Source organism: Eleutherodactylus coqui, chromosome 3 (assembly GCF_035609145.1).
Source record: "Eleutherodactylus coqui strain aEleCoq1 chromosome 3, aEleCoq1.hap1, whole genome shotgun sequence".
In the NCBI taxonomy this organism is placed as follows: Eukaryota; Metazoa; Chordata; class Amphibia; order Anura; family Eleutherodactylidae; genus Eleutherodactylus; species Eleutherodactylus coqui.
This window is the reverse complement of record NC_089839.1, coordinates 150,372,877-150,517,055: the sequence shown is the minus strand read 5'-3', so window position 1 is coordinate 150,517,055 and position 144,179 is coordinate 150,372,877. Positions and strand designations below refer to the sequence as shown.

At 48.3% G+C, this 144,179-nt stretch overlaps 3 protein-coding genes and 1 pseudogene across 3 annotated transcripts in view; all 4 read left to right on the top strand.

Annotated features, from left to right (window-relative positions):
- LOC136621099 (ubiquinol-cytochrome c reductase complex assembly factor 5-like) overlaps positions 1 to 3,283 on the top strand; it is a 7,058-nt gene extending 3,775 nt beyond the window's left edge. The window contains exon 3 of the mRNA XM_066596338.1: positions 3,155 to 3,283. Within this exon, the coding sequence (XP_066452435.1) occupies positions 3,155 to 3,258 (104 nt within the window). The 3' untranslated portion in view covers positions 3,259 to 3,283. The remainder of the gene's footprint in view (positions 1 to 3,154) is intronic.
- A 32,793-nt stretch (positions 3,284 to 36,076) lies between these two features.
- On the top strand, positions 36,077 to 109,757 carry LOC136620181 (protein polybromo-1-like; annotated as a pseudogene).
- Positions 109,758 to 128,389: 18,632 nt separating this feature from the next.
- Positions 128,390 to 135,437, top strand: LOC136621102 (ubiquinol-cytochrome c reductase complex assembly factor 5-like). Its single transcript, XM_066596340.1, has 3 exons — positions 128,390 to 128,491; positions 131,356 to 131,516; positions 135,309 to 135,437. Exons 2-3 carry the CDS (start codon positions 131,366 to 131,368, stop codon positions 135,410 to 135,412), a joined length of 255 nt encoding a protein of 84 aa, XP_066452437.1. The 5' UTR covers positions 128,390 to 128,491; positions 131,356 to 131,365; the 3' UTR covers positions 135,413 to 135,437.
- A 5,575-nt stretch (positions 135,438 to 141,012) lies between these two features.
- The window catches only part of LOC136620180 (5'-nucleotidase domain-containing protein 2-like), a 10,784-nt gene continuing 7,617 nt past the window's right edge, over positions 141,013 to 144,179 (top strand). The window contains exon 1 of the mRNA XM_066594889.1: positions 141,013 to 141,276. Coding sequence (XP_066450986.1) covers positions 141,084 to 141,276 — 193 coding nt within the window. The 5' untranslated portion in view covers positions 141,013 to 141,083. The remainder of the gene's footprint in view (positions 141,277 to 144,179) is intronic.

The window sequence follows — 144,179 nt, the reverse complement described above, 5'->3', positions numbered from 1 at the left end:
GTTCAACATCAGGAAAGAGTACCAATACTTCAAGGCTACAAGACAGCGTTTGAGTTTCACTAGTACTCTATTGGGGGATTCTCCAATCCAATGAACTGTTGGCCATCAGTAGTGTAGTACTTCAGGCTATAAACCTCCCTAATTAGTAATCTAGTATAACCTCTCTTGGGTGTGTAAGGGAAATAACAAGATTACTTACACATAATCAGTTTTCCATGGGCCCACGACAGCAACGCTAATTTTCCCCCTTCTGCTAGATTAAAAAAAAAAAAAGATAAAATAGTAAAAGGAAGTCAATGGAATGTCATAAAAAGGGACTGAGGAGGTGAAGGGTTTTCCCGCCTTTAAAGAGATCTAGGAGCTTCCTGTGTCATGTCCGTATGGGAGGCGGTCTCTCATGGGTGTTTTTTTTCCTCAACCATTTGTCTTTTGTAGCTGGTATACATTGTAGAATTCTCAGTCTTATTCATTGTTGAGGCCCTCAGACGAGCTCTCTGGCAGCCTGGTCTCCAGCCCTCCCCCTCGTCCCCTAGCCTATTCTAAGCTCAAATCTTAAAAAAAATCAAAATCAAACTTAAAAAGTCAACCCCCCCCCCCCCCTGAAATGCTGTGTGGAAGGGGTGTCTGTTGTAGTTTGTTTGTAATTAAATTGTCAAATCTTTTCCTCCTTTTTGAATATGTATATTATAAAATGTAGAGTTTGATCTCAGATTAGGCTCGGAAGAGAACAAGAAGGAGGCAGGAGACCAATTAGAAATTATGCTTTTTAACACAGAATAAGATGCAATTCATTAAGAAAAATAAATAAATTGATGCAAAGGGAATCTGTTATTACTGAATGTGGTACATGGACTTATAAGCTATTTCTCTGTTATCAGCCCAAAGGCTGAAGCATATTATATATTGTTATGTATCTACCAAATAAAATGTAGCTAAGATACACTGTGTAACCAGATACCAGGAGACTGAACTGGAATACACCCCTGCTTGCTCTTCCTCTCCCTACCCTGCTGTAATAAGTCTCCCATATAGTTAGCTGAGAACGCAGTGTAAGTGGAAACTGGGAGATTGCAGCTACAATCCCCCATGGGCCCCCTATCTCTCTTTCTAGCTTCCTGTATCTCCCTCCCACCTTTTCTGTATGTAACTCACATAAGTGAAAGTAAATATACTTTTCCTGGTTTCTTTATGTGATGAAAAGATAAGATGAACCAATAATTGTCAGGGAACTGGGGTCCGGGTAACTGGAAGTCCCTGAAACTACCCGCAACTCCTGTCCCTACCTACTTGTCCCCCTAGGCTAGGCCCTAGGGTGACAACTGGGCAACAGTCCCTAAACTCGCTAGGGATGCAGGGCAGGAGTCAGACTCACAGACAAATACAGGTAAACACACAAACAGAAAGGCAGGTCAGGCAATCCGGGTTAGCAACAGGAGAGAATGAGGTACAAGGGGTCAGGCGATGGCAAAGTCAGGTCCGAAGCCAGAGAGTCAAGGCAGGAAATCCAATACAGGTAACGCGGGTGTAGCTGGAGACCAAACATACACTGGCAAGGTCCAGAGGAAACTGAGTGGCTTAAATGCTGTCAGAACTCCTGCCCCAGCAGCTGATAGGGGCAGGGAGCCTGACAGCAGCAGGACCCAATCCCAGGACGCCGGGAGTGAACAGCGCCTGTCACCTGCTCAAGACAGGCAGCGACAGAAGGAACACGCCTGGGCGTCATGGCAATGGGGATGCGGGGCAGTAACCTGCCGCGGCCCCAGTAAAATGGCTAACTAGGCGCACGGGAGCGTGCGAACTGGTGCATCGGACCGCGGCAACCAGGGAAGGTCTCCAAGATCGGAACTCCTCTGCGCCGCAGCCTGGGTAATAGGACTGGTAGTGCGGGCACAGAGACCCTCAGAGCCGCCAGACCTGACAATAAATGTTCGCTTTTTAATAAGTAAAGCTCTGTCCATGATGTAATAGGGACCCAGAGATTTGGATTCAATATACAAACATCCCTCTGAGCCTGTCAACCTTATAATAAACATTTGTTCACTTCCTATATGCACTGGGTTTACATCAGAAGTCGGATCGTACATGACTACCACAGATGGATGGAAAGCTGTTAATGAGCGGGAAAGCCACAGCTCATGAATATCAAGAACTACACAGAATACGCTCATCGTTCATTGAGCAGCGCTGTGCAGATACAAAATTTGAACAGGCAGATTACTTAGTGCGTCGCTCAATGCACTTCCAGCTGACACCGAAGGAGGTAAGTATAACACATCCCCGGACTCGGGGTCACTCAGTGGGTCACATACTATCAGCCCATAAGTCTCTTTAACCACTGACCGCTACAGGACGTTAGTTTACATCCTGGCTGTGGAGTAGTTAACTCAACAGTAAACTTGCCAGTAATCACAGAGGGCCGATGGCTTGCCATGGCAACTAGATGCCACGCACTGGTGTCCAGGCCTGCCACTGTTTGTGATCAGAAGTACTGCAATGCATTATTATAGTGATCAGGGACATAAACCAAATATGTGAGTTTTTAAATATTTCTAATCATTGTATCCGTAACTACCTGTACATTACTTGAACACTATTTATCCTGCACGTCAAATGTAAGGTAAAAAAAACTTTAAAAACGGAGGCAAAATGCTTGTTTTGTTCATTTTGCCTTACAATAAAAAACCACAATAAAAGTGAACAAAAAAGACCTATGTACTATCAAACAGTACCAATAAAAACTACAGCTCGACACGAAAAAACAAGCCCTCACAGAGCTCCATCCAGGGAAAAATAAAGTTATGGGAATCAGAATGAACGATGTAAAAAAAAAAAATTCCAAAAATTGGTTTTTATTGTGTAAAAGGGGAGAAACCTAATAATAAATTTAATACCAAAAATAAATTTGGTATCCTCCTAATCGTATCAGGCTACAGAGAAATATATATTGTTTATGCTGCATGATTAACACTTACATCAATTCTACACCTTTTTTTTTTTCTCTGTCCCCCAATAAAAATGTATAAAAAGTTTTACAATGCATTTTATTTAACCAAAAAGGGTACCAATGGCTCTTGAAAAGTGTAAATCGTTGCATCCTTCTGGCCAAGAAGGGCCGGGTCCTTAAGGAGTTAAATGTTTCTGATCTTCCTTTCAGATGATGTGTACAGAAGACGCCAGTCGGAGAGAATGTGTGAACAAAGAGCTTTCCTGCAGCAAATTGCCAACTCAAATACCTCACAGAGTAAAAACCATGACTGAAAATAAATATGTATTTCTCATAAAATGGCTTTGGCATTGTCAGTTATTTGTCCCCAATTTGATGACCAATGTCACATGAGTGTAATATTCGCACATTTCTGGGATTTCTGGCCTTAAGGCCTCCTGCACATGGGCGGGTCGCACCCCGCATGCGGGATTCCCGCAGCGTAGTTCAACCCGGTGCCCGGCAGGCATACCTCTCCAACATTATTCTCCTCTGCTGCGAATGTGCCAGCCGGAACTGCAGCGCCCATGCGCAGTATAGAGGACGCCGTGTCATTACGCGACCACAGAACGGACGGCTTCCATTGACTTTAATCGAAGCCTGCCGTTCGTAGCCCGCACAAAATCGCAGCATGCTGCAATTTCTTCCCCACGAGCAGAAAATGACAATTGCATATTCTCATAGCATGCTATGGGCTGGATTTGCTGCAGAATCCAGCTCCAGATTTCGCAATGCAACTCCGTCCGTGTGCAGGAGGCCTAATGGAGACATTCAGAGGTTTCCAGTGAAAAACTGGGGCAGAAACCAATAAAAGTTGGTTTATATACTCAGTGGGGATTGGAGTTTAAATTTTTTTTTTTTGAAGGATAAAATAGTACCGAAAGTGGCCACCCGGGGAATAATTAATGGCTAAGTACTATCCATTCTTGTTAGGGACTGGAATATGTTTACTATATGATGGCTCAGTCATTTGTTATGTTGGAAAAACCTATATACAGGATTTTATGTGTGATATGTGGTCCTCTAGATACGGATCAGTGTGGTCCTTGGATGTGGTCGGTATGGTGAGCGCTATTTGGACATGGTTCTGCAGATCGGGTACGGTGGGCGCTCCTTGGACGTTGTCCTACAAATGGGGTACGGTGTATGCTCCTTGGACGTGTTTAATAATTTGTTAGCCCTTCACGGTTTAACCAGTGAGGTACCCTCCGGTGATGTTAGAGTCCTAGTCCTGCAGTCCTCTGTACCAATCTGAATAGCAGACTGACACAATCCTTTCACTAGCTGCATTATATATGCCATGGCAATCACATGCAGCGCCACATATTCCCCTGGTGGCAACATTTGGCTGCCAGTCTGCACCGCTATTTCTAACAGTAAAAATGGAAATCTAACAGATTGGAAACAAACTAACAGCATTCTGTTTTTTTGAAAACCCATTGAAATCAATGGGGAAAAATATGGAAACGTTTAATTCCATTTTTCTGAGCCAGACACGAAAAAAACAGATGGAATTTTGACAGAAAGCCCTAAAGCAGGCGTGAAAGCAGCCTTAGCTGAGCAAGGGATCTCTTAGGCTGTGTTCACACGGGGCAGATTTGCGGTGGAATTTCCGTGCAGACTCTCCTCATGGAAATTCCACGACATTTACAGTCTCAGCATTATAATCCGCACAAGACCCGTGTGGAAAATGACATGCTGTGGAATTGAATTCTGCACCACAATTTTATCGCAGTTTCCACTGCGGAATTCACCTCTTCTCAATAAGGGGGAGAATTCCGCCCAGAAATACGCGATAAAACCCACTTAAAATTTTGCACCAAACGGACATTCCGCAGCAACTTCACCCTGTGTGAACGAAGCCTTAGTTTGCCAATAGCTATTCCTTCTGCCTCCCCCATACACAGGCTTGGCTGATTATACTCGCTTTCTCTTGTTGTAGATTAGAGTACCCATCTGGCGGCCTATGGTCCTTGAGAACAAAAGATCTGGCATATTGAAACTCCTAATGCCTAAAGGTACCCAGAGTCGTGCCACGGGCTGCGGCTTTACCCAGGAGCATAGTCATTCAATGTATGGAGGCGAGCGAATCAGAGGTCATTCTGATCGCCCGTCTACATTCACAGTACACAGGAGTCATTCTAGATTTGAGTGCTTCCTGTTTACACGGCCCGATTATCACTTGGCTTTTAGTTCTGCTAAAAACTAAGCAACTCCGACCGGTGAGCAATTCCCCGCTGAGTACCCCGTCAGTGGCCGCTTGTACACGGGACGATTATCGCTTGAATTTGCTGTTTCCAGTGAGAATTGGGGCGATAATTGCCCTATGTAAGGTACCCTCACCCTTCTCCCACCCCCCACCCCATATATGAGATGTCCAACACGCCGGGGAATAATAGAAGTGCTTCTCATTGTCTGCACGGCTGATGCTTTTTCTTCTAAGATCAAAGTATGGAAACCTCACAATACGCTAGAAGTACAACATAATTTACAGGTTAAGGCCCGATTCAGACGGCAGAGAGTCCAAATTACAAAGAAGGTGCACATCATTCCTTTATAGGGAGTGTTTCTGTCACTAGGAATCCCAAACTGTAAAACTCTGGGATGGTCCCCTATGACAATTGGAATGGTGCAGATTTATGAAAGCTATTAAAATTAAAAAAAAACTTTTTGTTTCCCATAGCATCCAATCACAGCAAATTTAATTTTGCAAGATTACCTTGAGGGAGAAAAGCTGATCTGTGATTGGTTGTTATAGGCAGCAAGGACAGTTTTTCCTTTAGACAGTCTATCAGACATCACACCTCCCAGTGCAGCGGATTTGTACCTGTTCGGCCGAGATCTGACCGCCAAACAGGTGTTTGACTCCGTGTGTCACACGTGTAATCTGTTGAACAGTGCGTGTTTATTGTTCGTGAATACTGACAATCTGGTTCATTTACACAATGTCGGAGGACATCTCCGAAAAATTCAGGTGAAGGAAATGTGCCGACTCAAGGCTGTGCTCACAATGTGGTGACAATGGAGGAGAATTAATGGGAAGTTACTTTCAAGAAGATGATGCAACTTGCCACCCATCTCAGGCCGTATTTACGTAGCCGACTTTATCACGTGAGTTCTGTGCGTTGTGAGACGTACAAAAATAGAACCTATTATTTACAATGGGTCTATTCAAACGGGCGATTTTTCTCTTGTGATGCAGCAAGAAGGAAAAATTGCAGCATATCCTTGATTTGTGTAAGCCACACCTGAGAATAATGAAAACAAAGATCTGGTACCGTGTTAGCCAGTAGAGCAAAATGTGATTGTTCTCAGCAAGAGAAACGACGTAATCTTGTAGATATGATACCTTTTAATGGCTAACAAAAATACATGATGTAATAATAGCGAGCTTCCGAACCAACACAGGGGTACTTCTTCAGGCTTATCGATTGGATCTGAAGAGGCATGGATATTTATACACACTTATAACATACATACTTATGACAAGGCACAGATATGGATGTGATTGGTTCGCACTTAAAAGGAATTCTGCAACAGCAAACAAACTTTTTTTGTCTGGGCACTGATAGCGGAGTGAAGGTTTTATGGTCCCTAAATTACTGTTGGAGGGGGGAGGTCATCAGGCTTGAATATCTACAAGAGGTACACAAACATTTTTAGCTTAACACTGATAAGGGAGTGAAAGTTTATGGTCCCTGAATTACTGTTGATGGGGGTCTTATCTGTGCAATCAAGTCTCACACTTCCCATTCACGCATAAATCCTGGGGAATAATTTAACCCAGTATTCAGCGTGTCAAAGGTTGTTATCAATTTATATTCCCAAATTCTTCTGTGGTTTTGTGCGAACCAATCACATCCATATCTGTGCCTTGTCATAAGTATGTATGTTATAAGTGTGTATAAATATCCATGCCTCTTCAGATCCAATCCATAAGCCTGAAGAAGTACCCTGCGTTGGTACGAAAGCTCGCTATTATTACATCATGTATTTTTGTTAGCCATTAAAAGGTATCATATCTACAAGATTACATGGTTTCTCTTGCTGAGAACAATCACATTTTACACATGAGAATCATACATGTAAATCTGCGATGTACTACACAGAACACGCATGTGTTCTGCGCAATACGAGCCTCAACTGAGAATCTCGCCAGAGGTGGGTCATCGGTGAAAAAAAGGGCAGACGACCCCTTCAATTTTTGTTGTGGATGTGCACTTACCATTGTAGGTAAGTAATAAAGTCCTATTCACGCACTGATATTAATATCTGCATATATTTTTATGGCCGCCTTGACACGGGCAGAAGCACATTTGTGCGCCAGGCGTATTTTACTGTATTTTTTGCCCTGCATATTTGTGCATGTAAAAAAAAAAACAAGCATGCGCCCATTGATTTCAATAGGAGCATGTAGTTAAATTAGTTTAAAATGTGCTACTTTCATGTGCAAAATGGTCAAAAACAGGAGACGCTGCAGGTTTTTTTGGCGTGACCGAAATGCATGCGAAAAACCACACCTGACCGAACCAGTGAAATGAATAGGTTGTATTCACTGCATACTCTGTGCCATACATACAGACGTGTGAATGAGCGATGAGGCAAACATCTAGACACTGCCTTTTAACTGGTGTGAGAGTATTAATTGGCAGAGGGGGCTTCATTTTTTGATGGAGGGGATGTTTTTGTGCCTATTTTGAACTCATATTGAATTCAGCTCAGATTTTTTAAATGGGAAGGGGTCATGTGATATATTAATCTTTACGAGAAATGACTCCGAAACACCCTGGAAGTGATAGATTTTCCCCATCTTTACTGGTTTAGGAGTTAAGTGAGGGCAGAGCTTCACGAAGTGCCTTACATTAGTTTTCACCATTCTGCTAGATGCACATGGTTAAATGTTTATTCCAGTCTTCGTGAACACGCTGAACAACTGCAGGCAATATTTCTTCACAAGCGCTGTAGGTTTTGCCGTTTCAGATGTAAAATAATAGTTTTTTTCCCCATACACAAGAGACAAAAGTCCAAAGGGGTTTAGTCTGGCGACCTTGGTGGCCATTCTACCGGACCTATACTCCCAATCCACTGCCAGGGGAATTGCACATCCAGCCATCTGTGTACAGCCACAGTTATGGGCGGAGGTTCGCCATCCTGTTGGATGAAACACTGTGATCCGCACGGAAGACTGAGCTCTCCCTTCAGCCGACATTCCAGCTTTTCGATCTATTTTCCTTTGAAGTTGCGAGCGTTTCTGCTGCTCATATGCAATGTTAATTGCGTATGGGCGACAGAACACTCACATCCATTGAGTTCAATGAGGGATGTAGACATGGAATTCACGCTAAAACAGAGCATTCTGCAATTTTCCTTCTGCTTGCAGAATCCCAATTCCTACCATCATGTCTGAGTGAATTGGCGAAAGTTCATGCTTTTCAATGCCTGCGCTTTACCACGGATCTTCTGCCGACATCAATCACGGATTATGCAATTAAAATTCGCCCGTGTGAGTCCGGCCTAATAATACTGTCACAAGTTGGAAATCCGTTTTTCCCTTTAGTATACCAGTTAGAACAAGTTAGAACAGGTGTGTCCAGACTTTTGTCTCACTCTATATATGAAAGATTTCAGAATTTGTAGTGAAAGGTGTGAAATAAATTATAACAAAGAAGTGCGGTTAAGTTACGACGGTTGTGCCACCAAAATGATTAATTTTGCATACGAAACTTGTTGATTGAAATGAGTGCCTTGTTACTGCTTTGTGCCTGCTGTTAGTTTTGCATTGCCACGCAGACCAGCGCTATACGCAGTAGTTATGTTTATTTCTTGTCATTTATCTATTTGTGTTTAGTATTCTTTTAACCAGCAGTGACGAGTCTGCCTGCAGTTCTCCAGTCCACCACACGGGGCCATCGCCTTCCCTAACGCCGCACGGACTGCTGCAGCACAATGTCTGCGCTGTGTACCCAGGGAAGGTCGGGAGTTGCTGGGTACAGCCGGGTGTTGAGTGCCCGGCTCAGCACTCCCCCTCATCAGCAGCCTGGCACTGAATGTGGCTCAAGCCCCGCGGGGGCCCCGGGAAAGGAGGACAACAAAGCCCAGCTGTGGAGCCGCTACCATGAGATGAAGAAGCTGGTGTATGGTAACTGCGGGGGATATGGGGGCTGCGGAGACGGACGGGGACAGGTGACAGTGGGGGAGGGGGGAGTCCTGCTTCTCAGTAACTTTGTCAGGTGTAGGAGAGTCAGTCAGTCCTATATAACCTGTGAGTCAGTCCTATAGTCTGTCCGGCCCCCAGTTAGTTAGTCTCCCAGTCTGCCCTTCCCTCAGTTAGTCAGTCAGTCCTATAGTCCGTCCGTCCCTCAGTTAGTCTGTCCGTCCTGTAGTCAGTTCGCCCCTCAGTTAGTCTGTCCGCCCCACAGTTGGTCAGTCAGTCCTTTAGTCCGTCCGTCCCTCAGTTAGTCTGTCGGTCCCTCAGTCAGTCAGTCCACCCCTCAGTCAGTCTGTCCACCCCTCAGTCAGTCTGTCCACCCCTCAGTCAGTCTGTCCGTCCTGTAGTCAGTCCGTCCCACAGTTAGTTAGTCAGTCAGTCAATCCTTTAGTCCGTCCGCCCCTCAGTTAGTCTGTCGGTCCTGTAGTCAGTCCGTCCCACAGTTAGTTAGTCAGTCAGTCAATCCTTTAGTCCGTCCGTCCCTCAGTTAGTCTGTCGGTCCTGTAGTCAGTCCGCCCCTCAGTTAGTCCATCCATCCCTTAGTTAGTCTGTCCGTCCTGTAGTCAGTCCGTCCCACAGTTAGTCAGTCAGTCCTTTAGTCGCGCTCACCAGTGTGTGATCCTTTATGGAAGTAGTGATCCTCCATTGTTTTCAATGGGAATCCTCACATCGCATTCAAAACAATGGGGTTCATATTTGTGCGTCTCCCAACTCACAAATCTCGCACGATTTCTCGGCTGTGTGAAAGCGGCTTTCGGGAATGGAGTTCATATTTACGCCAGTTTTGTGCGACCAGCTTCAGTCACTACTCCATTAGCGAGGCCGAGCTACCACTAGCGGTGCTAAAACGTTGCATGCAAAACTGCAATCCCCTCAGTTGTGATGGCGTATGGCGGTGTATCTCCTGCACGCCGTCCTGCAGGCGGTACAATAGTACACGCTGCCTTCTTTACGAGCATATTATATGCAATGTATATACACAAGTGTGACTGGATCAATGTACTTTCATTGACTCTATTCACCGTGTATTATACGTGTAATACGCAATGACATTCCGCTCGTGCCCCGGCCTCAGTCAGTCAGAGCTGCAGGTTTTCTTCAGGCTTTTTTGATGCCCAGACCAGGATTGGACTCAAGAAATCGTGTCTATTCGCATTGTGCGGCTGAAACCGCATCACATCCAAGTCAGCGCAGACTTTTAGGTGAACAAAGGGGGGGAAAAATCAGTTTTTCATTTTAAATGGCTGTGCGATATTGGAAATATTAGTTGCAGTACCGAATGACCTGATACAATTAACCCTTAAATTGGTTTTATCATGACTACAAAACCTTTTCCAGCAGCTGGGCCCTTTATAAAAGTTACTTTGGCGCAGGTGTTTACATGTTGTTTGCACGGAAAAGTTTATGAAGTCATGGTTACTTTAGAGTCAAGGAATAAAATATTTATCCACATAGAGGAGCTTTAGATTCTCCTCAGACTGCATGTACCGATTGCAGCCCTTTCTTAGCCTTCGTCTTTATTCCCACGAGCGCATATCATACGCTGTTTTCACAGCCGTCCGATACACGCTACGTTGGGAGAGGAAAATCTGGTGAATGGGCACACAAATCAAACGTTTGTGCGGACCAGCGCTTATCTCCCCCCCTGTCCCGCCCCCTCCCATTGCACAGAATGAGCAGTGAGTAACAAGAGGTGAGCCTACATTGGGAATAGGAGAACAGAGGGAGGGAGTTTAGCAGCGACGCTGCTAAACTCCCACCTGCATACGCTGCCATGGGCTCACATAAGAGCCCATGCAGCGGCCTTCGTATTCCGGCCCAAAAGATAGTTGCAGGACTATCTTTTGGGTCCGACGTAAAAACGCCCGGCGCTATATTGGCTTGGCCGGGTGTTTTTACGTCTCAGAAATACGCCCATGTGATCTGATGCATTGGAATCTAATGCATCAGATCACAGCGCATTTCGGCCCGGCCGATATGCGCTTATGGGAAAGAGCCCTTAAAGGCATGCTCTATCTCTGCATTTCATGGCCGCTTCCTTATGTACTTTACAGCCTTTCAGTATATTGTCCTCAGTAAATACACAGAGAGGTGAGGTAGATTCTCCTCAGTATAAACATATAGAGGTGAGGTAGATTCTCATCAGTATATACACATAGAGGTGAGCTAGATTCTCCTCAGTATATACACATAGAGGTGAGGTAGATTCTCCTCAGTATATACACATAGAGGTGAGGTAGATTCTCCTTAGTATATACACATAGAGGTCAGTTATATTTTTCTCAGTATATACACATAAAGTGAGGTAGATTCTCCTCAGTATATACACATAGAGGTGAGGTAGATTCTCCTCAGTATATACACATAGAGGTGAGGTAGATTCTCCTCAGTATATACACATAGAGGTGAGGTAGATTCTCCTCAGTATATACACATAGAGGTGAGGTAGATTCTCCTCAGTATATACACATAGAGGTGAGGTAGATTCTCCTCAGTATATACACATAGAGGTGAGGTAGATTCTCCTCAGTATATACACATAGAGGTGAGGTAGATTCTCCTCAGTATATACACATAGAGGTGAGGTAGATTCTCCTCAGTATATACACATAGAGGTGAGGTAGATTCTCCTTAGTATATACACATAGAGGTCAGTTATATTTTTCTCAGTATATACACATAAAGTGAGGTAGATTCTCCTCAGTATATACACATAGAGGTGAGGTAGATTCTCCTCAGTATATACACATAGAGGTGAGGTAGATTCTCCTCAGTATATACACATAGAGGTGAGGTAGATTCTCCTCAGTATATACACATAGAGGTGAGCTAGATTCTCCTCAGTATATACACATAGAGGTGAGGTAGATTCTCCTCAGTATATACACATAGAGGTGAGGTAGATTCTCCTCAGTATATACACATAGAGGTGAGGTAGATTCTCCTCAGTATATACACATAGAGGTGAGGTAGATTCTCCTCAGTATATACACATAGAGGTGAGCTAGATTCTCCTCAGTATATACACATAGAGGTGAGCTAGATTCTCCTCAGTATATACACATAGAGGTGAGCTAGATTCTCCTCAGTATATACACATAGAGGTGAGCTAGATTCTCCTCAGTATATACACATAGAGGTGAGGTAGATTCTCCTCAGTATATACACATAGAGGTGAGCTAGATTCTCCTCAGTATATACACATAGAGGTGAGCTAGATTCTCCTCAGTATATACACATAGAGGTTAGGTAGATTCTCCTCAGTATATACACATAGAGGTGAGGTAAATTCTCAGTATATACACATAGAGGTGAGGTAGATTCTCCTCACTATATACAGATAGAGGAGCGTTATATTCTCCTTAGTACATAGACATGGAGGTGAGGTAGATTCTCCTCAGTATATAGACATAGATCCTATGTAGTATCTAAATAATGCTCCTGCCAAATTTCATGTTTGTACAACACTGGGAAGTTAGAGAATTAGTGGCGAGTCAGTCAGTCAGTGAGGGCTTTAGATAGTTGAAATCATACTCTGATTTCCTCTGACCCCCGAAGAAGAGTTGAGTCTCTAACACTGCCCGCTTCTGGGTAGGCAGCAGGACGGAAGCGCGTGACTGCTGCGGCTAATCAGAGGCCACAGTGTCATGTCCCCAAATACCTAGCATCACGGCGCCCAGGATATGAGCGCTGTGATGTCTGATTGGCCGCAGCAGTCACTTTATTTCACCCGGAGTAGTCTGAGTCGATCAGTTTTGCTTTAGTGTCCGAGGGGAGGTGAGTACGATCTGTTTTATTATTTAGGATGTGGAAAAAGCAATAGAAAATCAGTTGTTGCCTTTCCCCTCCATTAGGCTAATTTCACACAGCCAAGCGCGATATCGGGTTATGAAACTTGGCTTGATATCGCACTCGGGAATGTGAGATTTCTCGTTTGTCAGAGTCACTGCTGCAGCCTGTTTACACAGCAGATACATCATTGGCTCATTCAATAAGAAATCGTGGAGTCACTGAGAACGACTGAACGATTAGTAAACAAGCCAGCGGTGATATTTATGCCCGTATACGATGAGCGAAAAGTGAAGGATTAATCTTTCGTCGTTCGCTCCGTTTACACCGAACGATTAGCATTCATTTTGCTCGTTTGAACAATGTCGCTCTGTGTAAAGAGGGCCTTCAGTATCCAGGTAAGGCCGGTCTCACACGCCCCAGTTTCAATTGTGGAATATGCAATTGTCATCCGCATGGACGATCCGCAGCATTCCACACAAATTCAAACAAATAGAGCAATTCACAGAAATCAATGGAAGCCGTCCAACCCGTGGCCTTTGACATTGTGGAAAGGTCGCGGATTCCATGTCATCGCCTAGCAATGTCACCGGAAAAACAGGGATAAAAAAAAAAATCTGTACTGGCCGTTGTACTCATCGTAGCCCCTATGCTGTGTCGGCAGAGAATGTATATGGGCTGAGATAGGCTCTGCGAATGCCTGGGATGATGACGTCACAGACACACGCAGTGTGACTTTCTTTATTAAACGCTATCCATTCGCAGGCATTGCGAGGGGGCAGCGTTTCAATATGCATCTCTTCAATAGCTCCTTATGAAAGGCAGAGAAATAGAGCATGCTGAGATATATTTCTCTCTCGTTTTATACGGATGTCCCCTCGCAGCTCCAACGCTGGTGTGAATGGAAGAATACAAGTCCATAGACATTCATTGCCTCCATTCACCTGGTGTTACGCAAGGGAAATATGCGTGCGTAATATGTGGTGACAATACACCCATGAGGGACTGAGCACTTGATCGCACACAGCGAACACCGTCAGAAAAAATATATGCAGTGCCAGAATTGTGCTCTTTTTGGGCACCATGTATGCAAAAAAAAATTTGAAGAAAAAGTGATCCAAAAGTTGTATGTAACCCAAAAAACTACAGATCGCTATGCAAAAAAAAGAAATTAGAAAAAAAGTCATGGGGGTCAACGCGCGATAATCCCAAATGGGAAACAAAATAATTGAAATCAATGGTTTCATTTCATCCTGTTATGCAGCCGCATAAGAAGACAAAAACACACAATTTGTTTAAGCCCTTAACCCCTTATCGACGAAGCCTGTTTGCGCCTTAGTGACGGAGCCAAATTTTGGAAATCTGACGTGTGTCACTTAACATATCATAACTCCGTAAAGGCTTTACATATCCAAGCGATTCTGACATTGTGTTTTCGCCACATGTTGTACTTCATTTAGGTGGTGAAAATAGTCCCATAGTGTATATTTATTAAAAGTGCCAATATTGCGAAAATTTTGAATTTTGAAATTTTTCAATTGTAATATATCAAATATGTGCAAACATACTGCACAACTTTCTGCTAAGATATATATTTACATCTGTTTACTTTATTCTGGAAGCACATTGGAAAAACTTTCATTTATTTTAACCATTTAGGAGACTGTGAGGGATTAGCGTTTAGGGTCAGTAGCAGCGTGGCCATCCGCGGCCAGAGACAGTGACACTGGGCAACAAAAGGTCCTTTAGTCTAGGCTTGGCCTGGGTTTATTGCAGCCAACAACACAAATAAAACGTAAATAACCACCTGCTCGTCTGAGCGCTTACTACACAAGAGTCCGGCCCTGACTACTCACTTCAAAACGTCACATAGCCAGTCCGGTCCTCAGACCTGTGGAGGTCTCACCACACCCTCCTGGGTGTTGAGGTTAGGGGCGTCACCCTGTCAACCTCGCCTTTGGCTCTCTCAGCCCACACACTGGGCTAGCCGGGCTCCTTGCTCCACAGAGCCCTCTCTCTGGCTCTCAGCCAGACGCTCTCTATCTAGGCCCTGTAGGCCCAGGCTTTATAAGGCCTGGTACCAGCCTCACCTGGTACGTGGGAGTGGCCATCCCACCCTTCGCTTTGACCACTCCAGGAAAAGCCGGCCCGAACTATGCGGCTTGGAGCCACTTACAAAACTACAACGTGTCAGTAAGGCCGCCTGCAGACGAGCGGAAATCCCGCCGCGGGATTTCCGCCGCTGAAAGTCTGCATAGGAGTGCATTACAATACGCACTCCTATGCAGACGGCCGCGGTTTGGCCGCGCGAAATCTCGCGCGGCAAACAAACCGCGGCATGTTCTAATTTTCTGCGGGGCACGCACTCACCTGGCCGCCGGCTCCGGTCTGCGCATGCGCCGGCTGCGCGGCAGCCGGCACATCAAAGAGCCGGGGCCGCCAGGCGCTGGTGAGTACGCGCTCGTCCCTGCAGGCTCTGGGGTCGGATCGCGCGACTAGATTTCTCGTTGCCGGATCCGACCCGCTCGTCTGCAGGCGGCCTAACATAGCGTTACTGACACAGAAATGCTGGCTTCCTCCACCGAGCCCAGGCCGCTCGGTGGCACGTATCCACCCTCCAGCACTTTGTCAGTCACTGTCTCACAAGACGTACAAATTTAACATTAATTATTAACATTTTGAGGAACACTTTGTTTTCCTGCACCAAGCCAAGATTGTAAAGGCTCATAGGTGTCAGAATTATAGATACCCCTACAAACGACCCCATTTTAAAAACTTCACCCCTTAATGTGTTCACTGAGGGGGGTCCAGGAGTATTTTGACCCCGCAGTTTTTTTTCAGGGGTTAATGCAATTTAGAGGAGAAAAAATAAAATTTCATATTTTTGCAAATACGTCATTTTAAAGGTATGGGGTGTAAAAAGTGGCTCTCTGTCAGGCTCCGTAATCTTGCTGCAGTGCGGCGGTCTCACACAGAAGACGCTCAACAAGCCGCTCCTGGCACTGCAGGAAGGCGAGCGTTCCCGGGGCTTCTTGTAAATTTACGTATTACAGGTAACAATCTGAATAACGCCGGGTTCACGCGGCCGTATGTCGAATACGCTTGCGGAGGCCCGCAGCGGATCCCAGCTGTGAGCCCAGCCGTGGCCCTGCGTACGGCTGCATAATGTACTGCGTATAACTGCCTACTCACACAGGCGGTCATGCGCAGTACACCTTTTGTTGTTTGTATTTGCCACACCTTCGCTTAGCGATGACACGGTTTTCCGCAGCCCTCATACAATGTAGTTACATACAATGGGCTCTATGTTGCAGATATAAGCGGTAAAATAGAACATGCTGCGTTCTGTTTTCTGCGGGTGGATTGCGTAATTCCAACTGGCTAATGTGAGTGGAATTGTGTAATCCAGTGCATTTGATTGATCCGCGTATTACCACTGATCAAACGCATGTGGAATCCGTAATTCCTATCTGGATGGGTGAGATCGGCCTAGTGGTAGATCGCTACCTTTTTAATATGTGACCACGGACCGCTCAAGAAGGCCACCGGTCACTGCTCTAGGTTACCGTTGGTAGCCAGGAGCAAGGATATTTAAAATTTCCTGGGCCCTCCCCGCCTCCTGCACATGTGTCTGGCATTTTGCGGGTGCTCGCATGTGCAGAATCCGGGTAAGGTCCGTGGAGGAGGATCGCGTCGGGGTTCAAATACAAAGGTCTCCAGTAAAAAGTTTCATCTCCTCTCACCGGGAGATGAAACTTCAACATTTTTTTACTTTTACCAGATTGCCATTATCCATTGGATAACGGCGATCACGTGACCAGGAACGGCATACTGCGCCCCCCCCTGTGAAATCTGCAGGCTCTCAGCTATCTTTGGTAGCCATGAGCAGGGAGATTTTGAATTTCCTGGGCAATTTGCTGACGGGCAATGCACAGAAGCCAGGGTAAGGTCCGCGGATAAAGATCCCATTGTGGGACAAATCCGGGGGCCTTAGTTATGTAATTTCTTCCCCCCTCACTGATATGAACTTCAACTTTTTATTTTACCTTTTTTAATTTTGCATGATCACTGTTTTCCAATGGATAACAGTGATCATGTGACCGGTAACCACATACAGCGGTCCCCAGTCACATCTCCCTGCACTCGGCTATCTTTGACAGCCGGGTGCAGGCAGATTTTAAATTTGCAGGGCTCTCCGGCCTTCTGCGCATGCACTCCACATCGGCTCATACGCAAAAGCCCTCGGCAGATCCTGATCGCCGCGGGACATTACGGAGGATGGGGGTGAGTATTTCCAGCTGCCCCCATGGATCCGATCCATGAGGAAGCTGAAACTTTAACTTTTTTAAACTTTTGTTTTACTTTTCTGTGATCGCCGGTATCCATTGGATACCGGTGATCACGGGCCCGGTGACGGGTCACCGCCGTCCCTGTTGATATCTCCTGCCTCTCGGCTACCTTCAGGAGCCAGAAGCTAGGAGATTTCAAATCTCCCGGGCGATCTAGGCTTCTGCGCGTGACGTCATATGTCTGGCGCATGTGCAGAAAACCGGTGTCAGGTCCTCTAGGACTAGATCACCACGGAACATCGCAGAGGACAGGGGTAAGTACTCTCAGCTGCCCCCATGGATCTGATCTTTAACTTTATTTAACTTTTTATTTACTTTTATGCGATCGCCACTTATCGTTCGTCATTTAATTTCTGCCCACATAAAAACTAAACGACGATTGTACTGTGTAAACAGGCAGTCATTTATCTGTGAACGACTGCCTGTTTACTGTGAATGGAGACGGGCAGGCAGGAATGATCCCCGGCCTGCTCCACCGGCATGCACTAAGCAATCACTTAACATCATCCAATGACAGTCATCCCATGTAAAAGGGTCCCAAGTCATATACACTGTATGTAGTCAGGTGTGCAAAATGGTTACTTTGTTTCATGTTCCATTAATACGAGTTAACTATTTGTCTTCCTTTGCAGAAATTCTTCCACCTGGTGTTTGCAATCTGCTAAATCCAGCAGCCATATGCTCCAACAATGAGATCTGTCTGGGAGACATCGAGATCTACGGATTTGATTATGATTATACTCTAGCTCAGTATTCCGATATGTTACACAAGAAGATATTCATCACCGCCAGGGACATCCTTATGCAACAATACAAGGTGACGTGTGTAGGATGAGCTGTATACATAGGAGTGGGTCTGTTTGCCCACAGTTAGGCCAATTTCACTTGGGCGGATTCCAACCGCGGAATCCGTACGGAGGATCCGCGGCCAAACGTGGGCATTGAAAAGCACGTTAATCACTTTTTTGCTCACTCTTGGATACTAATTGCGTATTCGGCAAACGCAGGAAGAATCGCAGCATGCTCTATTTTGTCGTGGTTTCCGCATGAATGGCCTGCATTGACCTTAATGGAGGCCATTCACGTGAATCCGCGACAAAATAGCCCATATGCAATTAACATTTATTGCGTAGGAGCCCCGTGTCCGGGGTCATATGCAGTACAGAAAATTCAGGTACTCTGAGTCGCCGGCCAGAGTCACAGATGGTGCAGGCCTCCCACTTATGGAATCCTTCCTGCCCGTGTGAAGCTGGCCTCACTAAATAGGGGAAGCCAGTCATACACGCATACAAGATATGGGCTTATTTAGACGACTGTATATCGGCTCGGTTTTCACGCCGAGCCGATATACGGTGTCCTTGTCTGTAGGGGGGGAAGGATGGAAGAGCCAGGAGCAGGAACTGAGCTCCCGCCCCTCGCTGCTATTTGCAATGGGAGGGACGGGGTGGGGGCGCAGTTAAGCAGCGGTACTTAGCTCTGCCCCGTCCTACCCCCTCCTATTGCAAACGCTGGAGTGGAGGAGAGAGGCAGAGAGATGGTGAGGAGGAGGAAAGGGGAGAACTGCTTAGATGGAAGCGCATATCGTTCGGCCGATATACGCTCATGTAAATAAGCCCTAACTTTTATTATGGAGATTGGGGAAAAATAAATAAATTCTACTATTTGGATTTCATTTTTATAGCGTTCAGTATAAAAATATATAATGTGATAACATTTTTCTTCTCCGGGTCAGCATGATTCCAGGGATAAACGGGTTATTCAGACGTCTGTATATCGGCCGAGTTTTCTCGTCCAGCTGATATACGGTGTCCGTTTCTGCAGGGGGAGGAGGTGGGCTGGGCCAGGAGCAGTTCACTGAGCTCCCACCCTCTCTCCGCCCCTCGCCACTATTTGCAATAGAAGGGGACGGGACAGAACTTAGCTCCACCCACCCCACACCTCCCATTGCAAACAGTGGCGAGGGGCAGAGAGGGGGCGAGAGCTCAGTGCACTGCTCCCGGCCTGGCACGCCTCCTACCCCTGCAGAAAGGGACACCGTATATCGTTCTGGGCATGAAAACCTGGCCGATATATGGATGTCTGAATAAGCCCACAAAGTGTATACAGTTTTTTATGTTCTACTAATTTTGTAAACAAAAAACACTTTTTAAAAAAAAAATAGATAATTGTTTTCGTGTTGCGCTCTCCAAGAGTTATAACATTTTTATTTTCCCATCGACGGAGCTCTATGAGGACTTGTGGTTTTTTGCAGAATGAACTCTAGTCTTCATTTATCCAATTTTTGGGAACACCGAACATTTTGATTGTTCGATTGCTTTTACTCCATTTTTTTCTAAAGGGAAGATTAACAAAATCTGCAATTCTGGTATGTTTTTATTTTTAACAGCGTTTACCGTGCAGTGTAAATGATATGTTACATTAAGCCTACAGGCCAGTATGATTATGTCAATACCAAATTTATATAGGTTGGATTTTGTTTTTTTCACGCTTTTTTTTTTTAATGTATTTTTTGTTTATCGCTGCATTCAAAGACCCCTAACTTTTTATTTGTGAACAGTGCTGTAAAATGTTTTTTTTTGTGGTACGATATGTATTTTTAATGAGACCATTTGTTGATCCATGCAACATTTTGACAGCTTTCTATTTTGTTTTTTGAAAAGCAAGATAGACAAAATTAGCTATTTTCGTCATGTTTAAGATAGACAAAATTAGCTATTTTTGTCATGTTTTTTGTATTTTTTTAATGGTGTGCACTGTGGAGATTTAATAATATCCTAACGTTTTTCTCTGGGTTCTTCTGAACGTAGTGATACCACATATGTAATTTTTATTTTTTACATAGTAAATGGAGAAAGGTGCGTTTTTTACGTATTTATTTTAATTTTTTTACTTTTTATTTTTGTCCCACTGGGGGAACTTGATTATCAGCATCTTTTATCATTCATCTAATCTATATATATAAAATTGAATGTATGTCTGTCTGCGTGCGTGTCTGCGTGCGTGCGTGCGTGCGTGTCTGTTTGTCCTTTATGCGCTACTACACCATTCATCCGATCGCCATGAAACTTTGGGAAGTTGTTAAGTACACTCCTGGGAAGATTATAGGCATAGTACAAATATCCTACGATAAATGGCGCGCGAGCGTCGTCGAAAGTTACGCCCCCCCCCCACGTAGATCGAGTAAGTAAGCCACCTGCTATTGTGATGTCATCACTGATGTCATCAACATCGGACGCCCTTGAACATGCCCCAACATGTTCTATAAAGCTGCATTGTGATGTCATTAAGGCTGTATTATGACACGTACAGCTTGGAACCACTAGAGCACGCCAGCCAATTACCATTGGAGTTGGAAGTGGGTAAACAAGTACTAGGATATCTTCCTAAGAAGCCACAGCAGCCGGATAAATTGTATGTTCCACCCAACGGCTATTTTATTCAGCCCGCAAGGGGGAAGCAGCGGCCTACAAAATCTCATTCAGGTAGGTAGGTTCAGTTCTTGGAGGTTGGGGAATGCTTATGGGCAAGGCCTTATGTCTCATCCCAACTTAATTCTCTCACTTCCCAATGTCATAGAAACTTAAAATTTGGCACGAGCATTGATTATGTCATAAATAGGAAAAGTTAATGGGTCCCAACTCGATTATTCAATTCAAAGCGCCAAAGAATTAGCGTTCAAATTTTACGTACGGAATCTAATTCTCTCATTTCCTGATGTCATAGATAGATAGATAGATAGATAGATAGATAGACTGTATGCAATAACCCTGATAGATAGATAGATAGATAGATAGACTGTATGCAATAACCCTGATAGATAGATAGATAGATAGATAGACTGTATGCAATGACACGTACAGCTTGAAACCATAAATACTAGAGCACGCCAGCCATTTACAGTCAGTCTCCATTGGAGTTGGAAGTGGGCAAACATGTACTAGGATATCTTCCCAAGAAGCCACAGCAGCCGGATAAATTGGATGTTCCACACAACGGCTATTTTATTCAGCCTGCAAGGGGGAAGCAGCGGCCTACAAAACCTCAGTGGTCGCTGCTGCCGTCATCTAGATATATAAAAACGAATGTATGTATGTATGTCTGTCTTCGCAGCAACGCGCGACGGGTACGCGTATGTATGTCTGTATGCGTGCGTGCGTGCGTGTCTGTTTGTCCTTTATGCGCTACTACACCATTCATCCGATCGCCATGAAACTTTGGGAAGTTGTTGAGTACACTCCTGGGAAGATTATAGGCATAGTACAACTATCCTACGATAAATGGCGCGCGCGAGAGCGTCGTCGAGAGTTACCACCCCCCCACGTAGATCGAATAAGTAAGCCACCTGCTATTGTGATGTCATCACTGATGTCATCAACATCGGACGCCCTTGAACATGCCCCAACATGTTCTATAAAGCTGCATTGTGATGTCATTAAGGCTCTATTATGACACGTACAGCTTGGAACCACTAGAGCACGCCAGCCAATTACCATTGGAGTTGGAAGTGGGTAAACAAGTACTAGGATATCTTCCTTAGAAGCCACAGCAGCCGGATAAATTGTATGTTCCACCCAACGGCTATTTTATTCAGCCCGCAAGGGGGAAGCAGCGGCCTACAAAATCTCATTCAGGTAGGTAGGTTCAGTTCTTGGAGGTTGGGGAATGCTTATGGGCAAGGCCTTATGTCTCATCCCAACTCGATTATTCAATTCTAAGCGCAAAAGAATTAGCGTCCAAATTTTATGTACGGAATTTAATTCTCTCACTTCCCAATGTCATAGAAACTTGAAATTTGGCACGAACATTGATTAGGTCATAAATGGGAAAAGCTAATGGGTCCCAACTTGATTATTCAATTCAAAGCGCCAAAGAATTAGTGTCCAAATTTTACGTACGGAATCTAATTCTCTCATTTCCTGATGTCATAGATAGATAGATAGATAGATAGACAGACAGACAGACTGTATGCAATAACCCAGATAGATAGATAGATAGATAGACAGACAGATAGATAGACTGTATGCAATAACCCAAATAGATAGATAGATAGATAGACAGACAGACAGACAGACAGACTGTATGCAATAACCTAGATAGATAGATAGACAGACAGATAGATAGACTGTATGCAATAACCCAGATAGACAGATAGATAGACTGTATGCAATAACCCAGATAGACAGACAGATAGATAGATAGACTGTATGCAATAACCCAGATAGACAGACAGATAGATAGACTGTATGCAATAACCCAGATAGACAGACAGATAGATAGACTGTATGCAATAACCCAGATAGACAGACAGACAGATAGATAGATAGACTGTATGCAATGACACGTACAGCTTGGAACCATAAATACTAGAGCGCGCCAGCCATTTACAGTCAGTCTCCATTGGAGTTGGAAGTGGGCAAACATGTACTAGGCTATCTTCCCAAGAAGCCACAGCAGCCGGATAAATTGGATGTTCCACACAACGGCTATTTTATTCAGCCTGCAAGGGGGAAGCAGCGGCCTACAAAATCTCATTGGTCGCTGCTGCCGTCATTTTTAAAAAAGGTACGCTCAGTTCTTTAATGGAGAACAATGTTTAGTGGAGAACTCGCTTATTGGATACAATGTTGCGAGCTGGGGAAAACCCCTAGAATAATCCACGGCACGCAGGCAGACAAGCAAAGTGTAAATAACTGGATTGTATAGCTATGTCTGTCTGTCTTCGCAGCAACGAATGTATGTATGTCTGTCTTCGCAGCAACGCGCGACGGGTACGCTAGTCTTCTATATATTTGTCAATGTCTGTTTGTCTGTTTGTTGGAGCATCACGCACAAACTGTCCGACCGATTGACATGACATTTTGCACATAGTATAATTTCGACCCACAGAAGGTTATAGGCTAAAAAAAATTCTGAAATTTAGTTGTCTCGGCAACCTTATTTGCATATTTTGTCCTTTCCTTGACTTTTAATGCAGCAACGCCCAAATTTGCTTTCACCAATGGATGCTACATACTCAATTTAGTATTCCTGGTTGTTTCCAACAAGTAATTCCCACTAGAAGAGTCAGACTAAGCGTTGACAATTGATATTTCAGAAAATGATATGTCCCCAGACAGGAATGCATAGAGCAACCAAGAATTGAAAATTGTTGCCCATAGCAACCAATCACAGCGCAGCTTTCATTTTGGGTACGATAATATATAGCAATTAGAGATGAGCGAATGTACTCGGTAAGGGCGATTTCGCAATCGAGCACCGCGATTTTCGAGTACTTCACTACTCGGGCGAAAAGTACTCGGGTGCGCTGGGGGGCGGGGAGAGGCGTGACGGCACGGGGGGTAGCAGCGGGAAACAGGGGGGTGCCCTCTCTCTCTCCCTCTCCCCCCCACTCCCTGCTGCAACCCCCCGCTCCGCCACGGCGACCCCCGAATTTTTTCGCCCGAGTACGGAAGTACTCGAAAATCGCGGTACTCGGGCGAAAAAGGAGCGTGGCCGAGTACGTTCGCTCATCTCTAATAGCAATCAATGACGGCGCAGCTTTCATTTTACCTCAACAGAATAACAAATAAAAGCTGAGTTACGATTGGTTGCACAATTTTACTTAAAACGGACCAGAACTGCGGATTTGTATATGACACCAACAAACAGATTTTGTGTTTTAGCTATAAGTAGCTTTCATTTTACCTCAGCACTGACATATAAAAGCTGTTGCCTACAACAACCAATCACAGAGCAGCTTTCATTTTACCTCAGCACTGACGTATAAAAGCTTTGCCTACAACAACCAATCACAGCACAGCTTTCATGTTACCTCAGCAGTATAATATATGTCTAATACATTCACATAACATTAATCAGCATCATGTACTTCCACGTATTTATGCGTACGTTATATATAAAGCGCACAGTCTGTGTGTTTGTTTGTATTGTATACAAATCCACAGTTCTGGTCCGATTTGAGTGAAAGTTTGCATGAGCGTTCTTCAGTACCCGGCGACGAATACTGGCGGAATTAACAATCCAAAACTCACTGACTTCCCCTGTAATTTTTATTGCCAACAGCAACCAATCACAGCTCAGCATTTGTTTTTTATACCTCTGAGGTAAAATAAAAGTTGTGCTGTGATTGGTTGCTGTGGGCAACAGCTTTTTATTTTGGACAACTTCCATAACAGTGCGCTGTGGCCCACTTTATATATTTCAGGACTGCTAGTCATAAAATTGGCGTGCAGCGCAGGGTATATCTTCTAGTACACTATTATACTTCAGTATACCAGTGTATTAGAATGGCTATCAAGATCATCCCTCCCTCTGTCTGCCTTTTGCATACCGCAGTCGCACTGACCGCCACGTGTTAAGGGTTAAATAGTGGGAATCGAAGGTTTCTTTGGTTCACGCTATAAGGGCTAGTACCCAGATGTCATGTGAGAGCCATGCACCCGCCTCTCTTGGTACAGGAAACCCTTTTGACGGCGCTGCAAATTAAAGCCCCTTAATGGCTGCCATCAAAAAAAGGAAGGGCGGTCGTTACCTGGTTAAGGTCCCATGAATACAATGGGTGATGCGTTCTCAGGAATGCGAAAAAATAGGACATGCAATGATTTCAAAAGAATGCAGTTCATATTCGCACAAGTTTTACGCTCGTGTGCATGTAGCCGGACTGCGAAGTTTTGATGGGCTCATGCTTTTTGAATAACAGACAGTGTGAACAAGCTGAGCTACAGTGCAGTTAGGTTCACATGACCAACGGCAGAAGTCCGCAATACACATTTTGCAGGTACATGGGGTCACAGGTGTATTTTGCTGCGAGTTCCCACATGCGGAATCCAGCTCTCCTGTGTGCAGCCAGACATATCCTGGTAAAATAAAGCCCAAAGGATAGGCAATAACTGATGTTCAGGGGTCCAACAGCTCAGACCCCCACCGATCCCATCAATGGGAGTCCCAAGTACCTGCTGGAGATAGCCAAGCGCTTGGCTATCTCTAGCAGTCCCGTGAAATGAATAGAGTGGTGGCACGGATACACCGTCACTGCTGCATTCATTTGGGGGTACATGGACCCCAGTCTTGCGATCAGTGGTCGAACCCTTACTTCTCATATAGGTATTCTCTGGATAAGAAGTAACTTCTTTTTACTAAAACACCCCTTTAAAAAGTGTTTTACCATAAAAAGCATTGAAATCGTATCCATAGGATGGGGGACAAATGTCTGATCGCTTTTGGACTGACTGCTGGAACCTTCATTGATCCCGAAACAGGCACAGCCTAAGGAAAGCGGTATGCATGCCCGAATGCCACTCCACTGGCTTCTGTGGAATGTATGGAGTTTACCATGTGCTTTGATCTCCACCTGTCCCATCGAACTGTCTGGAGTGGTGGTTGAGTCTCTGGATCAAGGAAGTCCCAGTGGTCGGCCCCAACAATCAGACATCTAACCCCTAGACTACACCCGCTGGGATTGTTTCCATCACTGCATTGCCTTTGAGCAGCTGCAGGGGTTATAAATGACTTCCATGGTGATTCCAGTGTTAACGAGTTCAAGTCCGCTGTATTTTTTCCTGTTGGTAACCAGACCGGGTTCTCGTTTTGTGTTCTTTAGTATAAGTACGTTTGAAAGGTATAATAAATGTTCTTCTTTTGTTCGATTAAATAATTTTTGTCTTTTTTCATGATGCCTGAAGATTTATTTGTGCCGTTTTACATTTGCATTTTTATAAAATTTTTGGGATATCCCTGGAAAAATGTCAAGAAAATTGGAAATAAGTGTTGGTTTTCACTTTAATTATCTTTTTTTAACACTGGCTGACAGTCGGGTAAACACCTGCACAAGTGCTGATGTCACGTCTCACGTCGTTAGCGCTCGTACAGAGTGTTTACACTGACAGACGTCACCGCTGGATCGCGGGCTTCTCGCTCCGTGCTTCACCCCCTATGTGGAGCGTTTACACGGAACGACAAGCCTGCAACTCGGCAATGTATTTTATGTGACTAAAAGTCAGCGAAAACTAATAGTAAACAATGTTTTTGCACAAGTTCATTTGAATGAATTGTGAACGATAATTGCCCCATGTAAATGGCCCATGACCTGTCGCCCTTACCGTTGCAGCCATTTTAGTGTAAGGAATATATAGTTTTCAGGGCCCTTAGGGCAGAGGTAGAAGTTATTGTATAGCCTAGTGGTGGCTTTTAGGCTGCCTGTCCACGGGCGTTGCGGTATCCTGCAGCGGTTCTCCGCCATGTGAGACGCCGCCCGGGAGCTGTAGCCGGCAGACGGGTCTCTTCTGTCAGCCTATCTGACAGGCTGACCGCGGAGAATCGCAGCAAATTGCAGCATGCTGTGATTTGCCGGCCGAGAGCAGAGAACCCCAATGATTCTCTGCTCGTGGACAGGGGGAAGCGCTCTGCATAGCAACGCAATATTGCTTAGGGGAACGCAATGAAAACCCGCCCGTGGACAGGCTGCCTTAGTTATATATTTGAGGGCATTTCACTATTTTATTTATGGCTGATTTGTCCTGTGTCTTGGGCTGACATATTAGCCTCAGCGTCTCTAGCAGTTTCCTAGTCTGTAAACATAGTACTCCCACTTGCGTATATTTATTGCATATTTATTGCAGCATGTATTATTTTACTGCTTATTACGCCCTATTGTTCTCTATGGGTGAATTTCGAACGCAGTGCATGCACCATTACATTGAGAAGGAAGTTAAAAAACTAGGTCAGACACTGCAGGAGCGTCTAGGGACCACCATCCCATCTAACCGGTGGTCTGTGGAGATTGGGGGCCCTTACATAGAAGCCATGACTACTTCCGATACGAGCAGACTCCATGCTCTATGCCAGACTTCCTCTAATTTGGGACACCAATAGCTCCAATTACCTGGAGAGGAACGCCAAAGCCAGGGCATGGGATGAGTCTGCCTCCCAGATGTACAGAGAGCAGGGGATCATTGCCTGCTTGCCTTCGTTTTGCGCGTGTAAAATACATTGTGCATACACGTGCAAAATGCTCGCATACACGATAATACACAGGAATACGCAATTCCATACGCAGGTGGAAAGCTGTGATTTTAATGCACTGTATTACAATATGGTCATGTGATCCCGGTCTGACAGTTTTGCAGTAATTCAGTACAGAACATGGGTAATTTTTTTTTTTTTAATTCGTTTTATTTTTTGATAATCAATTTACGAAATACAAAACAGAAATAAAGAGAGATTCGTTAGATTCATAGCAATGTATATATGATCGTAGTTATAATTAGATTAACACAAATTTTTTGTTGCTGTATTTCTTGAGTTACTAGTTAAACATTTACAACAATAAACTTTTGAACTTTTAAAACCAATGCCGTTCTTCCTTGTTCTTGATCTTGGTAGGAGAAAGTTACAAGTTTTCAAGCGCTTGTCAGTGGGGGGGGGGGGGGGGGGGGAGGGGGAGTGCCAGAGGGTGGGGAGGGGAGGGAGGGGGGTGTTGTAGATTGGGCTTGAGGTTCATTCCATGAGCAGAGTAGAGTGGGAGTCCATCCAAGTCCCCCATATTTTTTGGAATTTGGTCGGGCAGCCTCTGTTTTGGTATATAATTTTTTCATATGAGGCTACAGTGTTTACAATTTGGATCCAGTGTGGGATTGAAGGGGGTTCAGTCGCCATCCATTTTATGGCTATCGCTTTACGGGCCAAAAATAGCGTCTTTTCAAGGAAGACGCGAATGTAATATGGCCACACCTCCTCCTCCAGCAGGCCAAACAGCGCTACCTTAGGGTCTAGGTCGATGGATAGTGGGGGTCGTAAGAGTAAGTTTATAAGGTCCATCACTTTTGACCAGAACTCGTTGACAAGAGGGCATTCCCAAATTAAGTGCCAGAAGTCCGCCTTCGGTTGGCGGCATCTCTGGCAGAAGTCTGAGGAGGTATTACGCATTTTATGTAGACGGTTGGGAGTAAGGTAGGCTTGATGTATGATGTATAGTTGAATTAATTTATTGTTTACGGCCGGTGAGACTGACAGGTGGGATTCAGAGACGTCTTGCCACTCCTCAGGTGTGAGGGATGGGATGGCAAGTTTCCATTTGTCATATGTAGGGGGTGGATTGAGATCTATTTTAGCTGAAAGGAGGTGTGTGTATAGGGCCGATATTAGGCCTTTGGATCCTTGGGATTTGAGGACGCCTATTGTGGGAAATTTAGATATACGGGTTGAGGCGGGTGGAAATTGAGAGTTCAGTGCGTGTCTTAATTGGAAGAATCTGAATAGTTGAAGGTGTGGGGCCTGCAGCCTATTGCGCAATTGCGTAAATGTGGGGAGTGTTTCGTCTGTGTATATATCTCTTAGTGTGCGTACCCCCTGGGCGGTCCAGTACTGTGGGTCTGGAACTGACTGTAGTGCGGTGAGACCGGGGTTGTTCCAAAGGGGGAGTTCTGGCACCACATCCCGGTATCTCTGCAATGTCTTTACCTCCTTCCACACGCTAAGAGCTAATTTGTGGAGCGGGATTAGGTCGGTAGATTTGGTGCTTTCCGGGAATTCTAAAAAGCTCAAAAGGCTATTTCCTGTTACTTGTTTTGCAAGTTGTTTATCTGCTATAGGCAATTCTTTGTCTAAGACCCAGGCTCGGATATTTCTCAGTTGCCCTGCCAGGTAGTAGAGCCGGAGGTCCGGGAGGGCCATTCCGGCTTGTTCTTTGGGTCTTTGTAGAATTGATAAGCTCAATTTGGAACGGGAGGAGTTCCATATAAATGTTATGATTAGAGAGTTTAAAGACTTAAAGATGTGTTTAGGGACGCTCACTGGCATGTGTTGTAGTATATACAGGCATTTGGGTTGGATGGCCATTTTAATGAGGTTTATGTGCCCAGCCACGGAGAGTGGTAGCTTGGCCCATCGCCTCAGTTTATGTTTTATGTTCCCTAATAATGGGTTTATATTATCTGCTATTGCGTTGTTGTGGTCGTATGACATAACTATCCCCAGGTATTTGAATGCTGAAACTGGTTTTAGTCCATATCTTGTGACACAGGGGTCGTTTTTTGGGTCAGTTTCTGTATAAAGGATTGTTGATTTGGACCAGTTGACATATAACCCGGAGAAGTGGGAAAATCTATCTATGTGTGTCATAGCTTGGGAAAAGGAGTTTAGTGGGTTCGATAGGAATAGAATTGTGTCATCTGCGTATAGTCCCAGTTTGCTTTCGAGGTCTGCCCCTTTAATACCGGTTACGTTGGGGGCGCTTCTCAGCCGGATTGCCAGTGCCTCAATGGCTATAGCAAATAAGGCCGGGGATAAAGGGCATCCCTGTTGGGTGCCTCTTGCCAGTTGAAATTCCGTTGATGGGATGCCATTTACAATTACATTTGCACTCGGGGATTTGTATATAATTTTGAGCCATTGTAAAAATTTAGGTCCGAACCCAAAACGGACCAGACAGGCTTCCAGAAAGGCCCACTCCAAGGAATCAAAGGCTTTTGCCATGTCGAGTGAAACCAGAGCCCATGGCATATTATATTGTTTACCTAGTTGGATGGCTGTTTGGACTCTGCGTATATTTATGGTCGTGGATTTCCCTGGCATGAAGCCCGTCTGGTCAGGGTGTATAATGGACAAAATCACTTGGTTCAGTCTGGTGGCCAGGATTTTAGTTAGGATCTTGTAGTCTGCGTTTACCAGTGATATTGACCGATAAGAGCCGCAATCTGTAGGGTCCTTCCCAGGTTTCAGAATCACTACTATGGAGGCTTTATAGAATGAAGGTGGGAGTGTTTTGTCTATTTGGGCCTGGCTTAGCGTCTCAAGGAGTTGTGGGGCTAGTTGTTCACAGTATTTACGGTATGTCTCTATTGGGAGACCGTCGGGGCCTGGTGATTTATTGAGTGCCATGTCTTGGATTGTCAGTTGGATCTCCTCCAGAGTGATGGGACCCTCCAGGAGGTCGACCTGTCGGTTAGCTCTATTCCGCGCTGATTCTTAATCTTAAGGATCGTATTAGCATGGTTTTCACGGTTAATAAGATTGGCGAGTAAATGACTGGATTGGTTTCCTAATTCAAAGTAGTGCTGCTTAGTGAAGAATAATTTGCGTTTGGCTTTGGCGTGTATTTGGTGTCTATGGAGACGGGATAGACTGAGCCAGGCTATTTTATTGGCGTCTGTGGGGGCAGATATATACGTTTTCTCGGCTTCTAGGGTCTGGTTTTCTGTCTCTTTGTTGGCCTGGGATGTTGTTTTTTTGATGTGTGAAATGGCAGATTTAAGGAACCCTCTGATATAAGCTTTAAGAGTGTCCCACTTCAAGGCGGGATGGGTGTTGTCATTGTGGGCATCTAGGAATAGGGAGATGTGAAAGGGCGTTTGATCGTCTGATCCAATGAGCTTGAGCCAGAATGGGTGAAGTTTCCAAGTGGGCCTTATATTATGTTGAGGAAATTTTAGGGTTAATAGTATAGGGCTGTGGTCAGATATGCCTCTCGGGCAATGTGTTATGTTCGAGAGATATATTGCCAGTTCTGTGGAGCTGAAAATGTAATCAATTCTCGTCAGCGCATTATGACCCGGTGAATAACAGGTATATTCCCGCGTTTCGGGGTGGTGAAGTTGCCAGAGATCGACCCATCCAATGCTTTCAATTAGCTGTCTCAAAGGGGAGTTTAAGGTGGGAGTGGCGTTAAGGGGTGCATGGAATTTGTCTTTAGTGGGGTCCATTACCATATTAAAGTCGCCTAAGCAGATCACTCCTGCCAATGGGTACTGGTGTGCAAATGTTATGGCAGTCTGCAGAAGATGAAGATTGTTGTGAGGTGGATTGTAGATGGATAGGATGACATAGGGTTTAGAGTCTATTTCTCCGTATATAAATATAAATCTTCCTTCGGAGTCCCTACGGGTAGTGATAGGGTTCCAGCGCAGTGACTTGTGAATAAGCACGGAGACACCTCTGGAGGAGGAGGTGTGAAAGGAGTGGGCAGACCACTGGATCCATGGCTTTGAAAGGGTATCAGCCTTGTCCCTAATGAGATGGGTCTCTTGCAGACTAATAATGTGTGGATTTATTTGTTTGATATATGAGAATACTGTCCTTCGCTTGAGTGTTGTACCAAGTCCCCGAACATTCCAGCTAAGGCGTTTTAGGGACATTACTACCTGTGTGGATATAGGATTTGGCTATTGTGTTCGTGTCCATGGGGTGAGGTGGGGGGGTTGAGGGGGAGGGTGTTGATGGGTGTGAGGGGAGAGGTTGTGTCAGCGCAGGCTTGTAAAGAACATTAATGGAGAACAGATTACAAACATTTAAACCATTAGTCTCTGACATTACTTAAATTACGGCGTAGATGTCAAAGAACAGCAAAATAGAAAAAAAATGGAAGGAGAGAAGGGAAGAAAAAAAGACAGGAAAAGAAAAAAGAAGCAATTTAGCTACAATCTAGCTAGAAGTAGCAGATGTTATATTGTTGGGGGGGTCTCTTGATGGCCTTTAGAAGTTTGAGGTCAACTGTCGGGTTCCAGTAATGATTTAAAGGTGCCGCGGCCGTACTGCACACCGCCCATGGATCATGGGGGTACTGAGAATTTAGGTCATAACAAAGCTCAAAGTTCTGCTACAGCTGTGGTGGGGTCAGTCGTCCTTTGGTGTTACGGGATGCATGTCCAGCCACTCCAGGGCCTCAGTGGGAGATTGGAGGAAGATCGCTTTTCCTTGGGCCACTATTCGTAGGCGAGCTGGGTATGCCATTGAGTAGAGAATGTTTCTTTCTTTAAATTTCCGTTTCACTTCTGTAAAGGTGGCTCTTTGCTTTTGTAGTTCAGCAGAGAAATCGGGGAATATGGAGATTGTTGCATTGTTGTGTTTTAATGGGCCTTTTAGTCTGGCTTGGCGTAATGCGGCGTCCCGGTCCCTGCTATTTAGGATCCTTACTAGGAATGGGCGCGGGGGGGCTCCTGGTTGTGGCGGTTTTGCAGGAACTCGATGGGCTCTCTCCACTGTAAAGTGGATAGAGAAAGCGTCCTCCCCCAATAACGATTTCAGCCAAGTCTCAGCGGATGTTTCCGGGTGGGAGCCCTCTGATTTTTCGGGTAGGCCTATTATGCGTAGGTTATAACGGCGCGAGCGATTTTGTAAGTCGTCTGTTTTGGATTGGCAAAATTCTATTGCCCTTGTTGCTTTTTTAACCGCCGTAGTAAGTGGGCGCAAGGAGTCTTCTGCGTTGGAGACGCAGTCCTCCATTTCCCGCATTCTGTCACGCATATTATGCAAGTCTTGTCTCAACAAGGAGACGTCAGATTTTATCTCCTCTATTTTGTTGGTAAGAGAGGACTTGCAAGTGTTAATTGCATCTAGAAGTTGACGCAGGGTGGGTTCTGAGGTTTGCCCAGTTTCGTCTACCGGGTCTTTCATCTGAGCGGGTTGCGTTACTCGCGGGGAGTGATCAGAGGTTTCGATGCGGGAAAATTCTTTTAGCTTTTCCGCGGCGGTGCCGCTTTTAGCGCGTGTACTCATGATAGAATTCGTTAGTTTAGCGTAGCGAGTTATGGAGGTTAGCTCTGAGTAATAAGGAGTAAAGGTCCGTATATTGGTATTGTTACAATAACTGTTAAGAAGCGGGAGTCCGGCAGTCCGGACTATGGTTGCACCGGATTATCTTTGGCCTTGAACTGATCACGGTAGAGGGGACGAGAGGCCGCGCCAGTTAAACGCGGTGGTCCGTCGGCCGTAGGGCACAGCAGACCGCCCTTGCTGAATCAATTTAAGGTCGGGGGTAGGTCAGTACCTACTGTGGGGCCCCTTATTTGTTAGTCCAGCTCAGTCCTTTTATAGATATACGTTGGGGTGGTCAGCCCCTCGGCTGTCCCAGGAGATAAACTGGCCTTGTTATCGGATATTTGGCTAAGGTTTGTGGTTGTGGGGGTCGGGTTTAAGGAGGACGCAGCGCCTCCAGAGATGTCGGGTGCCGCAGTCCGGTGGTGGTTGGGCGATCCGAAGGTGAGTAGCTGGAGTGCGGTCAGTGTGCTGTGGGGCGCTGGGCGTCACGGCCAGGTGGCGGCAGGAGGTTGCAGGACGGAGGGGCAGGGAGGCTGCGACCTCCGTCGAACCCTGCAGCAGCGGCACGGTCGCAGAGGTGATCTGTGTCTCCCCTCCGAGGAGTCAGATGTTCAGCGGCGGCGCGGCGGCCCCGAAGCAGCGGGGAGCTGCAGAGGTATTTCCTGTCTCCCTTCCGGGGAGCCAGGTGTTCGGCGGCGGCGGCGCGGCGGCCCCGAAGCGGCGGGCAGCCGCGGAGTTGTTCTCTATCTCCCTTCCTGGGAGGCAGGTGTTCGGCGGCGGTGCGGCGGCCCTGAAGCGGCAGGCAGCCACGGAGTTGTTCTCTATCTCCCTTCCTGGGAGGCAGGTGTTCGGCGGCGGCCCGCCACAGAGGTGTTCCCTGTCTCCCTTCTGGGGAGCCAGGTGTTCGGCGGCGGCGGCGGCTCCGAGAAGAGCCAGGGAGGACAGTCAGTCCCGCCACGGGTTCAGCAGGGATCGGGTGCCTCTCGTCGGGGAGTGGGCAGCGATCTTCAGCCCGCAGGATCAGGTCCGGACCGATGCGAATGGCCGGAGGTCGCAGGTAAGCGGCGACAGGGCGGCCGGAGCCGGCAAATGGACCGCGGCTTCCACCCGGGTCCTGCGGCGGCAGTTCAGCTTTAAGGGTGGAGGAAGCGGGGTGTTTTCTCCCTTCAGGAGCGGTTCAGCGGCTTCAGTAGGGGGGGGGGTCGCCCCCACCCGAGCTCCGGTCAGACGTGGGCCGCCGCGGCCCAGAGACAGTAGGGAAGGGGCCCAGTGAGAGTAAAGTGGCAGAGCCAGCCACGAGTCCCGGAGTGGTCCTTCGCCGGGTGGTTGTTGGGAGGGCACTGATCGCGAAAGTCCCAGGACGGCCAGCCGGCAAGATAAGTCAGTGAGCTAGGCAGTAAGCAAAGCGCGGGAAGGTGGCAGGGCGTTGGCGCCGTCCCCCTCCCGCTCCGGTCCACGGTCCTATTATGGATGTCAGGAGGTCGTAATCGCTCTCAACCGCGGTCCAGCTTGTTAATTAGGGGTTAGGAGCCCGTTGGAGTTCTTTTAAATGTTCGGTTTCTGGTAAGGCCAGGATTTTGTGCGGATTTTAGTATTCCCCCTGGGGAGCTCTCCTCACATGCGACTCTCCATGTCGGTCGCTGGCCACGCCCCCGAACATGGTTAATTTGGTACATTTTCTATTGATATGTTATAGTTTTGACTTGTGAGCTTGCGGAGCTCATTCGCATGTGTATGCCATTTTGTTCCATGAAAAACACACCATTTTCTGTGTATTTTTTTTGGTTTGTATTGACTGCGCAAAAAACCCCCACAAGGCCTAATCTATGTCGCTTTTTTAAAACTTTTTTTTTCACGCTGTCTCCTAGCAACGTGTAAAAAAAAAACAAAAAAAAAAAAAACCCCGAAACACATGTTTGTTTTTGTTTCCACCTCTCCCATAGACATTCATGGGCTATTTTGGTGTGTGAATGCGGACCAAGATAGGACATGCTGCAATGTTTTTTTTTTGTTTTTTTTTTACGCCTGAATACACCATTGCAATGGTGTTGTATAGTGTCTGTATTGGGTCCGTAATAATGCTTGCAGAAAATACATCATATGAATGAACCCCAAGAGCCATTGAAAGAGCCACTTCCGGCTGACACAGTATAGAGAGGAGAACAGGGGCGTGAGCTCCTGGGTCACACAAGGTGACAAACCCCTCTTGGTGGCCACGTTTGTTACCTACAAACATTTTAAGTAATGGATATAACGTATGCCAGCCGTACACATCATGTAGCTGTTGATGGCTCAAAGTATTAAATGGCTTCTGTCAGTAACTTTGCTGATGTAAAACTGCTGACCGTGTTATGTCGGGGCAGTAAAGCGGGGTGTAATGATACCTGTGAGCACTTCTATCAGTTACAATGCAGTTTTAATGGCCGGATCACTGCTCCACGAAGTGCTGTGAGGTGGGGCCTTCTCTCTAAAGTGCTCTCTGCTCTGTACGTTGAGCTGCTCCACAGCTCTGACTGCTGTAGCTTTCTCCTAGTTCTCCCTTTTTTAAGTGTATGTCTAGACAAAGTAGAATATTTCTCTTGTGCATTTTGCTGTACTGATTTACTGCAGGTTTTACACCTAGTACATTGAAGGTGTGAAAATCCACCGCCTGCTAATTTCTTGGAGCGTAAGTGTCCGCAACCAGTGGATGAGATTTGTAAATATTTCACTCACTTGCCTTGTACTGAATGCATTGTGGATTTGTGCCACATGTGAATTCAACCTACGTTTGTTAGAACCCAACATGCCCAATTATTCTCCACCCCCCAACAGTATCTTCTGTGAAATGTTGAACTGCCTCCATACACATAGACTGTTGGCCGATCCTGCCAGAGGTGGCAGGTTCTTCTGACCTATAGAGGGATTGTCTATGAGATAAGAATGTCAGTCTGTAGAACCATAGTAAAAAGAAACTGTCACTACATGTTCTTCCCTTCACCCCTGTGTCTTTTTAAGGCCAGGCTCATATGGCCGTATACATAAAATACTGCTTGAGTCACGCAGCGTTTTAGCGCTGTGGAGCTGGCCTGCCGCCGCGTATGCCAGCGTTACTGTATTGCACATGACTGTGTATCTCACGCACGCTGTCATGCGCAATCTGACTTGTTTCCTTTCTTGTTTAAATTTTCTGCTCTGTTGCTTTGCAGTGGTGCATATCTGTATATATCACTCATACGCAATGTAATTGCGTATCGGTGGCGTTGATTTATGCGCCCATAGAGAACAATGGGCTCTCTCGTGTGTAATAAGTGACAAAATAGAACTTGCTGCATTCTTTGTTGTGCTCACGTTACGCAATTCTTACCCGCAGATGAGAGCGAGCCAACTTAAGGTAATGTATTTCATTGCCTGCGAATTGCCGCATATCACACGTGCGTACACCATAATACGCTCGAATGAGCACAGCCTTACACCTTTAACTGTGAAACTCAGTAATATTACATTATTCTCTCACTCCGTTGTATCTGAATGTTTCAGTTTTGTGCTAACAATCCCAGGACAAAGCGCTGTATATTTACTGTACTTGGACCTCGAGAGGTTAATCCTCATTCTTATTATTCTGGCCCTGTGCTGTCTGTAAGATCAGGTAATCGCACAAGTGATTTATGTATTCTCAAAAAGAAGCCAAAAACAGTTCTTGCCATCATGCAAAATGTAAAAATGTTTCTCTTAATTAGGTAGAAAAAGTGGAATATCTCCAAAGAAAACCAAGTATTTGAGCCCCATGCAACAGAAACTGAATGAAGTGTATGAAGCAGTAAAGAATTACACAGATAAACGTGGCAGACGTCTCAGCGCCATCTTCCTGCGTCTTCCCTCCCGCTCTGAGCTCCCAGACTACTATGTGACCATCAAGAAACCCATCGACATGGAAAAGATTAGGAGTCACATAATGGCCAACAAGTACCAGGATATCGATGCCATGTGTGAGGACTTTGTCATCATGTTTAATAACGCCTGCACTTACAATGAACCCGAATCCCTCATTTATAAGGATGCCTTGGTCCTTCATAAGGTGTTACTGGAGACCCGCAGAGATATCGAAGGAGATGAGGATTCTCATGTCCCTAATGTAACTTTGCTCATTCAGGAGTTAATACACAACCTGTTTGTGTCCATGATGAGCCATCAAGATGACGACGGAAGATGTTATAGCGATTCTCTGGCTGAAATTCCTGCAGTTGACCCCAAGTTTCCAAAGAGACCTCCATTGACTTTTGAGATTATTCGAAAGAATGTGGAAAATAATCGTTACCGAAGACTTGACCTTTTCCAGGAGCACATGTTCGAGGTTCTGGAGAGAGCGCGCAGAATGAATCGGTAATGTTACCACAGTTCTTACTTAGGAGCATATTTCTTCCTTAGGCGAATACATATTTTAAGGTAGTAGCCTTACAAAAGCCGGTTGTCCAAATGCCTTTTCATTATCTGTTTAATGGTGCATTCAGACAACCATATATCGGCCGGGTTTTCACACTCAGCCGATATACGGCGTCTCTCTCTGCAGGGGGAGGAGGCTGGAAGAGCCGAGAGCAGTGCTCTGAGCTCCCGCCCCCTCTCTGCCTCCTCTCCGTCCCTCTGCACTATTTGCAATGAGAGAAGGCGAAACGGGGGCGGGGATAAGTTCCGTGAATTAGCCCCGCCCCCGTCCCGCCTCTCCTCGCTCCTAGCTGCCAAAGGTAGTCAAGAGCTTTGAGCAGTGACAGTGGGCCCTGGTCACGTGATCCCCATTGTCCACCGGTATGAAACGTTAGCGATCTACCTTAGGCCAGTCGCAGAAAAACAATTCTCCATGCTTCCTTATTTTCATATTACCCAGAGACGCACCGAGGACCTTATAAGTCTCCTCACTCACCTTCTGTATTAGTGTATCTTGACGCCACCTGGAAGTCCTGGTGGAGTCAAGATTGACAGGGGGTGACGCGCCCTGTACCTTATTGGCTGCACAGCTTGTTAAGCGCCAGTTCCTGGCAGCCCACTAAAGTTTATCTTAAAAATGCAAACAGCAGCCAACGACACTTTACCTTTTAAATTCTGACAGCAGACTCTGCTGCAGCCACGCTGCCCCATGTGCAAGGGAAACGGAGAGCGGGGTATGCAGCAGGGATTTCACAGCAGCATGCGCCGCCCCCACCCCCCACCCCGTCACTTTAAACTAGCCCCGGACTGAACACCGGCGGGGCACAGCACCCCATGTCAGTTGTAAAAATTTAGGTCCGAACCCAAAACGGACCAGACAGGCTTCCAGAAAGGCCCACTCCAAGGAATCAAAGGCTTTTGCCATGTCGAGTGAAACCAGAGCCCATGGCATATTATATTGTTTACCTAGTTGGATGGCTGTTTGGACTCTGCGTATATTTATGGTCGTGGATTTCCCTGGCATGAAGCCCGTCTGGTCAGGGTGTATAATGGACAAAATCACTTGGTTCAGTCTGGTGGCCAGGATTTTAGTTAGGATCTTGTAGTCTGCGTTTACCAGTGATATTGACCGATAAGAGCCGCAATCTGTAGGGTCCTTCCCAGGTTTCAGAATCACTACTATGGAGGCTTTATAGAATGAAGGTGGGAGTGTTTTGTCTATTTGGGCCTGGCTTAGCGTCTCAAGGAGTTGTGGGGCTAGTTGTTCACAGTATTTACGGTATGTCTCTATTGGGAGACCGTCGGGGCCTGGTGATTTATTGAGTGCCATGTCTTGGATTGTCAGTTGGATCTCCTCCAGAGTGATGGGACCCTCCAGGAGGTCGACCTGTCGGTTAGCTCTATTCCGCGCTGATTCTTAATCTTAAGGATCGTATTAGCATGGTTTTCACGGTTAATAAGATTGGCGAGTAAATGACTGGATTGGTTTCCTAATTCAAAGTAGTGCTGCTTAGTGAAGAATAATTTGCGTTTGGCTTTGGCGTGTATTTGGTGTCTATGGAGACGGGATAGACTGAGCCAGGCTATTTTATTGGCGTCTGTGGGGGCAGATATATACGTTTTCTCGGCTTCTAGGGTCTGGTTTTCTGTCTCTTTGTTGGCCTGGGATGTTGTTTTTTTGATGTGTGAAATGGCAGATTTAAGGAACCCTCTGATATAAGCTTTAAGAGTGTCCCACTTCAAGGCGGGATGGGTGTTGTCATTGTGGGCATCTAGGAATAGGGAGATGTGAAAGGGCGTTTGATCGTCTGATCCAATGAGCTTGAGCCAGAATGGGTGAAGTTTCCAAGTGGGCCTTATATTATGTTGAGGAAATTTTAGGGTTAATAGTATAGGGCTGTGGTCAGATATGCCTCTCGGGCAATGTGTTATGTTCGAGAGATATATTGCCAGTTCTGTGGAGCTGAAAATGTAATCAATTCTCGTCAGCGCATTATGACCCGGTGAATAACAGGTATATTCCCGCGTTTCGGGGTGGTGAAGTTGCCAGAGATCGACCCATCCAATGCTTTCAATTAGCTGTCTCAAAGGGGAGTTTAAGGTGGGAGTGGCGTTAAGGGGTGCATGGAATTTGTCTTTAGTGGGGTCCATTACCATATTAAAGTCGCCTAAGCAGATCACTCCTGCCAATGGGTACTGGTGTGCAAATGTTATGGCAGTCTGCAGAAGATGAAGATTGTTGTGAGGTGGATTGTAGATGGATAGGATGACATAGGGTTTAGAGTCTATTTCTCCGTATATAAATATAAATCTTCCTTCGGAGTCCCTACGGGTAGTGATAGGGTTCCAGCGCAGTGACTTGTGAATAAGCACGGAGACACCTCTGGAGGAGGAGGTGTGAAAGGAGTGGGCAGACCACTGGATCCATGGCTTTGAAAGGGTATCAGCCTTGTCCCTAATGAGATGGGTCTCTTGCAGACTAATAATGTGTGGATTTATTTGTTTGATATATGAGAATACTGTCCTTCGCTTGAGTGTTGTACCAAGTCCCCGAACATTCCAGCTAAGGCGTTTTAGGGACATTACTACCTGTGTGGATATAGGATTTGGCTATTGTGTTCGTGTCCATGGGGTGAGGTGGGGGGGTTGAGGGGGAGGGTGTTGATGGGTGTGAGGGGAGAGGTTGTGTCAGCGCAGGCTTGTAAAGAACATTAATGGAGAACAGATTACAAACATTTAAACCATTAGTCTCTGACATTACTTAAATTACGGCGTAGATGTCAAAGAACAGCAAAATAGAAAAAAAATGGAAGGAGAGAAGGGAAGAAAAAAAGACAGGAAAAGAAAAAAGAAGCAATTTAGCTACAATCTAGCTAGAAGTAGCAGATGTTATATTGTTGGGGGGGTCTCTTGATGGCCTTTAGAAGTTTGAGGTCAACTGTCGGGTTCCAGTAATGATTTAAAGGTGCCGCGGCCGTACTGCACACCGCCCATGGATCATGGGGGTACTGAGAATTTAGGTCATAACAAAGCTCAAAGTTCTGCTACAGCTGTGGTGGGGTCAGTCGTCCTTTGGTGTTACGGGATGCATGTCCAGCCACTCCAGGGCCTCAGTGGGAGATTGGAGGAAGATCGCTTTTCCTTGGGCCACTATTCGTAGGCGAGCTGGGTATGCCATTGAGTAGAGAATGTTTCTTTCTTTAAATTTCCGTTTCACTTCTGTAAAGGTGGCTCTTTGCTTTTGTAGTTCAGCAGAGAAATCGGGGAATATGGAGATTGTTGCATTGTTGTGTTTTAATGGGCCTTTTAGTCTGGCTTGGCGTAATGCGGCGTCCCGGTCCCTGCTATTTAGGATCCTTACTAGGAATGGGCGCGGGGGGGCTCCTGGTTGTGGCGGTTTTGCAGGAACTCGATGGGCTCTCTCCACTGTAAAGTGGATAGAGAAAGCGTCCTCCCCCAATAACGATTTCAGCCAAGTCTCAGCGGATGTTTCCGGGTGGGAGCCCTCTGATTTTTCGGGTAGGCCTATTATGCGTAGGTTATAACGGCGCGAGCGATTTTGTAAGTCGTCTGTTTTGGATTGGCAAAATTCTATTGCCCTTGTTGCTTTTTTAACCGCCGTAGTAAGTGGGCGCAAGGAGTCTTCTGCGTTGGAGACGCAGTCCTCCATTTCCCGCATTCTGTCACGCATATTATGCAAGTCTTGTCTCAACAAGGAGACGTCAGATTTTATCTCCTCTATTTTGTTGGTAAGAGAGGACTTGCAAGTGTTAATTGCATCTAGAAGTTGACGCAGGGTGGGTTCTGAGGTTTGCCCAGTTTCGTCTACCGGGTCTTTCATCTGAGCGGGTTGCGTTACTCGCGGGGAGTGATCAGAGGTTTCGATGCGGGAAAATTCTTTTAGCTTTTCCGCGGCGGTGCCGCTTTTAGCGCGTGTACTCATGATAGAATTCGTTAGTTTAGCGTAGCGAGTTATGGAGGTTAGCTCTGAGTAATAAGGAGTAAAGGTCCGTATATTGGTATTGTTACAATAACTGTTAAGAAGCGGGAGTCCGGCAGTCCGGACTATGGTTGCACCGGATTATCTTTGGCCTTGAACTGATCACGGTAGAGGGGACGAGAGGCCGCGCCAGTTAAACGCGGTGGTCCGTCGGCCGTAGGGCACAGCAGACCGCCCTTGCTGAATCAATTTAAGGTCGGGGGTAGGTCAGTACCTACTGTGGGGCCCCTTATTTGTTAGTCCAGCTCAGTCCTTTTATAGATATACGTTGGGGTGGTCAGCCCCTCGGCTGTCCCAGGAGATAAACTGGCCTTGTTATCGGATATTTGGCTAAGGTTTGTGGTTGTGGGGGTCGGGTTTAAGGAGGACGCAGCGCCTCCAGAGATGTCGGGTGCCGCAGTCCGGTGGTGGTTGGGCGATCCGAAGGTGAGTAGCTGGAGTGCGGTCAGTGTGCTGTGGGGCGCTGGGCGTCACGGCCAGGTGGCGGCAGGAGGTTGCAGGACGGAGGGGCAGGGAGGCTGCGACCTCCGTCGAACCCTGCAGCAGCGGCACGGTCGCAGAGGTGATCTGTGTCTCCCCTCCGAGGAGTCAGATGTTCAGCGGCGGTGCGGCGGCCCCGAAGCAGCGGGGAGCTGCAGAGGTATTTCCTGTCTCCCTTCCGGGGAGCCAGGTGTTCGGCGGCGGCGGCGCGGCGGCCCCGAAGCGGCGGGCAGCCGCGGAGTTGTTCTCTATCTCCCTTCCTGGGAGGCAGGTGTTCGGCGGCGGTGCGGCGGCCCTGAAGCGGCAGGCAGCCACGGAGTTGTTCTCTATCTCCCTTCCTGGGAGGCAGGTGTTCGGCGGCGGCCCGCCACAGAGGTGTTCCCTGTCTCCCTTCTGGGGAGCCAGGTGTTCGGCGGCGGCGGCGGCTCCGAGAAGAGCCAGGGAGGACAGTCAGTCCCGCCACGGGTTCAGCAGGGATCGGGTGCCTCTCGTCGGGGAGTGGGCAGCGATCTTCAGCCCGCAGGATCAGGTCCGGACCGATGCGAATGGCCGGAGGTCGCAGGTAAGCGGCGACAGGGCGGCCGGAGCCGGCAAATGGACCGCGGCTTCCACCCGGGTCCTGCGGCGGCAGTTCAGCTTTAAGGGTGGAGGAAGCGGGGTGTTTTCTCCCTTCAGGAGCGGTTCAGCGGCTTCAGTAGGGGGGGGGGTCGCCCCCACCCGAGCTCCGGTCAGACGTGGGCCGCCGCGGCCCAGAGACAGTAGGGAAGGGGCCCAGTGAGAGTAAAGTGGCAGAGCCAGCCACGAGTCCCGGAGTGGTCCTTCGCCGGGTGGTTGTTGGGAGGGCACTGATCGCGAAAGTCCCAGGACGGCCAGCCGGCAAGATAAGTCAGTGAGCTAGGCAGTAAGCAAAGCGCGGGAAGGTGGCAGGGCGTTGGCGCCGTCCCCCTCCCGCTCCGGTCCACGGTCCTATTATGGATGTCAGGAGGTCGTAATCGCTCTCAACCGCGGTCCAGCTTGTTAATTAGGGGTTAGGAGCCCGTTGGAGTTCTTTTAAATGTTCGGTTTCTGGTAAGGCCAGGATTTTGTGCGGATTTTAGTATTCCCCCTGGGGAGCTCTCCTCACATGCGACTCTCCATGTCGGTCGCTGGCCACGCCCCCGAACATGGTTAATTTGGTACATTTTCTATTGATATGTTATAGTTTTGACTTGTGAGCTTGCGGAGCTCATTCGCATGTGTATGCCATTTTGTTCCATGAAAAACACACCATTTTCTGTGTATTTTTTTTGGTTTGTATTGACTGCGCAAAAAACCCCCACAAGGCCTAATCTATGTCGCTTTTTTAAAACTTTTTTTTTCACGCTGTCTCCTAGCAACGTGTAAAAAAAAAACAAAAAAAAAAAAAACCCCGAAACACATGTTTGTTTTTGTTTCCACCTCTCCCATAGACATTCATGGGCTATTTTGGTGTGTGAATGCGGACCAAGATAGGACATGCTGCAATGTTTTTTTTTTGTTTTTTTTTTACGCCTGAATACACCATTGCAATGGTGTTGTATAGTGTCTGTATTGGGTCCGTAATAATGCTTGCAGAAAATACATCATATGAATGAACCCCAAGAGCCATTGAAAGAGCCACTTCCGGCTGACACAGTATAGAGAGGAGAACAGGGGCGTGAGCTCCTGGGTCACACAAGGTGACAAACCCCTCTTGGTGGCCACGTTTGTTACCTACAAACATTTTAAGTAATGGATATAACGTATGCCAGCCGTACACATCATGTAGCTGTTGATGGCTCAAAGTATTAAATGGCTTCTGTCAGTAACTTTGCTGATGTAAAACTGCTGACCGTGTTATGTCGGGGCAGTAAAGCGGGGTGTAATGATACCTGTGAGCACTTCTATCAGTTACAATGCAGTTTTAATGGCCGGATCACTGCTCCACGAAGTGCTGTGAGGTGGGGCCTTCTCTCTAAAGTGCTCTCTGCTCTGTACGTTGAGCTGCTCCACAGCTCTGACTGCTGTAGCTTTCTCCTAGTTCTCCCTTTTTTAAGTGTATGTCTAGACAAAGTAGAATATTTCTCTTGTGCATTTTGCTGTACTGATTTACTGCAGGTTTTACACCTAGTACATTGAAGGTGTGAAAATCCACCGCCTGCTAATTTCTTGGAGCGTAAGTGTCCGCAACCAGTGGATGAGATTTGTAAATATTTCACTCACTTGCCTTGTACTGAATGCATTGTGGATTTGTGCCACATGTGAATTCAACCTACGTTTGTTAGAACCCAACATGCCCAATTATTCTCCACCCCCCAACAGTATCTTCTGTGAAATGTTGAACTGCCTCCATACACATAGACTGTTGGCCGATCCTGCCAGAGGTGGCAGGTTCTTCTGACCTATAGAGGGATTGTCTATGAGATAAGAATGTCAGTCTGTAGAACCATAGTAAAAAGAAACTGTCACTACATGTTCTTCCCTTCACCCCTGTGTCTTTTTAAGGCCAGGCTCATATGGCCGTATACATAAAATACTGCTTGAGTCACGCAGCGTTTTAGCGCTGTGGAGCTGGCCTGCCGCCGCGTATGCCAGCGTTACTGTATTGCACATGACTGTGTATCTCACGCACGCTGTCATGCGCAATCTGACTTGTTTCCTTTCTTGTTTAAATTTTCTGCTCTGTTGCTTTGCAGTGGTGCATATCTGTATATATCACTCATACGCAATGTAATTGCGTATCGGTGGCGTTGATTTATGCGCCCATAGAGAACAATGGGCTCTCTCGTGTGTAATAAGTGACAAAATAGAACTTGCTGCATTCTTTGTTGTGCTCACGTTACGCAATTCTTACCCGCAGATGAGAGCGAGCCAACTTAAGGTAATGTATTTCATTGCCTGCGAATTGCCGCATATCACACGTGCGTACACCATAATACGCTCGAATGAGCACAGCCTTACACCTTTAACTGTGAAACTCAGTAATATTACATTATTCTCTCACTCCGTTGTATCTGAATGTTTCAGTTTTGTGCTAACAATCCCAGGACAAAGCGCTGTATATTTACTGTACTTGGACCTCGAGAGGTTAATCCTCATTCTTATTATTCTGGCCCTGTGCTGTCTGTAAGATCAGGTAATCGCACAAGTGATTTATGTATTCTCAAAAAGAAGCCAAAAACAGTTCTTGCCATCATGCAAAATGTAAAAATGTTTCTCTTAATTAGGTAGAAAAAGTGGAATATCTCCAAAGAAAACCAAGTATTTGAGCCCCATGCAACAGAAACTGAATGAAGTGTATGAAGCAGTAAAGAATTACACAGATAAACGTGGCAGACGTCTCAGCGCCATCTTCCTGCGTCTTCCCTCCCGCTCTGAGCTCCCAGACTACTATGTGACCATCAAGAAACCCATCGACATGGAAAAGATTAGGAGTCACATAATGGCCAACAAGTACCAGGATATCGATGCCATGTGTGAGGACTTTGTCATCATGTTTAATAACGCCTGCACTTACAATGAACCCGAATCCCTCATTTATAAGGATGCCTTGGTCCTTCATAAGGTGTTACTGGAGACCCGCAGAGATATCGAAGGAGATGAGGATTCTCATGTCCCTAATGTAACTTTGCTCATTCAGGAGTTAATACACAACCTGTTTGTGTCCATGATGAGCCATCAAGATGACGAAGGAAGATGTTATAGCGATTCTCTGGCTGAAATTCCTGCAGTTGACCCCAAGTTTCCAAAGAGACCTCCATTGACTTTTGAGATTATTCGAAAGAATGTGGAAAATAATCGTTACCGAAGACTTGACCTTTTCCAGGAGCACATGTTCGAGGTTCTGGAGAGAGCGCGCAGAATGAATCGGTAATGTTACCACAGTTCTTACTTAGGAGCATATTTCTTCCTTAGGCGAATACATATTTTAAGGTAGTAGCCTTACAAAAGCCGGTTGTCCAAATGCCTTTTCATTATCTGTTTAATGGTGCATTCAGACAACCATATATCGGCCGGGTTTTCACACTCAGCCGATATACGGCGTCTCTCTCTGCAGGGGGAGGAGGCTGGAAGAGCCGAGAGCAGTGCTCTGAGCTCCCGCCCCCTCTCTGCCTCCTCTCCGTCCCTCTGCACTATTTGCAATGAGAGAAGGCGAAACGGGGGCGGGGATAAGTTCTGTGAATTAGCCCCGCCCCCGTCACGCCTCTCCTCGCTCCTAGCTGCCAAAGGTAGTCAAGAGCTTTGAGCAGTGACAGTGGGCCCTGGTCACGTGATCCCCATTGTCCACTGGTATGAAACGTTAGCGATCTACCTTAGGCCAGTCGCAGAAAAACAATTCTCCATGCTTCCTTATTTTCATATTACCCAGAGACGCACCGAGGACCTTATAAGTCTCCTCACTCACCTTCTGTATTAGTGTATCTTGACGCCACCTGGAAGTCCTGGTGGAGTCAAGATTGACAGGGGGTGACGCGCCCTGTACCTTATTGGCTGCACAGCTCGTTAAGCGCCAGTTCCTGGCAGCCCACTAAAGTTTATTTTAAAAATGCAAACAGCAGCCAACGACACTTTACCTTTTAAATTCTGACAGCGGACTCTGCTGCAGCCACGCTGCCCCATGTGCAAGGGAAACGGAGAGCGGGGTATGCAGCAGGGATTTCACAGCAGCATGCGCCGCCCCCACCCCCCACCCCGTCACTTTAAACTAGCCCCGGACTGAACACCGGCGGGGCACAGCACCCCATGTCAGTTGTATGTCAGCTTGCCGTTGGGAGCAGCCGGCCGCTCCCTCCCTTGTCACTAACGTCTGCGCCCGGGAGCAGGGACACAACAGTGGCGAGAGCACACGCAGAGAGCCTGCGTACGGCCTCCCTGCATTGCCAGGATGTCGGAGCAGACTACGACGGCAGCAGACAGTGAGGGAGCGGAGGCCGTGGTGGGTTCCACAGAGGAAAGGCAACAGGAAGGCTCTGGGGAAGGCTGTAGGAGCACTGGGTCACAGTGAGGGGGACGGGGCTGTGGGTAGGACTACAGCGTGTGCATTGATTTTAGCCAACCCCCGCTGCTTTAGGGTGAGGATTGTTTGTCTTCTTAGGCTTATATTACTTGCTGAAAATGCTGCCATGTTACAGCTGTAAAATGGCAGCATTTACAGCTCATAATAGTGGAGAAGTACGCTTCATCCTTAACCTACAGGGACACCTAAAATCAATCTACACGCTGCTAGGACCTTTGTGCCTTGACCCTATCGGGAGCTGGGGGTGCGAGAGGGGCGTTCCTCCTGTCAAACCCCTAGCTTCCGGTGGCTTCAAAAAGCACTAATACCTTCACCTTCTAGGTGTCTCCTTAAGGAGTGATATTACCCCTAACGACCCACATCATAGGCCTCTTACTAGTCAAGCATCCTACTGCACACTGATGAGGGGCAAAATCCCTGAAACAGCTGTCTGTGTATGGATTCTGACTTGGTTTACAATTCCCAATCATTTCTCTACAGACCTTTATGAAGAGTAGGGCATTGATTTGCAGGAATGCTGCCCATCCAATAGGTGGCGCTGCAGAGGTATTGTTCCATTTCCCTTATTTGCATATTGCTAGACAGTTTTGATATATGGAACTGATACTTGTGGTCTTCTGGCCTGCATACAGGTCTACAGAGACCCTCCAGAGTCTATCTCTGTCCATCATCTTATGTTTTTCCATGATTAGACGTGTTTGGCTTATACGCCAGGAAACGCCCCTGATGTATACATTTTACTTTTTAAGGGGGACCCAACTGAGGGTTTTTAAGCTTATGGCAAAGGCTGTGGTTGGATTGGTTACAATTTAACCCCAGTGGGTCCCTGAGCCCCCAAAATTTTCATTCGCATTATATTCTGATTCTGGACACTTCCTTTAAGGATACTTTTGCACGGGACGACTGTGAGGTACTTATCCCCTTTACCCAATAGGACGTACATGTATGCCCTTCAGGTGTGGGGTTTGTATGGATCAGGAGCCACCATGGCTACTTGTTGCACCCTGTGTGGAAGACTCCCTGTTGTGTCTTCTGTACTCAGTTGGACATTCTTGTCCAGTCTTCAGTCTTTTTCAGTTAGTCTGTTGTGTAGACATGAGGACACGGACAATATTAGCGCCCCCATCATAGACTGAACCCCCAAACACTTGTAACTGAGGGACAGGAGAAGCCTTTATGACATCACTATAGGTAGAGCTGTATGTTCTCAGCTCTCCATATGGAGCCCCCTATAGCTCCTGTCCCGCAGCAGCTGCCGCCGTGTCACTGGGAGAGGATTCACATTATTATATACTTCTAGAATAAGGGGCGGCAGCGATCACTCTCATCATGACCGCTGTGTAAGGAGAAATCTAGACAAAAGACAAACACCACCATGTCGATTTTATAGAATTTTTTATTAGAATAGAAATAAGCAACATTGTAATGAAATATTACTGGCCCTTTTAAATGATGCAAGGATCACAGTGACTCTCAGGTCGGCCCGGTGGAGACCACAGAGATGAGAGCCGCCGGACCCAAAGATCCAGAGGAAGGCGAAAAAACCCCCCGGAGAGTTCTACCTCAGGAGGGCAAAAAAATTCCTTCCTGACCCCAGATGTGGCGATCGGTTATCACCCTGGATCCAATCTGTCCTGCTGCTTATTGCTGTATGTATGTGTATATATATGTAATTATAGGTGCAGGAAAGCTGCTACTATAAACAGATATATATCCTGCTTCTAAGAGCCTACAATCTAAAGTATTATAGAAACCCCTCCCCACCCCGCCAGCTGCCATTGGGGCGCCCAGGGCCCCTCACCACCCCGCCAGCTGCCAATGGGGCGCCCAGGGCCCCTCACCACCCCGTCAGCTGCCATTGGGGCGCCCAGGGCCCCTCACCACCCCGCCAGCTGCCATTGGGGCGCCCAGGGCCCCTCACCACCCCGCCAGCTGCCTTTGGGGCGCCCAGGGCCCCTCACCACCCCGCCAGCTGCCTTTGGGGCGCCCAGGGCCCCTCACCACCCCGCCAGCTGCCTTTGGGGCGCCCAGGGCCCCTCACCACCCCGCCAGCTACGTTTGGGGCGCCCAGGGCCCCTCACCACCCGGCCAGCTGCCTTTGGGGCGCCCAAGGCCCCTCACCACCCCGCCAGCTGCCTTTGGGGCGCCCAGGGCCCCTCACCACCCCGCCAGCTGCCTTTGGGGCGCCCAGGGCCCCTCACCACCCCGCCAGCTGCCTTTGGGGCGCCCAGGGCCCCTCACCACCCCGCCAGCTGCCTTTGGGGCGCCCAGGGCCCCTCACCACCCCGCCAGCTGCCTTTGGGGCGCCCAGGGCCCCTCACCACCCCGCCAGCTGCCTTTGGGGCGCCCAGGGCCCCTCACCACCCCGCCAGCTGCCTTTGGGGCGCCCAGGGCCCCTCACCACCCCGCCAGCTGCCTTCGGGGCGCCCAGGGCCCCTCACCACCCCCCCAGCTGCCTTCGGGGCGCCCAGGGCCCCTCACCACCCCGCCAGCTGCCTTTGGGGCGCCCAGGGCCCCTCACCACCCCGCCAGCTGCCTTTGGGGCGCCCAGGGCCCCTCACCACCCCGCCAGCTGCCTTTGGGGCGCCCAGGGCCCCTCACCACCCCACCAGCTGCCTTTGGGGCGCCCAGGGCCCCTCACCACCCTGCCAGCTGCCTTTGGGGCGCCCAGGGCCCCTTAGGGCCCCTCACCACCCCGCCAGCTGCCTTTGGGGCGCCCAGGGCCCCTCACCACCCCGCCAGCTTCCTTTGGGGCACCCAGGGCCCCTCACCACCCCGCCAGCTGCCTTTGGGGCGCCCAGGGCCCCTCACCACCCCGCCAGCTGCCTTTGGGGCGCCCAGGGCCCCTCACCACCCCGCCAGCTGCCTTTGGGGCGTCCAGGGCCCCTCACCACCCCGCCAGCTGCCATTGGGGTGCCCAGGGCCCCTCAGGGCCCCTCACCACCCCGCCAGCTGCCTTTGGGGCGCCCAGGGCCCCTCACCACCCCGCCAGCTGCCTTTGGGGCGCCCAGGGCCCCTCACCACCCCGCCAGCTGCCTTTGGGGCGCCCAGGGCCCCTCACCACCCCGCCAGCTGCCTTTGGGGCGCCCAGGGCCCCTCACCACCCCGCCAGCTGCCGTTGGGGCGCCCAGGGCCCCTCACCACCCCGCCAGCTGCCTTTGGGGCGCCCAGGGCCCCTCACCACCCCGCCAGCTTCCTTTGGGGCGCCCAGGGCCCCTCACCACCCCGCCAGCTGCCTTTGGGGCGCCCAGGGCCCCTCACCACCCTGCCAGCTGCCTTTGGGGCGCCCAGGGCCCCTTAGGGCCCCTCACCACCCCGCCAGCTGCCTTTGGGGCGCCCAGGGCCCCTCACCACCCCCGCCAGCTGCCTTTGGGGCGCCCAGGGCCCCTCACCACCCTGCCAGCTGCCTTTGGGGCGCCCAGGGCCCCTTAGGGCCCCTCACCACCCCGCCAGCTGCCTTTGGGGCGCCCAGGGCCCCTCACCACCCCGCCAGCTGCCTTTGGGGCGCCCAGGGCCCCTCACCACCCCGCCAGCTGCCTTTGGGGCGCCCAGGGCCCCTCACCACCCCGCCAGCTGCCTTTGGGGCGCCCAGGGCCCCTCACCACCCCCCAGCTGCCTTTGGGGCGCCCAGGGCCCCTCACCGCCACGCCAGCTGCTTTTGGGGCGCCCAGGGCCCCTCAGGGCCCCTCACCACCCCGACAGCTGCCTTTGGGGCGCCCAGGGCCCCTCACCAGCTGCCTTTGGGGCGCCCAGGGCCCCTCACCACCCCGCCAGCTGCCTTTGGGGCGCCCAGGGCCCCTCACCACCCCGCCAGCTGCCTTTGGGGTGCCCAGGGCCCCTCACCACCCCGCCAGCTGCCTTTGGGGCGCCCAGGGCCCCTCACCACCCCGCCAGCTGCCTTTGGGGCGCCCAGGGCCCCTCACCACCCCGCCAGCTGCCTTTGGGGCGCCCAGGGCCCCTCACCACCCCGCCAGCTTCCTTTGGGGCATCCAGGGCCCCTCACCACCCCGCCAGCTGCCTTTGGGGCGCCCAGGGCCCCTCACCACCCCGCCAGCTGCCTTTGGGGCGCCCAGGGCCCCTCTCCACCCCGCCAGCTGCCTTTGGGGCGTCCAGGGCCCCTCACCACCCCGCCAGCTGCCTTTGGGGCGCCCAGGGCCCCTCACCACCCCACCAGCTGCCTTTGGGGCGCCCAGGGCCCCTCACCACCCGCCAGCTGCCTTTGGGGCGTCCAGGGCCCCTCACCACCCCGCCAGCTGCCATTGGGGCGCCCAGGGCCCCTCAGGGCCCCTCACCACCCCGCCAGTTGCCTTTGGGGCGCCCAGGGCCCCTCACCACCCCGCCAGCTGCCCTTGGGGCGCCCAGGTCCCTTCACCACCCCGCCAGCTGCCTTTGGGGCGCCCAGGGCCCCTCACCACCCCGCCAGCTGCCTTTGGGGCGCCCAGGGCCCCTCACCACCCCGCCAGCTGCCTTTGGGGCGCCCAGGGCCCCTCACCACCCCGCCAGCTGCCTTTGGGGCGCCCAGGGCCCCTCACCACCCCGCCAGCTGCCTTTGGGGCGCCCAGGGCCCCTCACCACCCCGCCAGCTGCCTTTGGGGCGCCCAGGGCCCCTCACCACCCCGCCAGCTGCCTTTGGGGCGCCCAGGGCCCCTCACCACCCCGCCAGCTACCTTTGGGGCGCCCAGGGCCCCTCACCACCCCGCCAGCTGCCTTTGGGGCGTCCAGGGCCCCTCACCACCCCGCCAGCTGCCTTTGGGGCGTCCAGGGCCCCTCACCACCCCGCCAGCTGCTTTTGGAGTGCCCAGGGCCCCTCACCACCCCGCCAGCTGCCTTTGGGGCGCCCAGGGCCCCTCACCACCCCGCCAGCTGCCTTTGGGGCGCCCAGGGCCCTTCACCACCCCGCTAGCTGCCTTTGGGGCGCTCAGGGCCCCTCACCACCCCGCCAGCTGCCTTTGGGGCGCCCAGGGCCACTCACCACCCCGCCAGCTGCCTTTGGGGTGCCCAGGGCCCCTCACCACCCCGCCAGCTGCCTTTGGGGCGCCCAGGGCCCCTCACCACCCCGCCAGCTGCCTTCGGGGCGCCCAGGGCCCCTCACCACCCCCCCAGCTGCCTTTGGGGCGCCCAGGGCCCCTCACCACCCCGCCAGCTGCCTTTGGGGCGCCCAGGGCCCCTCACCACCCCGCCAGCTGCCTTTGGGGCGCCCAGGGCCCCTCACCACCCCGCCAGCTTCCTTTGGGGTGCCCAGGGCCCCTCACCACCCCGCCAGCTGCCTTTGGGGCGCCCAGGGCCCCTCACCACCCTGCCAGCTGCCTTTGGGGCGCCCAGGGCCCCTTAGGGCCCCTCACCACCCCGCCAGCTGCCTTTGGGGCGCCCAGGGCCCCTCACCACCCCGCCAGCTGCCTTTGGGGTGCCCAGGGCCCCTCACCACCCCGCCAGCTTCCTTTGGGGCACCCAGGGCCCCTCACCACCCCGCCAGCTGCCTTTGGGGCGCCCAGGGCCCCTCACCACCCCGCCAGCTGCCTTTGGGGCGCCCAGGGCCCCTCACCACCCCGCCAGCTGCCTTTGGGGCGTCCAGGGCCCCTCACCACCCCGCCAGCTGCCATTGGGGCGCCCAGGGCCCCTCAGGGCCCCTCACCACCCCGCCAGCTGCCTTTGGGGCGCCCAGGGCCCCTCACCACCCCGCCAGCTGCCTTTGGGGCGCCCAGGGCCCCTCACCACCCCGCCAGCTGCCCTTGGGGCGCCCAGGGCCCCTCACCACCCCGCCAGCTGCCTTTGGGGCGCCCAGGGCCCCTCACCACCCCGCCAGCTGCCTTTGGGGCGCCCAGGGCCCCTCACCACCCTGCCAGCTTCCTTTGGGGCGCCCAGGGCCCCTCACCACCCCGCCAGCTGCCTTTGGGGCGCCCAGGGCCCCTCACCACCCCGCCAGCTTCCTTTGGGGCGCCCAGGGCCCCTCACCACCCCGCCAGCTGCCTTTGGGGCGCCCAGGGCCCCTCACCACCCTGCCAGCTGCCTTTGGGGCGCCCAGGGCCCCTTAGGGCCCCTCACCACCCCGCCAGCTGCCTTTGGGGCGCCCAGGGCCCCTCACCACCCCGCCAGCTGCCTTTGGGGCGCCCAGGGCCCCTCACCACCCTGCCAGCTGCCTTTGGGGCGCCCAGGGCCCCTTAGGGCCCCTCACCACCCCGCCAGCTGCCTTTGGGGCGTCCAGGGCCCCTCACCACCCCGCCAGCTGCCATTGGGGCGCCCAGGGCCCCTCACCACCCCGCCAGCTGCCTTTGGGGCGCCCAGGGCCCCTTACCACCCCGCCAGCTGCCTTTGGGGCGCCCAGGGCCCCTCACCACCCCGCCAGCTGCCCTTGGGGCGCCCAGGGCCCTCACCACCCCGCCAGCTGCCTTTGGGGCGCCCAGGGCCCCTCACCACCCCGCCAGCTGCCTTTGGGGCGCCCAAGGCCCCTCACCACCCCGACAGCTGCCTTTGGGGCGCCCAGGGCCCCTCACCACCCCGCCAGCTGCCTTTGGGGCGCCCAGGGCCCCTCACAACCCCGCCAGCTGCCTTTGGGGCGCCCAGGGCCCCTCACCACCCCCCAGCTGCCTTTGGGGCGCCCAGGGCCCCTCACCGCCCCGCCAGCTGCTTTTGGGGCGCCCAGGGCCCCTCAGGGCCCCTCACCACCCCGACAGCTGCCTTTGGGGCGCCCAGGGCCCCTCACCACCCCGCCAGCTGCCTTTGGGGCGCCCAGGGCCCCTCACCACCCCGCCAGCTGCCTTTGGGGCGCCCAGGGCCCCTCACCACCCCGCCAGCTGCCTTTGGGGCGCCCAGGGCCCCTCACCACCCCGCCAGCTGCCTTTGGGGCGCCCAGGGCCCCTCACCACCCCGCCAGCTGCCCTTGGGGCGCCCAGGGCCCCTCACCACCACGCCAGCTGCCTTTGGGGCGTCCAGGGCCCCTCACCACCCCGCCAGCTGCCATTGGGGCGCCCAGGGCCCCTCAGGGCCCCTCACCACCCCGCCAGCTGCCTTTGGGGCGCCCAGGGCCCCTCACCACCCCGCCAGCTGCCTTTGGGGCGCCCAGGGCCCCTCACCACCCCGCCAGCTGCCTTTGGGGCGCCCAGGGCCCCTCACCACCCCGCCAGCTGGCTTTGGGGCGCCCAGGGCCCCTCACCACCCCGCCAGCTGCCTTTGGGGCGTCCAGGGCCCCTCACCACCCCGCCAGCTGCCATTGGGGCGCCCAGGGCCCCTCAGGGCCCCTCACCACCCCGCCAGCTGCCTTTGGGGCGCCCAGGGCCCCTCACCACCCCGCCAGCTGCCTTTGGGGCGCCCAGGGCCCCTCACCACCCCGCCAGCTGCCTTTGGGGCGTCCAGGGCCCCTCACCACCCCGCCAGCTGCCTTTGGGGCGTCCAGGGCCCCTCACCACCCCGCCAGCTGCTTTTGGAGCGCCCAGGGCCCCTCACCACCCCGCCAGCTGCCTTTGGGGCGCCCAGGGCCCCTCACCACCCCGCCAGCTGCCTTTGGGGCGCCCAGGGCCCTTCACCACCCCGCTAGCTGCCTTTGGGGCGCTCAGGGCCCCTCACCACCCCGCCAGCTGCCTTTGGGGCGCCCAGGGCCACTCACCACCCCGCCAGCTGCCTTTGGGGTGCCCAGGGCCCCTCACCACCCCGCCAGCTGCCTTTGGGGCGCCCAGGGCCCCTCACCACCCCGCCAGCTGCCTTCGGGGCGCCCAGGGCCCCTCACCACCCCCCCAGCTGCCTTTGGGGCGCCCAGGGCCCCTCACCACCCCGCCAGCTGCCTTTGGGGCGCCCAGGGCCCCTCACCACCCCGCCAGCTGCCTTTGGGGCGCCCAGGGCCCCTCACCACCCCGCCAGCTTCCTTTGGGGTGCCCAGGGCCCCTCACCACCCCGCCAGCTGCCTTTGGGGCGCCCAGGGCCCCTCACCACCCTGCCAGCTGCCTTTGGGGCGCCCAGGGCCCCTTAGGGCCCCTCACCACCCCGCCAGCTGCCTTTGGGGCGCCCAGGGCCCCTCACCACCCCGCCAGCTGCCTTTGGGGCGCCCAGGGCCCCTCACCACCCCGCCAGCTTCCTTTGGGGCACCCAGGGCCCCTCACCACCCCGCCAGCTGCCTTTGGGGCGCCCAGGGCCCCTCACCACCCCGCCAGCTGCCTTTGGGGCGCCCAGGGCCCCTCACCACCCCGCCAGCTGCCTTTGGGGCGTCCAGGGCCCCTCACCACCCCGCCAGCTGCCATTGGGGCGCCCAGGGCCCCTCAGGGCCCCTCACCACCCCGCCAGCTGCCTTTGGGGCGCCCAGGGCCCCTCACCACCCCGCCAGCTGCCTTTGGGGCGCCCAGGGCCCCTCACCACCCCGCCAGCTGCCCTTGGGGCGCCCAGGGCCCCTCACCACCCCGCCAGCTGCCTTTGGGGCGCCCAGGGCCCCTCACCACCCCGCCAGCTGCCTTTGGGGCGCCCAGGGCCCCTCACCACCCCGCCAGCTGCCTTTGGGGCGCCCAGGGCCCCTCACCACCCCGCCAGCTTCCTTTGGGGCGCCCAGGGCCCCTCACCACCCCGCCAGCTGCCTTTGGGGCGCCCAGGGCCCCTCACCACCCTGCCAGCTGCCTTTGGGGCGCCCAGGGCCCCTTAGGGCCCCTCACCACCCCGCCAGCTGCCTTTGGGGCGCCCAGGGCCCCTCACCACCCCGCCAGCTGCCTTTGGGGCGCCCAGGGCCCCTCACCACCCTGCCAGCTGCCTTTGGGGCGCCCAGGGCCCCTTAGGGCCCCTCACCACCCCGCCAGCTGCCTTTGGGGCGTCCAGGGCCCCTCACCACCCCGCCAGCTGCCATTGGGGCGCCCAGGGCCCCTCACCACCCCGCCAGCTGCCTTTGGGGCGCCCAGGGCCCCTCACCACCCCGCCAGCTGCCCTTGGGGCGCCCAGGGCCCTCACCACCCCGCCAGCTGCCTTTGGGGCGCCCAGGGCCCCTCACCACCCCGCCAGCTGCCTTTGGGGCGCCCAAGGCCCCTCACCACCCCGACAGCTGCCTTTGGGGCGCCCAGGGCCCCTCACCACCCCGCCAGCTGCCTTTGGGGCGCCCAGGGCCCCTCACAACCCCGCCAGCTGCCTTTGGGGCGCCCAGGGCCCCTCACCACCCCCCAGCTGCCTTTGGGGCGCCCAGGGCCCCTCACCGCCCCGCCAGCTGCTTTTGGGGCGCCCAGGGCCCCTCAGGGCCCCTCACCACCCCGACAGCTGCCTTTGGGGCGCCCAGGGCCCCTCACCACCCCGCCAGCTGCCTTTGGGGCGCCCAGGGCCCCTCACCACCCCGCCAGCTGCCTTTGGGGCGCCCAGGGCCCCTCACCACCCCGCCAGCTGCCTTTGGGGCGCCCAGGGCCCCTCACCACCCCGCCAGCTGCCTTTGGGGCGCCCAGGACCCCTCACCACCCCGCCAGCTGCCCTTGGGGCGCCCAGGGCCCCTCACCACCACGCCAGCTGCCTTTGGGGCGTCCAGGGCCCCTCACCACCCCGCCAGCTGCCATTGGGGCGCCCAGGGCCCCTCAGGGCCCCTCACCACCCCGCCAGCTGCCTTTGGGGCGCCCAGGGCCCCTCACCACCCCGCCAGCTGCCTTTGGGGCGCGTTCAGGGCCCCTCACCACCCCGCCAGCTGCCTTTGGGGCGCCCAGGGCCCCTCACCACCCCGCCAGCTGCCTTTGGGGCGCCCAGGGCCCCTCACCACCCCGCCAGCTTCCTTTGGGGCGCCTAGGGCCCCTCACCACCCCGCCAGCTGCCTTTGGGGCGCCCAGGGCCCCTCACCACCCTGCCAGCTGCCTTTGGGGCGCCCAGGGCCCCTTAGGGCCCCTCACCACCCCGCCAGCTGCCTTTGGGGCGCCCAGGGCCCCTCACCACCCCGCCAGCTGCCTTTGGGGCGCCCAGGGCCCCTCACCACCCCGCCAGCTTCCTTTGGGGCATCCAGGGCCCCTCACCACCCCGCCAGCTGCCTTTGGGGCGCCCAGGGCCCCTCACCACCCCGCCAGCTGCCTTTGGGGCGCCCAGGGCCCCTCACCACCCCGCCAGCTGCCTTTGGGGCGTCCAGGGCCCCTCACCACCCCGACAGCTGCCTTTGGGGCGCCCAGGGCCCCTCACCACCCCGCCAGCTGCCTTTGGGGCGCCCAGGGCCCCTCACCACCCCGCCAGCTGCCTTTGGGGCGCCCAGGGCCCCTCACCACCCCGCCAGCTGCCCTTGGTTCGCCCAGGGCCCCTCACCACCCCGCCAGCTGCCTTTGGGGCGCCCAGGGCCCCTCACCACCCCGCCAGCTGCCTTTGGGGCGCCCAGGGCCCCTCACCACCCCGCCAGCTGCCTTTGGGGCGTCCAGGGCCCCTCACCACCCCGCCAGCTGCCATTGGGGCGCCCAGGGCCCCTCAGGGCCCCTCACCACCCCGCCAGTTGCCTTTGGGGCGCCCAGGGCCCCTCACCACCCCGCCAGCTGCCCTTGGGGCGCCCAGGTCCCCTCACCACCCCGCCAGCTGCCTTTGGGGCGCCCAGGGCCCCTCACCACCCCGCCAGCTGCCTTTGGGGCGCCCAGGGCCCCTCACCACCCCGCCAGCTGCCTTTGGGGCGCCCAGGGCCCCTCACCACCCCGCCAGCTGCCTTTGGGGCGCCCAGGGCCCCTCACCACCCCGCCAGCTGCCTTTGGGGCGCCCAGGGCCCCTCACCACCCCGCCAGCTGCCTTTGGGGCGCCCAGGGCCCCTCACCACCCCGCCAGCTGCCTTTGGGGCGCCCAGGGCCCCTCACCACCCCGCCAGCTGCCTTTGGGGCGCCCAGGGCCCCTCACCACCCCGCCAGCTGCCTTTGGGGCGCCCAGGGCCCCTCACCACCCCGCCAGCTGCCTTTGGGGCGCCCAGGGCCCCTCACCACCCCGCCAGCTGCCCTTGGGGCGCCCAGGGCCCCTCACCACCCCGCCAGCTGCCTTTGGGGCGTCCAGGGCCCCTCACCACCCCGCCAGCTGCCATTGGGGCGCCCAGGGCCCCTCAGGGCCCCTCACCACCCCGCCAGCTGCCTTTGGGGCGCCCAGGGCCCCTCACCACCCCGCCAGCTGCCTTTGGGGCGCCCAGGGCCCCTCACCACCCCGCCAGCTGCCTTTGGGGCGTCCAGGGCCCCTCACCACCCCGCCAGCTGCCTTTGGGGCGTCCAGGGCCCCTCACCACCCCGCCAGCTGCTTTTGGAGCGCCCAGGGCCCCTCACCACCCCGCCAGCTGCCTTTGGGGCGCCCAGGGCCCCTCACCACCCCGCCAGCTGCCTTTGGGGCGCCCAGGGCCCTTCACCACCCCGCTAGCTGCCTTTGGGGCACTCAGGGCCCCTCACCACCCCGCCAGCTGCCTTTGGGGCGCCCAGGGCCACTCACCACCCCGCCAGCTGCCTTTGGGGCGTCCAGGGCCTCTCACCACCCCGCCAGCTGCCATTGGGGCGCCCAGGGCCCCTAAGGGCCCCTCACCACCCCGCCAACTGCCTTTGGGGCGCTCAGGGCCCCTCACCACCCCGCCAGCTGCCTTTGGGGCGCCCAGGGCCACTCACCACCCCGCCAGCTGCCTTTGGGGCGTCCAGGGCCTCTCACCACCCCGCCAGCTGCCATTGGGGCGCCCAGGGCCCCTAAGGGCCCCTCACCACCCCGCCAGCTGCCTTTGGGGCGCCCAGGGCCCCTCACCACCCCGCCAGCTGCCTTTGGGGCGCCCAGGGCCCCTCACCACCCTGCCAGCTGCCTTTGGCGTGCCCAGGGCCCCTCAGCACCCCGCCAACTGCCATTGGGGCGCCCAGGGCACCTCCCCTCCCCACCCCGCCAGCTGCGTACCTACCGTCTGGCCTCTTCAAGTTGTCAAACTCAAGTGATGCAAGATGGCTTTGGTTAGAGCTTTGAACATTCTGAGCCCATTGCGATGTCATGTGATGTCATAATAACTGCCAATGTTGTCCTGTGTATCATGGTTAAAGCATTAACCCCTTAGTGACATGGGCTGGACCTAATGATGCAACTTATTTTGGGGTAATTTCATCTCTATTTCTCAAGTCATAGGTTTTTTTTTATTTTTGCTGTGTAAGGTTGACCACCTAATACAGTTTTTTTTTTCACTGCGAAATTCGCAGTGTTTTTTTTCTCCAGGGGCCTATGGGACTTGTCAAAATTGCATTGCGCAAAATCGTGATTCCACAGTAAATTGCGATTTTGCGATGATGCGTTTTTAACATTAGAAAGCCCCATACACCTGGGGCAAAAAAGGAGCAAATTCACAAACGCTAGTGGGTAGTCACCCTAAGGACTTGCTTTTGTTTGGCCATCTGCAGGTGGTAGCATGTTTTGGGTAGATATAATGTATGTTATCACACTTTTTTTTGTTATTTTTTTGAGTCCTCCATTTCTACAGATCTTATTCAGCCTTCATAGTGACATTTATTGATATCGGGCTGCAGATCCTCCGATCGTCTTCTGTAGGACCCAATTAAAAATGCGTGCGCTTTACTAAATAATTAATTTTCATGTCGCTGCACTAAATGTACGGATTGCTCTGCATTATTTCCTCCAGTGAAATTCAACCAAAGAGAAGTTAACCCTTTAGTGACCATACATGTTTTCCCCTCCTGCGTGTCTGGGCTTTAGTCTACATGTCCGTAAAAGCATGCCGGCCCTGTAGAGTAAAGGCCTGAGGTCTGTGCATACGACAGTTCCCTGCTATCGGCTACCAGAGGTACCCAAGATCCTGGAGCTATCGTGTGGGGGCTACGGCATGTGACCCTCCAATTACGCGATTGCCATTATCCAATGGATAGCGGCGATCACATAAAAGTTTATATTTTTTTTAAGCTCCTCCCCCCCTCCGGTCACCTGATCTTTGTTATCCGATGATAAAAGCGATCAAGTAACGTTTAAAAAAATCGTATTTTTTAGGGTAAGATGAGATAACTTATCTAAGGCCCCTGGATTAGACCCCCGATGGGATCTTTATCCGTGGACCTTCCCTGAATTCTGTGCATGCGCACGCCGGCAACATGACGGACACATACGCAGAAGCCGGGTAGGGCCCAGAAAATTTAAAATCCCCTTGCTCCTGACTACCAAAGGTAGCCAAGAGCTTTAAGCAGTGACCGGAGGCCCGAATGAGTGGTCCCCGGTCACGTGATCGGCGTTATCCAATAGTATAAAAAGGCTGTGATCTACCTTAAGGCTGGATTCACACAGGGCGGATTTGCCGCGGTTTTGCCGCAGTAGATCGGCCGCGGCAAAACCGCCCGCGGCCGCTAATCTCGGTATTAGCCAGCCATGTGGATGAGATTTCTCAGAAATCTTGTCCACACGGGATGGCTAATCCGCTGCGGGCCCAGGGCCCCTCACCACCCCGCCTGCTGCCATTGGGGCACCCAGGGCCCCTCACCACCCTGCCAGCTGCCATTGGGGCGCCCAGGGCCCTTCACCACCCCACCAGCTGCCTTTGGGGCGTCCAGGGCCCCTCTTCACCCCGCCAGCTGCCTTTGGGGCGCCCAGGGCCCCTCACCACCCCGCCAGCTGCCTTTGGGCCTCCCAGGGCCCCTCACCACCCCGCCAGCTGCCTTTGGGGCGCCCAGGGCCCCTCACCACCCCGCCTGCTGCCTTTGGGGCGCCCAGGGCCCCTCACCACCCCGCCAGCTGCCATTGGGGCGCCCAGGGCACCTCCCCTCCCCACCCCACCAGCTGCGTACCTGCTGTCTGGCCTCTTCAAGTTGTCAAACTCAAGTGATGCAAGATGGCTCTGGTTAGAGCTTTGAACATTCTGAGCCCATTGTGATGTCATGTGATGTCATTATAACTGCCAATGTTGTCCTGTGTATCATGGTTAAAGCATTAACCCCTTAGTGACATGGGCTGGACCTAATGATGCAACTTATTTTGGGGTATTTTCATCTCCATTTCTCAAGTCACAAGGTTTTTATATATTTTTTATTTTTGCTGTATACGGTTGACTACCCAATACAATTCTTTTTCACTGCGGAATTCACATTTTTTTTTCTCCAGGGGCCTATGGGACTTGTTTAAACTGCATTGTGCAAAAACGTGATTTCGCGGTAAATTGCGTTTTTTGGGTGTTTTTTTTGCGGCGATGCGTTTTTAACATTAGAAAGCCCCTATACACCTGGGAAAAAAAGGAGCAAATTCGCAAAGGCTAGTGGGTAGTCACCCTAAGGACTTTTTTGGGGCGATCTGCAGGTGGTAGCATGTTTTGGGTAGATATAATGTATGTTATCACACTTTTTTTTGTTATTTTTTTGACTCCTCCATTTCTACAGATCTTATTCAGCCTTCATAGTGACATTTATTGATATCGGGCTGCAGATCCTCCAATCGTCTTCTGTAGGACCCAATTAAAAATGCGTGTGCTTTACTAAATAATTACATTTCATGTCGCTGCACTAAATGTACGGATTGCTCTGCATTATTTCCTCCAGTGAAATTCAACCAAAGAGAAGTTAACCCCTTAGTGACCATACGTGTTTTCCCCTCCTGCGTGTCTGGGCTTTAGTCTACATGTCCGTAAAAGCATGCCGGTCCCGGAAGAGTAAAGGCCTGAGGTCTGTGCGTACGACATTGCCCTGCTATCGGCTACCAGAGGTACCCAAGATCCTGGAGCTATCGTGTGGGGGCTACGGCATGTGACCCTCCAATTACGCGATTGCCATTATCCAATGGATAGCGGCGATCACATAAAAGTTTATATATTTTTTAAGCTCCTCCCCCCCTCCGGTCACCTGATCTTTGTTATCCGATGATAAAAGCGATCAAGTAACGTTTAAAAAAATCGTATTTTTTAGGGTAAGATGAGATTACTTATCTAAGGCCCCTGGATTAGACCCCCGATGGGATCTTTATCCGTGGACCTTCCGTGAATTCTGTGCATGCGCACGCCGGCAACATGACGGACACATACGCAGAAGCCGGGTAGGGCCCAGAAAATTTAAAATCCCCTTGCTCCTGACTACCAAAGGTAGCCAGGAGCTTTAAGCAGTGACCGGAGGCCCGAATGAGTGGTCCCCGGTCACGTGATCGGCGTTATCCAATAGTATAAAAAGGCTGTGATCTACCTTAAGGCTGAATTCACACAGGGCGGATTTGACGCGGTTTTGCCGCAGTAGATCGGCCGCGGCAAAACCGCCCGCGGCCGCTAATCTCGGTATTAGCCAGCCATGTGGATGAGATTTCTCAGAAATCTCGTCCACACGGGACAGCTAATCCGCTGCGGGCCCAGGGCCCCTCACCACCCTGTCAGCTGCCATTGGGGCACCCAGGGCCCCTCACCACCCTGCCAGCTGCCATTGGGGCGCCCAGGACCCTTCACCACCCCGCCAGCTGACTTTGGGGCGTCCAGGGCCCCTCTTCACCCCGCCAGCTGCCTTTGGGGCGTCCAGGGCCCCTCTTCATCCCGCCAGCTGCCTTTGGGGCGCCCAGGGCCCCTCTTCACCCCGCCAGCTGCCTTTGGGGCGCCCAGGGCCCCTCTTCACCCCGCCAGCTGCCTTTGGGGCGCCCAGGGCCCCTCTTCAGCCCGCCAGCTGCCTTTGGGGCGCCAGGGCCCCTCACCACCCCACCAGCTGCCTTTGGGGCGCCCAGGGCCCCTCACCACCCCGCCAGCTGCCTTTGGGGCGCCCAGGGCCCCTCACCGCCCCGCCAGCTGCCTTTGGGGCGCCCAGGGCCCCTCACCACCCTGCCTGCTGCCTTTGGGGCACCCAGTGCCCCTCACCACCCCGCCAGCTGACATTGGGGCGCCCAGGGCACCTCCCCTCCCCACCCCGCCAGCTGCGTACCTGCTGTCTGGCCTCTTCAAGTTGTCAAACTCAAATGATGCAAGATGGCTCTGGTTAGAGCTTTGAACATTCTGAGCCCATTGTGATGTCATGTGATGTCATTATAACTGCCAATGTTGTCCTGTGTATCATGGTTAAAGCAGTAACCCCTTAGTGACATGGGCTGGACCTAATGATGCAACTTATTTTGGGGTATTTTCATCTCCATTTCTGAAGTCACAAGGTTTTTATATATTTTTTATTTTTGCTGTATACGGTTGACTACCCAATACAATTCTTTTTCACTGCGGAATTCGCATTTTTTTTTCTCCAGGGGCCTATGGGACTTGTTTAAACTGCATTGTGCAAAAACGTGATTTCGCGGTAAATTGCGTTTTTTGGGTGTTTTTTTTGCGGCGATGCGTTTTTAACATTAGAAAGCCCCTATACACCTGGGAAAAAAAAGAGCAAATTCGCAAAGGCTAGTGGGTAGTCACCCTAAGGACTTTTTTGGGGCGATCTGCAGGTGGTAGCATGTTTTGGGTAGATATAATGTATGTTATCACACTTTTTTTTGTTATTTTTTTGAGTCCTCCATTTCTACAGATCTTATTCAGCCTTCATAGTGACATTTATTGATATCGGGCTGCAGATCCTCCAATCGTCTTCTGTAGGACCCAATTAAAAATGCGTGCGCTTTACTAAATAATTACATTTCATGTCGCTGCACTAAATGTACGGATCGCTCTGCATTATTTCCTCCAGTGAAATTCAACCAAAGAGAAGTTAACCCCTTAGTGACCATACGTGTTTTTCCCTCCTGCGTGTCTGGGCTTTAGTCTACATGTCCGTAAAAGCATGCCGGCCCTGTAGAGTAAAGGCCTGAGGTCTGTGCGTACGACATTGCCCTGCTATCGGCTACCAGAGGTACCCAAGATCCTGGAGCTATCGTGTGGGGGCTACGGCATGTGACCCTCCAATTACGCGATTGCCATTATCCAATGGATAGCGGCGATCACCTAAAAGTTTATATATTTTTTAAGCTCCTCCCCCCCTCCGGTCACCTGATCTTTGTTATCCGATGATAAAAGCGATCAAGTAACGTTTAAAAAAATCGTATTTTTTAGGGTAAGATGAGATTACTTATCTAAGGCCCCTGGATTAGACCCCCGATGGGATCTTTATCCGTGGACCTTCCGTGAATTCTGTGCATGCGCACGCCGGCAACATGACGGACACATACGCAGAAGCCGGGTAGGGCCCAGAAAATTTAAAATCCCCTTGCTCCTGACTACCAAAGGTAGCCAAGAGCTTTAAGCAGTGACCGGAGGCCCGAATGAGTGGTCCCCGGTCACGTGATCGCCGTTATCCAATAGTATAAAAAGGCTGTGATCTACCTTAAGGCTGGATTCACACAGGGCGGATTTGCCGCGGTTTTGCCGCAGTAGATCGGCCGCGGCAAAACCGCCCGCGGCCGCTAATCTCGGTATTAGCCAGCCATGTGGATGAGATTTCTCAGAAATCTCGTCCACACGGGACGGCTAATCCGCTGCGGGCCCAGGGCCCCTCACCACCCTGTCAGCTGCCATTGGGGCACCCAGGGCCCCTCACCACCCTGCCAGCTGCCATTGGGGCGCCCAGGGCCCTTCACCATCCCGCCAGCTGCCTTTTGGGCGTCCAGGGCCCCTCTTAACTTCGCCAGCTGCCTTTGGGGCGTCCAGGGCCCCTCTTCATCCCGCCAGCTGCCTTTGGGGCGCTCAGGGCCCCTCTTCACCCCGCCAGCTGCCTTTGGGGCGCCCAGGGCCCCTCTTCACCCCGCCAGCTGCCTTTGGGGCGCCAGGGCCCCTCACCACCCCACCAGCTGCCTTTGGGGCGCCCAGGGCCCCTCACCACCCCGCCAGCTGCCTTTGGGGCGCCCAGGGCCCCTCACCACCCCGCCAGCTGCCTTTGGGGCGCCCAGGGCCCCTCACCACCCTGCCTGCTGCCTTTGGGGCGCCCAGGGCCCCTCACCACCCCGCCAGCTGCCATTGGGGCGCCCAGGGCACCTCCCCTCCCCACCCCGCCAGCTGCGTACCTGCTGTCTGGCCTCTTCAAGTTGTCAAACTCAAATGATGCAAGATGGCTCTGGTTAGAGCTTTGAACATTCTGAGCCCATTGTGATGTCATGTGATGTCATTATAACTGCCAATGTTGTCCTGTGTATCATGGTTAAAGCATTAACCCCTTAGTGACATGGGCTGGACCTAATGATGCAACTTATTTTGGGGTATTTTCATCTCCATTTCTCAAGTCACAAGGTTTTTATATATTTTTTATTTTTGCTGTATACGGTTGACTACCCAATACAATTCTTTTTCACTGCGGAATTCGCATTTTTTTCTCTCCAGGGGCCTATGGGACTTGTTTAAACTGCATTGTGCAAAAACGTGATTTCGCAGTAAATTGCGTTTTTTGGGTGTTTTTTTTGCGGCGATGCGTTTTTAACATTAGAAAGCCCCTATACACCTGGGAAAAAAAGGAGCAAATTCCCAAAGGCTAGTGGGTAGTCACCCTAAGGACTTTTTTGGGGCGATCTGCAGGTGGTAGCATGTTTTGGGTAGATATAATGTATGTTATCACACTTTTTTTTGTTATTTTTTTGAGTCCTCCATTTCTACAGATCTTATTCAGCCTTCATAGTGACATTTATTGATATCGGGCTGCAGATCCTCCAATCGTCTTCTGTAGGACCCAATTAAAAATGCGTGTGCTTTACTAAATAATTACATTTCATGTCGCTGCACTAAATGTACGGATTGCTCTGCATTATTTCCTCCAGTGAAATTCAACCAAAGAGAAGTTAACCCCTTAGTGACCATACGTGTTTTCCCCTCCTGCGTGTCTGGGCTTTAGTCTACATGTCCGTAAAAGCATGCCGGTCCCGGAAGAGTAAAGGCCTGAGGTCTGTGCGTACGACATTGCCCTGCTATCGGCTACCAGAGGTACCCAAGATCCTGGAGCTATCGTGTGGGGGCTACGGCATGTGACCCTCCAATTACGCGATTGCCATTATCCAATGGATAGCGGCGATCACATAAAAGTTTATATATTTTTTAAGCTCCTCCCCCCCTCCGGTCACCTGATCTTTGTTATCCGATGATAAAAGCGATCAAGTAACGTTTAAAAAAGTCGTATTTTTTAGGGTAAGATGAGATTACTTATCTAAGGCCCCTGGATTAGACCCCCGATGGGATCTTTATCCGTGGACCTTCCGTGAATTCTGTGCATGCGCACGCCGGCAACATGACGGACACATACGCAGAAGCCGGGTAGGGCCCAGAAAATTTAAAATCCCCTTGCTCCTGACTACCAAAGGTAGCCAAGAGCTTTAAGCAGTGACCGGAGGCCCGAATGAGTGGTCCCCGGTCACGTGATCGGCGTTATCCAATAGTATAAAAAGGCTGTGATCTACATAAGGCTGCATTCACACAGGGCGGATTTGCCGCGGTTTTGCCGCAGTAGATCGGCCGCGGCAAAACCGCCCGCGGCCGCTAATCTCGGTATTAGCCAGCCATGTGGATGAGATTTCTCAGAAATCTCGTCCACACGGGACGGCTAATCCGCTGCGGGCCCAGGGCCCCTCACCACCCTGTCAGCTGCCATTGGGGCACCCAGGGCCCCTCACCACCCTGCCAGCTGCCATTGGGGCGCCCAGGGCCCTTCACCACCCCGCCAGCTGCCTTTGGGGCGTCCAGGGCCCCTCTTCACCCTGCCAGCTGCCTTTGGGGCGTCCAGGGCCCCTCTTCATCCCGCCAGCTGCCTTTGGGGCGCCCAGGGCCCCCTTTTCACCCCGCCAGCTGCCTTTGGGGCGCCCAGGGCCCCTCTTCACCCTGCCAGCTGCCTTTGGGGCGCCAGGGCCCCTCACCACCCCACCAGCTGCCTTTGGGGCGCCCAGGGCCCCTCACCACCCCGCCAGCTGCCTTTGGGGCGCCCAGGGCCCCTCACCACCCCGCCAGCTGCCTTTGGGGCGCCCAGGGCCCCTCACCACCCTGCCTGCTGCCTTTGGGGCGCCCAGGGCCCCTCACCACCCCGCCAGCTGCCATTGGGGCGCCCAGGGCACCTCCCCTCCCCACCCCGCCAGCTGCGTACCTGCTGTCTGGCCTCTTCAAGTTGTCAAACTCAAATGATGCAAGATGGCTCTGGTTAGAGCTTTGAACATTCTGAGCCCATTGTGATGTCATGTGATGTCATTATAACTGCCAATGTTGTCCTGTGTATCATGGTTAAAGCATTAACCCCTTAGTGACATGGGCTGGACCTAATGATGCAACTTATTTTGGGGTATTTTCATCTCCATTTCTCAAGTCACAAGGTTTTTATATATTTTTTATTTTTGCTGTATACGGTTGACTTCCCAATACAATTCTTTTTCACTGCGGAATTCGCATTTTTTTTTCTCCAGGGGCCTATGGGACTTGTTTAAACTGCATTGTGCAAAAACGTGATTTCGCGGTAAATTGCGTTTTTTGGGTGTTTTTTTTGCGGCGATGCGTTTTTAACATTAGAAAGCCCCTATACACCTGGGAAAAAAAGGAGCAAATTCGCAAAGGCTAGTGGGTAGTCACCCTAAGGACTTTTTTGGGGCGATCTGCAGGTGGTAGCATGTTTTGGGTAGATATAATGTATGTTATCACACTTTTTTTTGTTATTTTTTTGAGTCCTCCATTTCTACAGATCTTATTCAGCCTTCATAGTGACATTTATTGATATCGGGCTGCAGATCCTCCAATCGTCTTCTGTAGGACCCAATTAAAAATGCGTGTGCTTTACTAAATAATTACATTTCATGTCGCTGCACTAAATGTACGGATTGCTCTGCATTATTTCCTCCAGTGAAATTCAACCAAAGAGAAGTTAACCCCTTAGTGACCATACGTGTTTTCCCCTCCTGCGTGTCTGGGCTTTAGTCTACATGTCCGTAAAAGCATGCCGGTCCCGGAAGAGTAAAGGCCTGAGGTCTGTGCGTACGACATTGCCCTGCTATCGGCTACCAGAGGTACCCAAGATCCTGGAGCTATCGTGTGGGGGCTACGGCATGTGACCCTCCAATTACGCGATTTCCATTATCCAATGGATAGCGGCGATCACATAAAAGTTTATATATTTTTTAAGCTCCTCCCCCCCTCCGGTCACCTGATCTTTGTTATCCGATGATAAAAGCGATCAAGTAACGTTTAAAAAAATCGTATTTTTTAGGGTAAGATGAGATTACTTATCTAAGGCCCCTTGATTAGACCCCCGATGGGATCTTTATCCGTGGACCTTCCGTGAATTCTGTGCATGCGCACGCCGGCAACATGACGGACACATACGCAGAAGCCGGGTAGGGCCCAGAAAATTTAAAATCCCCTTGCTCCTGACTACCAAAGGTAGCCAAGAGCTTTAAGCAGTGACCGGAGGCCCGAATGAGTGGTCCCCGGTCACGTGATCGGCGTTATCCAATAGTATAAAAAGGCTGTGATCTACCTTAAGGCTGCATTCACACAGGGCGGATTTGCCGCGGTTTTGCCGCAGTAGATCGGCCGCGGCAAAACCGCCCGCGGCCGCTAATCTCGGTATTAGCCAGCCATGTGGATGAGATTTCTCAGAAATCTCGTCCACACGGGACGGCTAATCCGCTGCGGGCCCAGGGCCCCTCACCACCCTGTCAGCTGCCATTGGGGCACCCAGGGCCCCTCACCACCCTGCCAGCTGCCATTGGGGCGCCCAGGGCCCTTCACCACCCCGCCAGCTGCCTTTGGGGCGTCCAGGGCCCCTCTTCACCCCGCCAGCTGCCTTTGGGGCGTCCAGGGCCCCTCTTCATCCCGCCAGCTGCCTTTGGGGCGCCCAGGGCCCCTCTTCACCCCGCCAGCTGCCTTTGGGGCGCCCAGGGCCCCTCTTCACCCCGCCTGCTGCCTTTGGGGCGCCCAGGGCCCCTCACCACCCCGCCAGCTGCCATTGGGGCGCCCAGGGCACCTCCCCTCCCCACCCCACCAGCTGCGTACCTGCTGTCTGGCCTCTTCAAGTTGTCAAACTCAAGTGATGCAAGATGGCTCTGGTTAGAGCTTTGAACATTCTGAGCCCATTGTGATGTCATGTGATGTCATTATAACTGCCAATGTTGTCCTGTGTATCATGGTTAAAGCATTAACCCCTTAGTGACATGGGCTGGACCTAATGATGCAACTTATTTTGGGGTATTTTCATCTCCATTTCTCAAGTCACAAGGTTTTTATATATTTTTTATTTTTGCTGTATACGGTTGACTTCCCAATACAATTTTTTTTCACTGCGGAATTCGCATTTTTTTTTCTCCAGGGGCCTATGGGACTTGTTTAAACTGCATTGTGCAAAAACGTGATTTCGCGGTAAATTGCGTTTTTTGGGTGTTTTTTTTGCGGCGATGCGTTTTTAACATTAGAAAGCCCCTATACACCTGGGAAAAAAAGGAGCAAATTCGCAAAGGCTAGTGGGTAGTCACCCTAAGGACTTTTTTGGGGCGATCTGCAGGTGGTAGCATGTTTTGGGTAGATATAATGTATGTTATCACACTTTTTTTTGTTATTTTTTTGAGTCCTCCATTTCTACAGATCTTATTCAGCCTTCATAGTGACATTTATTGATATCGGGCTGCAGATCCTCCAATCGTCTTCTGTAGGACCCAATTAAAAATGCGTGCGCTTTACTAAATAATTACATTTCATGTCGCTGCACTAAATGTACGGATCGCTCTGCATTATTTCCTCCAGTGAAATTCAACCAAAGAGAAGTTAACCCCTTAGTGACCATACGTGTTTTCCCCTCCTGCGTGTCTGGGCTTTAGTCTACATGTCCGTAAAAGCATGCCGGCCCTGTAGAGTAAAGGCCTGAGGTCTGTGCGTACGACAGTTCCCTGCTATCGGCTACCAGAGGTACCCAAAATCCTGGAGCTATCGTGTGGGTGCTACGGCATGTGACCCCCCAATTACGCGATTGCCATTATCCAATGGATAGCGGCGATCGCATAAAAGTTTATATAGTTTTTTTAAGTTTGATTTGCAGTAGTATGTGGAACAGTGAAGTGCATTGAATTAAACAATTGCGCTCACATTAGTGGTCGGAATTACATAATCCACTAACAAAAAAAAAATAGAACGCAGAATGCTCGCTTTTACCGCGGATATCTGCAACATAGACCTCGTTGTGCTGTATGGTCGCAGATATTCGCCGCAGCCCATACATGATTAAACAGCACAGGAAATACAAACAAACAAAAAGGTGGAGTGCGCATGACCGCCTGTGTGAGAACACAGTTATGTGCAGTACATTATGCCGCCATAAGCTGATTCCACATCCGGCCGTGTGAAGCCGGCGTTATTCAGACCGCTACCTGTAATACGTAATTTACAAGAAGCCCCGGGAACGCTCGCCATTCCTGCAGTTCCGGGAGCAGCTTGTTGAGCGCCTTCTGTGAGAGACCGCCGGACCTCAGCAAGCTTACCAAGCCTCACAGGGCACCACTTTCTACACCCTATCCCTGCCACTGAGGTCAAGAAATACCCCCCAAAAAGCATGGGAGCAGGAGGGATACCCAGTTTTATTGCCCCATGTGCCCATCCAGGCCTCCGTAATTACCCTTGTCCTCGGACATACCACACTGTTTACATCATTACTTTTATCTAAGATTTGGGAAATGCCAGAAAGGAGATGGGATTATTTTTAGGGAGTCCATTTTTTTTCCTGTGTAAGTGGGCAATTGAGCCTGAATGTTATTCAGCTGTGTCCTGAAATCCAATGGATGCTCCCTCCATTATGGGCCTAATCATGTGTCCAGTAAACAGATTGGGGATATGATGGGGGTATTGCAGAACATAGAAGACCTAGTGCTATAAAATTTGGGGTGAGTCTCTCCAGTTTTTCCTGGTTGAAAAAAGAATATCTATGAAAGTGAAAAAAATTTAATTATATGTATTTTTCACATGCTTCATAATTTTGGGGAAAAAACTGTGGGGTAAGAATGCTTAAAGTACACACCTAGATAAATGGGCTAAGGGGTGCTTGATTTCAAAATGGGGTCATTAGTGGTCATTAGTTTTGGCATCTTGATGGCTCTACAAGTGAGCAATTGGGCCTGGAATTTACTCAGTTGTGGCCTCAAAGCCAAAGGGTGTCCCCTCCATTACAAACCTATTCATGTGTCCGGTCAGATTCGGGTTTCAATTGGAATGTTCGTGAACACAGAACAAACGGGGATCCATTTTGGGGTGTAAATCTTCATTCATATATGTGCTGTACAAAAAACAGCTTTTAAAATGACACAATTGCCAAAAAATGAAAATCGTAATTTTTTGCTTCTGCTTTGCTTAGATTTATTCAAATACTGTGGGGTCAAAATACGATGAATTTGTTAAGGGGTCTAGTTTTTAAAATGAGGTCATTTGTGGGGGTTCTCCATCGTTTTGGCGGCTCAAGGGCTCTAAAAGTGGGCTATGGGGCCTAAAACACTTAAGCTAAATCTCTGTTCTGAAAGCCACCCGCTGCTGCTTTTGGTTTGGGCCCCGTTGTTCATACGGACATATGACTAGGGCCACAATGGCTATGTTTCTGAACACAGGACAAACATCCATTTTGAGCTGTAAATCCTCATTTTCATGTGTACTATAGAAAAAAAATGCCTTTAAAATGACATATTAGCAAAAATATGATTTTTTTTTTCTTTCTCCTCTAAATTGCATTAACTCGTGAAAAGAAACTGTGAGGTAAAAATGCTCATGACCCCCCTCAGTGAATACAGTAAGGGGTGTAGTTTTTAAAATGGGGTAATTTGTGGGGGTGTCTATCATTCTGACACCTATGCGCCTTTGCAAGCTTGGCTTGGTGCAGGAAAACAAAGGAAAAACAAAACAAAGTGTTCCTCAAAATGTTAATATTTAATGTTAGGGTGTTTTTCAACCATTTAGACATACAAAATGTAAACGTTTTTCCAATGTGCTTCCAGAATAAAGTAAACGGATGGAAATTTGTATAATATGTTTGCACATAATTTGAGATATTGCAGTTGAAGATGTGATTAAAATTACAATTTTTTTTTCAAAATTTTTCCAATTTTGGCGCTAAATATACACAAATTGTCAGTCTATTTTTACAATATGTGGCAAAAAAACAATCTTAGAATTACTTGGGTATGCAAAAACTTTACAGTTATGCTATGTTAAAGTGACACATGTCAGAGATTGAAAAAAAAAGACAACAATATTTACCTATTCCTCCCCAGTCTTCTTACTGCATCTTCTCCTCCCCGATCTTCTCCTGGCTCCTGCAGTCCGCCGGGTCACCTCGCCTCCAGCCGGCTGTACCCTCTTCTTCCTGTGATGTTACATAGATTCTCGGCATTCTGCTTCCTGCAGGTCAGTGTACCCAGTCACTAGTGATGTAGCATTCACTGCCCAGCATGGAGCGCCGAGCTAATGCAGAGACTGCACATGCACGCTGTTTTGCGACAATAGTGTATGAACACTCGCGGCGAGACAGCGCGCATGCGCAGTCTCTGCATCAGCTCAGCATTCTGTGCTAGGCAGTGAACGCTACGTCACTAGTGACGTAACGTACAATGCCCTGCAGGAAGGAGACTACAGAGAATGGACACTCCATAACAGGAGGAAGAGGATGCGGCCGGCTTGCGTTGAGGTGACCCAGGGGGAGCCGCTAGGGGAGGAGAAGATGTGGCAAGACTGATTCCACGTGTATACATATTCAAAAGTGACGTCACTTCTTCATGTGGAAACGTGTCAGACGTTTTGCACCCTTACCGGTGGAGACGGCTCTTCTGACAGTTGTTGAAGGTGTATGGGCAGCTTAAGTGTCTTCATTGATGAGTCTTCAACGTGCTTCTCATCCCTTTTTTCTTCTACAAAGGACGGACTCTGAAATCTACGAGGACTCTGTAGAGCTTCAACAGTTCTTTATTAAGATAAGAGATGAACTTTGCAAAAACGGCGAGATCCTTCTTTCTCCAGCCTTGAGCTACACAACCAAACACCTTCACAATGATGTGGAGAAGGAAAAGAAGGAAAAGCTGCCAAAAGAATTAGAAGAAGACAAGGTCAAAAGAGAGGAGGAGAAGAAAGGTAAATACAGCATGTAGTGGTGTGCAAGAACTCGTGGCCAGGCTGTACACCATGTCATTAGGTTTGAGCTTCATGTCTATAAAGGAGCTACAAGTCCTCTGTCTCTGGAAGTTTTGCATTTAATTTGATGTAAAAAAAAATTGGTGGAATTATGACCTGTGATGAGCATAGTGATGACCACTGCCCAACATGGAGTATAGTGAAAGCTTTGGAGGGCCAGTTATTGGGATCGCCCATATAACCTGTGTAGGAAAACTACCATTTTTGAACGCTTGACTTTTGACTGAGGTTGTAACCCCTCATAAAGGGCCCTAAAACCTGAGAAAAAGAGGGGGCAGATTTGCTAAAACTGTCTAATAATTAGATATTGGAAGTTTACACTGTCTATTCTGTTTACCACCTATTAGTTTAGTATATGCCAAATTTTGCGCCCAAATTTTGGCACAGAATATTGCATTTAGGTCATGACTTCTTACCACGAAGTGACCCCTTTTTCACCTGAAGCAGAGTAAAAAAAAGTGTCTAAAGCACATCATAAATGTGACAGAAAGCATGAAAGACAGTGTGTGGCACAATTTCTACCATAAACATGGTGCGTCTTCAATCTGCTCCAATATATATCTTCATCTTAATGTTGTGGAATACTTATAACACATTAAGTTCGTGCCTGGAGAGCTTGTCCGCGCACACACAAGGGTGTCAGAGGAATGCCTCCACAACATTGCCATACTTCCATGGCTGCCAGATCCCCAGATTTATTTCCAATAGAACATGTATGGACCCATCTGGGAAGCCATCCACCACAGCCTTTGAGCTTACACAATCTACCGCAAATTTGGACTGATATGTCGCAGGATACCATACGAAACCTGTATTCCTCCATGGTCGCCTGTATCACCTCTTGAATCCAAACTAGAGGCGGTACAACAGGGTACAAGAACCTCCATGCCCACCCATATTACATCTTGCATCAAAGCTAGAGGCGGCCCAACAGAGTACTAGAGCCTCCATGCCTACCTGTATCACATCTTGAATCCAAGCTAGAGACAGGCCAACGGAGTACTAGAGCCTCCATGCTCCCCCCTCCCCCACCCCCTTCCGTATAACATCTTGGATCAAAGCTAGAAGCGGTACAACAGGGTACAAAAGCCTGCATGCATGCCTGTTCCATGTCTTGGATCTAAACTAGTGGCGGTACAACAAGGTACTACAGCCTCCATGCCCACCCATGTCACATTATGCATCCAAGCTAGAGGCGGCTTACCGGGCTAATAGAGCCTCCATGCCCACCAGTATTACATCTTGCATTCAAGCTAGAGGCAGCCCAACAGGATACTAGAGCCTTCATGTCCACCGGTATCACATCTTGCATCGAAGATAGAGGCGGCCCAACTGCGTACTAGAGCCTCCATGCCCGTATCTCATCCTGTATCCAAGTTAGAGGCAGTACTAGAGCCTCCATGCCGGCCCGTATCACAGCTTTTATCCACGCTAGAGGCAGCCCAGCAGGGTACTACACCTCCATGCCCTTCTGTATCACATCTTGTATCCAAGCTAGAGGTGGTACAACAGGGTACTAGAGCCTCCATGCCTGTCCATATCACATCTTGTATCCAAGTAGAGGCGGTACAACAGGGTACTAGAGCCTCCCTACAAGTGTTTAGTTCTCCACAATAAATGATCCTTTCGCTCTGATATTGTAATCACTTACATTTATACCAACATTACAATCACACAGAGAAAGTTTCATTCAATTTCAGCGACTTCTAGTGGAGGGATTACTTTTTGAGAATGAGTGTATATTGCTGGACTATCCTCTGAACAGATCATCAATAAATGGTCGTCTGGGGTTCCCTGCTCAGTACCCTGGCTGATCAGGTGCCCACTGTTAGAGCCACATACATAGAGGTTAGAGCGTAAGCATCTGGCTCCAACCGCTCTGTAGCAGCCGGCGCTCATAATTGCAGGCTCAGCTTAAATTAAAAGTCAACAAGAACTGCGCCTGTAATTACCAGCATTGGCCACCAGACAGGTCAGAGCCAACTGCTTCTGCTTGACCTCTGCGTATTGCGGCGCTGACTGCTGATTCCCAATCAGATCACCCTAAGCAGCAGTCCCCAGCCAACCAACCTCTGATGACCTATCCTGAGGATGTCATCAATAATATATGTGCGGAAACCCCCCTTTAAACTCGTATTATTATTTTTTTAACCCCTTTGTTAAGAAGCAGAAAAGAGTGAAGATCCTGGAGGAGGTTCTGGCCAGTCTGGACAATACCGAACCTACAGCCAAGACTGCAGCTTTAAGAACAGCATGTACCACGTTGGGGATTATGTGTATGTGGAGCCCGCGGAGGCCAACCTCCAGCCACATATTGTCTGCATTGAGCGCCTCTGGGAGGACAATGCAGGTAGGAATTTCAGTCTTTGCCTTTCCTTTATTGTATAATATTGTGTATATTTTTGTATTATATTGTATAAGAGAGGAAAAAAAGTAACATGAAGAGGATGCATCGTTTTCAGTAAACCTAGATGATCAAAATGACTCTTTTAGGAAGCACTGATAGTAATTGATGTAAGGCCATAACATCTGTGGCTTCAGCTTCCCAGGTAAGCTGGCCATACACACAAGACAGCGGTCAGCCCAGCGTGGGTTCGGCCCTCACTTATTGTCATGTGTATGGCAAGCTTTAACTCTAATATGCCACTTTACATAAGATGTCAAAGAATCTTGGGGGAAGGAATGGTCATATGTACACACATAAGATTGTCCGTTGATCCGACCATCGGATGCTTTTTCTGGTGTATGGTTAACTTTACCCTGGTGACAGATGACCGTATGCCGGCCGCACATATGTGCCCGTAGGACGGACAAGTGTCCCGGCCTGACCAGAGCTACAAGCATCATAAGTTCCTGTGATGCTCGGAGTTCGGATCAAGAGACCCGCCGTCAGGCTGGGATATTTGTTCGTGATTACAGACCCATAAATGTGGCTTGAATATGTCCGCCTGTCACAGGCCTTGGTCTGTTCGCTGACGCAAGTTGCTTCATGCACAAGGGGACACGTGGTTAAAAAAAAAAAAAGTGGGTTTGAAAAATGTGATAATATTTTACTAAATTGTTATCATTGTTGCAGACCAAATGTTAACCCAGGCCCAATCATCCCTAATTGGGTTACATATCAAACTAACGGTTACAAAGCCTTCTAAGAAAAACGGAATATACTTGTAAACGTTGTGACCAAAGTACAAAAAGGACAAAAGGCACCTTTTATTTTGCAGGTGAGAAGTGGCTGTACGGCTGTTGGTTCTATCGTCCCAATGAAACCTTCCATCTCGCCACTCGTAAATTCTTAGAGAAGGAAGTGTTCAAGAGTGACTATTATAACAAGGTGCCTGTAAATAAAATCCTTGGCAAATGTGTCATCATGTTTGTGAAGGTAAGAGTTGTTCTCACTGTTTTTTTTTTGGGGGGGGGGGGGGGGGGGGTTGGAGTAAAAATGTTGCAAAATTTGGTGCAAGGCACACGTGTACAAAAATGTGGTGGCTTTTTCAGTGCAGCACTTACCTGAAAAGGAGGTGTGGCTTGTTGGGAGGGGCGTCGCCACCCCAGACCGACACATTTATGTATAGTCCCTTTGTGACGCGGCCCTTTTTTTCCCCATTTTCGTTATTTCCTCCCCCCCTTAAAAAAATCATAACCCCTTTTATTTATCCATCGACGTCGCTGTATAAGGGCTTGCTTTTTGTGGGACAAGTTGTATTTTTCAATGGTGCTATTTAATGTACCAAATAATGTACTGAAAAACTTTTAAAAAATTCTAAGTGGAGTAAAATAAAAAATAAAAAAAACACATTCCATCATCTTTCAGTGCGTCTTGTTTCAACGGCGCACTACCTGCAACAAAAGCGACATGATAGCTTTATTCTATGGGCCGGTACGATTACTACGATGCCAAACTGTATACATTTTTTTTTTTTACTATAATATTTTATTCTTTTTTTCTTCAAAGACGTTTAATTTTTTTCAATTCTTTTTTGCGGTCATCTTGTGTGCACAATAACTTTTTTATTTTTCCGTCGACGTAGTTCAGCGATGGCTCATTTTTTGCAGAATGTTCTGTAGCTTCCGTTAGTACTAATTCGGAATACATACAACTTTTTGATCGCTTTTTATTGTGTTTTTTCTGGGAGCAGGGTGACTGAAAAAGTGCATTTCTGGCGTTCTTTATTTTTTTTCGGACGACGTTCACCATGCGGGGTAAATAATGCGCTACTTTGATAGATCACACTTTTACAGACGCGGCGATATCAAATATGTATTTTTATTTTATTATTTAGACTTTTTAATTATAGATATTGCAAAAGGGGGGGATTTAAACTTTTTATTTTATTATTTTTTTTACAATTAAAAAAACTGTATTTTTTTTCCCTTTACTTTTAACAATGACTACAATGTGCGATACTTTGATCGCTCCTGCAGTATGACGTAATGCTATAGCATTATGTCATACTGCGTTCTGACAGGCAGCCTATCAAGCCATTCCCCTTTCAGAAGGCCCCCGGCAGCCATGACACCTGCATGGCTCCCTTGATCTCACCGTGGGGGGGGGCCGTACGGGACACCCGAACAGTGTTCAGGGGCTTTAAATGCCGCTGTCAGAACTGACAGCGGCATTTAAAGGGTTAATAGCCGCGACCGGCCAAACGGCCTAACGCGGCAATTGCAATTGTAGTAAACAGCTGACGCCCGCGCTGTATGCAGAGAGGTCGCCCCCGCGACCTCTCTGCATACATACCCCGACGCTCCAGGACGTAAATGTACGTCCTGGAGCGGGAAGGGGATAGTTTATACCAAAAACTAACTATGCCAGAAATGTACTCCAGCTGTCCTACATTTCTGTGAAAGCGCACGGAGGAGTCAGTAACGCCTAAGATGTGAAGAGGCGTGCACCTTTTAATCTATGTGCATATTGTACGCCAGCAGAGTTTACGATTAGCATTAGAAACACTGATTTTTATAAATTTACCCCATTGTCTCATCCATGTTCGAAGTCTAAGCTGGTGCTGCTCGTGAGTTTCTGTGGTTCCAAGTGTTTTATTACCTGTTTGTTGATTTGTGTTCATTTTCTAACTGAACAGAGATGAAGATGTGTACGTGTGCGAGTCCCGGTATTCTGCCAAAACCAAATCCTTTAAGAAGATTAAGTTGTGGACAATGCCGGTCAGCTCCGTGCGCTTCAGGCCCAGGGACATTCCTCTGCCCGTTGTGAGAGTGGCCTCGGTATTTGCACATAAAGATAAGGTAGATGAAGATGCAGCCTCAGAAAACATGGAGGACACAAAGGACGAGGATATCACGATCTGCTTGGAAAAGGTTAGATTTCCTCTGCATTGGTGTTCAGTTGGTGTAAATGTGTTTCATTACAACTGCTATCGTTTTTTCAGTCTTTCTCATCAATGGATCAATTTTTCTTTTCTTTCTAGGATAAGGAAGATGTTCCTGTTGATATGCCCAATGGGGAACCTGGTTGCCACTATTACGAGCAGCTTCGGTACAACGACATGTGGCTGAAGGTTGGAGATTGTGTGTTTATAAAGTCACATGGCTTGGTTAGGCCAAGGGTGGGCAGGTAAGGAAATCTGTTTTCACACTGGTGCGTAAAGTGGATAAAATGACCATTGTTGTAGTTCTGTATGCAATTTTGAACTTTTGTTAAATTATATACATTTTTTTATTATTATTGTTAGCCGTTTAGTCATTCGCTACCCTAAAGGCGAGCTCCCTCCGTGTTTTTCGTTTTGCACTGCTTCTTTCAGTTGTCTGATATTCATGCCAGTATCAGCTTTGATGGTATCAAGCCATTGTATTCTTTAGCGGCCAGGTCGTCTTCTTTTGTCGCTGATCAGTCCAAGCATTATAGATTTTTCTAGTGGCTCTGCTTGCATTACATGGCCAAAATCCGTGAGCCTGAGTCCGGTCATCTTGTCCTCCATCAGCCTGAGCCCATTTATTTTATTTTATTTTTTATTAGAAGCTATAACCGCTTACCAGTCATATTTGAAATTTAAAAATCCCTCCTGCAAATGCCACTTTTTTTTGTAGAATTTTAATTTATGTCTCAAGTAAATATAGTTGGCACATAACTCGTCTGCCTTAAATGCTGCCCTTAGTGATGTAGTGAATGCTAACTTTAAGGACCAGAAAAAAATATTTCCATCTTGTTCCACCAGTCATAACTTTTTTTAAAAAATCTTGTAATTATATGTAGCTACATGAGATCTTGTATTTTGCAGCACAAGTTGTATTTTTTGACAATACAGATGCATTAATTATTATTATTTTCTTACTAATAAAACATTCTGTAACAGAAAAAAATATTTTTTTTCCTTTAAAAGTTAAGTAACTGGGTTATAGAGTTAATAAAAGCCTATTTAAGTACAGAAGGTTGAAAAGATGAACAGGTGCTCATTTAACCTCTCCTTTTCTGGGGATAAAAAAAGACCTGCATGTGTGACAATCAGAGAGCAAGTTTGTTCTCTGATTGAAAAGTGTGGTTGATAACATGGTCAAAAGCCTATATTACTTCCTTTTATGGGATGATCTGAAGCCTTTAAAACACAGGCTGGATACTGACAGATCCTTTCTCCCTCCCTGCTTGTTTTCTGGTCTCTGCACACCTGAAGTGACAACTGCAAGATTAGTACATGCAACTCTCTCTTCAACCTGCTCTGCATCCGCCTAGAACTGGGCTACTGCTGCTGCTTTGGTCTTACTTAAAAGTCAAGAGACCAATACCACAGTGGTAGCCCCATGCTAGGCAGATATACAGCTGTTAGAATAGTACTTTTCTTGGGCAAAACTGTTAGGTGTCCAAAAGGCTTCTCCAATGACTATAAAGGAAAAATAACTAGAGGATATGTCTGAACACTCACTAGCAGGACTTGCATTGCATACAATTACCATGTAAAGGACTACAGTTCCAATAATTATTTTCCTCTCTCACAAGCTGTGCCTCTGTACTCGGGATCTGTGGGGGTCTCAGCAGTGAGACCCCTACCGATCAGCATGTTATCACTTATCCTGTGGACAGGGAATAACTTGTGATTGTGGTACAACCTCTTTAACAGTTGAAAATGTGGTGTTTGGTCAGAGTCCATGGAGCTAGTCCCAGCATATGTACCAAAACATTGTTAAACATTCACTTTGTTTTGGTGGTAGACAAATTTCTGAAGGCGAATACGCAGGTTTATCCTTCATGTAAATTGTTCTATATCTCCAAATCTGAACTTGGCATAAAAGATTTTAATCACATTTTGTAATATTCTACATTTTTAGAATCGAAAAAAATGTGGCTTCGAGATGGAGCAGCCTATTTCTATGGCCCAATATTTATTCATCCCGAGGAGACCATTCATGAGCCAACCAAGATGTTCTATAAGAAAGAAGTGTTCTCGAGTAACTTAGAAGAAACCTGCCCCATGACCTGCATTTTAGGTGAGTGTGCCTGCTTTCTAGGTACAATCAGGTACTTGTACTAGAGTTTCATTATATCAGAAGTTGAGATTTAACGCAGTCTTCCAGTTTTAAACTAAAATTTGACTATACCTTTCTGATGTATAGTCAACCTACTTAGTGTCCTCCTTAGTGTCTGTTCTGCCTTCATTCCTAGACTCTGGCCCTCTGCTCCACTTTCAACAACATCGCCGCTACTTTCTCAGACTTACTCATTTAAAATGCCAAAGAAAAGTTTAAGACCACACACACTCTCCACTGCCCTTGGATGGACCAGCTGCAGTTGGAAACCTATGATGAGACTTGCAGGGTAAAACACAGACGAGATGGCCCACCTGAGGATAGTGGATCTGTCACAAGTGTCTGTTTTATTTTGAAAATCAATTTTAAAAAATTCTATGCTTACCTATTCCTCCCCCGTCAGTCTATTTACCCTTTTAAATAAAAAATAAAATAAAATAAAACAACAAAATCTGCTCAACAGCATACAGATGATGTCACTTCCTGCAGGAGCGAGGTCCAAACTTCTTGTTTTAAGGTTCCCAGTAACGCGTCAAGTCCCAGAGCACGAGATCTCATGTTCTGACCCGAGTGCCATTTATTATATTAATCCCTTACTGCTACAGCCCTTTGCTCTGTCGGCGTGGAGGAGGGAGCGACAGCCTGCAGGAGGCGAGTATTGATTTTTTTTCTACAGTGTATTCCCGGCATATAAGTCGACAGTCGGGGTCGTCTTAAATGCCCAGTCGTCTTATACACCGGAAAATACGGTATTTATTTTCTGTAATTTAAAATGCTTTTTTCTTTTAGTCTTAACAGAGGACTTGAACTTGCGATTATGTGATTGCTTATGTAGTAGACTGCAATACGACGGCGTTGCATTATACTTATAATAGACAAACCATCATGGCAGACCTTCAAAAGGCCCCTGGCTGCCATGACACCCCAACAGCACCCTGTGATCTCATGGTGGGGGTGGGGCATTTGGGACATTTCTAACCTGATCAGGACATTTTAAATGCCACTGTCAACATTTACAGCAGCAATTAATGGGTTAACAGCTGAAACCGGAATGTTTGAACCCAGCTGTTTCTGCGAAGAGCTTGGTCATCGGCATGCTGTTTTTTGGGGGGGGTTGTGGGTCATATTAAAAGGAAAAAAAACTGAAAAAAATTAGGGGTTTACTATTTAATTCTTAAAATATAATGGTCATTCACTTTGTCTTGGCCGGTCCGGATTATAAATGTCTGTTTACTTCTATTTGCTTGTTGGTTGCACTGATAATTTTGGTGCCACAGGATCAAAATCCTCATTAATAAGAGTATCTAATGTTTTCTTGCCTTTTCTAGGAAAGTGCGCGGTTTTATCTTTCAAGGATTTCCTGTCTTGTCGTCCAACTGAAATTCCTGAAAATGATGTACTACTGTGTGAGAGTCGCTATAACGAGAGTGACAAGCAAATGAAGAGATTTAAAGGGTTTAATAGGTTTTCCCTGTCCGCCAAGGTTGTGGATGATGAAATCTATCATTTCAGGTAAAATACAACTATAACTTTGTTGCTGGGTAGATTTGAAGTGAGCATTGGTAGATGTCAGAATGTCAAATATTTCATTACCATGAAACCCCCTTGATCTGGCGCCCAGAATTCCTGTAATGGTTTCAGGCTACAAACACAAATGTAGGAGGATCAAACCTCAAAGCATTGGGTCACCATTCGCTATGACCCCAGTAGTAGTAATGTTATCTGGTGGTTTACATCTAGTAGTTAAGGGAGATGGAATAAATCCTCCACAGTGCCACCTATTGAAAGGCAGCATTCCTTCGAGTCAAAGTGGGACTTTTTATACAAGTCTTCTTACAATGACTGGGAATCAAATTTTGATTCCCAGTCATTGTAAGAAGACTTGTATAAAAAGTCCCACTTTGACTCGAAGGAATGCTGCCTTTCAATAGGTGGCACTGTGGAGGATTTATTCCATCTCCCTTATTTGCATATTACCCAGAGGAGCGTGCGTGGCCATTTGAGTCTCCTCACTTAGTTTATAGTTGCTCTCCCTAAGGAGAAAAGAGCGTTTCTGACATCTAGTAGTGTAATGGACCCTACTCATTTTTTTTTTTATTCAACTAAACTAGTCAGAAGAAAGTAATAACCAAAAATCTCATAATCAACCCAAATAATAAAATAAAAATTGCCATTACCTGAAACTGCTATTGACTTCACAAAGGAAAACGATCAAGGGATTATGAATTTGACATTAGAATCAAACTGGGATCGTGTATCATTCTGGTCCTGAATGGACCATGGTCATGTTCAGCTGGTGCATCATCTACTACCTTGGCTGTGAGGGAGTGATGTAATTAGCAATTAAAGGACTACTTCGGTGAAAATACATTTTTCCATCTCTGCCCCCCTCACCTGATTGCCTGTCCACTCTGGAGGTTTCCTATGTAGAATTGTAATCCTTTCCATGCAGTGTAGACTTTTACTTTCACATCAATCCCATGATACATCAGCAGAGCATTGCATAAGCAGCTTTAGACTGTATTATTACATTCTGCATTCACCTAAATAAGCTGCAGACCATAATATACAGTCAGAGGATGAGCTGTCATCTCCTTTATTATAACTGTGTGATCATCATCAGTAACTGTGATCAGTGTATCCGTGTCCCCCTGTAAGCAGTATCAGTGATAGTCCATGTAATAGCATCACACAGCCTGACTAAAAAACTGAGCACTTAAGCCCAAGTAGATCAGAGCTGGTCAGAATATAGATCACATGACCACCTGAGATAAAAAGGGCCAGGAGTTTCGGACAGAAAGGAATAACTGACTAAGGTAATACTAGCTCACTTATATATACTTGGGGGATAGCTGCATAATGAATGAATAATTAAAATCACCGGAGTGGCCCTTTAAATGCCAAGAGCTGAATGGTTATAATTGTTATATTTTCCATCTAATCCCACTGGTAGCTACTAGAAGCATCCTCCCGCCATTCCATGTAGTTACTGAGGGACCAGCACTAGTTCAGGGGATCTGGTGCTTCTAGGAGGCAAGGATTATTTACAGTCCATTGGTCCTGTTTCCAATAGTGATTGTAAGTGCTGGTATAGGGGGAATTGGAGCATTGTATCCAGCTTTATTAGTGTTTGTGCAAGTGGCACTAATTTTAGATGTCATATATTTCTACCTGTTTGATTTGACTCTTTTCATAATAGGTAGGTGCAAGTAAGGAGACACTTACATGAACCTGGTGCTGAATCTTAACACCTAGAAAGGGGTATTTGTTAAGGTATAATAGGTAGAAATAGTAGGGATTGATGGCAAATCTGTATAATTGCAATTCTGCTTGTTTTCTTAGGAAACCTATTGTTCCTCAAAAAGAGCCATCTCCACTCTTGGAAAAAAAAGATCCAAGATTTGGAGGCAAAATTTGCAGAATTGGAAGGTGGTGATGATGACATTGAAGATATGGGAGATGATGATGGAGAGATGTTGGACGCCCCAAGTCTTCCACAACTTCAAACCCCCTTGTCTGGTGAATTAGATCTCATGCAATACACTCCTCAACAAGTAAAGTAAAGCTAGTCTGGGAGAATACACTAATCTACTCTGTACCCAAGCAGTGTTGATGGGTTTATGTTGTTGAGAAGTACATACAGCCCTCATCAGGCTTGCACTTTATGTAATGTCCAGATACCATACAACCAAAACTTCAGACCAGGTTTAACTTATCTTTATCCCCCAGGGCCATAAAGTGGACTTAAAGGGGTTGTCTCACGCCGAAACGGTTTTTTTTTTAATTCAATAGCCCCCCCGTTCAGCGCGAGATAAACCCGATGCATGTGTTAAAAAAAAAAAAACGGGTAGTACTTACCCGAATCCCTGCGCTGCGGCGACTTCTTCCTTCTTCTTACTTACCTTAGTAAGATGGCCGCCGGGATCTTCACTGTGCAGTCCATTGCCGATTCCAGCCTCCTGATTGGCTGGAATCGGCACACTTGATGGGGCGGAGCTACGAGGAGAGCCGCCCCATTCAGAAGACAGAAGACCGCACAGCGCAAGCGCGTCTAAAATCGCCATAAGAGGCGATTTTAGATGGATCCATGGAGGCGGGGACGCCAGCAACGGAGCAGGTAAGTGAATAACTTCTGTATGGCTCATAATTAATGCACAATGTATATTACAAAGTGCATTCATATGGCCATACAGAAGTATATAACCCCACATGCTTTCATGAGACAACCCCTTTAACATTAAATATTGGAAGTGATATGGTTCTATGTTTTATTCCCCCTGTTAACTCATTGTGCAGGTAACATGTTTATTGTTTGTCTGTAGTGCTCACACTGAAAATGGACAACGCTTATGACTAGAATTGTTTAAGTGGGATTTACCATTTTTTGTTTTAATGGGGTTCTGTACTTGTGTAACTATAGCTCAAAAATTATGACCAATATATACTTTTTAGTTCTCCTTCTGATCTGACTATACTGGTGCATATTATGCTTTGCCCTAAGATTGCCGTGGTAGCATCAGTAGAGTAACTCTTCTGTGCATGGACATCCTGTCTTGATTTAGCTACCATGGTACCCCGAGAGATAGCTTAAAGCATATTTGCACTTTCAGATGACTTTTCAGAATAAGCTGCAGTGTGTACATGGAGAATAACACTATATGTTCGACCATTATTTGACTTGCATTCTACATTTTCCCAGTTTTTCTCTCTGCAGGCCTCCTTGATTTAATGGGCTAGTCTCTCCACAGACACCTCTTCTATGTAAGAGCTCTGCTAAAATTGGCTGATTATCCCGATCCGGCTCATCAAGTTATCTGCAGCAGTTTACTTTACCAAACTTCTAGAGAATCTCCCTAGTGGGTGACCTATAGAGTTATAGATGTGGCCAATTAGATGAATAGCCCGAGTCCACCATAGTGAGTGTCACTGCTTGTTAGCAGAGTCCCCACCATTCAGGACCCCGGAGTGGAGAGCCACTAACGCCTCAATACAAAAGTGCCTCTGAAGTAGTCGTGAACTTTTTAGTTTCTTGTAGTAACACAGCTGGAAAGGTACATTATACCAGATTTGGTTTTGGTGGATGGATTAAAAAAAATCCAAGTGAAAACCACTTTGGTCCAGATAGTCTATCATTCTGTACAACTAATGAAGTAAAAAGGCTTTTCCATTTTCCGTGTGATGCGCTGTCATTAGCAGGGTGCTTTTTGCTCATGGCATTATAAGTTGGGGCTCCATGTTTGTTGCAGAGGCTTTGCCGCTTGGACTGAATAAAGAAAAGCAGCAATACCACGTACATACATGTTGTGTCATCGCTCATGCAATTCCCTGTCTGAACGTAGAGTTTTTTATTTTCTTACAAATGCAGAATTTTTTTTTGTTAATCCTTTTACAATTGGTGTTTTAAAACACTAAATCAGGCCACCGCACAACCACAACCAAGCTCCCCCCGATGTACCGACGACCTGACGCCAGGAGTCAGGCTGCCCTCCCCTCCCTCATTGACGCAAGGGGGAACCCTAACAGAGGCAGAACCCACTGAGACACCCAGTGACAAACAAACGAAAGATGGCGAACCAGGGGAGACAGTGGATAGCAAATTACCCAAACAGTTGTTAGACAACGGAAAGGTAAATTTTGAGAGCCAAGGTCAGGCCCACTATTGTTTTCCGGTATTTAGATGACTAGTAATCTCTTCTTTCTGGGGTGGGAGGGCCGATTGCGTGGTATTGCTGCTTTGTCGTGGCTGTGCTTGCAGATCTGCTGAATGTCTTCCTAGCTTGTTGCTTTTTTTTCCTTTATGTGTCTCCATTTCCTAGATCTCATCTAACATAGAACCATACCGAAACTGTCCACTCTCTAACCACAGATCTAGCCTAAGATTGTCTGGTGTTGGCAACAGCCACCAAAGAAAAGGCTTTTCCACTGGGTTTCAGTAATTCTAAATTCTTATTTTCTATTTATATATAAAGAGTCGGGTTACTTTTTAGAACATTTTGAACAAAATATCTAACGTTTTCTCCATTTTAGTCAACACCAAAATCTGTCAAGAACAGCACTAAGAAAGAAGGAGGCAAGAGGAAGATTAACATGAGCGGTTATATCCTTTTCAGTAGTGAAATGAGGGCAGTTATAAAAGCTCAACATCCAGACTACTCTTTTGGTGAACTTAGCAGATTAGTAGGAACTGAGTGGAGGAACCTTGAGGCCACAAAGAAAGCCGATTATGAAGGTAAAATATGGATCTGATTCCATCTCGACCTCCCTTCAGAATCCACCTGTGCAGACATCCATGCTATAGATTTAATCAACACAAGGAGGTGCCATCATAATCTCTGATATCCCTGACCTGTTTACTAATGCATTCAAGCCCTTAATTATCAAGCCCTTAAAGACGCGCACCCCCTCCCCTTTCATTTTTGTTTTTGCTTACCCCCTTTTAGAAGACCATAACTATTTTTATTTATTCATTGACGTACCGTCCCTGTCGCCCCTTTCCCTGGAAAATGCGCCCCACCTTTTTTTATCAGGATGTTGTTAAATATAAGCCTTCCCCGAAAATAAGCCCTAGCTATACTAGGTTCAAAAAAAAAAAGTAAAAATAAATACTCACCTAGTCATTGGCATCCGTGTCCCTCGCGGTGCTCTTCGGCGTTGCAGCAGGCTGCAGTCCTCAGCGCTGACAGGATTTTCTTCTGGTGACTGGGCTTTAATCCCCCGCCTCCGGGAAGAGAGCGCTGTGATTGGATCAAACGGCAGCCAATCGAAGCCGGCGGTTGATTATTCACAGCCATTCAGTGTTGGTTCATCCAGCAGCTGCTTTGATTGGCTGGCACTTAATCCAATCACAGCGCTTGCTGGAGGCGGGGTACTCAAAGCCCCGTCACCAGAAGAGAATCTTGTCAGCACTGAGAACTGCAGCAGCGTGGGGACCAGGGCGAGGGACACAGATACCAGCGGCTAGGTGAGTATTGCTTTTTTTACCTCATTGCTTATACTCACTCAGCCGCTGGCGTCTGTGTCCCTCGCTCTGGTCCCTACACTGCTGCAGTTCTCAGCGCTGACAGGATTATCTTCTGTTGACGGCGCTTTGAATCCCCTGCCTCCAGTAAGCGCTGTGATTGGATCGAGTGCCAGACAATTAGAGCCAGCCCTCAAAGAACCAATCACAGCGCTTACTGGAGCTGGGTTATTTAAAGCCCTGTTACCAAGTGAAAAGAATCCTGTCAGCGCTGAGAACTGCAGCAGCGCAGGGACCAATGCGAGGGACACAGATGCCGGCGGCTGGGTAAGTATTAGACACCCCCTGAAAATAAGACACTGTGCCTTTTTTTTTAGGCAAAAATTCATATAAGACGGTGTCTTATTTTCAGGGAAACAAAGACGCTGTATGAGGGCTTGTTTTTTTGCGAGAGGAGTTGTATTTTTCAATGGCACTATGTAATGTACCGTATAATGTACTGAAAAACCTTTTAAAAATTCTAAGTGGAGTGAGATGGAAAAAAAAACTAATTCCGTCATCTTTGGGTGTGCCTTGTTTCTACAGCATACATCCTGCAACAAAAATGATATCACTTTATTCTATGGGTCAGCACAATTATTTTGATACCAAATTTATGGGGTTTTTTTTCTTTTGTTTGCTGTAGTATTATTTTTTTCCAAAGATATTCTATTTTTTTTTTTTTTACATTTTCTGCCACCATCTTCTGATAGTCCTAACTTTTTTGTCTTTTTCTGTCAACACGGTTGTGCGAGGGCACATTTTTTGAGGGACGTCCTGTAGTTTCTATGGGTACCATTTTGGAGTACATACAACTTTTTGATAGCTTTTTATTACATTTTTCTTGGAGACGGTGTGACCAAAAAAGCGCAATTCTGGCATAGATTTTATTTTTATTTAACATTTACCGTGCGGGGTAAATAATGTGTTACATTGATAGCTCAGACTTTTACAGTTCCCATAGGGGACAAGAATTTCGATGATTTGATCACTCCTGCAGTATGATGAAATCCCATAGCATTACATTATACCGTGATCTGGCAGGCATTCTATCAAGCTGTTAGAATTGATGGTGGCATTTACAGGATTAACAGCTCCGATCAGCAGCGCTACTTATCGGAGCTGTTGTGGACAGATGTCTGCTGTAAGAGTCAGCATCTGCATTGTATGGAGCAGGATCGACCCCCGATCCCTTCTATACAAACCCCAAACATCCAGGACGTAACTGTATGTCCTGAAGCGTTAAGGGGTTAAATATATCTTACCTACCCAAAAACATGTTGTAGTCAAAAACATTGACCTAGCGCTATACCTCTGTTCTAGCGTCCTATATTGAAAGAACAGTAAGGTACTTGAATAGGACTCATGGATGCGGTTGCGGTACATGATAGTATGGCGCAGAGGCCCCCGGGGGGTCTTAGGACATTGATTTTAATTTTGTGCTGTGACCCCTGTAAGAAATAGAGTCTAAAACCCAATTGCAAAGTTGAGGAGTAGCATGTGTGAATCAGAAAACGATTAGCAACCGGAAAGTACAAAGTGGTTGTGAAGAAGTCTCAGGTAGTCTGAAAACTCCTTCAAGTATTTACATTTTTTGTCTAGGGTATTATACAATAATGGCTTTTACCACAAGCTCCTAATTCATTGTTGATAGCAAAAGATGTAAAAAATACATAAAAGCTTAGTTTGCTTAGTAGCTTGCACAAAGATATACGGGTACAGCTGGGTACAGGCTGCAAGATTTACGTGTACGGCACAAGGCAGTGCACAATGACCTTTGGATAGGTGATAAGTGTCTGCGGGAAAGCCCCTTGAAGTATTGATGGCCTGTACTTGGGGTACTTGTGGGTCCGACCCCTGGCGATTAGTACAATGAAGAGGCTGTGGTCCCCTTCATTGTTTGCACAGGTACAGCGACTGGATTTTGGCTTTAGACTTGGGATATAAGACGTCATTGATTATATACATATATTTGCTTCTTACAGAACGTGCTGCCAAAGTAGCGGAGCAGCAAGAAAGGGAACGTGCAGCGCAGCAGCAACAGCAGCAGCAGAACTCTTCCCCCAGAGCTGGCACTCCTGTGGGAGCTCTAATGGGAGTCGTGCCTCCACCAACACCAATGGGAATGATTAACCAGCAGATGACACTAGCCTCAGGTAGACGATCCATGATCATGCGGACATTACAGGAGTACATGGCTTTACTTGCACTTTGTGCACTTGTTACTAGACATTATTAATGTGACTGAAGTATTGGTGTTGTGTTCCCTAGTCAGTGGATGGAATATATTTGCATTGTCCTCTCATGTATAGGTAATGGCTACTGTTATCTTATGCTTTACTGAAATATTGTCAAATGATATTGGGTAAATATACTTGGCCATCGTTGGTGAAGCCCCAAACGACACAGAAGGAAACCGATAGTCGTGTCCTGAAGCCATTGGCTGCCGGTTACGGGAGATGTCTCATTAGAGCAAGAATACAATGACCAGCGTGACAACTAAAATACGTAATGGATTTACATGGTTACCTATAGATCACAATCTTTTGCATATTCCACTTGACCTTATTTCATACACTTTCTTCAGTTTACTGGTTAAATGTTAGTGAATCATGGATATAGGGAGCCATTTACAGTAATGATATTATCAGATAAGGAATTTAGCAGCCTTTCCCGAGGCGATCCACTATGAGGGCGCAGTCTGCTTTGGAGAGGAATTTTAGAGAATAGTTCTCTCCGGATTAGAGAAAAGTCTGTTCTTATGCCAGAAATGTGCCACTCGTGTCCGAGGCCTTGTCTAGTTCTCTTCAATGGCCCATTTACACGAACGATTATCACTCAAAATTCATTTGATAATTGTTTAGTGTAAAGGCAAAAAAAAAATCGCTCACTATTTGTTTGCGTTTTTTTTTTTTTATCGCTGACTTTTAGTCAATGAAAGAACTGTTGCTGGATCGCTGGCTTCTCGTTCCGTGTAAATGCTCTCCACTCGGTGCTTCAGGTAGAAGGTGAAGCACTGAGCGGAACCCAGCGATCCAGCGGCAAAATCTTGGATCTAAATTCTCTGCAGCAGCGCTGACGACCTTAGCAGGGACGTCAGCGTGCGAGCAGTCATTTAAGCGACTGTCGGCCCATGTAAAAGGGCCATAAGCTGCAATGCCAGGTCAAGGCAATGGACAAGAGAGGCATTGTTTATGGACAAAGAACCGCCATATGCAGAAGACTGGACGGTTAGGAGCAGTTAATTTACCAGCATCTTGTATGGAAAGGGTAAGCATTGACACAGTGAGAGGCGTATGCTCGTCTCAGGCATCAGAGCGGTGGACAGCAGCCACCTTATAAGTTACATGAGGATGGATAATGATCCTTTAGGCTATTTTCACATGGCCTTTACTTAGGACCTCCCATAGTTCAAGGAAACCAAATTTGGAGCACAATAGGACCCTATAGGTAGGAGGTTCAGGCATTGCTGCAGTAATATGGGCAGCAATTTCTCTCATGTTATGGCAGTAGAAAATGTCCTAAACCTTGATTGCACTTCTCAGCTACAACTACATGGCCTGAAGGTTTTTTTTGGCATTTAAGGTCAATTCTCTCTATCTGCGCACTTATTGTTAGCAGTAGGGATGCAAACCACCAAGTTTCTTGCTACTGTTTTTTTTTTAGGGAGGGGGGATGTTTCCAGGCTGCATAGTATTGGCTCCTCTGTGTGGTTTTAATTTGCATCTTGAACTTTACACTGAAACTGAAACTTTTCCTAGGGAAAAAGCTATGCCATAAGTACCTGATAGATAAGAGTCCCACCTCTCGGGGGCTTGCACATATTGCCAGAATGGATGTCACCGCAAAGGATGGGAGTATGAAAACCGACGGAAGCGAATGGGTGTTACGGAAAAGGCATAGGTTGGATTCCCATCTTAGCCATGTCTGGATGATATTGGAGAACCCTTTAAAATGGGGTTGTCCAATCAAAATTAACTTTTTAAACCTAGATCCAAGTGGGTTAAAACAACAAAACAAACAGTACTTGTGTGTTCTTAACAACAGCGATCCAGCCCCGCGATTTACCTGGTCTTTGACATCAGAAGTCAGGTGACGGCTGCCTGCCAATCACAGGCCTCAGAATCCCCATTCAGAACTCATGGCACCATTGTGCCGCCAGGATTTGAGTTGTGATGTCAAGAGAACCGGCGACATGTTGTGTCCTCTGATTGGCGGGTGGTGGTCACCCCCCGTCCGCTGTCAACAGATGCAGGACTGCAGTGATGGATCCTCAGCACGGAGGACAGGTAAGTAGCATTTATTTAGTTGCGTTAACCCATTTTGGCTCTATATCTAAAAGTTCATTTCAACTTGACAAGCCCTTTAAAGGGGTTGTCTCGCGAAAGCAAGTGGGGTTAAGTACTTCTGTATGGCCATATTAATGCACTTTGTAATATACATCGTGCATTAAATATGAGCCATACAGAAGTTATTCACTTACCTTCCCTGCGCTGGCGTCCCCGTCTCCATGGCTCCGTCTAATTTCAGCGTCTAATCTCCCGATTAGACGCGCTTGCGCAGAAGGGTCTTCTCCCATCTGTTCGGTCCAGCACGAGCGGCATTCTGGCTCTGCCCCTTCTACGCGGCATTGCGTAGCCCCGCCCCATGACATGTGCCGATTCCAGCCAATCAGGAGGCTGGAATCGGCACACGTGACGGGGCGGAGCTACGCGATGACGCGTAGAAGGGGCGGAGCCAGAACGCTGCTGCTGCCGGACAGACCCGAAGGCAGAAGACCCTTCTGCGCAAACGCGTCTAATCGGGCGATTAGACGCTGAAATTAGACTGCACCATGGAGACGGGGACGCCAGCGCAGGGAAGGTAAGTGAATAACTTCTGTATGGCTCATATTTAATGCACGATGTATATTACAAAGTGCATTAATATGGCCATACAGAAGTACTTAACCCCACTTGCTTTCGCGAGACAACCCCTTTAAGTTTTACAGATCTAAAACCTCCCCGAAGACCTTTTATGTGAAAATTGAACAAATTATCGTGTTCACAAAATAATAATGATGTTTTTTGGAGGCTCCGCTTTTAATCTTCTCATTTGATCCCTTTACTATATTCATGGCTTATCATTGGATCCTATAGAGGAAACCTCCTGAGCTTTGTTGACACCTTATATAATTTCCATCCTTCCATGATGTAGCTATTAACATGACGACATGTTTTGATTTTTGTTAAACTGCTAACTCATTTTTGTATGTTCTCAACATTAATATCACAGAATTAACGCCATTTCTTCATGTTAGTGCATGTTTGTTTTAATCCATTATATTGCATGTTTGTTCTTCAAGGCATGATAGGGGGCTATCCGCCTGGCCTGCCACCTATGCAAGGCCCAATTGATGGCATTATTAGCATGGGCAGCATGCAGCCTCTTCATCATGGGGTGATACCACCTCCCCACCTCCTTCCACCTGGTATACCAGGCCTTCCGGGCATCCCGCTACAGGGTAAGAATGTCATAACCTCGTTCACTCACCTCCATCCCACCTCTCCCTTCAGATGCTTGTATGTATACTGATCCACCGCCAGTCACTTTATCACCAGACACTTCTAACAATCTTTAGCAATTAAGCTGTTATGTTGGGTTTTGTTATGTGGTTCTCGTCAGGTAAATCTGCCGCCTAATTTGGGGGAAGATGTAATTTCTTTGTCCTTAACCACACAAAAACATGGATTCCTTGTCTAGATTGCATAAAATGATTTTAGAGCAATTTTTTGTATGTTTTTGATGATCTTTTATCTTGTTCAAAGCCCTGGTCGGTTGCATTTACTTTACTGGGGGAGTGAGGAAGTATAGGAACTTATTGGAATATAGGGATGGTCTGAGGATACACAGTATTTTGTACAATGGGTGCACCTGTACTTGTTAGGTGGGCTGCACATGTCCGAGCCGGATTCTGCATGCGGGAGCCCACAGCGGAACCCAGCCCTGACAGCAGCCGGCAACCCTGCGTACTTGACTTTCTTTTCTCTGTATTGTGGATGGTCGCGGAGAGCCGCTGTTGGACATGTGCAGTATAGATTTTGTTTTCTACATTTTTTTTTTCCATGCCGTTGCTTGGCGATGATGCGGAATCCGCAGTCTGTCCACAATGTCAATTACAGACAGGCTGCAGGTCGGACTGCCTCCAATGACTTCAATGGAAGCCATCCGCACAAAAATGCAGCATGCTGAGATTTCTTTCCTACGCTCATAGAAACTACATTTGGTTTCCGTGAGTATGCCAGAATAATCTATTTCGCATTGCATGCTATGAATAGAATCTGCTGCAGTTTCGCAGTGCGGACGCCCGCAGTGGATTCTGCTGCAAAAATCTGTGCAGACCCCCCTTAAAAAAATAAAATACATTTTCATGGTCTGATAAAGAGCAAGAAACCATGTCCACCCCAGATGCTCCACCTTAACAAGCTATTTTAATAAATGATTGTATTGTCCTCTTATTCAGAATATCAGCATCTATCAGGTCCCATTTGTGCAGATTTAAGGAATTTCTTTCACTTTTTTTTAATTATTCCCTTTTCCGGGTTTAATTGCAGTTTCTTTTGTGGGACTGGGTTTGCCCTGATATAAGCATTTCTGGGTGATACTTTCAGCTGTGGTGTTAGTAGGACCTCTATAGTTGGTGCACATGTAGCCCATTAGTATGCTACTTCTGTTTGTCTGTAATATATGTGCTGTTCAGTGACAACTTAGCCATTTTCCCATAAAAATGTGGTTTTAATAAGTGTTTTTTAAGTCTTTGTTTTTTAACCAAATGAGCCATTATTCTCCTCTAAATCTAACACTTTATCACTATTTGCCGTTTTTCAGCAGCATATATTTCACAATAACACCTATAATCAAAATCCGTGTTCCACATCTCTCTTAGGGCATTTACCCACTTGCGTTTATTTAAGGCGATTGTCACTGGGACTTTCTAATGTTAAAAACTAGAGATGAGCGAACGTACTCGTCCGAGCTTGATGCTCGTTCGAGTATTAGCGTGTTCGGGATGCTCGTTATTCGTAACGAGCACCACGCGATGTTCGAGTTACTTTCACTTTCATCTCTGAGACGTTAGCGCGCTTTTCTGGCCAATTGAAAGACAGGGAAGGCATTACAACTTACCCCTGCGACGTTCCAGCCCTATACCACCCCCCTGCTGTGAGTGGCTGGCGAGATCAGGTGTCACCCGAGTATATAAATCGGCCCCTGCCGCGGCTCGGCTCAGATGCGTTCTGACAGAGATCAGGGAAAGTGCTGCTGGTGCCGGAGCTGCTATAGGGAGAGCGTTAGGAGTTATTTTAGGCTTCAAGAACCCCAACGGTCCTTCTTAGGGCCACATCTAACCGTGTGCAGTAGTGTGGAGGCTGCTTTTTGCAGTGTTGCACATTTTTTTTTTTTTGGTATATCGGCCGTGCAGAGCATTGCGCCCTGCAGTAATACTACAGGGACAGAAGTGGTTAGGCAGGGACAGAAGACATATTATTGATTGAATATAGGCAGTGGGCCTTTGCAAAAAAATTTGTGGGAAAAAATCTATTTGGCCTGGCTGTGACTGTGCTCAGTGTTCTGGGTCTGTCTGTGCTGGGTGTAGTAGTTCTACAAAATCATACGCAGCCAGCTAAGTGTTACAGCAGGCTTGCGCCAAATTATTTCCTGGCTCTGTCTGGGCTGTGAAATCACCGCTGTATTGCAGTTCACAGTGCAACACTCTGCAGTTCTTTGACATACTGCAGGGCCAGAAGCGCTTAGGCAGGGACAGAAGACATATTGATTGAATATAGGCAGTGGGCCTTTGCAGAAAAATTTGGGGGAAAAAATCTATTTGGGCTGCCTGTGACTGTCCTCAGTGTTCTGGGTGTCTGCTGGGTGTAGTAGTTCTCCTAATTCATACGCAGCCAGCTAAGTGTTACAGCAGGCTTGCACAAAATTATTTCCTGGCGTTCCGTAAGCGAAGTCAGCCTCCAACCACTGGCCAATAAGCGGCACATTTAATTACAGCGTTCTGTTTCTGCATTACTGGTAATACAGCATGCTGAGGGGTAGGGGTAGGCCTAGAGGACGTGGACGCGGCCGAGGACTCGGAGGCCCAAGTCAGGGTGTGGGCACAGGCCGAGCCAGTGCGGTGGCCAGGGGTAGAGACAGGGCCAGACCGAATAATCCACCAACTGTTTCCCAAAGCGCCCCCTCGCGCCATGCCACCCTGCAGAGGTCAAGGTGCTCAACGGTGTGGCAGTTTTTCACAGAGACGCCTGACGACCGACGAACAGTGGTGTGCAACCTTTGTCGCGCCAAGATCAGCTGGGGAGCCACCACCACCAGCATGCGCAGGCATATGATGGCCAAGCACCCCACAAGGTGGGACGAAGGCCGTTCACCGCCTCCGGTTTGCACTACTGCCTCTCCCCCTGTGCCCCAACCTGCCACTGAGATCCAACCCACCTCTCACGACACAGGCACTACCGTCTCCTGGCCTGCACCCACACCCTCACCTCCGCTGTCCTCGGCCCCATCCAGCAATGTCTCTCAGCGCAGCGTCCAGACGTCGCTAGTGCCACTGTTTGAGCGCGAACGCAAGTACGCCGCCACGCACCCGCACGCTCAAGCGTTAAACGTGCACATTGCTAAATTGATCAGCCTGGAGATGCTGCCGTATAGGCTTGTGGAAACGGAGGCTTTCAAAAGCATGATGGTGGCGGCGGCCCCGTGCTACTCGGTTCCCAGTTGCCACTACTTTTCCCGATGTGCCGTCCCAGCCCTGCACGACCACGTCTCCCGCAACATTGTACGCGCCCTCACCAACGCGGTTACTGCCAAGGTCCACTTAACAATGGACACGTGGACAAGCACAGGCGGGCAGGGCCACTATATCTCCCTGACGGCACATTGGGTGAATTTAGTGGAGGCTGGGACCGAGTCAGAGCTTGGGACCGCTCACGTCCTACCCACCCCCAGAATTGCGTGCCCCAGCTCGGTGGTGGTATCTGCGGCGGTGTATGCTTCCTCCACTAAACCACCCTCCTCCTCCTACACAACCTCTGTCTCGCAATCAAGATGTGTCAGCAGCAGCACGTCGCCAGCAGTTGGTGTCGCGCGGCATGGCAGTACAGCGGTGGGCAAGCGTCAGCAGGCCGTGCTGAAACTACTCAGCTTAGGAGAGAAGAGGCAGACGGCCCACAAACTGCTGCAGGGTCTGACAGAGCAGACCGACCGCTGGCTTGCGCCGCTGAGCCTCCAACCGGGCATGGTCGTGTGTGACAACGGCCGTAACCTGGTGGCGGCTCTGCAGCTCGGCAGCCTGACGCACGTGCCATGCCTGGCCCATGTTTTTAATTTGGTGGTTCAGCGCTTTCTGAAAAGCTACCCACACTTGTCATACCTGCTTGAAAAAAGGTGCGCCGGCTCTGCGCACATTTCCGCAAGTCCCACACGGACGCTGCCACCCTGCGGACACTGCAACATCGGTTTCATCTGCCAGTGCACCGATTGCTGTGCGACGTGCCCACACAGTGGAACTCTACGCTCCACATGTTGGCCAGGCTCTATGAGCAGCGTAGAGCTATAGTGGAATACCAACTCCAACATGGGCGGCGCAGTGGGAGTCAGCCTCCTCAATTATTTACAGAAGAGTGGGCCTGGTTGGCAGACATCTGCCAGGTCCTTGGAAACTTTGAGGAGTCTACCCAGGTGCTGAGCGGGGATGCTGCAATCATTAGCGTCACCATTCCTCTGCTATGCCTCTTGAGAAGTTCCCTGCAAAGCATAAAGGCAGACGCTTTGCACTCGGAAATGGAGGCGGGGAAGGACAATATGTCGCTGGATAGTCAGAGCACCCTCCTGTCTATATCTCAGCGCGGTGAGGAGGAGGAGCATGAGGAGGAGGGGGAAGAGACAACTTGGCCCACTGCTGAGGGTACAGATGCTGCTTGCCTGTCATCCTTTCAGCGTGTATGGCCTGACGAGGAGGAGGAGGAGGATCCTGAAAGTGATCTTCCTAGTGAGGACAGCCATGTGTTGCGTACAGGTACCCTGGCACACATGGCTGACTTCATGTTAGGATGCCTTTCTCATGACCCTCGCGTTACACGCATTCTGGCCACTACGGATTACTGGGTGTACACATTGCTCGACCCACGGTATAAGGAGAACTTTTCCACTCTGATACCCGAAGAGGAAAGGGGTTCGAGAGTGATGCTATACCACAGGACCCTGGCGGACAAGCTGATGGTAAAATTCCCATCCGACAGCGCTAGTGGCAGAAGGCGCAGTTCCGAGGGCCAGGTAGCAGGGGAGGCGCGGAGATCAGGCAGCATGTACAGCACAGGCAGGGGAACACTCTCTAAGGCCTTTGACAGCTTTATGGCTCCCCAGCAAGACTGTGTCACCGGTCCCCAGTCAAGGCTGAGTTGGCGGGAGCACTGTAAAAGGATGGTGAGGGAGTACGTAGCCGATCGCACGACCGTCCTCCGTGACGCCTCTGCCCCCTACAACTACTGGGTGTCGAAGCTGGACACGTGGCCTGAACTCGCGCTGTATGCCCTGGAGGTGCTTGCTTGTCCTGCGGCTAGCGTCTTGTCAGAGAGGGTGTTTAGTGCGGCTGGGGGAATCATCACAGATAAGCGTACCCGCCTGTCAACCGACAGTGCCGACAGGCTTACACTCATCAAGATGAACAAAGCCTGGATTTCCCCAGACTTCTCTTCTCCACCAGCGGACAGCAGCGATACCTAAGCAATACGTAGGCTGCACCCGCGGATGGAAGCATCGTTCTCTATCCCCATCAAAAACGGGGACCTTTTTGCTTCATCAATCTGTGTATAATATTCCTCCTCCTCCTCCTCCTCCTCCTCCTGCTCCTCCTCCTGAAACCTCACATAATCACGCTGAATGGGCAATTTTTCTTAGGCCCACAAGGCTCAGTCATATAATTTTTGTAAACAATTTTTATACGTTTCAATGCTCATTAAAGCGTTGAAACTTGCACCTGAACCAATTTTTATTTTAACTGGGCTGCCTCCTGGCCTAGTTACCAATTAAGCCACATTAACCAAAGCGATTAATGGATTTCACCTGCCCTCTTGGTTGGGCATGGGCAATTTTTCTCAGGTACATTAGTACTGTTGGTACACCAATTTTTGGGGGCCCTCGCCTACAGTGTAATCAAATGAATTTTTAGCCCACCTGCATTACAGCTGACGTTACATCAGCTGTGTTGGGCACTGCAATGGGATATATTTATGTACCGCCGGTGGGTTCCAGGGAGCCCCCCATGCTGTGGGTCCACAGGGAGTTGTAACTGCATGTGTCCACTTCTAAAGAACCCCAGTCTGACTGGGGCATGCAGTGTGGGCCGAAGCCCACGTGCATTAAACATGACATTACCTCAGCTGTGATGGGCACTGCAATGGGATATATTTATGTACCGCCGGTGGCTTCCTGGCACCCACCCATGCTGTGGGTCCACACGGAGTTGTAACTACATCTGTCCACTTCTAAAGAACCCCAGTCAGACTGGGGCATGCAGTGTGGGCCGAAGCCCACCTGCATTAAGCACGACATTACCTCAGCTGTGATGGGCACTGCAATGGGATATATTTATGTACCACCGGTGGGTTCCAGGGAGCCACCCATGCTGTGGGTGCACACGGAGTTGTAACTACATCTGTCCACTTCTAAAGAACCCTAGTCTGACTGGGGCATGCAGTGTGGGCCGAAGCCCACCTGCATTAAGCACGACATTACCTCAGCTGTGATGGGCAATGCAATAGGATACATTTATGTACCGCCGGTGGGTTCCAGGGAGCCACCCATGCTGTGGGTGCATACGGAATTCCCATTGCGGAGTTGTACCTGCCTGTGACTATTTATAAAAAAACGCGGTCTGACTGGGACATGCAGACACCTTGACAGAATGAATAGTGTGTGGCACATGGGTTCCCCATTGCTATGCCCACGTGTGCAGCTCCAGATGGAGGTGGCACAGGATTGGATTTCTCATTGCTTCTGTACAGCATTGTGGGCTATCGCCCCGCCCCGCCCCTTTTAAAGAGGGTCGCTGACTAGCCATGCCAACCCTCTGCCGTGTGTGCCTGCTTTTCCTCTGGCAGACACACTTATAAATAGACATGAGGGTGGTGTGGCATGAGTGTAGCTGAAGGCTGGGCAGGGACAGTTTGGTGTGCGCTGTGGACACTGGGTCGTGGAGGGGGGGTTTGGGCAGCATGTAACCCAGGAGAAGTGACAGCGGAGTGTCATGCAGGCAGTGATTGTGCTTTGTTGGAGGTAGTGTGGTGCTTAGCTAAGGTATGCATTGCTAATGAGGGCTTTTCAGAAGTAAAAGTTGTTGGGAGGGGGGGGGGGCACTCTTGCCGCTACCGTATTGTGGCTTAATAGTGGGACCTGTGAACTTGAGATGCAGCCCAACATGTAGCCCCTCGCCTGCCCTATCCGTTTTTGTGTCGTTCCCATCACTTTCTTGAATTGCCCAGATTTTCACAAATGAAAACCTTAGCGAGCATCGGCGAAATACAAAAATGCTCGGGTCGCCCATTGACTTCAATGGGGTTCGTTACTCGAAACGAACCCTCGAGCATCGCGATAATTTCGTCCCGAGTAACGAGCACCCGAGCATTTTGGTGCTCGCTCATCTCTATTAAAAACGCATCACACAAAAATCACAAAGCACAAACTTGCGATGCGTTTTTAACATTTAGAAAGCCCCATTGACAATTGCGTTTAAAAAAAAAGCTGCAATATCGCAGCGTTAAAAAAAAACAAAAAACACACAAGTGGGTAAGAACCCTTATGCCACTCTCACAAGTGCCATCAGCAAAACACCACGATTTCGATTGCCGCGTTTTGCCACGATTTTACTGCTGTTTTCGGATTCGGGTTACGGCCTCCGACAGCAGGTTTTAACCCACCGCATAATTTTGACGGGTTATTAAATGCATTAATCGCAATAAAATAGAGCAGACAGTGCTCGAAAATCGCAGTGTTTGAAAATGCTGCAATCGAGTACAGGTCTGTAAGGCTCCATGGAAATCAATGGGAGCCTTGTACCGCAATCACCATTGTGTTCAGAACGCCACGGTAATCGCGGTAAAAAACACATGTGTGAGAGTGGCCTTGGCCGGTTTCCCACGGCCGGGAATCTCACACGAGTTTGGTGTGTTGCGAGACTCACAAAGCTCACGCAAATATAAACTCCCTTCTTTTGAATGGAGGCATATACATGAGCAATGTTTTCCTGCACCATGCGGCATGTCCTACCTTTTCGCGTTCCTCAGAACACATCGGCCATTGTGTTCAATGGGACAATGAAGCACATTGCACTTCATGCGATGCAAGGTTTCTCTTTGGCAACTGCTTCCCATTGTTTTCAATCTTCCACATGGCTAAAAACTGCGCTAGAGGACCGCTACTTCAAAGAAGTGATGGGAGGTGGTTTTTGCCAGAAAAATGCTTCACTTCAGAGTAAAACCGCATGTTGGCGATTGCGATACTTGGGCCGAGAAATATTGCGCTATCCCGTGTATAGGTAGCCTTTACAGTGACTGTAGCTGCCTTTTAGCCTATTTATGTTCTTCATGGAGTGGCACAGTAGTTTTCTTTCCTCATGCTTTCTAAGTGACAAAAGGTCATTGCAGACTTGTAGGCACCCAGGCTCTCAGTGTACATTGTCTGCACACCCATTTTGTGTGCGTAATTTGTTGACGAGATTACAAAAAATAAAAACTGCTTCTCTGAACAGCTAGCCAAAAATGTCTAATACCGTGTTTCCCAAAAATAAGCCCTATCCTGATCTTTCAGGGAGGCTTGAAATATAAGCTACCTCGAAAATAAGCCCTAGTTACATTACATTAAAAAGATAATAATTCCAGTTTAGGCAGTAGAGTCTACGCTTTAATTAACCATACGAGGTTGATAGTCTATGACAGCAGGTGTAGGGGGTGTGCAGCTGAACTAGAACAATGTATACATTACAGGGAATGCGATCAATATATACGAATACTAGATTATATGGCCAAGTGGCTTCTATGTGTCAGTCTTTAAATAAAGCCTTAGCCCTGTATTTTATGGTGTATTATGGGTGTTTTATAGCTGAGCTGATAGAGGAAGGGTAGAAGCCGTAGCAGCCACTTTTGGGTCTGTCAGCTGTGACAACCACATCTGCATATTCAGGACATAGCTTACCAAGTACAAATGCCTACTGTGATATTAATCTACTTGTCTGCACGAAATCCTCCCCTAGAAGTTATCGGAGGGAATGGAACTTTTTCTGTGTGATTGTAACGTTTATATAAGTAATTGATCACAATATAGGAGCAAAAAGATCATTTATTGTGAAACGGGTGTGTTTGGGGGGTGAAGGGGGGGGGGGGATTGATGCGATTTGCTACATACAGATCCTGTTTTGAAAACCCCATCCACTTATATTGTACTGGAATTTGCTACATAATCGTGATGCAAATACACCACATCTGAATAACGACTGAAGTGCGGAAGCTTCTTGGCTATTCCCTAAAGTCACCTTTACATCAGGCAATCATTGCCCAAATTATCACTGAAAACTGCAATTTCCAGTCGTCCTGTGTACATGCGGTCACCAACTACCGAGCAAGAAGCCGCTCACCTGTCAGTCACTTGGTTCCTAGCAGAACTAAAGACCCAGCAATAATCGGGCCATGTAAAGAGACGCCGCTCATTGTTTGGGCGACTCCTGTTTACTGTGAATGATGGCGGTCGCCGGAACAATTCCTCACGCTCCGCTTACATTCTCCGAATGACTATCGCACTTATAGCAAAGCTTATAGGCTGCATGAAGATGTTCGGAGTTGTCTTACCAGGAGAACAGCTTCTCTAAAGATCAGTCTCCTCAAAGAAAGTAGAATTCTACTAATACATGATGGGATGGGAGGGACTCTGACACGGGGCGATTATCCCCAGAATCATCACTGGAAGCAATGATTTCGGGTGAGCGTCGGCTGACAGGGCACCAAGCGAGAAATCGCGCATTTGTCGGATTCGCCTGTTTTTTAGCTCCCTTACAAACCAAGTGGTTATTGGCCCATATGAAGAGTCAGTCGTTCACCTATTGTTTGCAGTGAATGGAGGCGGACGGAGCGATCTCCAACCTTTTCCGCTTCTATTCTCTGAAGTCCTATCACTCCTGTGTGAAAGCAGATAGTCTCTGGGGGCGGCTGTCGGGTTCTGGTGCGCCCGTCCGTCATCCCATGTAACGGTACCTTTAGCAGCTTTCTGTTCTGGTTCGTATAGCAGAAGATTTGGACAACATTGTCTTTCATGAGGTGATTTGTTTACTGGACAAATATTATCCATTTTCTCCTCATTTTGGGACAGATATATGAAGCTGTCTAAAAGGAAAACTTTGTTGCCCGTAGCAACCAGTCGGCAGAATACAACATGAAAGCTGGGCTGTGATGGATTGCTATTGATCACAAAGAGTTATTTTTTTCTTTCCGCCCGTGTCCTTAATCTCCCTCGTTGTATCCCAGCATTTAAGACATCTGAAACTTTGTGTTAGGCGAAAGGCAGACGGTCGTACTGTGATTCGCACCTGAGACGCTCGCTTGCATCGGGCAGCACATTGACAGCTGTTGGTGTGATGTCCGATATTCAACGACATTGAGTGCTCTCGTCCATGAAAATATGGCAGTAGGACACGTTACAAGCTTTTCATGGAGATTATCGGTCCGTGTGAAGAATCGTGCATGTGATTAGCCCATAGACAGTACACTGCCCGAAAATACAACCATGTGCCATTTGGCCCTAATGTAGCGACAAGTGGATGTTATAGGGGTCCGCCCTTCTCGGGATTGGAACAAAACTGTCTATAAGGTGGCCTGATGGAAAGAAAGAACTGCACACAGCTGGGTTACATTGTTTCCGTAACTCCCATAGAAGTGTGTTCCTAACTCCAGAGGTGTGGAAACGGTGTATCTCGCTGTGCTACGCTGTTTCTATAATTCTCATTCATATCTATAGGAGTTACAGAAACCACGCATGTGGCTATTTTCATAATTTCCGATCACCTCTAGCCACCCCATACCGCCGGGCCAGGGTCAGTGGGGGCTACAACTCTAGATAGGTGTGGACCCCAGTATCAGACTTTTATGGCATATGTCATAAAAGGTGAGATGGGAATACCCTTTTAATCTATTTATCTGCTTTTATAGATCTGTTTTACTTCTGTGTACTTAAAAAGTAACAAAAACGTTATATAACCTCTAGATTTTGGGGGACCGGGACCTCTTGGGGAGAAAGATGTTGTGCCTGAAAACTAGCATATGGGAGAGGCATAGGTTGGGTACACACTTCTTATGTGGGCGAGTTGCACCCGAATCTTGGGCGCAGCTCTCATGAGACCGCACATGTCCGTGTGCAGTCTGATTCACATGGACACAACATAGCATAGACGTGCATTAGCATGTCCTAGTTCTCATCCGTGATATGGACAGGAACAGGACATGCGTTGAGATTTGAGGTCCATGTGAAAAGACGTCAATCGGCATAGCCCCCTATAATGAATTAACATAAACGGCACACGGCCCCAAATAAACGAGTGTGTTGGAGGTGGAAGTGTTACTATACCATTTACAGACCGCCACCAGTACAAGTGACTGCCGCTCTCTAAAAAGAAGTCTGTCTCCTGCATAGCATGAATATTCTTATGGTTGAAATGGGTATGATTTATTATTTCTGCTGGCATCATACCCTCTTATGGCCTTTTATTCAGCGCTAAGCAGTTGATGAGGAGTGTAAGGTTGATGTTAATTCTCTGTATATTGGTTCCAGGAGTCATGCAGCCGGGTGTAACTTCCATGGTGGGATCCCCTGCAGCTGGAACTAACCCTTACAATCAGCAGGTAAGTAGTTGTTAGTGCATGTTATCCTGATGAATTGTGCTTAGAAGAAGCCGAAAGTATCAATGGAAAATCTACAATATGATGTGTGACCTCAGTCTGTTACAGTTAGGACATAAATCACCCCCTGAAGGCTGGAAAAGTGACAGAAACATGCTCTGTAGCCTTAGGTCGGGCTCACACGGCCATGTCAGTACAGTGTATTCTGCGCATGGGTCTTGCGTGTAGAATATGCTCTTCCAATCTGCCATAGGTGGCCTTGTTGCCGCTCACCCAAAATATGCGTGCAAGAAAAAAATCACAGCATGTCCTATCTTGGCGCATATCATGCGCACATACTTGTCAACTGGCGTCCCGCAGCATGTACGCCTTGTCATCACGTACTTGCGTGCCTCATGTGGGCGGCGTGCTGTGATTTATGGTCGTGTGAACCGGCCTTAGCCACCATAATCCTCATGTTACAACAGTAGAAACTAAAAAAAATGCAAAACAAAAATATTTTCATGGTGCCTGGAATTTTTTACCTTATTCTGGGTATTTTTGTGCCGCTGATTCCGGAAATCCCATCCATTTGCATGTCATACATCGTTCCAGGAGCTCTAGTTTTTGAGATATTCCTGATGTCAATATATATTTCTGTTATTTATTTCCCCACCAGCATTTGCTTACATTAGTACATATGATACATATCGCCACCGCTGCACATCACAGACTACTAGTGACCGTGGAAGAACAGTACTGCAGATGATGGGATACGCATATGATGACCGACTACTGGTGACTATGGAAGAACAGGACTGCGGACGATGGAATACACACGATGGAGGACTACTGGTGGCCATGGAAGAACAGGACTGCAGCCGATGGCATACACATATGATGGAGAACTACTGGTGACTGTGGAAGAGCAGGATTGTGAACGATGGGATACACATATGATGGCCGACTACTGGTGACTGTGGAAGAACAGGACTGCGGATGATGGGATACACATAAGATGGAGGACTACTGATGTCTGTAGAAGAGCAGTACTGCGGATCATGGGATACGCATATGATGGCCGACTACTGGTGACCTGTGGAAGAACAGAACTGCAGACGATGGGATACGCATATGATGGAGGACTACTGGTGACTGTGGAAGAGCAGGATTGTGAACGATGGGATACACATATGATGGCTGACTACTGGTGACTGTGGAAGAGCGGGACTGCGGATGATGGGATACACATATGATGGAGGACTACTGGTGACTGTGGAAGAACAGGACTGCAGATGATGGAATACAAACATGATAACATGATGGAGAACTACTGGTGACCATGGAAGAACAGTACTGCGGACGATGGGATACACATATGATGGAGAATTACTGGTGACCATGGAAGAACAGGACTGCGGACGATGGGATACGCATATGATGGAGAACTACTGGTGACTGTGGAAGAACAGGACTGCGGACGATGGGATACACATATGATGGAGAATTACTGGTGACCATGGAAGAACAGGACTGCGGACGATGGGATACGCATATGATGGAGAACTACTGGTGACTGTGGAAGAACAGGACTGCGGACGATGGGATACACATATGATGGAGGACTACTGGTTGCCATGGAAGAACAGTACTGCGGATGATGGGATACGCATATGATGGAGAACTACTGGTGACTGTGGAAGAACAGGACTGTGGACGATGGGATACACACATGATGGAGGACTACTGGTTGCCATGGAAGAACAGGACTGCAGACGATAGGATACACATATGATGGCAGACTCTTGGTGAAGCATCCAGCCGAATGTCATGGCAGGAATTCGCAGAAATGTAGTTCCATCAACCTCTCAATGAAGAAACATTTCTTCTATTCATGTTTTAGGCTCCTTTGGTTTTTTATCTTTCTATCTTCAGCTTCTGATTGGCAGTCATTACATGTATAATACAATATGTGTACATGTATATATTAATACTGACATACGTCATATCTTGATAAGCAGACCTGATGAAGAAAAACTAATGTCATTTTCAGAATCTATTCAGAATAGTCTGTTCAACACCATTATCTATCAGCCTTGTTACATGGCGACTTGTAGTCATTTTTTGCACTGCTGCCTTATGATTTTAACATTATGCAGGTTGTTTAATTGACATGCATCAGTCTATATGGTTTTCTCTGATTGACTAGAATTCAGGAAATATTTGACTTCGGCGTGGTCCCCAACCATCACTCAAAGTCGAATGGGGCTCACAGGCTATAAAAGGTTGGGGACCTCCGGTGTAGGGACTGCCTGTATGAACAATCCTGATAATAGCAATGATCCCAGAGATCAGCACTTGGGGGAACACTTTGAGATGTGGTTACACTACAGCGAGTCTGAACTGTTACTTACATTAGATATAGTTTACAGATACTGCAATCACTTTTTCTTCTTGATTTCTAGATGGGACTTCTGGTCCCCCCTGGGCAGCAGGCACCACCACCATATCCAGGTCAGGTTCAAACTAATCAGCCAGTCATGCAACAGCCTTCAATCCCAATATTTGTTGCACCCCCTCCCAGGACTCAAAGGTTACTCCATTCTGAAGCCTACTTGAAAAACATTGAAGGGTTAACCGCAGAATCTAACTGCATCAGCAAATGGGACCAGACCTTGTCAGGTGAGCAACAAAACCAAGATATATCCGTCTCCAATTGGTGAATATCTTATTTGTTTAATCCTTCTCTCCATCAATCACAACAATACATATTGTGAGCGGCCGGCCGTAATCGTACTAAAAAAGTATTTTTCATCTCACAAGTATTGCTAGTAGCCTAGCAAGATCTGTGGTGGGGGCACAGCAGGAAGGGTATCTTTACATGCAGCTGATTTGCTTCAGATTTTCCTCACTGATTGGTGCAGATTTCACGCCCTCATTTGTAGAGGTGGAATCTGTGATGGAAATACACAGCGTAAATTGTTACATAGTATGTCAAAAAAAGACATATGTACATCTGGTTCAGCCGATTACCCCCAATGTTGATACAGAGGAAGGCAAAAAAAATCCCAATGAGGGAGAAGCCAAATTACCCCATTTAAGGAAAATAATTCCTTCCCGATTCCAATCTAGCAATTGGAATAATCCCTGGATCTGTGACCCTTGACCATACTAAGGATTTACCATCCACACTGCATGTCAATTAGCGCACTTATTTAGTGCAGATTTTTTTCTGCTTGTGGACGAGATTTTTAAAATCTCACACTTTGCTGCTGCTGTAAACGCTGCAGATTTTCCATGCAGAAAGCCCGCAGTAAATTCGCCGCATGTGAGCATGACCTAATGTGTAGCCCTCTTTCTGATGCCAAGACTGAGATCAATGCCAGTTCCAGCAGTCCTTCAGTGCTGCAATCGCAGATAAAATCAGAAATGCACTCCAAAGGCAGGAGCTTATTTTATAGCAAAGATCACCAGGCTTAATCACCAGTTGGCATCACCATAGTGGCAGCCTAGGATCTGTATGTTAGCGGACAGTATGTTATGGAATATGGTAAGGATGGAAGGGAGTATAACTGCAGGACCAATTTATTCCCTGGAAAGGCCATCAGTAGTTCATCCGCCGCTAGCCGATTGTCCGTCCTGCTGTCAAATGCACCGTGCCAAACGTCGTCGTCAGTGTTCATGGCATGAAGTAGGAGCGCCAGCTTTGCTCCCATTGAATTGAATAGTAGCGCCACACTTCTACACTTCCTGCCCTGCTTCTATTATGGTCAGGACAGAATGTGACATCCTGACCATAAGCCTGCAAAATCTTGGTTGGATTGGAAATCATTTTGGCTGCCACCTGAAGCAGAGAAGGGGGACATGGTGGTTCGACGGGACTCAAAACACACTTTTCTTTCTTGCTTTGCTAGATTAATAACATTCACATAAAACTAGTTCAGTCTGATAAAGATGTCTGTTCTTCCTCAATTGTTATGTGCTTGCAGATCCCCCTGAGTGGATTGAAAATAAAATGATAGGAGAACACCTTTGAGAGTAGCATACCATACATAATCATGGCAGGTATATTAGGTAGCATGTTTAACATAAAGGGTGTTGGGCAAAATTACCGCAGGTTAATAATTTATAAGCTACTCTCATATGCTTGATTAACTATTGCTAAAAACTTGGATGAGTCCGCTGATCTCGAAGAGTGGACTTGGAATTTTAATAGTTTAACAAACCACCATTTTCCACGTTTTCTAAACCTAATACTCTACATGTTTATCACTCTTTATGGGATCCCTGGGGGGAAAATTTTTAGAACAAAGTCTGAGATGATCTACAGTAATTAAACAAATAATGTCTCCAGCCCGTGCTTTGGACTTGGTGTGTGTGGTGTGATGGGGGAGGTATTGTATTATGGTAAAAGCGTGTAATATGGAAGACCTATTCTAGTTACAACTTTAATGTTCTGTAAAAAACAGAATAATTAAAAATTTGGGTGAAGTACCCTTTCTGAAAGCCCCCAGAGCTGCCATGGCAGAGTGCCTATCAAGCCATGCCTGTGGTGTGGCTTGATAGACTGCCTGTCTGATTGTGATATACTGTCATACTACGGTATTACCTCCTTCTGCAGGAGCGATCAAACCATTGCAAGTTCTTGTTTTCTATGGGGACTTAAAAACTGATTTTTTTTTTTAAAGTATTTGATTATTAAAAAAAATTAAAAGTTAATAAGTTAGAAAAAAACAAAAAAAACTTTTCCCATATTTAAAAAATATAAAACCCAAAACATTGGTATCGTTACCTCCATAAAAGTCCAAGCTATCAAAGTAATGCATTATTTACCCCAGACGGTGTACACCATCAGAAAAAACACTCCAATAAGAGGGTTTTTTTAACGTTTTTCAGTACATTAAATAGTACCATTTTTAAAAATAGTCATTCAAAAAACAAGCCCTCATAAATGAACGTTATGATTTTTTAAAAGGGGGGAGGAAAAAACAAAATTGAAAAGAGAAAAAAAAACTAAAATAAAGAAGGGCCTCGTCCTTACTGGGTTAAACACTCCACACTCAGGTTGATTTCACCTAGTTAACCAACACCCTACTTTATACACTGATGAGGGGCAAGAACCCCATAGCCATGCGGTCTTGTTACTTATTAACTCTTCTCTCCCATTTCAGCTCGAAGACGGGATATCCACTTATCCAAAGAGCAGGAGGGCCGGCTTCCTTCCCATTGGTTGAAGAGCAAAGGGGCCCACACAACTATGGCAAACGCATTGTGGCGCCTTCGAGATCTCATGCTTAGAGACACCTTAAACATCCGCCAGGCGTACAACATGGAAAACGTCTAACCTCTCATCACCAATCTAATTTTTGTGGAACAATTGATGTTTTTAGTGACTGGAGGCCAATATTTTTTATTGCATTTCTGTACATTGTAAGACCATTTTGATATGAAGACATTTTTAATAAGTTTATTTTGATTGTGTTGATTTGTTTGTGTTCTGTATTAAGTTGTCAAATGCAGCATTTTTACATATTTTGAGTTGTGTTTTTGAGGTTTAGTGTCAGTGATGCTGGTTGCTGGCTGATGTGTTAGATACATTGTTTTTTATTGTAATTGTGGGTTCAGCTGTACCACACACTGCCATTATTTTAAATTAAATGTCTTTGTCACTACACTCGGACCTATAGTTATTTGCAGATATGTACTTTTTATATTCCATAGTTGCACTACATCCTTATTTCACCATCATCATTCAAGGACTGCACACAAAGTTATATTTTACATACAAGGGGTGGACAAAAATAGGGAAACGCCATATAATATGCATGGGATTTTAATCTTTAGCAATGAGCTGCCCTTTTGACCCCTGCTTGGCTGAGTTTGTGTTTACTTCACCTCTTGCCCTGCTCTGGGTGATTTTGGGAGCCAGCTGGTAACAGTAGCTGAGTGGCTCAAACCCCTGACCAATGGAACCTTGTTGCTCGGTCAGATGATCACTTCTGCCTGGCAGCATCTGTGTTATATTACCGCCACTTAAAATCTGTCTCTACATGGCTTATTGAAATAGGATTTATAATCCCATGTTATTTAAGGCATGCATTTCGTATGGTGTTCCATATTTTTGTCCACCATGTACCTCCCTTTTATTAATATTGAAGGCACAGTAAGTCCCTAAAGGTTCCTACCTACATTTATTGTGGAATTGAGTACAATCTAATATCTGTTGCAACCTGGACGAATCAACAATTGGAGTGAAAATCGGTGGGAGAAACGCCAACAACTTTTGATATGCCGATGATACGATGTTGCTCATGGAAAGTGAAAGGGATCTGGAATATCAGATCCAAAGAGTTAAAGAAGAAAGTGAGTGCATGGGGCTTCACCTCAACATAAAGAAAACAAAGGTAATGACCGCAGCAAGTAATGGTACAGTCCACGTAATGGTATAATCCACGTAATGGTACAGTCCACGTTAAATCCACAATTAGGAAATTGAATCTGGTAAAGATTTCCTCTTGCTCGGATCCAAGATTCACAGCAATGGAAAATCAGATATCAAACAAAGAATTGTACTTGGTCGCAGTGCAATGCAAGGAATAGCAAGGATATGGAAGAGTAAAGATATTAGCAAGCACTGTTACAAAGATCCAAATTATAAATGCAATCATGTATGCAAAAGTTGGACACTCAGGAAGGCAGATAGAAGGAAAATTGATGCTTTTGAGCTATGGTGCTGGAGAAGAATGCTGCGTATACCAGGATCAGCAATGGTCACCAACAAGATGGTCCTAGAGCGTATCAAACCAAAAATATCGCTGGAGGGCAAAATTCCCAAACAGCGGCTCTCATACTTTGGACATAACATGCGAGCCAATTCTCTGGAAACAACATTGATGTTCGGCACAGTCAGTGGGTCATGAAGAAGAGGACGCCAAAGATTGTAGAGAATATTCAAGATCACTGAGACTCCATAAAACTATTTGCCTCCCACAATCATGTTTTCAGAAATACATTCTAAATACTGTATATTACAGAATACCAAAAAGTTACATTCTTTTTATAATGAGATCTGGTACTTCCATAATGTATGTCTATGGGACATGTCTTGCCTGTTATGGAGCTATATAGGTATAATGCTCATTCCAGATAGTCTTGGGAGACGGCAGAATTTTCAGCAGTTAGGGCAGTAAGTGATCCTCTCACTATACAAATAAATATATTTTATTATGCACATGGATTTTATATTTCAGGTCACTGTTAAATAAAATGGAGTATATGAAGTAATAAACAGTTAGGGTACAGGCATTAAGCATTAAAGTTTGAGGATTCAGGGATTGTTTTCTCTGGATAGTAGATGACTGGCAGGGGTCCACCGTTCGAGATTACCACCAATCGGCTGATTCCCAGCACTGCTATCAATATGGACAGCATGGGAAGCAGACAGCTCTGATTGTATTGCAGTGGCCCGGTTTGGCAGTGCAGGCACATCTCCCATTGTATTCCGTGGCAGTTGCACCTGCACTACCGAACTGGGTTGCTGCAATACGGACTGTGCAATCTGCTTTCTGCGCTGTCTGTGTTGACAGCGGTATGAGGAATCAGGTGATCAATAGAGATCTAGAGCGGTGGACCCCTGTCTGTCAACTATTGATGACAACCCCCTTAAAAACACAGCAGGAAATTTACAAAACATGGCAAAAAAAGCACCTTTGATGTCATAAAATTTCTTGGACTTGTACCACACCGTTTTGTTCTACATTACGGTGTCTAAGGTACTCTCTCACATGGTGCTACTGTACATCTTTGTGCTTTTACCGCAAAATCGTGATTTTGCGCGATCGCGATTTTAACATTACAAGTCCCATAGACCACTGCAGAAAAAAAAAGCGAATTTTGCAGTGAAAAAAAACTGTAGTGGGTAGTGACCCTTACGCAGCACCTTTCTATTTTATTAAAGCCGACTTCACACAGGCAAGAAAATTGCGTGACGCACAAATATGAATCCCATTCTTTTGAATAGGGTCATTCACATAGCGGTTCGTTCTTGCATCGCGGCATACCCTATCTTTGTGTGTGCTCTCGCATTGCATTTCCCATTGTTTTCAATGGGGCCGGCGGCAGCATTGCTCCACATGCTAGGTGCAGGCGCTGCTATGCGAAGTCTCACATTGAAAACAATGAGAGAAACTCCAAGATCCTCCGCTGCGACTGTCGGCCATGGTGGAAGTTTGCTTCTTTCTTCAAGTGATGCTAGACCGTTTTGAGAGAGAAACGCCTCACTTCCACAGAGAAAATGCATGTTGGCGAGCATATCACCGCCCTATATCCCGCTCGCCTATATGAAGTTGGCTAGTGGCTTGCTCACATCCGCGTTCGGCCAGGAGATTGTTTTACTGCTCCCTCAATGTGTTTTCCACAACAGGAAAACAACTCCCGAACATCTGTCTGAGGGCGCATTCAGATGACCGTATATCGGCCGGCGATTCACGCCGGCCGATATACGGCGTCCCTCTCTGCAGGGGGAGGAGGCTGGAAGAGCCGGGAGCAGTGCTCTGAGCTCCTGCCCCCTCTCTACCCCCTCTCCGCCCCTCTGCACTATTTGCAAAGAGAGAAGGCGGAACGGAGGGCAGGGCTAAATTCTGGGAATTAGCCCCACCCCTGTCCTGCCTCTCCCCATTGCAAATAGTGTGGCGGGGCGGAGAGGAGGCAGAGAGGGGGCGGGAGCTCAGAGCACTGCTCCAGGCTCTTCCAGCCTCCTTCCCCTGCAGAGAGAGACGCGTATATCGGCCGGGCGTGAATAGCCGACCGATATAGGGTCGTCTGAATGCACCATTAGGATGGAACTGAACGGACCCACATTGACTATAATAGGGTCCATTCGATTTTCGGCTAGTAGTCCACAGCATTTTGCCAGACTTTACAGGATGAACTAGTGCTGATGTGAATGAGCCTTAATATGGTCTCTGGAACATGCAATAAGTTTTTATGTTTTTGTCTTTTTTTTTTTTTTTTTTAGAATGAATACAGTATGCATTCATGGTAGGCGATGGCTGTCATAGTACAGATCCATAACACTGGATTGATGGGTGAAATGACTAAAAACATCCAGACTTTTGGCAGTAATGAACTATGTGTAATGGGAAACATATACTGTATACAGTTTGCAGTATATATACCTGGGGAAGAGCTGGTAAGAGGATGCACTATGAGGAGAAGACAGGCCAGCGAAGACAATGTGCTGATGGGAAACCTGTACCTTCTACCTAAACCTTGTTGTAAGCTTAGTACTCCCCCCCCCTTCACGTCCGCTGTATTCCCTAGTGGTGGTGGCCTCTTCCTGCAGCATGATGCCCTCTGCCACACTGCAGAACTTGATCAGGAATGGTTTGAGGAACGTGACGAAGAGTTCCAGGAATGACTTGGCCTCCCAGTTCCACAGCCCTCAATCTGATCAATTACAGTGCTGTGAAAATGTATTTGCCCCTTTCCCAATTTCTTCTATTTTTGCATATTTATCATGGTTTGAGTGGTTCAGATCCTCAAACTACTTTAAATATTCGACAAGATGACCCCAATTATCAAAATGCTGTTTTTAAGTGATCATTTCACTTATTGAAGCAAAATTGCTCTTCGGTCGTACTTACCCCTATGGGAAAAAACGTAATAGCCCCTTGGCTACTAAAGCAACCAGTTCACTAAATCCAATTCACAATTAGGGGTTATTACTGCTGGACCTGTATGGCCACCTTCACATGGGCCATATCCACTGTGGGTTTACGGGTGGCTTCACATGAGCCTTTGCGTGAAGACACTTGCTGCAGGGCACTATTTGCACATGAATGAGGTTTGAAGGGGTACATAATCTATGTGTTGTGCGCTTCGCTCCTCTCCACGGGTTTTTCTCGGCTGCCAGCGCTGACGCCAGTCATTGACTTCAACATGCTTCTATATGCCTCATCAAGCAGGTCCAACATGGGTTTTCATTCTGTAGTCAATGGGAAACACTTGTGATCCTCTGTTGCTCGTCACATGTTCATGAGGGTTGGAATTTCACAGAAGTGATGCGAGGCGTTTTTGCATATGCGGTAAAGCGCATGTTGACATGTGTGATATTGGGCCGAGTTTCTCATCCTGATATTGCGCTCGCCCGTGTGAATGTAGCTTTAGGGCTCATTCACACAAATGTAATTTAGAGTCAATGAAAGTACATTGATATTCTGTGACCCACTAACACCAGCGGGTTTTTTATTGCGTATAATATGTGCATTAGAAAGTGCTCTATTCACCATGTATTACGCGCTTACATCCCTATTGTTCTCCGGGGGTTGTATATTAAACGCTGTACATATGCAGTACATTGTGTATGTGCGATTTTTAATATGCAACACCAATGAGGGACAGAGTTTGGAATTTTTTTAAAATAACTATTTACACTGCCCACCATAGCGTGTGTTTAAATACACTGCCACGCGCGACGCACAATCGCCCTATGCAGCGATAGCCGGCTCTCACAGCGGTAAAATGCTGCGTAAGTTTAATTCCACACGGGCGAGTGTGATATCGGGCCGGCTTACATGGCCTAATATTGTGCTCGCCAACATTCGATTTCTCTGCGGATGTCAGTTGTTTGTCAAAAACGCATCACATCACTTTGGGGAAGTAGCGATCCTCTGCCACAGCTTTCAGGCTTTTACTAGTTTTAAATGGGAGACCTCACATTGCACTTGGGTGCGCCAGACGCGCTGTGTGATGCTTTTGCCGGCGCCATTGAAAACAATGGGCAATGCTAGAAAATGCCCAAAGACAGGACATGCCGCAATATTTTTGCCGCATCGCAGAAAAAACAAACGCTCATATGTATGACACCATTCAAAAGAATGAGTTTCATATTCTTGCGTCTCGCAACGCACAAATCTTGTGCAATTTTCTCAACTGTGTGAAAGCGGCCTCAGTTTGAGGATTCTGTGGCAATGTCTGCGTGGGGGGTGGGGTTGGCCGCGGCACACTCGGTCCATGGAAAAGTCCACATTACTTTTATTCTCTTCAGTATTCAGTGGTAGCGAGGAAATCCAGTGCAAACCCATCAGCCAATGGCAGCACCTAAACTTAGTGCTAGGAACATAAACACTGGCCCCTCAAGGCGCTAGCCAAACAGTAATTCCCTCCCTATTAACACCGTGGCCTAGCGCCACTACACCGACCCAGCAGCGCGTCGGTCTGGGGCCGTCCTTTCCCATACTGCACCCTGCTCTCCCACAGACGTCGGGCCTCCCTTCTCCTCTCGAGGAGTCGCTCCAGCTGCTTCACAGAAGTGATAGGAGGCTTTTTGCTAGAAAAATGCTTCTCGACGGCATGAAAACGCACGTTGGTGAGCGTGATATTGGGCCACGTTTCTCAGGCCGCTATCACACTCGCCTGTGTATAGGCTGTATTCAAACAGACAATTGCGATTTTGTTCCATAAAAATGGTCCAATTTTTTTAAATGGTCAACCCACAGAAACCCAAAGTTACACGCGCCAAAAACGGATCGCACTCGCATCATTTGAGTACTATCCATTTTTTATCACACTTTGACTTAAATGGGCAATTTTCATTGGCCCAAAATAGGACATGCTTTCTTCTTTTTTAGACTATTGAGTAAAAAACGCTGTGTGAATATTCCCATTCAAGTCGACGAGTTCTATTTCCGTGTAATTTTAGTCCATCTTTTTTGGTCCAAGAGGCTCACTGATAAGCCTTAGGCCGGCTTCACACAGGCCACAAGAATTGCACAAGATTTGTGTGTTCCGAGACGCACATATCTCACACAGATTTGAACCCCGTTATTTGAATGGGGTCACACACCTGAGCGATGTTTTCCTGCGTAGCACCGCGATGCGATGTGAGAAACAAAGCGCGGCATGTTCTATCATTCTGCGTGATCTCACATCGTAGCGCCCATTGTTTCCAATGGGGCCGCCAGCAGCAGCGCACAGCGTGTTAGGTGAGTGCGATGTGAGGTCTCCCATTGAAAACAACGAGAGAAACTCTGCAATCCCCCGCCGCGGCTGACAATCGCTTGATGGGAGGTTGTTTTGTCATGAAAACGCCTTGCATCCTCGGGGAATTCACATGGTGGGGAGCGCGATATGGGGGCAGGATTCAGGGCCCAATATCACCCTCGCCAGTGTGAAGTTAGCCTGAGGACGCATCTTAATGTGAATAGCGTGGCGTCCTCGCAGACCACCTCTTGAACATGGCATTTCTAACACCGCAATTTTTGAGCGCTGTCTGTTTTATTTTCGGGTGTTTTAGCACTTTTTAACGCCCCTAATCAGCCATAACAGTGATTGGGTGAATTAATAAACACTGTCAAATGCTGTAATAGGAGTTGGGAAACGCAGTTCGAAATTGCGGTAAAATGCTGCAGTGTTTTCTTAACGCATGTGTGAGAGCAGCCTAATGGGTGACCTCTGTGAGGGTGGCCGCACACGGGTGTATGCACATATATGTGCACAATAGTGTGACATATATGCGCAATGCAGGGTGTGCGGCCATGTGCTATAGCGCCTGTAGCAGCACTTATAAGGTTGGGTTCTCACAGGGCGGATTCTCAAATGGGCTCAGGCTAATGGAGGACAAGATGACCGGACTCAGGCTCACGGATTTTGGCCATGTAGTGCAAGCAGAACCACTAGAAAAATCTATAATGCTTGGACTGATCAGCAACAAAAGAAGAAGACCTGGCCGCTAAAGAATACAATGGCTTGATACCGTCAAAGCTGATACTGGCATGAATATCAGACAACTATGCTAATAAATAAAAGGTGCACGTCTCTTCACATCTTAGGCGTTACTGACTCCTCCGTGCGCTTTCACAGAAATGTAGGACAGCTGGAGTACATTTCTGGCATAGTTAGTTTTTGTTATAAACTATCAACTTCCCACTCCAGGACGTACATTTACGTCCTGGAGCGTCGGGGTATCTATGCAGACAGGTCGCGGGGCGACCTCTCTGCATACAGCGCGGGCGTCAGCTGTTTACTACAGCTGACACCCGCGGGAAATAGCGGCGATCGGCCAGTTATCCGATCGCGGCTATTAACCCTTTAAATGCCGCTGTCAACTGGTGAGATCGGGGAAGCCGTGCAGGTGTCATGGCTGCCGGGGGCCTTCTGAAAGGCCCCAGGGCTGCCTTGAGAGACTGCCTATCAAGCCATCCCCTGTCAGAATGCAGTTACGTCATACTGCAGGAGCAATCAAAGTATCGCATATTGTAGTCCCCCAGGGGGGCTTTGAAGTAAAGTGAAAAAAAGAGCAATAAAGTTTTTTTAATTGTAAAAAAAAAGTAATAAAAGTTTAAATCACCCCCCTTTTGCCATATCTATAATTAAAAAGTCTAAATAATAAAATAAAAATAAACATATTTGGTATCGCCGCATCCGTAAAAGTCTGATCTATCAAAGTAGCGCATTATTTACCCCACGGTGAACATCGTCCGAAAAAAGAAAAAAATAACGAACGTCAGAAATGCACTTTTTCAGTCACCCTGTCTCCCAGAAAAAAACGCAATAAAAGGCGATCAAAAAGTTGTACATATTCCGAATTAGTACGGAAACTACAGGACATTCCGCAAAAAGTAAGCCATCGCTGAACTACGTCGACGTAAAAATAAAAAAGTTATTGCGGCACAAGATGACCGCAGAAAATAATTGAAAAAAATTAAACGTCTTTGAAGAAAAAAAAAAAAAAGAGTAGTATAGTAAAAAAAAAAATTATACAAGTTTGGTATCATAGTAATCGTACTGACTCATAGAATAGAGTTATCATGTCGCTTTTGTTGCAGTTTGTGCGCCGTAGAAACAAGACGCACTGAAAGATGATGGAATGTTGTTTTGTTTTTTTCCATTTTACTCCACTGGTACATTAAATAGCACCATTGAAAAATGCAACTTGTCCCGCAAAAAATAAGCCTTCATACAGTGACGTCGATGGATAAATAAAGGGGTTATGATTTTTTTAAGGGGGGAGAGGAAATAACGAAAAAGGGGAAAAAAAAGGGCCGCGTCATGAAGGGGCTATACATAAATGTGTCGGTCTGGGGTGGCGACGCCCCTCCCAACAAGCCGCACCTCCTTTTCAGGTAAGTGCTGCACTGAAAAAGCCACCACATTTTTGTACACGTGTGCCTTGCACCAAATTTTGCAACAGTTTTACTCCAACATCCCCCCCCAAAAAAAAATTAGAACAACTCTTACCTTCACAAACATGATGACACATTTGCCAAGGATTTTATTTACAGGCACCTTGTTATAATAGTCACTCTTGAACACTTCCTTCTCTAAGAATTTACGAGTGGCGAGATGGAAGGTTTCATTGGGACGATAGAACCAACAGCCATACAGCCACTTCTCACCTGCAAAATAAAATGTGCCTTTTGTCCTTTTCGTACTTTGGTGACAACGTTTTCAAGTATACTCAGTTTTTCTTAGAAGGCTTTATAACCGTTATTTTGATATGTAACCCAATTAGGGATGATTGGGCCTGGGTCAACATTTGGTCTGCAACAATGATAACAGTTTAGTAAAATATTATCACATTTTTCAAACCCACTTTTTTTTTTTTTTAACCACGTGTCCCCCTTGTGCATGAAGCAACCTGCGTCAGCGAACACACCAAGGCCTCTGACAGGCGGACATATTCAAGCCACATTTATGGGTCTGTAATTACAAACAAATATCCCAGCCTGACGGCGGGTCTCTTGATCTGAACTCCGAGCATCACAGGAACTTATGATGCTTGTAGCTCGGGTCAGGCCGGGACACTTGTCCGTCCTACGGGCACATATGTGCGGCCGGCATACGGTCATCTGTCACTAAAGTTAACCATACACCAGAAAAAGCATCCGATGGTGGGATCAACGGACAATCTTATGTGTGTGTACATATGACCATTCCTCCCCCCAAGATTCTTTGACATCTTATGTAAAGTGGCATATTAGAGTTAAAGCTTGCCATACAAATGACAATAAGTGAGGGCCGAACCCATGCTGGGCTGACCGCTGTCTTGTGTGTATGGCCAGCTTACCTGGGAAGCTGAAGCCACAGATGTTATGGCCTTACATCAATTACTATCAGTGTTTCCTAAAAGAGTCATTTTGATGATCTCGGTTTACTGCAAACGATGCATCCTCTTCATGTTACTTTTTTTCCTCTCTTATACAATATAATACAAAAATATACACAATATTATACAATAATGGAAAGGCAAAGACTGAAATTCCTACCTGCATTGTCCTCCCAGAGGCGCTCAATGCAGACAATATGTGGCTGGAGGTTGGCCTCCGCGGGCTCCACATACACATAATCCCCAACGTGGTACATGCTGTTCTTAAAGCTGCAGTCTTGGCTGTAGGTTCGGTATTGTCCAGACTGGCCAGAAACTCCTCCAGGATCTTCACTCTTTTCTGCTTCTTAACAAAGAGGGTTAAAAAAATAATAATACAAGTTTAAAGGGGGGTTTCCACACATATATTATTGATGACATCCTCAGGATAGGTCATCAGAGGTTGGTTGGCTGGGGACTGCTGCTTAGGGTGATCTGATTGGGAATCAGCAGTCAGCGCCGCAATACGCAGAGGTTGAGCAGAAGCAGTTGGCTCTGACCTGTCTGGTGGCCAATGCTGGTAATTACAGGCGCAGTTCTTGTTGACTTTTAATATAAGCTGAGCCTGCAATTATGAGCGCCGGCCGCTACACAGCGGTTGGAGCCAGATGCTTACGCTCTAACCTCTATGTATGTGGCTCTAACAGTGGGCACCTGATCAGCCAGGGTACTGAGCAGTGAACCCCAGACGACCATTTATTGATGATCTGTTCAGAGGATAGTCCAGCAATATACACTCATTCTCAAAAAGTAATCCCTCCACTAGAAGTCGTCGTAATTGAATGAAACTTTCTCTGTGTGATTGTAATGTTGGTATAAGCGATTACAATATCAGAGCAAAAGGATCATTTATTGTGGAGAGGCTCTAGTACCCTGTTGTACCGCCTCTAGCTTGGGTACAAGATGTGATACAGGCAGGCATGGAAGTTCTACTACCCTGTTGTACCACCTCTATCTTGGATACAAGATGTGATACAGGAGGGCATGGAGGCGTAGTACCTTGTTGTACCGTCTCTAGCTTGGATACAAGATGTAATGCAGGAGGGCATGGAGGCTCTAGTTCCCCTGTTATACTGCCTCTACCTTGGATACAAGATGTGATACAGGAGGGCATGGAGGCACTAGTATGCTGTTGTACTGCCTTTAGCTTGGATACAAGATGTGATACAGGTGGGCATGGAAGTTCTAGTACCCTGTTGTACCACCTCTAGCTTGGATACAAGATGTGATACGAGAGGGCATGAAGGCTCTAGTACCCTGCTGTAACACCTCTAGCTTGGATCCAAAATGTGATACGGACAGGCATGGAGGCTCTAGTACCCTGTTGCACCACCTTTAGCTTGGATACAGGATGAGATACGGGCATGGAGGCTCTAGTACGCAGTTGGGCCGCCTCTAGCTTGGATGCAAGATGTGATACCGGTGGACATGAAGGCTCTAGTATCCTGTTGGGCTGCCTCTAGCTTGAATGCAAGATGTGATACTGGTGGACATTGAGGCTCTATTAGCCTGGTGGACCGCCTCTAGCTTGGATGCATAATGTGACAAGGGTGAGCATGGAGGCTGTAGTACCTCTAGTTTGGATCCAAGACATGGAAGAGGCAGGCATGCAGGCTTTTGTACCCTGTTGTACCGCTTCTAGCTTTGATCCAAGGTGTGATACGGAAGGAGGGGGGGGGGAAGAGCATGGAGGGTCTAGTACTCCGTTGGCCTGTCTCTAGCGTGTAAAAATAGACTGACTGAATTTGTGTATATTTAGCGCCAAAATTGGGAAAATTTCGAAAACAAAATAGTAATTCTAATCACATCTTCAACTGCAATATCTCAAATTATGTGCAAACATAGTGTACAAATTTCCATCCGTTTACTTTATTCTGGAAGCACATTGGAAAAACTTTTAAATTTTGTATGTCTAAATGGTTTTTTCAAGCAGGAAAAACTGAAGAGACTCACCCCAAATTTTGTAGCACTAGTTCATCTCTGTTCTGCAATACCCCCATCATATCCCCAATCTGTTTACTGGACACATGATTAGGCCCATAATGGAGGGAGCATCCATTGGATTTCAGGACACAGCTGAATAATATTGAGGCCCAATTGCCCACTTACACAGGAAAAAAAATGGACTCCCTAAAAATAATCCCATCTCCTTTTAGGCATTTCCCAAATCTTAGATAAAAGTAATGATGTAAACAGTGTGGTATGTCCGAGGACAACGGTAATTACGGAGGCCTGGATGGGCACATGGGACAATAAAACCGGGTATCCCTCCTCCTCCCATGCTTTTTGGGGGGTATTTTTTTACGTCAGTGGCAGGGATGGGGTGTAGAAAGTGGCGCCCTGTGAGGCTTGGTAAGCTTGCTGAGGTACGGCGGTCTCTCACAGAAGGCGCTCAACAAGCTGCTCCCGGAACTGCAGGAAGGCGAGCGTTCCCGGGGCTTCTTGTAAATTACAGATTACAGGTAGCGGTCTGAATAATGCCAGGCTCACACAGCCATATGTGGAATCCGCTTATGGCGGCATAATGTACTGCACATAACTGTGTTCTCACACAGGCGGTCATGCGCACTCCACCTTTTTGATTGTTTATATTTCCCGTGCAGTTTAATGATGTATGGGCTGCAGCGAATATCTGCGACCATACAGCACAACGAGGTCTATGTTGCAGATATCCGCGGTAAAAGCGAGCATTCTGCGTTCTATTTTTTTTTGTTACTGGATTATGTAATTCTGACCACTAATGTGATAATTTAATTCAATGCACTTCACTGTTCCACATACTACTGCAATCAAACGCATGTAGAATCTGCAATTCCTATCTGCTCTTGTAAGACCAGCCTAAGGTAGATCACATGAAGAGTAGCAAGCGCTTGTCTGACTATGTGAAGCACTATTTAATAAAAGCAAAGGATATAGTCTTTATGTGTCCACATTCCCGTATATCTACATTCATCAGTTAATGCAACAGTCTGGTTTTCTGGACCTGGGTATATTCTCCCTGCAGTTAGAAACAGACGGACTGACATGAATGAAGTGAGGTGAGATTTTTTTTGCTATTGTGAAGATTTAGGCTGGGTTCACACAGGGCGGATTTCCGGCGGAAATCTCGCGGTTTGGCCGCAGAAAAAACCGTGAGATTTCCGCCAGGAGAACCGCCGCGGTTTAAGCCGCGGCGGCTTTGAAGCAGCTCGGCCGCATGCTTTTCCGTTGCGGCCGGCGCTCCCATAGAGGAGAGCGCGGCCGCGATGTAAATGAACAAAAAAAAAAGTAAATAAACATGCTGCATCTTTTGAAACCGCGGCGGCTGCAGTCGCGGTTTCAACCAGATTTACCGCAGCGGATTAGCCGTCCCGTGTGGATGAGATTTCTGAGAAATCTCATCCACATGGCTGGCTAATACCGAGATTAGCGGCCGCGGGCGGTTTTGCCGCGGCCGGATCTGCTGCGGCAAAACCGCGGCAAATCCGCCCTGTGTGAATCCAGCCTTAAGGTAGATCACAGCCTTTTTATACTATTGGATAACGGCGATCACGTGACCGGGGACCACTCATTCGGGCCTCCGGTCACTGCTTAAAACTCTTGGCTACCTTTGGTAGTCAGGAGCAAGGGGATTTAAAATTTTCTGCGTATGTGTCCATCATGTTGCCGGCGTGCGCATGCACAGAATTCGGGGAAGGTCCACGGATAAAGATCCCATCGGGGGTCTAATCCAGGGGCCTTAGATAATCTCATCTCCCCTCAAAGATACGATTTTTTTAAACGTTACTTGATCGCTTTTATCATCAGATAACAAAGATCAGGTGACCGGAGGGGGGAGGAGCTTAAAAAAAAATAAACTTTTATGTGATCGCTGCTATCCATTGGATAATGGCAATCGCGTAATTGGAGGGTCACATGCCGTAGCCCCCACACGATAGCTCCAGGATCTTGGGTACCTCTGGTAGCCGATAGCAGGGAACTGTCGTACGCACAGACCTCAGGCCTTTACTCTACAGGGCCGGCATGCTTTTACGGACATGTAGACTAAAGCCCAGACACGCAGGAGGGGAAAACACGTATGGTCACTAAGGGGTTAACTTCTCTTTGGTTGAATTTCACTGGAGGAAATAATGCAGAGCAATCCGTACATTTAGTGCAGCGACATGAAATTTAATTATTTAGTAAAGTGCACGCATTTTTAATTGGGTCCTACAGAAGACGATCGGAGGATCTGCAGCCCGATATCAATAAATGTCACTATGAAGGCTGAATAAGATCTGTAGAAATGGAGGACTCAAAAAAAATAACAAAAAAAAGTGTGATAACATACATTATATCTACCCAAAACATGCTACCACCTGCAGATGGCCAAAAAAAAAGCAAGTCCTTAGGGTGACTACCCACTAGCGTTTGTGAATTTGCTCCTTTTTTGCCCCAGGTGTATGGGGCTTTCTAATGTTAAAAACGCATCATGGCAAAATCGTAATTTACTGTGAAATCACGATTTTGCACAATGCAATTTTGACAAGTCCCATAGGCCCCTGGAGAAAAAAAACACTGCGAATTTCGCAGTGAAAAAGAACTGTATTAGGTAGTCAACCTTACACAGCAAAAATAAAAAAAATGTAAAAAAAACCTATGACTTGAGAAATGGAGATGAAAATACCCCAAAATAAGTTGCATCATTAGGTCCAGCCCATGTCACTAAGGGGTTAATGCTTTAACCATGATACACAGGACAACATTGGCAGTTATTATGACATCACATGACATCGCAATGGGCTCAGAATGTTCAAAGCTCTAACCAAAGCCATCTTGCATCACTTGAGTTTGACAACTTGAAGAGGCCAGACGGTAGGTACGCAGCTAGCAGGGTGGGGAGGGGAGGTGCCCTGGGCGCCCCAATGGCAGCTGGCGGGGTGGTGAGGGGCCCTGGGCCCGGCTTCTGCGTATGTGTCCGTCATGTTGCCGGCGTGCGCATGCACAGAATTCAGGGAAGGTCCACGGATAAAGATCCCATCGGGGGTCTAATCCAGGGGCCTTAGATAAGTAATCTCATCTCCCCTCAAAGATACGATTTTTTTAAACGTTACTTGATCGCTTTTATCATCGGATAACAAAGATCAAGTGACCGGAGGGGGGGAGGAGCTTAAAAAAAATATAAACTTTTATGTGATCGCCGCTATCCATTGGATAATGGCAATCGCGTAATTGGAGGGTCACATGCCGTAGCCCCCACACGATAGCTCCAGGATCTTGGGTACCTCTGGTAGCCGATAGCAGGGAACTGTCGTACGCACAGACCTCAGACCTTTACTCTACAGGGCCGGCATGCTTTTACGGACATGTAAACTAAAGCCCAGACACGCAGGAGGGGAAAACACGTATGGTCACTAAGGGGTTAACTTCTCTTTGGTTGAATTTCACTGGAGGAAATAATGCTTTATTCACTGAAAAAGCCAAAAGGGGAGGGGCCCTGGGCGCCCCAAAGGCAGCCGGCCGGGTGATGAGGGGCCCTGTGCGCCCCAATGGCAGCCGGCGGGGCGATGAGGGGCCCTGTGCGCCCCAAAGGCAGCCGGCGGGGTGGGGAGGGGCCCTGGGCGCCCCAATGGCAGCCGGCGGGGTGGGGAGGGGCCCTGGGCGCCCCAATGGCAGCTGGCGGGGCGGTGAGGGGCCATGTGCGTCCCAAAGGCAGCCGGCGGGGCGGGGAGGCGCCCTGGGCACCCCAAAGGCAGCCGGCAGGGTGGGAAGGGGCCCTGGGTGCCCCAGAGGCCGCCGGCGGGGTGGTGAGGCGTCTTGGGCGCCCCAATGGCTGCCGGCTGGGTGGTGAGGGGCCCTGGGCGCCCCAGAGGCAGCCGGCGGGGTGGTGAGGGGCCCTGAGCGCCCCAATGGCAGCCGGCGAGGTGGTGAGGGGCCCTGGGCGCGCCAATGGCAGCCGGCTGGGTGGTGAGGGGCCCTGGGCGCCCCAGAGGCAGCCGGCAGGGTGGTGAGGGGCCTGGGCGCCCCAATGGCAGCCGGCGAGGTGGTGAGGGGCCCTGGGCGCCCCAAAGGCAGCTGGCGGGGTGGTGAAGGGCCCTGGGCGCCCCAATGGCAGCCGGCGGGGTGGTGAGGGGCCCTGGGCGCCCCAATGGCAGCCGGCGGGGGGGGGGAGGGGCCCTTGGTGCCCCAAAAACAGCCGGCGGGGTGGGGAGGGGCCCTAGGCACCCCAAAGGCAGCCGGCAGGGTGGTAAGGGGCCCTGGGCGCCCCAAAGGCAGCCGGCGAGGTGGTGAGGGGCCCTGGGTGCCCCAATGGCAGCCGGCGAGGTGGTGAGGGGCCCTGGGCGCCCCAATGGCAGCCGGCGGGGTGGTGTGGGGCCCTGGGCGCCACAAAGGCAGCCGGCGGGGTGGTGAGGGGCCCTGGGCGCCCCAATGGCAGCCGGCGGGGTGGGGAGGGGCCCTGGGCGCCCCAAAGGCAGCCGGCGAGGTGGGGAGGGGCCCTGGGCGCCCCAATATCAGATGGCGGGGTGGGGAGGGGTTTTATTATACTTTAGATTGTACGCTCTTAGAAGCAGGATATATATATATCTATTTATAGTAGCAGCTTTCCTGCACCTATAATTACATATATATACACATACATACAGCAATAAGCAGCAGGACAGATTGGATCAAGGGTGATAACCGATCGCCACATCTGGGGTCAGGAAGGAATTTTTTTGCCCTCCTGAGGTAGAACTCTCCGGGGGGTTTTTTCGCCTTCCTCTGGATCTTTGGGTCCGGCGGCTCTCATCTCAGGACAATGGTGGACTGCTCAGAAGGACCGCAACAAGTTCTGTGGTCTCCACCGGGCCGACCTGAGAGTCACTGTGATCCTTGCGTCATTTATTAAAAGGGCCGGTAATATTTCATTACAATGTTGCTTATTTCTATTCTAATAAAATATTCTATAAATCTACATGGTGGTGTTTGTCTTTTATCTAGATTTCTCCTTACACAGCGGTCATGATGAGAGTGATCGCTGCCGCTCCTTATTCTAGAAGTATATAATAATTTGAATCCTCTCCCAGTGACACGGCGGCAGCTGCTGCGGGACAGGAGCTATAGGGGCTCTATATGGAGAGCTGAGAACATACAGCTGTACCTATAGTAATGTCATAAAGGCCTCTCCTGTCCCCAGTTACAAGTGTTTGGGGGTTCAGTCTATGATGGGGGCGCTAATATTGTCCGTTTCCTCATGTCTACACAACGGACTAACTGAAAAAAGACTGAAGACTGGACAAGAAGGCCAACTGAGTACAGAAGACACAACAGGGGGTCTCACATAGAAATAGGAAACGGACTAAAGAGGTGTCGTTCACAAGGTGCAACAAGTAGCCATGGGGGCTCCTGATCCATACAAACCCCACACCTGAAGGACATATATGTACATTCTATTGGGTAAAGGGGAAAAGTTCCTCACAGTCGTCCCGTGCAAAAGTATCCTTAAAGGAAGTGTCCAGAATCAGAATATAATGCGAATGAAAATTTGGGAGGCTCAGGGACCCACTGGGGTTAAATTGTAACCAATCCAACCACAGCCTTTGCCATAAGCTTAAAAACCCTCAGTTGGGTCCTCCTTAAAAAGTAAAATGTATACATCAGGGGCGTTTCCTGGCGTATAAGCCAAACACGTCTAATCATGGAAAAACATTAGATGATGGACAGAGATAGCCTCTGAAGGGTCTCTGTAGACCTGTATGCAGGCCAGAAGACACAAGTATCAGTTCCATATATCAAAACTGTCTACCAATATGCAAATAAGGGAGATGGAACAATACCTCTGCAGCGCCACCTACTGGATGGCAGCATTCCTGCAAATCAATGCCCTACTCTTCATAAAGGTCTGTAGAGAAATGATTGGGAATTGTAAACCAAGTCAGAATCCATACACAGACAGCGGTTTCAGGGATTTTGCCCCTCATCAGTGTGCAGTAGGATGCTTGACTAGTAAGATGCTTGTCTGCTCCGACGTCCTGGCAATGCAGGGAGGCCGTACGCCGGCTCTCTGCGTGTGCTCTTACCGCTGTTGTGTCCCTGCTCCCGGGCGCAGCGAAAAACTGCGAGATTTCCGCCGGGAGAACCGCTGCTGCCAAACCTGCGGCCGCTTTGAAGCGGCCCAGACGCTCGCTCTTCCACTGCGGCCGGCACTCCCATAGAGGAGAGCGCGACCGCAGCGGGAAAAAAAAAATAGACATGCTGCGGTCGGCAAATCCGCGCCGCAGCGGCGGCTTCTGCCGGCTTAGCCGCAGCGGATTTGCCGTCCCGTGTGGACGAGATTTCTGATAAATCTCGTCCACATGGCTGGCTAATCCTGGGATTAGCGTCCGCATGCGGATTTTCCGCGGCGAAATTCCGCACGGAATTTCCATGGCAAATCCGCCCCGTGTGAACCCAGACTTATTGTACTTTTTTGCGCTGCTCACATCAGCGCGGTCCCAGCAGCGCCATGTGAGTAGGTGGGCCAGCCGATTTAGTCCCAGGTGTTTTCAATTTTCCACGCAAAATTGCACCTTTCAGTGCGCAATTCTGTGCAGACGGTGCACAATTGCAGACCTAAATAGAGTATGTCATGTTTTTTTTCTGCGCCCTCAAAAAACATGCAGAAAAAAACATGCGCCGACAGTTTCAGCCTGGGGGTGCATGAAGGCTTTGGCAGTGGAAGGGACTGCTGTGTCGCCCTTTGACCCGACAAGCTCCAGGTCGTGGTGCCACTCACTAGATGCCTTGACGCAACCTCACTGCTGGTCATGGTTGTGGCAGCGTTCCCGCAGCATAGGGACTCGAGGGTGCAAGGTCGCAGTGATACAGCGCGAACTTGGGTTGAGTGACACCTGAGTCGCCATGTAACCCTAGCCTTATGGGGTGCAACTGGCACAAACTTATGGGGCATCTGGGGGTGCTTCAGCGTATGATCGAGAAATTGTGTACAGCACAGTGCTATGGGGCAGCTGCAGCCTGCATGCACTGTTATGGGGCATCAGTGGGTGGCACACGTGAGGTGGCTGGCTCTGGCGCACACTGTGTTATGCACGTTGAGGATTGCTGCTAGCTTCCGCTTTTATCTTTATCATGTTTGGGTTCTCAGACAATTCTTTACACTGCGCATGCTCCGGAGCGAGAATCTTCCTAGGGTTAAGTCACTGTTGTCCAGTCACGTGGTGTTCATCATGTGTTGGTTTCCCAGGGAAAGCGATAGTCACGCTGACCTTTAGTGCTCTATGAGGGACCGCTCATGGACAGGAAAGCGGCGAGCACTGGCTGTACAGGTATGACCGTACCGGAGACGTGTAATGTAGTCATACAGCGCACATGTATGTAGACGCTGTGGAGGACACTCCTGCAGCATGAGCTTTCCTTGTCAGTCTGCCATGTTCCTCAGAATGTCATCCAGCGCGTTATACGGGATTGCCTGTCAGGTGACGCCCTTAGCCACCAATCACAGCGCAGCTTTCACTTTTCAAGAGCTAAATATGTAATGCAAGCTGCGCTGTGATTGGTTGCTAGGGGAAACCAAGGTTTCTCTTTAACCCTTTAGAGATGGCCAATATACTTTTTTTACTGACTTCACTAATGGGCTTTTAACCTGCACATACATATTATGGCAGTGGCTCAGCTGACTACTGACAGCCAGGCTGCTGCCCTAAGGGCTCCTTCATGGAGGTATCGGTAAAATATGCAGAGAATAGAACCCATTAAAGGGGTTGTCCCGCGAAAGCAAGTGGGGGTATACACTTCTGTATGGCCATATTAAAGCACTTTGTAATGTACATCGTGCATTAAATATGAGCCATACAGAAGTTATTCACTTACCTGCTCCGTTGCTAGCGTCCCCGTCTCCATGGTGCCGTCTAATTTCAGCGTCTAATCGCCCGATTAGACGCGCTTGCGCAGTCCGGTCTTCTCCCTGGTGAATGGGGCCGCTCGTGCCAGAGAGCTGGTCCTCGTAGCTCCGCCCTGTCACGTGTGCCGATTCCAGCCAATCAGGAGGCTGGAATCGGCAATGGACCGTACAGAGCCCACGGTGCACCATGGGAGAAGACCCGCGGTGCATCGTGGGTGAAGATCCCGGCAGCCATCTTGCTAAGGTAAGAAAGAAGTCGCCGCAGAGCGGGGATTCGGGTAAGTACTAAACGTTTGTTTTTTTTTAACCCATCCCTTGTGTTTGTCTCGCGCCGAACGGGGGGCCTATTGAAAAAAAACAAAAAACGTTTTGGCGCGGGACAACCCCTTTAATTTCAGTGAGTTTGTTTAGATTTCCATATTTACTGTGTATTTAAGTCATAGAAAATATTTTTTTAAAAAGTGAGATGCTCTACTTTTCTGTACATTTGCGCACTAAAAATCCTCATAGAAGTCTATGGGGTTTGCAACTACATAAGGAGATGTGTAATTCCACGGCAGAAGGCCAGTTTAGTCTAATGAGATCCACGTGTTCCATTTCAAGCAGTGCGTCCAATGAACATACCCAGCTGGCGGGAAAAGTACAGTAAAATACGCCGATATGCTCCCCAAAAAGTTTTGTTCAGTGTAGAAAAAAATTGCGCTGAGGCGCACGCACATGCGTATACACTCGTGTGAAGGAGCCCTTCACAGATAAAGGAGAGGGGCCTCCTGTCACCCATCGGCAGCCCACACTGTGATTGCAAGGTAACATTAGTTTCCCATAGCAGCCGGTTGCCTGACAAAAGCCTCCATGTCCACCATGTAGCTCAGCCTATTAGGTAGGTCCCGCCTCCAGCAGAGTCTAAGGCCTCCTGTCAAAATTGAATTGTGTAATCCGCACGGATGATCCGCAGTTCTATATGCCCATAGACATTCATTGGGCATCCGCAGGTAATTAAATACCTGCAGATGTCAGTTTTTCCCGGCATGCGGATCGCACGTGCAGGAAAACACCCTCAGAATGCTCTATTTTCTGCGGTTTCCCGAACGGACGGCGGACCCGTGGGAAAGTAGGAGATTTTTATTTATTTAAAGTTGAAAAATCCCCGCCCCCAGAAAGCACTGCCCCTGATCGGCTGAGCTCTGTAACCAATCAGGGGCAGCCCCCAGCCATCAATGATTGGTCACAGCGCTCATCCAATCACAGGCAGCCCTTAGCAATGAATGGCTGAGAGCTGCCTGTGATTGACTGAGCGCTTTGACCAATCACAGGCAGCGCTAACCTGTCAATCAATGATGGCTGGGTGCCGCCACTGATTGGTTACAGCACTCAGCCGATCAGGGGCAGTGCTTTCTGGTGGCGGGGATTTTTTAATCCCGGGCCTACAGAAGACGTCTACTGGGGCCGGACGGCTCTTCTAGGTGAGTTAAATTTTTTTCTCACTTTTCTTTACAGCTAGAGAGGATTTTAAGGGAAGGGCTTATATTTCAAGCCCTTCCCCGAAAATAATCGCTGCGTTGCTTGCCTGCAACCCATAGCTTTCAATGGGGCTGCAGAAGCACTAGCCCCATTGAAAGCAATGGATCGCATCGCGGGCCTCTGTCACAGCTATGGCAGAGGATTCCTTCATATTCACAGTCCCCGCAGGGATGAAGGAATCTCCTGCCATAGCTGTCACAGCTGTGTCAGGGGAGCGCGATGTACTGCCTATGTTCTCAATGGGGCTTGCGCCAGCCCTATTGAAGCCAACAGGCGATAGTGCTGCTTTTTCTTAGCGCTGCGAGTGTGCAGTGAAGGCTTCGCAAAAGAGAATGAAACCATTAAAAAATCATTGGTTTCATTTTTATGCGTTTTCACTCACTCTCGCAACACAAAATAGCCTATCGCCAGTGTGAAGCCGGCCTGAAAGAGATATCCGGGCGTCATCTTAGGCCATGTGAACCGCTGGAAAATTCTGATGCGGATTGCAGTAGGGTTGCCGTGGATCTGTGCGTGGGTTAGACTTGTTTAATGGGGAAAACAGGAAAACCTGACACAGATTCTCAGCACATTAAGCAGTGACATCAGTTCTTTTTTTTTTTTTTCCCACGACATGGATTTCAGATTTATGCCAAAAAAACAAAAAACTTTCAAATAAATGGGACACTTGATGAGGATTCGATGCAAATTCCAGGTGAACACGGCTTTAAATAGTTTCTTTTGCCTTTTTTATGAAGAGTAGAATTGGATTTGTTCTTTCTCTTGTAGACTTGCAGATATGAGGTCTAGGAGCACAATTCAAACTCTAATGGATATGGTCCCGGGGAAGCGGAGATTCGGCATGTACCGCTTCTTGCCTTTCTTCTTTGTCCTCGGAGGAGCCATGGAATGGTTTATGATCAATGTTCGAATTGGCAAGGAAACATTTTGTAAGTACTGCAGTCTTCCTGCTTCCTCAAAACATCTTGTGTTACATACAGATATCCTGTTGCCTTACTCTAGTAGATTCTCTAGTTTTTGGGCGCTGTGTGTGTATATAATATATATTTTTATATATATCCCATGAAAGGCATTTTTTCACTTGGCTTTAATTGCATTTCCCTTACGCCCATGACCGCACCAGTGAAAGACCACCTCCCATCCAGACAGGAAACGGGAACCTCCCAGATCTCTTTAAAGGCGGGAACACCCTTCACCTCACCAGTTCCTGTTTCCTGTCCTTGGGACATGTTGGAAAATGCTGAGCTAGCTGTTTGGCTGCCTCTACTCTGTCAAGGCTTTCTTCAGGGTGGGCCGCAGGGCCTTACTCCCAAACTCGATGGCATAAGAGGTTACCTGAGTCATTCCATGTCAAGTGGTCTAATGCTCCCCACCTTCATATCTGAGATTTTGTTCAAAATCTGTGTATTGCGTGCCCATGGTATCAAAAGAAATTTCCCAAAGTTTTATGTTCCTACAGCTAATGTTTCCTGAGTTTGATCCCTCTGTTAGGGGGTGTCTGCAAGTACACTCACAACAATGAATAAAATGGTATTTTTTTTAGATTCGGAACTTCCACTTGGTTGGTTGGGGTTCAACATCAGGAAAGAGTACCAATACTTCAAGGCTACAAGACAGCGTTTGAGTTTCACTAGTACTCTATTGGGGGATTCTCCAATCCAATGAACTGTTGGCCATCAGTAGTGTAGTACTTCAGGCTATAAACCTCCCTAATTAGTAATCTAGTATAACCTCTCTTGGGTGTGTAAGGGAAATAACAAGATTACTTACACATAATTAGTTTTCCATGGGCCCACGACAGCAACGCTAATTTTCCCCCTTCTGCTAGATTAAAAAAAAAAAAAGATAAAATAGTAAAAGGAAGTCAATGGAATGTCATAAAAAGGGACTGAGGAGGTGAAGGGTTTTCCCGCCTTTAAAGAGATCTAGGAGCTTCCTGTGTCATTTCCGTATGGGAGGCGGTCTCTCATGGGTGTTTTTTTTCCTCAACCATTTGTCTTTTGTAGCTGGTATACATTGTAGAATTCTCAGTCTTATTCATTGTTGAGGCCCTCAGACGAGCTCTCTGGCAGCCTGGTCTCCAGCCCTCCCCCTCGTCCCCTAGCCTATTCTAAGCTCAAATCTTAAAAAAAATCAAAATCAAACTTAAAAAGTCAACCCCCCCCCCCTGAAATGCTGTGTGGAAGGGGTGTCTGTTGTAGTTTGTTTGTAATTAAATTGTCAAATCTTTTCCTCCTTTTTGAATATGTATATTATAAAATGTAGAGTTTGATCTCAGATTAGGCTCGGAAGAGAACAAGAAGGAGGCAGGAGACCAATTAGAAATTATGCTTTTTAACACAGAATAAGATGCAATTCATTAAGAAAAATAAATAAATTGATGCAAAGGGAATCTGTTATTACTGAATGTGGTACATGGACTTATAAGCTATTTCTCTGTTATCAGCCCAAAGGCTGAAGCATATTATATATTGTTATGTATCTACCAAATAAAATGTAGCTAAGATACACTGTGTAACCAGATACCAGGAGACTGAACTGGAATACACCCCTGCTTGCTCTTCCTCTCCCTACCCTGCTGTAATAAGTCTCCCATATAGTTAGCTGAGAACGCAGTGTAAGTGGAAACTGGGAGATTGCAGCTACAATCCCCCATGGGCCCCCTATCTCTCTTTCTAGCTTCCTGTATCTCCCTCCCACCTTTTCTGTATGTAACTCACATAAGTGAAAGTAAATATACTTTTCCTGGTTTCTTTATGTGATGAAAAGATAAGATGAACCAATAATTGTCAGGGAACTGGGGTCCGGGTAACTGGAAGTCCCTGAAACTACCCGCAACTCCTGTCCCTACCTACTTGTCCCCCTAGGCTAGGCCCTAGGGTGACAACTGGGCAACAGTCCCTAAACTCGCTAGGGATGCAGGGCAGGAGTCAGACTCACAGACAAATACAGGTAAACACACAAACAGAAAGGCAGGTCAGGCAATCCGGGTTAGCAACAGGAGAGAATGAGGTACAAGGGGTCAGGCGATGGCAAAGTCAGGTCTGAAGCCAGAGAGTCAAGGCAGGAAATCCAATACAGGTAACGCGGGTGTAGCTGGAGACCAAACATACACTGGCAAGGTCCAGAGGAAACTGAGTGGCTTAAATGCTGTCAGAACTCCTGCCCCAGCAGCTGATAGGGGCAGGGAGCCTGACAGCAGCAGGACCCAATCCCAGGACGCCGGGAGTGAACAGCCCCTGTCACCTGCTCAAGACAGGCAGCGACAGAAGGAACACGCCTGGGCGTCATGGCAATGGGGATGCGGGGCAGTAACCTGCCGCAGCCCCAGTAAAACGGCTAACTAGGCGCACGGGAGCGTGCGAACTGGTGCATCGGACCGCGGCAACCAGGGAAGGTCTCCAAGATCGGGACTCCTCTGCGCCGCAGCCTGGGTAATAGGACTGGTAGTGCGGGCACAGAGACCCTCAGAGCCGCCAGACCTGACAATAAATGTTCGCTTTTTAATAAGTAAAGCTCTGTCCATGATGTAATAGGGACCCAGAGATTTGGATTCAATATACAAACATCCCTCTGAGCCTGTCAACCTTATAATAAACATTTGTTCACTTCCTATATGCACTGGGTTTACATCAGAAGTCGGATCGTACATGACTACCACAGATGGATGGAAAGCTGTTAATGAGCGGGAAAGCCACAGCTCATGAATATCAAGAACTACACAGAATACGCTCATCGTTCATTGAGCAGCGCTGTGCAGATACAAAATTTGAACAGGCAGATTACTTAGTGCGTCGCTCAATGCACTTCCAGCTGACACCGAAGGAGGTAAGTATAACACATCCCCGGACTCGGGGTCACTCAGTGGGTCACATACTATCAGCCCATAAGTCTCTTTAACCACTGACCGCTACAGGACGTTAGTTTACATCCTGGCTGTGGAGTAGTTAACTCAACAGTAAACTTGCCAGTAATCACAGAGGGCCGATGGCTTGCCATGGCAACTAGATGCCACGCACTGGTGTCCAGGCCTGCCACTGTTTGTGATCAGAAGTACTGCAATGCATTATTATAGTGATCAGGGACATAAACCAAATATGTGAGTTTTTAAATATTTCTAATCATTGTATCCGTAACTACCTGTACATTACTTGAACACTATTTATCCTGCACGTCAAATGTAAGGTAAAAAAAACTTTAAAAACGGAGGCAAAATGCTTGTTTTGTTCATTTTGCCTTACAATAAAAAACCACAATAAAAGTGAACAAAAAAGACCTATGTACTATCAAACAGTACCAATAAAAACTACAGCTCGACACGAAAAAACAAGCCCTCACAGAGCTCCATCCAGGGAAAAATAAAGTTATGGGAATCAGAATGAACGATGTAAAAAAAAAAAATTCCAAAAATTGGTTTTTATTGTGTAAAAGGGGAGAAACCTAATAATAAATTTAATACCAAAAATAAATTTGGTATCCTCCTAATCGTATCAGGCTACAGAGAAATATATATTGTTTATGCTGCATGATTAACACTTACATCAATTCTACACCTTTTTTTTTTTCTCTGTCCCCCAATAAAAATGTATAAAAGTTTTACAATGCATTTTATTTAACCAAAAAGGGTACCAATGGCTCTTGAAAAGTGTAAATCGTTGCATCCTTCTGGCCAAGAAGGGCCGGGTCCTTAAGGAGTTAAATGTTTCTGATCTTCCTTTCAGATGATGTGTACAGAAGACGCCAGTCGGAGAGAATGTGTGAACAAAGAGCTTTCCTGCAGCAAATTGCCAACTCAAATACCTCACAGAGTAAAAACCATGACTGAAAATAAATATGTATTTCTCATAAAATGGCTTTGGCATTGTCAGTTATTTGTCCCCAATTTGATGACCAATGTCACATGAGTGTAATATTCGCACATTTCTGGGATTTCTGGCCTTAAGGCCTCCTGAACATGGGCGGGTCGCACCCCGCATGCGGGATTCCCGCAGCGTAGTTCAACCCGGTGCCCGGCAGGCATACCTCTCCAACATTATTCTCCTCTGCTGCGAATGTGCCAGCCAGAACTGCAGCGCACATGCGCAGTATAGAGGACGCCGTGTCATTACGCGACCACAGAACGGACGGCTTCCATTGACTTTAATCGAAGCCTGCCGTTCGTAGCCCGCACAAAATCGCAGCATGCTGCAATTTCTTCCCCACGAGCAGAAAATGACAATTGCATATTCTCATAGCATGCTATGGGCTGGATTTGCTGCAGAATCCAGCTCCAGATTTCGCAATGCAACTCCGTCCGTGTGCAGGAGGCCTAATGGAGACATTCAGAGGTTTCCAGTGAAAAACTGGGGCAGAAACCAATAAAAGTTGGTTTATATACTCAGTGGGGATTGGAGTTTAAATTTTTTTTCTTTTTTGAAGGATAAAATAGTACCGAAAGTGGCCACCCGGGGAATAATTAATGGCTAAGTACTAGCCATTCTTATTAGGGACTGGAATATGTTTACTATATGATGGCTCAGTCATTTGTTATGTTGGAAAAACCTATATACAGGATTTTATGTGTGATATGTGGTCCTCTAGATACGGATCAGTGTGGTCCTTGGATGTGGTCGGTACGGTGAGCGCTATTTGGACATGGTTCTGCAGATCGGGTACGGTGGGCGCTCCTTGGACGTTATCCTACAAATGGGGTACGGTGTATGCTCCTTGGACGTGTTTAATAATTTGTTAGCCCTTCACGGTTTAACCAGTGAGGTACCCTCCGGTGATGTTAGAGTCCTAGTCCTGCAGTCCTCTGTACCAATCTGAATAGCAGACTGACACAATCCTTTCACTAGCTGCATTATATATGCCATGGCAATCACATGCAGCGCCACATATTCCCCTGGTGGCAACATTTGGCTGCCAGTCTGCACCGCTATTTCTAACAGTAAAAATGGAAATCTAACAGATTGGAAACAAACTAACAGCATTCTGTTTTTTTGAAAACCCATTGAAATCAATGGGGAAAAATATGGAAACGTTTAATTCCATTTTTCTGAGCCAGACACGAAAAAAACAGATGGAATTTTGACAGAAAGCCCTAAAGCAGGCGTGAAAGCAGCCTTAGCTGAGCAAGGGATCTCTTAGGCTGTGTTCACACGGGGCAGATTTGCGGTGGAATTTCCGTGCAGACTCTCCTCATGGAAATTCCACGACATTTACAGTCTCAGCATTATAATCCGCACAAGACCCGTGTGGAAAATGACATGCTGTGGAATTGAATTCTGCACCACAATTTTATCGCAGTTTCCACTGCGGAATTCACCTCTTCTCAATAAGGGGGAGAATTCCGCCCAGAAATACGCGATAAAACCCACTTAAAATTTTGCACCAAACGGACATTCCGCAGCAACTTCACCCTGTGTGAACGAAGTCTTAGTTTGCCAATAGCTATTCCTTCTGCCTCCCCCATACACAGGCTTGGCTGATTATACTCGCTTTCTCTTGTTGTAGATTAGAGTACCCATCTGGCGGCCTATGGTCCTTGAGAACAAAAGATCTGGCATATTGAAACTCCTAATGCCTAAAGGTACCCAGAGTCGTGCCACGGGCTGCGGCTTTACCCAGGAGCATAGTCATTCAATGTATGGAGGCGAGCGAATCAGAGGTCATTCTGATCGCCCGTCTACATTCACAGTACACAGGAGTCATTCTAGATTTGAGTGCTTCCTGTTTACACGGCCCGATTATCACTTGGCTTTTAGTTCTGCTAAAAACTAAGCAACTCCGACCGGTGAGCAATTCCCCGCTGAGTACCCCGTCAGTGGCCGCTTGTACACGGGACGATTATCGCTTGAATTTGCTGTTTCCAGTGAGAATTGGGGCGATAATTGCCCTATGTAAGGTACCCTCACCCTTCTCCCACCCCCCACCCCATATATGAGATGTCCAATACGCCGGGGAATAATAGAAGTGCTTCTCATTGTCTGCACGGCTGATGCTTTTTCTTCTAAGATCAAAGTATGGAAACCTCACAATACGCTAGAAGTACAACATAATTTACAGGTTAAGGCCCGATTCAGACGGCAGAGAGTCCAAATTACAAAGAAGGTGCACATCATTCCTTTATAGGGAGTGTTTCACTAGGAATCCCAAACTGTAAAACTCTGGGATGGTCCCCTATGACAATTGGAATGGTGCAGATTTATGAAAGCTATTAAAATTAAAAAGAACCTTTTTGTTTCCCATAGCATCCAATCACAGCAAATTTAATTTTGCAAGATTACCTTGAGGGAGAAAAGCTGATCTGTGATTGGTTGTTATAGGCAGCAAGGACAGTTTTTCCTTTAGACAGTCTATCAGACATCACACCTCCCAGTGCAGCGGATTTGTACCTGTTCGGCCGAGATCTGACCGCCAAACAGGTGTTTGACTCCGTGTGTCACACGTGTAATCTGTTGAACAGTGCGTGTTTATTGTTCGTGAATACTGACAATCTGGTTCATTTACACAATGTCGGAGGACATCTCCGAAAAATTCAGGTGAAGGAAATGTGCCGACTCAAGGCTGTGCTCACAATGTGGTGACAATGGAGGAGAATTAATGGGAAGTTACTTTCAAGAAGATGATGCAACTTGCCACCCATCTCAGGCCGTATTTACGTAGCCGACTTTATCACGTGAGTTCTGTGCGTTGTGAGACGTACAGAAATAGAACCTATTATTTACAATGGGTCTATTCAAACGGGCGATTTTTCTCTTGTGATGCAGCAAGAAGGAAAAATTGCAGCATATCCTTGATTTGTGTAAGCCACACCTGAGAATAATGAAAACAAAGATCTGGTACCGTGTTAGCCAGTAGAGCAAAATGTGATTGTTCTCAGCAAGAGAAACGACGTAATCTTGTAGATATGATACCTTTTAATGGCTAACAAAAATACATGATGTAATAATAGCGAGCTTCCGAACCAACGCAGGGGTACTTCTTCAGGCTTATCGATTGGATCTGAAGAGGCATGGATATTTATACACACTTATAACATACATACTTATGACAAGGCACAGATATGGATGTGATTGGTTCGCACTTAAAAGGAATTCTGCAACAGCAAACAAACTTTTTTTGTCTGGGCACTGATAGCGGAGTGAAAGTTTTATGGTCCCTAAATTACTGTTGGAGGGGGGAGGTCATCAGGCTTGAATATCTACAAGAGGTACACAAACATTTTTAGCTTAACACTGATAAGGGAGTGAAAGTTTATGGTCCCTGAATTACTGTTGATGGGGGTCTTATCTGTGCAATCAAGTCTCACACTTCCCATTCACGCATAAATCCTGGGGAATAATTTAACCCAGTATTCAGCGTGTCAAAGGTTGTTATCAATTTATATTCCCAAATTCTTCTGTGGTTTTGTGCGAACCAATCACATCCATATCTGTGCCTTGTCATAAGTATGTATGTTATAAGTGTGTATAAATATCCATGCCTCTTCAGATCCAATCCATAAGCCTGAAGAAGTACCCTGCGTTGGTACGAAAGCTCGCTATTATTACATCATGTATTTTTGTTAGCCATTAAAAGGTATCATGTCTACAAGATTACATGGTTTCTCTTGCTGAGAACAATCACATTTTACACATGAGAATCATACATGTAAATCTGCGATGTACTACACAGAACACGCATGTGTTCTGCGCAATACGAGCCTCAACTGAGAATCTCGCCAGAGGTGGGTCATCGGTGAAAAAAAGGGCAGACGACCCCTTCAATTTTTGTTGTGGATGTGCACTTACCATTGTAGGTAAGTAATAAAGTCCTATTCACGCACTGATATTAATATCTGCATATATTTTTATGGCCGCCTTGACACGGGCAGAAGCACATTTGTGCGCCAGGCGTATTTTACTGTATTTTTTGCCCTGCATATTTGTGCATGTAAAAAAAAAAACAAGCATGCGCCCATTGATTTCAATAGGAGCATGTAGTTAAATTAGTTTAAAATGTGCTACTTTCATGTGCAAAATGGTCAAAAACAGGAGACGCTGCAGGTTTTTTTGGCGTGACCGAAATGCATGCGAAAAACCACACCTGACCGAACCAGTGAAATGAATAGGTTGTATTCACTGCATACTCTGTGCCATACATACAGACGTGTGAATGAGCGATGAGGCAAACATCTAGACACTGCCTTTTAACTGGTGTGAGAGTATTAATTGGCAGAGGGGGCTTCATTTTTTGATGGAGGGGATGTTTTTGTGCCTATTTTGAACTCATATTGAATTCAGCTCAGATTTTTTAAATGGGAAGGGGTCATGTGATATATTAATCTTTACGAGAAATGACTCCGAAACACCCTGGAAGTGATAGATTTGCCCCATCTTTACTGGTTTAGGAGTTAAGTGAGGGCAGAGCTTCACGAAGTGCCTTACATTAGTTTTCACCATTCTGCTAGATGCACATGGTTAAATGTTTATTCCAGTCTTCGTGAACACGCTGAACAACTGCAGGCAATATTTCTTCACAAGCGCTGTAGGTTTTGCCGTTTCAGATGTAAAATAATAGTTTTTTTCCCCATACACAAGAGACAAAAGTCCAAAGGGGTTTAGTCTGGCGACCTTGGTGGCCATTCTACCGGACCTATACTCCCAATCCACTGCCAGGGGAATTGCACATCCAGCCATCTGTGTACAGCCACAGTTATGGGCGGAGGTTCGCCATCCTGTTGGATGAAACACTGTGATCCGCACGGAAGACTGAGCTCTCCCTTCAGCCGACATTCCAGCTTTTCGATCTATTTTCCTTTGAAGTTGCGAGCGTTTCCGCTGCTCATATGCAATGTTAATTGCGTATGGGCGACAGAACACTCACATCCATTGAGTTCAATGAGGGATGTAGACATGGAATTCACGCTAAAACAGAGCATGCTGCGATTTTCCTTCTGCTTGCAGAATCCCAATTGCTACCATCATGTCTGAGTGAATTGGTGAAAGTTCATGCTTTTCAATGCCTGCGCTTTACCACGGATCTTCTGCCAGACATCAATCACGGATTATGCAATTAAAATTCGCCCGTGTGAGTCCGGCCTAATAATACTGTCACAAGTTGGAAATCCGTTTTTCCCTTTAGTATACCAGTTAGAACAAGTTAGAACAGGTGTGTCCAGACTTTTGTCTCACTCTATATATGAAAGATTTCAGAATTTGTAGTGAAAGGTGTGAAATAAATTATAACAAAGAAGTGCGGTTAAGTTACGACGGTTGTGCCACCAAAATGATTAATTTTGCATACGAAACTTGTTGATTGAAATGAGTGCCTTGTTACTGCTTTGTGCCTGCTGTTAGTTTTGCATGGCCTCGCAGACCAGCGCTATACGCAGTAGTTATGTTTATTTCTTGTCATTTATCTATTTGTGTTTAGTATTCTTTTAACCAGCAGTGACGAGTCTGCCTGCAGTTCTCCAGTCCACCACACGGGGCCATCGCCTTCCCTAACGCCGCACGGACTGCTGCAGCACAATGTCTGCGCTGTGTACCCGGGGAAGGTCGGGAGTTGCTGGGTACAGCCGGGTGTTGAGTGCCCGGCTCAGCACTCCCCCTCATCAGCAGCCTGGCACTGAATGTGGCTCAAGCCCCGCGGGGGCCCCGGGAAAGGAGGACAACAAAGCCCAGCTGTGGAGCCGCTACCATGAGATGAAGAAGCTGGTGTATGGTAACTGCGGGGGATATGGGGGCTGCGGAGACGGACGGGGACAGGTGACAGTGGGGGAGGGGGGAGTCCTGCTTCTCAGTAACTTTGTCAGGTGTAGGAGAGTCAGTCAGTCCTATATAACCTGTGAGTCAGTCCTATAGTCTGTCCGGCCCCCAGTTAGTTAGTCTCCCAGTCTGCCCTTCCCTCAGTTAGTCAGTCAGTCCTATAGTCCGTCCGTCCCTCAGTTAGTCTGTCCGTCCTGTAGTCAGTTCGCCCCTCAGTTAGTCTGTCCGCCCCACAGTTGGTCAGTCAGTCCTTTAGTCCGTCCGTCCGTCCCTCAGTTAGTCTGTCGGTCCCTCAGTCAGTCAGTCCACCCCTCAGTCAGTCTGTCCACCCCTCAGTCAGTCTGTCCACCCCTCAGTCAGTCTGTCCACCCCTCAGTCAGTCTTTCCGTCCCTCAGTCAGTCTGTCCGTCCTGTAGTCAGTCCGTCCCACAGTTAGTTAGTCAGTCAGTCAATCCTTTAGTCCGTCCGCCCCTCAGTTAGTCTGTCGGTCCTGTAGTCAGTCCGTCCCACAGTTAGTTAGTCAGTCAGTCAATCCTTTAGTCCGTCCGTCCCTCAGTTAGTCTGTCGGTCCTGTAGTCAGTCCGCCCCTCAGTTAGTCCATCCATCCCTTAGTTAGTCTGTCCGTCCTGTAGTCAGTCCGTCCCTCAGTTAGTCTGTCCGCCCCACAGTTGGTCAGTCAGTCCTTTAGTCCATCCGTCCCTCAGTTAGTCTGTCGGTCCCTCAGTCAGTCAGTCCACCCCTCAGTCAGTCTGTCCGTCCCTCAGTCAGTCTTTCCGTCCCATAGTTAGTCAGTCAGTCAATCCTTTAGTCCGTCCGTCCCTCAGTTAGTCTGTCGGTCCTGTAGTCAGTCCGCCCCTCAGTTAGTCCATCCATCCCTTAGTTAGTCTGTCCGTCCTGTAGTCAGTCCGTCCCACAGTTAGTCAGTCAGTCCTTTAGTCGCGCTCACCAGTGTGTGATCCTTTATGGAAGTAGTGATCCTCCATTGTTTTCAATGGGAATCCTCACATCGTATTCAAAACAATGGGGTTCATATTTGTGCGTCTCCCAACTCACAAATCTCGCACGATTTCTCGGCTGTGTGAAAGCGGCTTTCGGGAATGGAGTTCATATTTACGCCAGTTTTGTGCGACCAGCTTCAGTCACTACTCCATTAGCGAGGCCGAGCTACCACTAGCGGTGCTAAAACGTTGCATGCAAAACTGCAATCCCCTCAGTTGTGATGGCGTATGGCGGTGTATCTCCCGCAGGCCGTCCTGCAGGCGGTACAATAGTACACGCTGCCTTCTTTACAAGCATATTATATGCAATGTATATACACAAGTGTGACTGGATCAATGTACTTTCATTGACTCTATTCACCGTGTATTATACGTGTAATACGCAATGACATTCCGCTCGTGCCCCGGCCTCAGTCAGTCAGAGCTGCAGGTTTTCTTCAGGCTTTTTTGATGCCCAGACCAGGATTGGACTCAAGAAATCGTGTCTATTCGCATTGTGCGGCTGAAACCGCATCACATCCAAGTCGGCGCAGACTTTTAGGTGAACAAAGGGGGGGAAAAAATCAGTTTTTCATTATAAATGGCTGTGCGATATTGGAAATATTAGTTGCAGTACCGAATGACCTGATACAATTAAAGGGGTTGTCCTGCGGCAGCAAGTGGGTCTATACACTTCTGTATGGCCATATTAATGCACTTTGTAATATACATTGTGCATTAATTATGAGCCATACAGAAGTTATAAAAAGTTTTTTACTTACCTGCTCCGTTGCTGGCGTCCTCGTCTCCATGGTGCCGACTAATTTTCGCCCTCCGATGGCCAAATTAGCCGCGCTTGCGCAGTCCTGGTCTTCTGCTCTCTTCAATGGAGCCGCTCGTGCAGAATGCAGGGTCCGTGTAGCTCCGCCCCGTCACGTGCCGATTCTAGCCAATCATGAGGCTGGAATCGGCAATGGACCGCACAGAAGAGCTGCGGTCCACGGAGGAAGAGGATTCCGGCGGCCATCTTCACCGGTAAGTATAAAAGTCACCGGAGCGCGGGGATTAAGGTAAGCGCTCCGGTAAGCTTTCTGTACGTCCCTGCATCGGGGTTGTCTCGCGCCGAACGGGGGGGGGGGGTTGAAAAAAAACAAACCCGTTTCGGCGTGGGACAACCCCTTTAACCCTTAAATTGGTTTTATCATGACTACAAAACCGTTTCCAGCAGCTGGGCCCTTTATAAAAGTTACTTTGGCGCAGGTGTTTACATGTTGTTTGCACTGAAAAGTTTATGAAGTCATGGTTACTTTAGAGTCAAGGAATAAAATATTTATCCACATAGAGGAGCTTTAGATTCTCCTTAGACTGCATGTACCGATTGCAGCCCTTTCTTAGCCTTCGTCTTTATTCCCACGAGCGCATATCATACGCTGTTTTCACAGCCGTCCGATACACGCTACGTTGGGAGAGGAAAATCTGGTGAATGGGCACACAAATCAAACGTTTGTGCGGACCAGCGCTTATCTCCCCCCCTGTCCCGCCCCCTCCCATTGCACAGAATGAGCAGTGAGTAACAAGAGGTGAGCCTACATTGGGAATAGGAGAACAGAGGGAGGGAGTTTAGCAGCGACGCTGCTAAACTCCCACCTGCATACGCTGCCATGGGCTCACATAAGAGCCCATGCAGCGGCCATCGTATTCCGGCCCAAAAGATAGTTGCAGGACTATCTTTTGGGTCCGACGTAAAAACGCCCGGCGCTATATTGGCTTGGCCGGGTGTTTTTACGTCTCAGAAATACGCCCATGTGATCTGATGCATTGGAATCTAATGCATCAGATCACAGCGCATTTCGGCCCGGCCGATATGCGCTTATGGGAAAGA

What these genes read in the sequence shown, in the direction of transcription:
- LOC136621102 (XM_066596340.1), top strand. Translation starts at nt 131,366, where the DNA reads ATGAGGTCTAGGAGCACAATTCAAACTCTAATGGATATGGTCCCGGGG. An exon ending in AATTGGCAAGGAAACATTTT is followed by an intron (nt 131,517 to 135,308) that starts GTAAGTACTGCA and finishes TCTTCCTTTCAG; the next exon opens with ATGATGTGTACAGAAGACGC.